The sequence below is a fragment of the Arvicola amphibius genome, chromosome 5 (genome assembly GCF_903992535.2).
Source record: "Arvicola amphibius chromosome 5, mArvAmp1.2, whole genome shotgun sequence".
Classification (NCBI taxonomy): Eukaryota; Metazoa; Chordata; class Mammalia; order Rodentia; family Cricetidae; genus Arvicola; species Arvicola amphibius.
Window position 1 is genome coordinate 72,525,956 of NC_052051.1, and position 123,569 is coordinate 72,649,524.

A 123,569-nucleotide genomic window follows, 5' to 3' on the forward strand; every position below is an offset into this window, starting at 1 on the left:
CTGCTTCTGTCTATTCGAGTATGGGCAAACCGCTTAAGCTTTCTGGTCCTCTGATTCTTTAAGCGGCTTCAGCCAATCCTCCAGCACAGAGTTAATTGAGATATCCTGCCACAGTTCTTTTCTGGTTGTCTGGCTGAGAGCATCAGTAATGAACTCCATGTTCTCCATTGCTTATAAGATGGGGCTCTGTAAACCTACTCACAGTATAGGTCTAGTGCAGGCTCTGACCTGGGGCAAGGCATTAGCAGCATTTAGCCTTAACCCCATTGCTCTTTCTTCCTGCTCAGCTAAGGGGCGAGAGAAACTTGCTCGTTTTCCCCAAGGGAGTGGTGTGAAGGGGCTGCCCTGACCCTGCACCACAGCCACCCGTCTGGTCACCAGGTTATGTACAATGAGAGTAGAGACACATCTGGTGCCTAAATGCGGCCACCAGGAGCTGATACTCTGTGGGTGGGGGAAGAGAAAGGGACAAACCCAGGCCGATGAGGTGGCAGGTTGTACGGCAAGAACCAAGGTGCAGAAGAAAGGAAGAATTTCAACCCCTCAAAAGGCACTGCAGTCTGTATGTCATGGGAGGGGATCCCAGTCCAGAGACAGGTCTGTGAGGAAAGTGAGAGGCAGAGGGATGACGATGAAGATGGGGGGTGGGGGAGAAAGGGGTAGGATGGATTATTCTGATCATCTCCACAGGATCAGAATCACGTAAGAAACAAACCTCTGGTCATATATGCGAGGGAGTTTACAGATTGGGTAAATTGAGGAAGGAAGACCCACTGTAACTTTGGGTGACACCATCTCCCAGGCCAGGGTCTCTGGTTGAATAACAATAGGAAAGTGAGCTGAGCAGGGGCATCTGTTTCTGCTTCCCGACAACAGCTGTTCCACGCTCTTGCTGCCACAGCTGGAGCTGTTGTTGCTGCCACCACAGCTTCCCAGCCACAATGAGCTGTATGCACAAACCATGGACCAGAGCAAACCCTTTCTTCCTGAAGATGCTTTTGTCAAGCATGTGGTCATGGTAACAAGAAAAGCAACTAGAAAAGACAGAAGAAATGGTTGTGTTCTCTGGGAACATGAGAGCACTTTGTCTTTCTCCTGACTCCTACGTGTGCATCCAGCGATAGTGAGGCCAGGTGTGTTAGGATATCACGCTGTGGACCACGTCATCACGTACAGGGCAGTGTGTTCATGGGATGAAGCAAGGCTACTTCTGGCTCATTTTTCTGAAGAGATACAGGACCTCCCCTGTCCTGGGTGCTCCTGATTCACACCAGAGCAGAATAATGTAAATTTTCTATACACAAACAAAGGCAGGCAGGGGCAGGAACAGGGTGTAGCCTCCTAGGGCTAGAAAGGGGGACAGAATCTGCTTCTGAGAAGACCTGACTTGGGTAAAATGGAGACGAAAGCCAATTTTGTTTTTGTGGACTTTCCCTGCCATTTCTAGCAGTTCTCAGGGTCTCGCGGCAAGAGAAGACCAGTGAAACATAGTGACCCATAGACAAAAGGGACTTGTCGTCTTAGGCACTGTGAGGCACCAGCTAAGATAATGATAGGTCAGATGGTAGTAGCCTCTCACCCTCTTAGGATTTATCACTTTCCCCAGCTGGGCATTTATAATGCTCATGTGAGGTGAACTGAAATGCAAGACGGAAGAAGCAATTCCCCAGCTCCCGCTTACAGGGAGACATGCAGGGCCTCATTCCTTGTTCCTGTAGGCAGGACCGTATGGGGCCACCCAGCACATGAGCCACAGAGATCATCTTCCAGGTCAGGGTGCTCCTCGAGAGACCTGTCAGACACTAGCGGTGTCTCCTGTAGCTCAAGGTGGCTGTCAGGCGGAAATGGGGACTGAAGCCAGTGTCCATCTGTGGTGGGCACTGTGTTCGGCTACTGAACTATTGCAAACTTTTGGAACATTTTACTTTGAGACAAGGTTTCATTAAGTTTCCCAGGCTGACCTTGAACTCACTCTACAGCCCAGGCAAAGCCTTCAACTTCTATTCCTTCTCCTTCGGCCTTTTTAGCTGTGATTAGAGGTCTATGCCATCATTCTTGGCTTTACTGTGGTATTTAAATGAAATTGTCGGATTCAAAAGTGCTCTAGTTTTATGTCACTTATGTAAAGCTTCTAGCTGAAAAAATTAAATGACAATAAGAGTGAACATGATCAAAATGTATTATATATATATACATAAAGTTATCAAAGAATGGATTTTTTATTGATTTTATTGAGCTATAAATTTTTTCTCTGCTCCCCTCCCTGCCTCTCCCCTCCTCTTCAACCCTTCCCCAAGGTCCCCATGCTCCCAATTTACTCAGGAGATCTTATCTTTTTCGACCTCCCATGAAGATTAGATTAATACATGTCTCTCTTAGGGTCCTCATTGTTGTCTAGGTTCTCTGGAAATGTGATTTGTAGGCTGGTTTTCTTTGCTTTATGTTTAAAAACCACTTATGAGTGAGTACATACAATGTTTGTCTTTCTGGGTCTGGGTTATCGCACTCATTATGATGTTTTCTAGATCCTTCCATTTGCCTGCAAATTTCAAGATGTCATATTTTTCTGCTGTGTAGTACTCCATTGTGTAAATGCAGCACATTTTCCTTATCTAGTTGAAGAACGGACTTTTAACTAATAAAAACTGAAATGACAAATGACGCAACGATTAGATTGTGGTTACGTTATTTCAAAAAAGTCTTTATCGCACAGAGACACATACTGAACAGATTAAAAGATGGGATGTTTGTGAAGTATTTCAAAATAATCCAGCGGGGGAGAAGGAAGCAGAAGACACTTGCAGATAAAATGAGTTAAAAAAAAAAATCATTGTTGAAGCCGGTGGATGACCGCTTCAAAACTCGTTATACATTTCTCTCTTCCTGTAGAATTATTGAACTTTTCCATACTTTCAAGCTTGTCTTTTCGGTTTCCATCTGCCTTTTGTGTCTTGTGTACTCTCCCATTAAACTTTCATTTATTGGGGGAAAATGTCATCAATTTTTCCCCGTCTCCTTTCAGTTTTCTGTCCACTTGCCCCACACCCTGCCACCTTTTCCTCCTTCCTTCCTTGTTCTGGTTCTGGAGATCAGCCCTAGCTTGTCTTGCACGAGGCTGTGGCTATGTGATTAGGTAGGGGATGGAAGTAGAAGCGGTGGTCTTAGTAACAGGCGTAGCCCGTAGAAATGTCACAAAGAGGATGTTAATGCTCTTTTTCTACCACATGAAGGGAAATGACTTCAGAGAACTTGGAAGCCGTGTTGTGCATTGTAGAGACACCCTCGGCCTACACTCACTTTCCCAACTTCTTAGGGTGGTGATGGTTGACCCCAAAATCAAACCACTGCTTGCCAGAGGCATTGTACATTGTTGAATCAAGATTCATTAATACCAAAATTAGATCCACCACAGAAAAAGACAAATCCATCTGATAGCAGAGATGAAAGAGGGTACAGCGAGGTGCATAGAAAGTCACAAAAAGATTGCATTTGGAGAAAGAATGTGCTTTTGGATCCTGCTTTTTCCAAATCTTGCAGTAGATTGAATATGTACATTGCTACAGTGTATACTTTGACTCTCACAATAGGTATAAAAGGCATTAAATGAGGAACTTAAACTCAAAAACGGGGTAAATGGCCAAGGTCACTTACCAAATAAATGATGTTTGGAGTTAGTTGCTCTATTGAGAAGAATGAGTCTTAGTCTTAAGAGACAGTTAAGGCAACTTCCAGAGTGAGGATGGCCAGGAAAGGGAGAAGGGTGAAATAAAGAGGCACAGGGAAGTAAAGGATGACATGCCCAACTCTACTCTGTCACCAGTACCTGGATCAGATGCCTGAGTGCTACAGAGTCTTTCTGAGCCACACTAGTTAATAGCAGCTCTCTGTGAATCTCTATATCACCTTCTTATTCCTCTGTACATTATGTTTATGTGTGTGTGTGTGTGTGGTGTGGTGTGTGGTATATGCTGTGTGTGTGAGTGTATGTGTATGGTATATGTGGTATGGGTGTGTGCTTGTGGTGTGTATGTGTATGTGTGTATGGTGTGGTATCATGTGGCATATGTGGTGTCTTTGAGTATGTGTGTGTGTATGTGTGTGTGTGTGGTATGTGTGGTATATGTGGTATATGTGTGTATGTTTGTGTGTGTGTGCGTGTATGGTGTGCTATCTTGTGGCATATGTGGTATGTTTGAGTATGTGTGTGTGTGGTGTGTGTGGTATATGTGGTGTGTGTGTGGTGTGTTTGAGTGCATGTGTAGTCTCTGTGTGTGCCAAAGTTGCTCAAATGCCACCTCTTCAGACCAACCTTTCCAAACAATGAGTAAAGTTGCTCTAGACCCATTTCCTCAATGATAAAGAGAAACTAGCCAGTCTTTGGGCTGTTGCAGCACTAATATCTAGAGTAGGTCACTCTTGAACTAATGAAGGTCATTGACTTGCCAACATGGATCTCATCCACTCTGTCTTTGAGGAGAGAAGGTAGGCCTTGTCCATCTTTGTGTCTTGGTGTCTATGAACTGCACATAGAAGGCATCTATTGCACTGCTGGTTGGTGACAGGGCCTGCTGATTCCTCTTGGATAACTCGACGGCTTTTTTCCCTTTGTGTTGTGATGATTATATCTGTGCCTTTTATCATCTGCCTTCGTATACAGTCACAATGTCATTCATTGTAGATGTCTTCTTCCTCTCTCCTTCCCCCTCCCTGCCCACATCTTCTCCTAATTAAGTCTAATTCAACAAGTCTTTTTGTCAGCCATGGAGCACCACATAGAATCTTCTGTGGTCAGAGAATGGTTTCTAGCAGTGCTACAGGCTTTGGCCTGGCTTCATCTCTTAGTCCTATACCTATTCCCTTTCCATAAGTGTTGATGTTAGGCCCCATCAGGATTTGTCTGGAGGCTCATGATGGCATCAGAGCCCAGAATTTTTACCCAAAGGGGTGTTTTTGAAGAAAAGTGGTTACCGTCTGCCAGCCGGAAGGTTTTGCCTTTGAAATAGATTATCAGGCGTGCCCAGGCAGAAAGGGGATCTCTGACAAAGACTTTGGAAGACAGAACTCAAAAGACCTTCTACTCATTTGATTCTGCTTGCAACTGTAGGCAAATCACTCAGGAAACTAGTTTCTGTCACAGCGCAGGAGAGATAATTAGGTCCTTTGGGTAGAGTGTGACAATGTTGGGAGAACTGAAAGGGGGCCAAGTCACAAAAGGAGCAAGCACAAGAGAAGGCTTCAGTCATGCAGTCAAATCCTGAGGTCTAGATCTAGTCGGGCAGCAGGCATCTCTACCATCCACTTGGACCTCTTTATCATTCTGTAGAGTGCAGTCATGGTATTATATTCATTAAGTCTTTCTGGTTGTAAGTCACCGAAACTAGTGTGGGCTAACAGAAAGAAAATGAAGGAAATTAGTGATAGGAGTTTGGGTGTCCCACAGCAGCCAATGAACCTGCAAAGTGTGTGGACAGAGGACATATTTGTATGCTTGTCTCCGAGTCTCCTTCTTAGTTTTCTTTCTCCTGCTTCTCCATACAGACAGATGGAGATATATGGCTGTCTCACAGCCTTTAACGTTGTGCTATGTATGTATAGTTAAATTCTACTTCCAGATTTCATGGATGGCTCTCTAACAGGGCGAGGCTTGTATCAGGCGGTGCCAGTGGATCATTTGGTCACACTCATAGGAAGTGGGGCGTCACACAGGAAAGTTACTGAGCCAGAAACTAAATTTCAGGATCAGAGAAGGAATTGTGTTTTTTGGGTTGGACAACAACAATAACAATAGCAACAAAAAGAAAAAATCAAAAAAACAAAACAACAAAACAAAAAAATCCCAACCCCAAAAAGTATCCTGAAAAGGAGTGTAGGAACTGAATAAGCACTTAGGGGCCATGACAGACAAGAGTGTTGGTTTCTAGTCAGAACATACAGCTATCTCATGATGGTTCCATAGAGAAGAAGAGACAGCACTCCACAGATCCAGACTGTGCAGTGAGCAGGCAGTGTCTGACTCTCTGCTATAAGCCTTCCTCATTTTAAGAAAACTGTGAAAATCAGCATGTCATGTCCTCTACCTTACTAACCCCAGTCCTTCTTCCCAGGCAATGAGCAAAGGCTTTCAAAGGAATTTCTCTCCTAGCACAGTTTCCCCTCCCCACCTTCTCTCAGAACCTCCTTACCTCCCCATCAACCCAACCCCAGGCCCTCTAGTTCTCTTTCTCATTAGAAAACAAACAAAACAATAAGCCGTAGTAAGTAAGAAAGAAAGAACACAAGAAGCACACACACACACACACACACACACACACACACACACACTCCATAAAAACACAAGATAGGAAACTATAATATGTAAGTCAAAGGCCAGTAAGACAAGAAAATCCAAACAAAGCAACCTGAGACAAAATTAAATTATACAATAACAGTATTGAGTCCATTTTGTGTTAGCCATCTTCTTCTAGGCAGGGGGCCTCCCCTTAAGCATGGTTAATATACCCAGTGTGACTCCATTGGAGAGAACTAATTTTTATCTGTCTTAAATGAAACTGAGTAGAATAAAAATAAAGCAAATACTGATTAGGACTTCATGCCAGGTCAAAAATGAGGAAGGATCAAAAATTAGTATGTATATGTATACACACACACACACACACACACACATATATATATGCATATATATATATATATATATATATATATATATATATATATACAATTTTTTCAAGACAGGGTTTCTCTGTGTAGTTTTGGAGCCTGTCCTGGAACTTGCTCTGTAGACCAGGCTGAACTTGAAATCACAGAGCTCCTTCTACCTTTGCCTCCTGAGCGCTGGGATTAAAACCTTGAGGCAACACTACCCAGTTATCTTTATATTTCTTTCTTTCTTTTTTGGGTTTTCTTTTTGGTTTTTTGAGACAAAGTTTCTTTATGTAGCTTTGGAGCCTGTTCTGGAACTCGCTCAGTAGACCAGTTTGGCCTTGAACTCACAGATCTACCTGCCTCTGACTCTCAAGTACTGGGATTAAAGATGTACACCACCACCATCCAGTTTATCTTTATATTTCTTAATGACAAGAAATTTTGTTAAGTGAAATGAAGGCGTGACTTTAGGTCAGTCACCTGACTTTCTAAGCTTCAGTGCTGAACTTTCAGTAAGGTTGCTGGGACAATTAGATAACATTGGGTTGTCAAGTAGTAAGACTAACCTGACCATAGCAGTGTCTGTGCTGACAGCAGATGGTGGTAAAGGTTGTTGTAACAATAGCAATGATGTTGTCATGATGGTAAGGACAATGTTTATGGTGGTTGTGTTGTTGAATTTGTCAACTAGATACAACCTGGAACCAACCTGAGAAGAGTCTCAATGAGGAGTTTTCTACACTGATTTGCCCTTAGGCATGTCTAAAGAGGATTGTCTTAATATGTTAGTTGATGTGGGAAAACCCAGCCCACTGTGAGTGACACCACGCCCTAGTCAGGGAGCCCCAACCTTCACTAAGAGTGGAGAAGTCCAGGTAAGCAAGAGCATGCATGCAGAAAGCAAATGATCATGTCTACATACTCATCTTCCTCTGCTCTTGAGTGTGGAGATAATGTGACTAGCTGTTTGAAGTTCCCACCTTTTGCACAATGATGGACTATAACCTGGAATTGTAAGTGGTGATGGAGGCGGGTCTTCTATCAATCTGTTGATTTCATTGGTTAATTAATAAAGAAAACTGCTTGGCCTAATAGGTTAGAACATAGGTGGGTGGACTAGACAGAACAAGAAGAAGGAAGTGAGGTAGATGGCTCAGACAATTGCCCCGCCTCTCCTCTCTGGGTCAGTCACCATGAAGCTAGCCACCAGGTCAGACATGCTGAATCTTTCCTGGTAAGACACCACTTGTGGTGTTACACAGATTATTAGATATGGGTTAGTCAAGATGTGAGTAAGAGGCTGAAACTAATGGGCTAGGCAGTGCTTAAATGAATATAGTTTGTGTGTTGTTATTTTGGGGCATAAGCTAGCCAGGCAGCCGGGAGCAGGGCGGTGGGAACACGGCCCACAGCTCATCACTACGAAGTGGGAATGAGCCCCCTTTTCCCCACATGGCTTTTTTGTCAGGGTGTTTTATTATAACAACAGAGACGGAGGTAGGGCAGTGGTAATGAGGCTGATGGCTGTGCTGGGAGTGATAGTGATGATGGCATTGGTGGTGGTAGTGATGGTGGTGGTTATGGTGATGGTGGAATGGTTATGATTAACTATTTCAAAACCAAGAATGTGTAAAATTTACAATTTACCCAGTATTTATGAGTAGTATAATACATGAATACATGGGTGGATGAATGAAAGAATGAAGAGAAAAATTAATTCAAATCCCATACTCAAATGATCACATTTCTAAGTTTGTTACCAACCAACTCGGGGGTTGGGTGCTATTTCATTAGCCTCCAAAGTTTCACATGAAAGCCACTTTGTGATTGACATGACCAATCTCCCAGAGTGCAGCCGTTACACCAGCTACTTCATTTGTCACAATTTGAACAGCTTTACCAATCCTAAAAGCCCAATTCCATGATTACTGCTAGCTGAAGAATAGTCATTCAAGTTTTCTTATTTATGACAAAGATTCACTCATGCCTAGTTATCAGTTTGTTAGGCTCCACAAGGATGATTTCATGAGAGTTTCTCACTATTGATCATTTGCATGTGTAGAATTCATCCCATGGCTGTGAGCGAAGAATGGATTCCATGGAAAGTTCATGTTCAACTGGAACGGTACTTCTGCCTTTCCCCTGACAGCCTGATCCTGTCTCTGAAACGGCGATTGTACAGCTCCTCCTCCATCCCTGGGTCTCCCAGCCTTGTCACTCACACTTCCGTTCACATTTGCTTCACTTTTTATTTCTCTCTGCCTAACAAGAAGAGATTCATTATCATTCATCAGAAGTCACCAGACCCCAGTGTTTCTATGAGAAATCTCCTCATGGGAGCAGGCTCCAATGCAGGCTGCTAAATGGGTCATTTTACAGAGAGTAGAGCCTAAATGGGTTCAGCAATCCCCAAGTTGCCTACATGCACCTACCTCTGAGCACATGTGGATTCTGAAACACCCGGTAAGCTGTGATGGGGAAAGGAAAGAGGAGAGTGAGACTATCCCTATTGCAATTTATATGGTGCTTAATTTATGGATCATGATGAGATAAAGCCAGGAGACTGGGATATGTCATACACTACAATGGATATACTGGTGTCTGACACATCCTGATCCTGTCCCTGAACTCAGGCTCAGGGCAGCTATAGGTGGTGGACTGTATCTCTTCAAGCAAGGTACCCCGGTGCCTATGTTGTCGTCGTCGTCGTCGTCGTCGTCGTCGTCGTCGTAGTCTCGTCTTCGTCTTCTTGCTTTTATTGTAGAGTCGGTTCTTGCGTGGGCTGATTGGGAGGGTGAGGCTTGGCTAGGTCGGAGGCTCGACTCTCTCCGCCTCGCCTCCTCCTCCTCCTCTTCCATCATCCTCTTCCTCCTCCTCCTACCTCCCCTCCTCCGCCTTTTTGTATTCCTAAACTATGAAAATGTTCCCCTTACCCTCATTTTGAACCCAAATCTCCCAGAGGTTAAGTCACTGATAACAGCAGAGCCAATGCTCAGATTTGGGCTTTCTCAGCTCAAGGCTGATGACAGCATTCTGGCTTCTTTCCAAATCCTGTGATCTCATGTTGAGCCCCACCAATTCAAGCTCTCCGTTCCATTTTCCCACATCCCTAATTCCGTTTACAAAAGGTGACTGATCAAATGCACAATTGATATCAAGAGCCTAAATTAAATTATTTTAAGGATTTCACCTTTACACAGGCACATAGGAGAAGCTGGGGAAGACCCTGTGGTCTGTGGTGTGGGTGAGGTGTTTGGAAAGGGGCTACAGGGGGCAGGGAGATAATCCAGGAATTCCCAAGGACTAGCCTGACTCAGTAAGTCTATTATTGAAAATGAGTCATTTGTGGCATCAGGGCGAGCTGTCTCAGCCCCCGACTGAACTATCGGGAAGAGACAGCAAGCCTTTCCCCTCTGGGAAAAGAATCCTAATAATAATTTCTAGAGAATTTGCATGTCTCTTTACGACTCGCAAAGTATTGTCGGCCCCCACCTCTTCTTCTACCACACACCTTTGAGCAGTGTTGCTTACTGAAGCCATAGAAAAAGAGTTCAGCTAGGTGGGGTCTGAGGTTATCTCGCTTGGTGTTTTTACTTTTTTTTTCAAGAGTAAAATTTTTGTCAAAATGAACTCATGGTATTCTAACTTACAAAAATGACCATGTGGAATTTCTATTGTAGGATGAGAATCAGGGAGGAACACAGCTCACTGTGAATCGTCCATCCCATTCTGAAGGATTCCAAAGGAATCCCCAGGTTCCACAAAAAACAAACATCATTCCTGCTGACTACCTATTTCCCTCACCCATCTCCAAAGAGAAACAGACAAAATCATTCTCCATCCATAGTTCACCAGACCCACTCGGATGTTTCTCCCAAATGTTAGGGCCTTTAGAATTTGAGGGAAATGATCTCTGGGTCACAAACAGCTGGGTGTTCTGCTCTTTCCAACTTCTGGATGGTTCTAAAGTGGTTGGTATTTAGATGCCAAGAGGAACCTTCCTCATCTCAGAAAGGCAGATCCCCAAGTCACACCCCGCCAGTCACAGACTGGCTAGGCAATTGGTTCAGTGATTTCGCAGCCCCATCGCTGTCTCTGAAAATGTTAGTGTAAGGCTCTCTCTAACTGTACAACCTACAAGGGAGCTGTGCAGGAGACGAGACGAAATTCTGTGAATAACAAAATGCCATCTAACTGTACTAGCATGTAGATAAACAGTAAGTTTTATGCTATGTGCATTTTCATATAAAATCATTTTAAAAATTTATGATGGCTCTTGGTTTCCTACAGAATCCAGTTCAAAGTTCCCTGCCATCTAAGAGATGGCCTCTGCAGGCGTTTCTAGCCATCTGTCTTGCTGTCTCCCATTCAGTCTCTGCATCTGATCTAACACTCAAGCCGTTTCCATCTATATATATATATGGAACACATATATTATACACACATATGTATGGTGTCCACAAATATACATGCATACATGTGAAGCGGCGAAGATTGGAAATAACCAAAAATAGTCCTTTTATAATTATTCAATTTTAATATAAAGGGAGATAAGGGAACTTACAGAACCAAGGGTCCAGCGGAGTGAGCGCGGGGCAAACGAACGGGGGACCTTCCGGCTCCCCAATCCTATTTAAGGGGCATGGCTACCCCGCTGGAGCAGCCACGCCCCTGAACACAGGGATTGGGCCAGCTGCCCCAACATACATGTATCAGTGTTTAAGAGCCACTCCCTTCTCATCAAGTCTATAAAGTGGATACGGTTTTTAAGCCCATTTTACACTTGGGGAAATGGAGGCACATAAAAGCTCATTGCCTATCTTGAGGCCATAAAATAGTAAGCAAGCAGAACAGGACTAAGAGATGGGTTTTCTAGTCTTGAATCTCAGCTACTCCTTGACAGGAGTAGCTTGAATGGCTTGTTAATGACATGTTCCTTCAGTTTCTGAAGAATTCCTTTTCTTTCTATACCTGCCCCAAGTATCACCTCTCTTGAATGTCTCATAGGTGTTCTCAAGAGATACTGTGATTTCTTTCTTCACATCTCAGGCCTGGTGGCATCCTAAAGACATACCACACACACACCCCTTGGGTGTTCTGGGAGTGATACCCTGCTGATAAGGAATGATGTGTGTGTTTTGTATGTATGTGTGAGTGTATATGTGTGTATATATGTATATATATATGTATTTGTGTAGTGTATATATATGTGTGTACATGTATATGTATGTGTTTATGTATATATGTGTGAGTGTATATGTGTGTATGTGTTTGTATGAGTGTGTGTATTTGTGTATGTGTATGTATGTGTATATGTGTGTATGTATGTGTGTGTCATTTATGCCATGGCTTGCATGTGAAGGGTAGAGAATTACTTGTGTGAGTCACCATGTGAGTTCCAGCAATCAAACTGGGGTCATATGCTTGGTGGCAAGTGCTTTACCATTGAGCCATCCTTCCAGTTATGGCTCTATTTTACAGTATATTTCATGTTGTAGGCAGCAGCTGGCTTGTGACTGTAAGCTAGTGCCTGGGGAGGTTTGGCTTATCCTGATACCCATGGGCACTCGTTACGCGTTGATGAATAAACTGTTGGGCAGGTGGCCGGGTGCATTTCTCTTACTCTTTCCCTTTCTTCCCATAAATCCCAAAATATCACTTTCCCTCAGAAATTCTGGCGTGGTTCCTTCAGGGTCTTGCCAAAGGCATGTTTTCCGTGTTTCCCATTCAGCATGAAGTCCACTCGGATTTGCTTTCAGTGGTTCACATTAAAAATGAACACCGCCTTTGTTGTCCAAACTGTAACCACAGCATATAAGAGAAGATAATAAATTTTGATTTAAAATATGATTTTTCCCCTGTTTTCATAATTGAAATGTCTCCCTTGAAGCATATGGCAATGTTCTATGAGATTTATCAGGTAAGAAATAAAGGGAAGCGTATTAAAGTTCGCAGCAAAGGGATCATAAATGCAAAGAAGAAAGAAGTGATCAGTGTGTAAGGGATATGATGGGAAGGGAACGTGCACACGCATCAGCATGATGGAGGATGGATAGGGAACATGGTGGAGGGATGCGAGCTTAGGAGACCTGCACAAAGGACCGATGGAATGGTGGGTGAAAATTGTATGGATGGATGAATGTAGTAATCGGTGGTAGATGGAGTAAGGCTAGGTTGGGGTACATATACGAAGATGGTGGATTGATGTGTGAGTCCTAAAAGGATTTAAGGAACTGGTAGACGGACCAGTAGATATTTGAGACCATGAATGAAGCGTGTTGGTGAGTGGGCGAAAGGATAGGGTGCCATCCTGGGACCGGAGGCTGACAGAGTAGAGTCAGATGTGATTCCCGTAGCTGGCCATCCCTAGGTTTCCCTGAGCAGAGATCCACTGAGATTTTTGGACTCCTCTCAGAGGGAAAGAGGAATGAACACGCCCACAATTTCCCCACTTTTCAGTCCCCACCCTGGCCTGGAAGGCACCATTTTCCCAACAGGATCTCCCTCTTGTCTGAGCTCCTCCCTAGGAAATGTCCAGCTTCCGGGGAAACCCGGACAGTCATTCCACAGCCAGGTTCCCAGAAGTTTAGAGGCAAAGGAGAGGCCTGAGTCTGAACTCTGAGGGGTGAGGTCACGGGACTCAGTCATTATCCTTGTCTCAGGCAAAGCTCCCCAAGGGAGGAGGGCTCGCCAGAGAAGGGAACCTGTGGGAGGGTCTGGGGGATGGGAGATGGCAAACGGGGGCGGCAACAATTCTCAGCTGTCAGGGAGAGCAGGGCAGGAGTTCAGAGGCAGCAGCGAAAGCAGGCTGGTGTGTCTTTAAACCTCCGTTGGCTGCTTAGTCACAGCCCCCTTGCTTTGGGTGTGTCTTTGAGCGCTCCCTCCCTCTTAGGTCACTCTTTCAAAGCCTGGAATAAAAACCGCAGCCAACTTCCGAGGCGGCCTCATTGCCCAGCGGCCCCCAGCCTGTGACAGGTTCCATCCATTCTCCTTGCCCTCCGCTCCCCGCGACCCTCTTTAAGAGACGACTAGATCCCTGGGTTCCATCCCGCACACCATGGACAAGGGTTGGTGGCACGCAGCTTGGGGACTCTGCCTCTTACAGCTGAGCCTGGCGCAGCAGCAAATCGGTGAGTGGCTCCTAGCCTGGGCAACCAGGATGCGAACGCAGAGTGTCCCAGGACTCCAGCAGGATGTCCCTGGGTTGAATAGCCTGGGTAGGGAATACAGTAACGTGAGCTCAGCAAAGCAAAGCTCGGTTTGCGGTTACGCTGTTGGACAGTTTGTTATTGGGAAGCACCGCTTTGGTGAAAAGAGAAAGGGAGAAGAAAGTTGGCTGAGCAGGTTGCCCGCCACAGAATTTGGGCGAGGTCGCTGGCGCTTGTCGGAGCACATGGCGCAAAAGTAACTGTACTTTTGGATGCACGCAGCCGGTGTCCGGACTAACAGGCTCTGGTGCCCAGGGGCTCCCCTAAGCAGGGCTGGGCTTGCTGTGGGTGTCAGCGCAGAGGCAGGGACTGGGGCAGAGCTGGAGGGGAAACCTGTAGGGTAGTCCTCAAGGTGGCAGGGAGTGGCAAGCCAGAGAGCTGGCAATGATCTTTTCAGAAAGGAACCCCGGAAAGCTAAAAAGAGTGAGTTCTGGACTTAGACAGGTTTTGGGGGGCTCTTTCAGTCTGCTTTGGTCACCAACTGCTTTAAATTGTGGGAGCTTGAACCGGTTCTGAGTTGCCGCTCTGAGTGCCCAAGAGGTTCTATCCTGGGCCAAGGAGGACACATAACCGAAGCAATGATTAGACCAGCTGTCCAGTACATGCAGCCCCTGGTTCTGCCAGTGCGGGCAAAGTCAAAGGACAACACAGTTCCTATTCGCTGCCTGGCAGCTTCAGAGCAAGAGGGGACCTGTATCAGGGTAACACACAAGCATTAGTGCAGAGACGTTGATAAACCATCTCAATGAGGATGGTGGTTTTGGTGGCTGTGGAGGGGAGGAGTTAGGGTCAGGTATTCAATATGGCTCAATTCCAAGCATTCCCTTCCTTTGTCTATATGTGAACAGATAATTCTACGAACACTTTGTTTAACACCGGCACAGTTAATTTTTCTTTTAAGAAATGCCAGCTAGGTCATGAAGGCAGTTCAGCCTACAGTGAGCTCCTCTCAGCAAGAATTTATTAAAACTACTCAAGTGGGGGGGGGGGCTCAATCTGGGTATTTTAGAGTCTAACATGCTAGGTGGAGATCATAAATTTTGAATTTTATGCAGAAGTAATACAAGTAGTATTAAGAATAGCAGCGGGACTCTCTTGGTCCCCTTGACTACTGTGCCAGGCTCTATGTTAGGTATTTCACATTTCAAATATGCTATCACATTTTATCCTCGTGGTGATTTGGTGAAAAGTGTTAAGCACTCTCTCTTTTGTTTTAACAGTAGGGAAGCAGAGGCTCAGAGAGGTGTGACTACTTCTGGTATTTACACAGCAAGGGATGGGGTGGTGCTGGGTGTGAATATGGGTTCATTAAGCCCCAGAGCTTAGATTCTCAGGGGATATCTGAACGCATGTGCTGGACAAAGGCAAAAAGGCATCAGGCAAAGAGGAGGTCTGACCAGCAGAGGTTACAGCGGAGGCTTTCAGAGGGAACCAGAGCTCCAATGGGGCTCCTGGAAGGCAGAAACATTCAGGATGGGTTGGGGAAGGGCAGAGAGAGCCTTGGCCCTGGCCTTGTGGAGAGGAGAAATGCTGGACACCCACACCTTTTGCTGTGGCTGTATTTTCTTAGCCTATCTCCTGGCTGTTCTCAGGTCCTTGGTTCCCTTTTGACCCCTGGGGAGTCAGGTCCTAGAGGTCAGCAGGCTCCCTCCTGCCTTGGTTTTCACCTTCCTGTTGTATACATACTGTAGCACCAGGAGAAGCAGAGCAACTGAGGGCCGTAGTAGTAACTGCCTAGGACTGACTTTCATGCCTTTGTGAAATTGTTGGAAAGGAACTGAGACTCGGAAATGAGATCTGACTTAAAGGATGTGGGTCTGGGTAGGCAGAGGGAAGAAAAAAGGGCGGGGCAGAGAAAAGAGGCATCATCGTTGCCCCCCCCCATTCAAGGAGTGACTGGTTTTGGAAGATGGGGAAGCTTTGAGACTAGGCAAAGTTTCGCAGGGCAGGGTGCAATGAGAGGAGAAGAACTGCCCAGGTTTGTGTCAGAAGTCAAAAAGTAGAAGAGTGTCCCCAGATAAACCAAGCAGCCCCAGGCACCCTGTGCAGTGGGGGTTCTGGTTAGAAGGCAGAGGGAAGGAGTCTCCAGAGGCACATGTCCTTTCTTTCCTCCACGCCCAGAGAACATTTCTAGAAAATTTCCCTTCCATTGTTGGGAAAGAGGGGTGCATTCGAGAGTCTTGGGGCTGACCCAGAGCCTTCTGGATCCCGCTTTCCATTGGCAGTTAGAGCCCTGGCTGAGTCTTCCCATGTGAAGAAGTGCGGAAGTGAGCTCCATCCCCGCTGAAGTTAGACTTGATTCATTCATTCAGTTATTCCCCTGCCCTCACAGGACACCCACTTCCTTCCAACGCAGGGATGAGCTGTCGGAGACTTAGGCAGCTGAGGGGAAAAGTTTCTATTTTTTGCCAACTTCCCCCCTACACAGGAGGGGACGATGGACCACATGAAATTCTTGGTCTATGACAGATCTCCTTAAATTCATTCCAGAAAAATTTCCTGATTCACTGACCAAGACCTAGAGATGGGAACTTTAAAGATCATTTAGGGTGGGGGGGGGAAAGCCCTTCTTTTTCCCAAGAGGAAGCAGACTATGGGAGATAGGGATTGGTGATTTCCCCACCCACTCTGTTAGGGCATGAGGACAACCCTGAAACTCTCCAGTCTCTGGAGGACTGTGGGGGTCCCACCATCTTCCCTGCAGAGCTGAGGGGAAGGGCGTGGCCAAAGGGGGTGTGGCATGATAATGTGTTAGCACCTTCAGTATAGCCTCCCTTCACACTCACACAGTTTTGTGTTTTATGGCCCAATATACCCAGTTTGAGTTTAAGAATAATGAATACTAATTTTCCTAAAGGGAATTGATACTCAAGAGGGACCCATCTTGTTTTAGGGCTTCTAATGCCTCCTGAACATCACTGAAAAGTTAGGAGTACCCCATTTTAAAATCCTGGCAAGTTACTATATCCACTCAACATCTGGAGTTCTTCAGAAGTCCCATCCACTGCTCAGATTCAGGAGGAGTTTAGTGGTAGGTTTTCTTACCGAGCCTTGCAATGGTCATACACATTAGTACTTTCCTAATACCATTGTCTTGATAAAGAAATAGAGACTCAGAGCCAATGGGACTCACCCAAGAACACAGGGGTAGAGTTGGAGTACCCCATCATCTAACATCACCCCCTCACCACCTTTGGAGGATTCCGGAAATAGTGTGTTGTCTCTCACTGTTCCTGTCCCCTGTAGTCAGCAAAGTGATCATGAATGGCTTCTCTTGCCACCCTCTAGCAGACGGTAGGCTCTTGACTGCTCTGCCTCGCCCTCCTCTGTCCCTTTCTCCGGGCTCAGCCGCAGCTGTCAGACACTCCAACCTTGTTATTTTATTGCTGGAATAAGTCAGTTCCTTTATCGGAGTCCGGTTGCCCCTTTAGACATGCTCTCATTTGTAGGTTTGGCAAAAAGGGAGAGGTTGCTCCTTGCCCAAGAGACAAGTCAGGGCAACACCCTTTGCCTGCAAATTAAGAAAAGCCCACAGACACTCGCTCTCATGTTTCCCTCGCAGGCATTTCGGAAGCAATGACCCATAGAGAGCCGCTGTTATGGACTCTTTGAATGGTTATATAGACCCCATTTGAAGGGAAGTCTTGAAATCCCAGGTAGTGGGTTGACATGGCTTTCTAGAGAAGTCACGGATCTTGAATCAAAATCCACTGAGAACCTCCAGGGGACTTGTGGCCACTCGAGAACCTCCAGGGGACATGTGGCCACTCAGGTCGGTAGACTCTGCTCCACTAATAAACAGGCAGTGGGGGAGGAGAGATGGCTCCCCCAACAGTTTGTCCTGAGGCTGGGGACAAGGTATGAGGTTTCATCAGTACCTCCATTTTAGCAACCCCACCCAGAGCGTGAGAGGGAAATGATCTTGTGAAAGAGTGAGCTGAAGCAGGTGGCAGCTACTTCCTGGCCCCGTGGAGTTTTCAAAGGGGATCTTCTCTACTTCAGAGAGAGATTCTTGGGGTTTGCACAACAAGAAGCTGATGACTCAATTTTCTTTGTACCTCTGCTTAAATGAGGACACACAAGCATTTTTTTTTTTTTAAAAAAAAAAAAGGTCCTTAAAATTGAGCCCACTTTTCACTCTCTTAGTGGGTAGAAATTTCTCTCAAACAAGTACTCCTGGGGCTAGTGCGAAACTCAGTGACAGAGTATTAGCCTAGCAGGCATAAAGTCCTGACCTTGATCTTCAGAACTAAAAACAAAAACAAAAACAAAACAAACAAACAAAACCCATACTAGCTCCAAACTGGCCAGCAAGGGTTTGGGGAACCAGGGCCGTTAGGCAGGAATGGGAAGACTGCCTCTGCCATCGGCCTTCTGCAGCTCCTTACACTCCCTGGTATCAGGAATTATATCTCAACCATTTTTGAGTCCCAAGACCCCAGTGCTGGCCCACAAAGAGGACCAGAAATGTTGAACTGAAGTAAGGTCTCAAATAGTGAAAAGAGTTCTCATGTATAGAGGCATGCTGCCTGACACCCTGCATGTGTAAGTATGTTTGTGTGTACATGCCAGTACGCTGATGGCTTTGCTGTCACTCTGCGCAGGGTGACGACAAGGCTTGGCTGGTCAACTGCTTAGGTAGGACTCATATGTCCTCTTCCCAAGTAGAGAGTCTGCCCGTCTGTGGTTTTGGTGGCTGCTGGCCCTGGGGCCAGTGTAAGGAGCAGGTTAGGGAATGGCTGGGTGAGAAGCAAGTGGGGTGCTGACACCAAACCCACACTTAAACCTCAAAATGAAACACTGCCCAGTAATGGCTGGCTTTGTGAGTTGCTGGTTGGAGACTTGAGTCCTTGGGAAAGAGGCCCACACAACCTCTGACCCACACTTGCTTCTGACAGGTGGCAGCAGCAGGGAGAGAGGCAGAAACACCTCCCAGAAGATTCTGGTATCTTCTATGGCCTGCTTTCCAAACTGACACTACTACACCCCCAAAGTGGCTAACTGCAGGAAGCCTGGCAGCTTACAGGACACCCCGCCAGTTTCCTTTGCCTGGAGCTTGCCCAGTACAAAGTTGCTCACATCTTGGGCAGGTCCTACCTTCCCCAGGATCACTTTCCCTGCAATGTTCAGAGACAAACACGGGGAAGAGGGGATGATAGTGTGGGGGCCAGACTCACAGAGCCAGAAACTCCATGTGGTTGGGGTGCACCAGCTGCCTGGGTGTGCCCTCCTGGGGGCAAGTGTCCCTCCTTTGTGCAAGTGTGGGCAGACAGATTCTAAGTGGGTGGGGATGGCTTGAGTCACCCAGGAGGAGATTTGCAAAACTCAGGTCTCAAGAATCTTCCTCAAGTCTTCAGCTTTTGAAAGTAAAGGTTAATTGCAAAACCCCAGGGAGGAGGAGTCAGTCATCGGAGCAGTGATTTTGAGCATCTGTGTCTTTGACAACGGCTGGAAGTTCACGTGCATTGAGAGCCCCTGCACCTTTTGTATTTGCTTTCTGGGCGCTGGTTGTAGGTTTACCAATATTAATAATTGTAATAAGCAGAACTGTAGTTCTCTTTGTTTAAATTGTATACCAATATCACATAAACAGTTCTTTTATTATCCCTTTTCACACGAGGTAACTTGGCACAGAATTTAAGGAAGTGGGATAAGGCCACATGGTTGTAAAGTGAGGGGGGCTGAGATTCAAACCCAGGTCCTGTGAGTGCAGATGCCTACAGAGTCCAGAGGAGAGTGTCAGGTGCTCTGGATCTGGAGTTACAGCCAACTGTGAGGCCCCGATAGGATGCTGGGAACTGAACTCTGGTCCTCTAAAAGAGCAGAAGGTGCTCTTACCCTCTGAGCTATCTCTGTAGCCCCTTGGCTTTCATTTTAAAACACAAAGTTAGAGAGAGGACTGGGCTTGCCAAAAACGGGAGGGAAAAGATCACCTGATGAAAAATTTTCCTCATTTATCCTCTGAGTGTCTCACTTATTCTGATACTTGAACGGGAGTCCCTTTCTGGTGGTGCTGGTGAGGCTGCAGAAATGGTGAGGTAAATTGAAGGATGGTGACAGAGGATTTGTTCATCGTCTTTACTTCTCCCATGGGCGAAGGTGGACTTTGCTGACTGATATTTTTGCATAATCTAAGACTGTGACTATGGATACGGAAAACCGAAGTGAGGACCAAATGAGTAGAAACAGGTACACTTAATTATTTGCTTAAGGGACTCTTCACCCAGGGCCTTCACTCTACAAGCCGGAGCTGGGTGGGGTGGGGTGGGGAGGAAGGACACTGAGGAAAGAGTCTACCAGGAGTTAGGTTATACACATCCAGGGCTTGGAGTACTCAGCTCATAGGAGCCCTCCTTCCCAGCTCTGTGGTAAACCAAATGACCTGGGATCAGTTTGGTGAAGCAGGTGACCATCACTTAGGGAATAAGATCCTTTGCCCTGGGGCCCTCCGGCTGAGAAACAAGTCGCCCAGGATGAGAAGATATGAAGCCCTTTGGGCACAAGTGACTTAGTCTGTAGGAAGGGCTGTAGGCCTCTGGCCCCATGACAGGAACTCGTTGAGGGTTCTCCATCTGTTTTAATGTCCTGCATCTCTTTACTATCAAGCAAGTCTGCAGCGCCTCCCAAGAGCACCTCCCCCAAGCCACGACCTAGGTGGCACTGTTCCTTACTTCATTTTCTAAAGGATAATAGTGATACCTTTTTGCAAGTGTTCACTTCCGTAACTAATACGCAAGGGAGAAGAGTGGGTACATGCAGCTGGCGCTTGCCCTTGCCCTGACAGTCATCTCACTACAATCCTCACCCCATCTCTGTAGGTTCCAAAAGAAAAAAAGTAGTAGTCAGGCACAGATGTGGCATGTCCGGAAAGCTGAGGCCAACAGAGATGAGTTCCAACTTGAAGCCTAGAGAGGACTATTTGCATCATTATCATTTATGTAGTTACCAGAGAGTCGTGGGGTCTCCCCACCAGCCAAGGGAGGACTTGGACTCAGGGAAGTCCAAAGAGAACAGGTCATGCACGCATGGGTGAGGTTTGGAGAGGAAATTTGCCAACAGTTTGTCTTGGCATTGGATCCTGCCATGGGGCTACTCCTTCTCGTGACTCCTGAGAGGTCAGGCTCATCCATTTAGCCACTCCTAAGTGCGCTCGCTTCCTCTGCTGTCCACTAGTTGAACCTCCTGATCATTCATAAAAATCCACTTAGGATGGTGGCTCAGTCAGTGGAACGCTTGCCTGGAAAACACAAGGCTCTAAGCTCAGTCCTCAGCTTTCACGTGAAAAGCTAGGAGTGACAGTGCGCACTTACAGTTCCAATGCTGGGAACACGGGAAGATCTCTGGGGGTCTCGGGTGGTCAACCAAGTCTATTCCACAACTTCTAGGCCAGTGGGAGAGCCTCTCTCCAAAAATCATGCTGCAGCACTTCTACGAAACGACGTGAGGCTGTCTTCCTGTTTCCATGTGCACATGCACTGAACACACAGAAACTTGCACATACATGGGTGTGCAATATACATAAAATAATAAGACTTAATTTAAAAAGAAGCAAAAGGAATGCTTTTTAACTGTAGCTGCATATCTTCAAAGCTCTGGATGGAAAACTCACGCCTCATGAACATTGCTGCATATATTGCAGCTCCCAGCTATGGCATATTTCCCCAACTACAGTAAGCTCTCATTAAATATTTAGACAGTTAACTCAATAAAATACCTGGAGTTAATCTGGATGAAATCACCATCAATAACTATTTCAGATCCTTTTGGTAAGTTCTGGTTATCTTATTTTCATCTTTGCCTTTTCTTTTCAGCCCAACCACCCTACCCATTCCCCACGCCTCCCAGTGTGTCTTGCATCAAATCTCAAACTCCTTCACGTTTCTTTTCTGGGTAGCCTCTTCATCTTAAGTGGACCTTTCTTAAGGTTTGATGTGTCGGGCAAGGCCAGGAGATTTAAAAAAAAAAACCATTAGGTTTTGTCTAGTAGAGTAGACCTCTTGGTTACCTTTAGGTCTGGCTACATCTGTGACTCAGTCCTTACCTTACAATCTGATCTTGTACATAGTGAACTCCCAGCACTGAAAGCCTGTTCTCACCAACACTCCGAGTAAAGATGTTGACTTTTTGGTCCCTTTGTTAAAAATATGTGGTGGGGTCGAGAGAATGAGTGCTGTTTCTTCCCCCTGATGGGTTCCAGATCGAGGAGCTGCTCCGTGTAACCAGACATTTGTTGCTGGAGTTTGCCTTGGGGGGAGGTGGTGATGCTGGAGACCTCATGGCTGAGAAACAAGAGAAATTTGAGATTTTGGTTCTCTCTCTCTCTCTCTCTCTCTCTCTCTCTCTCTCTCACACACACACACACACACACACACACCCAAGAGCAGGTTGAGCTCAGTCAGTTGTGCTTAGAATAAGATTCACAGCATACAGAAGTGCCCCCAGTACAGAAATGTGTCTTCTCTTTTGTTCTGGGACTTCTTCACTCTACAATGCTTCCCCCACACTCTCCTCACTCTTCCCATGTGTGAAAGGAGAGACATGTTTCTAGGTGACCTCCATAGTCCATTCCAGAACTCCCGCTCTGAGTTCACTGACACCCACCCTTCATAAAACTCAAGGGAAACAAAAACACTACTATAATACTATGCTCGCACAGTCCTGAAAAGTGGTGCCCAATGTAGATTAAATGTCAGAAGTGAATTATTAATCCATGCCAGAGAAAAGCACAATGACCCAGCTGCACTTCATAAACACCAGCAGGCAACAGTAACTCCTAGGGACAAGGTGCTTCCCTACTTGTGCACCACCAAATTCTCCCTCCTCTTGGAGGTGGGCAGATGCAGAGGACCAGGACAGAGAAGTTAGCAGTGCCTCCCAGGCTCTCAGCTTCCACTGAAGAAAACCAGTCCTGGGACCATGGGCAGGATTCAGAGGAAACACTCTTTGCTTCAAGTGATGATTCATACAATAATGTGTCAAAGGGCCTGGAAATCCAACTTCTGAAGAGAAGAAACGACTATGTCCTTTATTCTCAGAGCATCGTGAGCATTCTGGGTTTCTCAACCTCTCTTGAGGAGCCTTTGCGGCATGTCACTGCAAAATGATCCATGAACTCAGTAAAACACACACTTTAATACATGCACATACTGGCTGAAACGGTGGCTCAGGGGTTAAGAGCAATGACTGCTCTTCCAGAGGACCCAGGTTCTTTGCCCAGCACCTCATGCCAGCTCCTAACTGCCAGTAAGTAGTTCTAGCTCCAAGGACTCTGAGGGTACCAAACTCAGGTATGGTACATAGACATATGCAGGCAAAACACCTATACACATAAAGTTAAATGATGATGATAACATACATGCACACATCACACATATCATACATGCACACATCACACATATTAAATATGTATATAAGATACAAACTTAATGAAGGCACTATACAATGCAGTTCACTGTTTCTACCAAGAGATTCCTAGATCTTTGTTAATTTTTTCTTCTTATCAATCCAGTGAAATTATTGCTCAGTGGGGGGAAAAAGAAATCACAAATACTGTGTTACGGCAGAGGTTTTCAAAGCAGCTCAGAGGTTGAATGCCCAGTCTGCTTCCAGCCCTCTACCGGTCACTGAAGGTTTTCAGTCTGGCTGCCCCTTTCTGCTTGTCCCCAGCTCATACCCATCGGGAACACACCGACCGCTGGTTGAAATGAAATCCCAGATAAGTTCATGCCTCATGTCACATTCGGGCCCTTAGCTGCTGACCATGGCTTGCCGTCTATACTTCCAACTAGTCACACAGACTAGTTACTCTAGGAGAAGTGAGAACCCATGTGCATACAGTAGGTCGCCCTTTGCCTCGGTCACAGAACAACTGTGGGCATGGTCCTTGCTTTATCATTGTTTCTGTTTCCTTGGCTATAAAAACCGAGGTGACAAACCACACTTCATTCTAGTGAGCTGTGCAATTGACAACTGGAAAGAAGGGTGGCATCAGTAACAGGTTGGTTTCTGTTCGTGTGACATTTATTACTGATCATAGAGGCTGCCTGGGGTTCTGTGTTTTAAAAAGCATAATCTGTATAGAAAGAATGCTGTGGTCTGTTAGTGATGTCTGCCGTGGACAAAGAAGATTGGCTCTCCCGTGTCACACCAGTGTCACTATACTAGAGCACCAGGCTTCTCTAGTTTTTGTTTGTGAAAGTCGTGTAGGATCTCCTGTGTGTTTCGCCATTCTTGAGCCTACACAAGGAGCCATACTGGTGATCCCGCCCCCTTCCAGAACAGTATAAAAATAGTCTGTTACCCAGAGGACAGGTTCAGTGACTTGTGCCTTCTCTTTTGATTCATGCTCATTCTGTTTTCCCATCACCCCATGTCAAGCTAGATGCTTGGAGCCAGGAATCTCCTGTTTGAACCAAGGCCAGACTTCCTGGCAAAGGGCCCTTCCTTCACATCACCTCCATCTGCAAACTGAGAAGACAAAAAAAAGCGATGCCTCACCCATGAGGGTGATAGGAGAAATAACTGGCTAATGGGAAGAGAGCCTTTGAAGATGAAAGGGTTGTACGTGATGTTAATTACAACTTTTATCAGCCCCGGAGCCTCTGCATTCCCAGCTGCCACCGGGCGCTCCTCTGTGGGTCCCAAATGTAAAAGCAGCGGCAGCATTCCAGACTGCCCCAGCTCATGGCATCCAAGTCATGAAAGCTGAATTCTAGGCTCAGCCTAGCCAACCCTCTCTGGCCACTCAAATTTCCCACTACCCTTCCCCAAGGGAAAAGTAGACTCACTACCTGGGCAGGCAAGATAAGATAGAACTGAGGTATAAACAAAAGGCTCCATGGAGTGTCTATTAGAAATAGCCCCTAGGTAAGATCAGGACGCTCTGCTCTAATTCCCAACCTGTGAAAGCCTAATTGTGTGACCTTGGGCTATGGGCTTTATCTGTCCAATACTGTGTGAACCACCTAGGAGAATAATCCCTCTGCCTCCCCTTGACCTCTGCACCTTCACTTGCTGGTGTGAAAGTAGGTTTGTTTTTGGTTTTTTTTTCCTCCCTGGTCAGGCTGAAGCACGTGAATAAAACTACAGGGTGCTATTATTACCTGGGCTAACTTTTGCCTTTATCTGTGTCTCCTGTTGCTGGTTGACCCCAGCCCTTGAAACTGTATTCTTCGGAATGCTCACCAATCTTCTCAGAGCTTGCACTTCTTCTTATCTTAGAGGGCTCCAAATTGGCTCAGGCTTCCTACTTCTGCCATTTCCCGAGGCATGAGAATGAATCTCGGCTGGCAGAGGACTGTGGTGTTCTACACAGATGGGGCTTGATGCTTTTGGTGGGGTAACTCAATCATAGCACTGGAGACAGGTGGGAGAGGTGTTGTCTGATTTTCTAGTATTAAGAGTCAATTTGAAAGGTGCAAGCTGAACCGGGTCCCCACAGAAGTACCAAACTATGGCTCAGAAGATGGAAGACGCTAACAGAGAAGTGACTGTGGCCTAGACACCGCAAGCCATCTCAGAAGATGCTACCATCTCAGAAGGAAGTGCTGGAAAGTATATAGGCCCCTTGTCTTTCATATCTAAAGGAAGGAAACCTCAAGGCTTCAAGTGATTTTCCCAAGGTCACACAACCAGCTAGTTAAACCCAGGCCTTCCAACTCCTAGACAAGTCTTTGTCCATTTCTCCTCTTTGAAATAATAGAAGAGTTTATTAAACATTGGATGACTGCTCTCAGTATACCCAGACTGTAAACAGGGAGGAAGCCAAAGGAACAGTACATTAGTGGCATGACAGGGAATGGTGTAGGTGACTATACTCTTTGGGGACTATTACTGTGTTAGACCTGTTCACTTTCTTGCTTCTCTTATTTGGTGGGTTTTTTTTTTTTTTTGGATCTTTTCTTACTTATGGGGCAACTGGAACAAAAGACCCAGAGCAACCTAGCCTAACCTTTGGGATTCTGAGTGGAGTCGATGGTCATATGTTTCATGGGTTGTGTCAACAAGATGTGTGAAACTATAGTATCTGTTAGACAGTCAGGATGTGACTTGAGATGCCAAGCACAGTCTCGCCAGTACTTCCTGAAAGCAACAGTGTGTCTGAGAGACAGACACTAAACAAAGATGAGCCCTTATTTAATTACATGTGTCCTGTGTTATGAAAGAGACACCCACAATCAGTGAAGGCATATACTAAGGGGATTCCATCTGTTCTGAGCCTCTTGTGCCCATAAGGGACCAGCATTAACTGTGTTTGCAGCATTAGCTGTGTTTGCAGCATTCCTTGTTCTTTGAGGTCCTCATTTGTTGGATTTCCCAGAACCCCACTAGCTCTGTGTGAAAAACACGATCTGATGAGTGTGGTCAAATTTCCCCATAGTGATATGAGCTGAACCAAGCCTCCTTTGATGGCCTCCCTTTTGGGTTGTATAAAAGTTCTCCAGATACTGATGCTTCTTGGTAATCATATCTGTTCTGCAATAGACCATGGCAGAAGGGAATCAGCGGAATCTAAGAAGTGACTTGAACTTTTAGAAGCATGTGTCAGAGTAGCAAAGGAAGGCAAATTCTGAAGAAACAGAAGGTTTAAAAAAAACTTACCAAATGGTATAGGCAGCACGTGCTCCAATTGGTCTATTGTTGGCATATCCAATACAAGAAAGAAAAGCGAAGAGTATCTGCCCCATCATGATGACAGCATTCTCCTTATCTTTTCTTACTCAGATGCATCTCGTTTGGCAGGTGAGATAGGGATGTGTCACAATTATCACAACCCACCAGAAGTTACACCCCATCGAGGCAGCAAACCACATGCTTGTTATTCACCACCTGTATCTGGATCCATACTTGTCAGCACAGCCAGCCAGGCATCGCTGTGAATAACTCACCCCCCCCCCCACAGTAATAAATGTGGGAGCAGGTGACTTCAGGAGCATGGTGGTATTGCTGAGACTCATGGCGTTCTTTTCCTAACTGTGCACCGCTATTCTTGTTGTCTTCTGACAGCCGTTGGTCTTCCTCATGCTACCCAACTGACACCCACAGCTCCAAGCACAAAAACTATGCCAGTGTTCATCAGTAGAAGGGATGCTTTAGTCACAAACACCTCTCTTTTAAAACGGAGAAACGGCTTTCCCAGAGGGCTTTGGTGGACTCCTCTTTTCTTTCATTGGACCAATAGGATCACATGACTGGCAAGGAAACTCAGGCCATAGAGATTGACTTAAGCCCAATCATGATCCATCCATTAGAGATGGGAATCTGGTCCTTCCCTCTCCAGCACAAGTTCTAGATTTCTGTGCAGATTTGAGTTCAGTTAGATCTATATTGCCATTGCAACAATGTCTGCTGTGATGTGTCTTAGCAATGTCTGCTATGATGTGTAAGGCCCCAGAGAGTATCTACCAATCTGGTAGACATATGATTTGAGACTCAATATAAGATGAAGCCAGAGACACAAAGCTAACTTCTTATTTTGCTGAGCCACACCCTCCAGCTTTTTTCTGAGAAGCTGCACTTCATAGCTAGGTTTTGTGAGAGATTAATCACAATTTGAGGCTCATTGGGTCTATGTTTTTTTCTCAATCCCAGTAGCTACAAATGTATCCTTTCTTCTCTTCCACAAAAGGAGACACCACTGAGCAATAATGTTAAACTTATTATAATTGACAAGCGAAAGCTCCTGGGCTCATCTTTTGCATGCTTGAGCACCTTATTACTAGAAACTTATGACTTGCAACCCATCTCTTCACTGCTGGACCTGCCCCCACACGAGGACCACTTCTCTGCAGTGATCCATTAAAAGAGAATTACCCTGACCTTGGAAGCACATCTATTCCTGTAAGCTCTGAGATGATGACTCCCAAGGGAGAAGGCAGGCTTCCCCTTCCTATTACATTTTTCCACTGGAGTGTTTTAATGTGTGTGAAGTGTTTTCAGCTCCATTATCTTGTCCAGCATTCACATTAACTTCGTGGTTAGCATTATTATACTTTTTTTCCCTAACAGTAGTAAAGTTTTAATGATTTTTCCTAAGTTCACTACAAGTCAAGGTCAGAGCTAATTGGTGTACTCTGAGGATTAGAATCCTAGATTATACCTCCAGAACTTGTGTCTGTGTCTCCATTCTGCATTAGCACCCATGGGGCCCTGATTTAGCTTTAGAGAGAGGCCTTCAGGATTTAAAAATTTTTGTTGACTGTCTCATACATGCATATAATGATTTGGAATCATTTTTACTCCCCATTCCCTCCTCTCATTCCTATTCTGTCTTCTGCTGAAGTCTTTCTTCTTCCTAATGAGTCCCCTGTTGCTCTCAAGTCTGTTTTTGTATGTGACTTGTGGTATTTAGTTATAGTTGCTCACATGAGCACTGTTGGGAGATTATTTACTGAGACATCAGCAACTTATAAGTGGCTACACCACTGAAGAAAGTGACTCCCTGTCTTCCAGAAACCACGGACTGCTAATAGTTCCTTAGGGAGGGGCGGGGCTGTGTTATCATCTGCTCAATCCATGATGAAATGCTGGCAGGCCCAGTCTTGTGCAGCTTGCCACAGACACATGAGCTAACGAGAGTTACAGCCATGTGGTGTCCAGGGCATCATTTTGCAGCACGTAGCCCCATCCCCCACCCCCAAGCTCTTACATTCTTTTCTTGTTGTGGTGAGTTTCCATTCCTTTTTGACCAAGTAAATAAAGTTCAAGGATTTATGACCCTATCCAAGGACATTTAAGATGGACATCACCGATGTGATTGTTTTGTACAAAGGAAAGAGACCGGGTTTTGCTCCATCTAATGATGAAGGAAATGGGTTCTCTTGAGCCAGCATGACTTATGCTTTATTTTGAGGTGAATTTCCTGACTGTGCACATTGCAGCTTGGTTAATTAGTTCCCAGTGCATCCTTTTGTTCCCAGCTGAGACTACATTCAGTAGGAGCTGTCAGAGCCAAGGCTTGCAGCTAGAACGAGCTCTTGGATTCCACCACACCTTGTGTTTCTCTCATGACTCATTGAGCTGTGGGGTTGGCTTGTCCAAGGTCTGGCTTCTCCACTGGGTCATAGCTTCTGCTGGGATTGTGACGGCATGTGACTTGTTTATTTGTCCTGACCCCAGAAGCACAGCTCCTAGCATACAGAATCAGTAGAAGAATCCCTGTTGAGTGAATGAGATTTTGAATTCCCTTCTCTTAAGGCTTGTGATTTACTTAGTCTTGGAGAGGTTTGGGTGAGATTATGGTTAGACATGTAAATTTAGGCTAAGTTTGAAGTTCATTTTTTTTGAAAAAACCACTTATCTCTTTATGATCTCTCTTGCTATGAGTCTACCACCATATCTATCAGTCATATAGCGTCTTTTTAAACTGTTTCCACATTCCCTCTCTCTCTCTCTTTCTCTCTCTTTCTCTCTCCCTCTCTCTTTCTCTTTCTTTCTCTCTCTCACATACACACAAGCGATTAAGAGAAGGAAGCTCATCAAGCAAGCTGGATTCTCCCTCCAACCTTCTTTTTTCTGGCTTTGTGTCACCCCAGTTCCCCCAGTCCTTATGTGAGTGGGATCATTCAAGTGATTCTCTTCCAGGGTTTCCTGCAAGGGTGCCACAGGGGAATCTGCATGTGTGCAACATCTGACCACTTAAGACAGATGTGAAAGACAGAGAAGAAGCATTCCTCTTCTAGAAACAGGGAAGTTGGGTGAGGTTTGCAGAAGCAAGCTGTGGATACTTTGAAGGCCTCTTGGTGGAGCAGAAAAGAAGTCCCCAAAGGTTCTCTTCAGGGCTGCATTTGAAGCAGTTAGTTTTTTCTCCTTTCAAACAAGCACCATTAGGTAACCCCAGGCTTCCTTCAGCTGTTCTCTCATGGTATGGGAAAAGTGCCCTATTAAGTGTGTGCGCTTCCTGTTTCTGCTTTTGGAGTGTTACAGCCGCTTCTGGATTCTGCATTGTTTGCATTGTTGAAAACTTTGGAAAACTCATCTGGTTTCTCCAAACAAGTTTCCCAGACCCTCTGGAAGACATTCAGAAATAAGCCCCAGCTTCAATCAGGCAGCCATGGAGTAACGTCTCTTAAAGCCAGACATTTTATCTTTTTCTAAAGGCTGGAACAGAAAAATGTTTAGTCCAGACCACATAGTTAAGTCTGGACTGTCAGGATCATCCATTGTCATGCATACTCAGGAAGCAATGTGGGTCCTGGCATCACGGCTGGATTCGAGTTCTGACACTCACCAGTTATGCCGCCTTAAGCGGAGCCCTTACCTTCTCTGCCCCCTTTTTCTCCTCTCTGAAACAGAATTTTAACTCCAGTGGCTTAAGGACTGATTTGATGCTGTACATGAAGCCCTTGATAGAATTTCTACCTGGAACAAGCATTCACCAGTGATAATTATGATCATTGTTATGATCCTAAGGATTCTAGGCCTCTCTCTTCCCCATTCAGCCCCGACTGTGCTCCTGGTACATTTGAGGAACACTTCCAACTGCCCTCGGAAAAAAATTCATTCCCTTTCTGAGCATAATGTTAGCCAATGATTTCTCGTTTCGTTTGGTGAGGTCAGTACCTCAGAGTGCTGACACCTTCACGGGCTTACTGGAACACTTTCTGAGCAAACGAAGCAGGCTGTGAAGTTCCAGGAACCTTGGCTGTAGCTGGTGAAAGCAAAGTGGGAAGCACACTTTGGGTCCTGTCTTTACTTGCAAAATTATAGTCAATCGCACAGGCTGCCTGTCTCAGCAGGATCATCCTTTCCTGGCTCTGGTTCTTCCAGTTGCTGGTAGGGCTGGAGGAGTGGCATTTGCGCTCGTGCGCGCTCGTGCGCACTCGTGCGCACGCGTGCGTGCGTGCGTGCGTGCGTGCGTGCGTGTGTGTGTGTGTGTGTGTGTGTGTGTGCATGGGATGTGAGCATGCTTGTATACAGGTAATCATGTTGAGGCCAGAAGTTGATGCCTGGATGTCTTTATCATCTTTTGTCTTCCTGCTTTGAGATAAAGTCTCTTAGGAAAGCTGGATCTCACCGATTTGGTGAGCGAGCTGACCAGCGACTCTCAGAGATTTCCCCCATTCTCCCTAACACTGGGGTTGCAGGCACAGGCCTCCCTCCTCACTTATTAGTTAGAATCTTTGAAGTCTGACCTCGGTTTCTTGTGTTTGTGTGGCAACCACTTTACCTGCTGAGCCGTCTCCCGCAGTCCCTAGAAACGCCTCTTTGCAATGCTGTTCTGTGCCTCACAGCAGACAAGAGCCTGTAGGGGGTAGGTTAATATGATAGCTTCCTCCTGCTGGAGTTTCTCGGGGCCCACACCCTTCCCACAAGTCCCAGCTTGGGGGCCAGTTTCTGAGTGCGCAGAGTAAATGCCTATCTGCCTGTCATTGGGATGTTCAATTCTTTCACCTCCAAAAATACCTGTAATTGCCTTTAACTGCTTAGTTCTGCTATCCTCCAAAAGCCACTCCCAGACACACCCCAAAATGAGCAAGGCTTTTACACCTTTTAATGGGAGTATTTGTGTTTGAGTCAGCTTCCCATCTTCCTTTCAGTTCATGAAAGTTTGGCTCATTTCTTTTAGACTGTTGTTTAGAATGAAACAACAGATCATCAAAGCAGAGATGACTTTCCATTGTATAAAGAGATAATAGACTCAGAGCTCAGTAGCTTTCTTTTGTGTCTGGGGGGTCAAGGCCAGGTGCCTACAGCTTTCTCTTCCCGTTGTAAGAGGACTTTACTGAGTAGGTACTATGGTCTACTCCTTTGCTGACAATTTGCATGTGTTTATTCATTGTCTTACACCATCTATTTTTCTGAGTAAATATGTATTGAATAAATGAGTGACAAAATTTCATTAGACTCAAAGGAGTCTGAGAAATGGAGGCTCACAGATAGGAGTTGCTTGTTTTAGATGTCTCAGATCCTATGGGCCTGGGCTTGCATTGAATTCCCAGTTGCCTTCCCCGTCCAATGGTATTCCACCAGTGTACACTCCACTTTGTGGGGTTAATTCTATTCTTCTGCTCTCGGGGCTCAGAGGCCTAGAAAAACCAAGGTCTCCTTGTCTGCAAAGAATTTAGAATGAAAAAGATTGTTTCCCTGGATCTTTGAGTAAAGAGGCCCAATTGCAACAACTCAGAAGGATTGCTAAGGAAGAAAGGGGATAATGGGAGCTTCCTCCCTTTTTCTCGGGGTCAGTAAGGTCTCTAAGACCATCAGAATTTAGGGAACCAGCGCAGGGTGGGGATAGTTCTCATTGTTCCCACAGAACAGCTTTTTGGGGCAAGAACTGTCCCGGGACTGAAGAGCAGTTTGTACTGGCCCCAAATCCTGAAATTCACTGCAGGGAATTCTGGGGATGTTTGTGGTAATTTAGGAAGATTCTCTCTAAGGAAACCAGCAACTTTGTTGTGTTTCTCTTAATTGAAACCATTCTTTGCCTGAGCCTGAAGCTTCATTGATGGGTGGACTCTGGGCCCTGTGTGCAAACGGCTTCATTTGCAGCAATTCCTGCAATTCGAGAACAGGATGCTGCTCACACTATCTTCTTGTTTTGTCTGCCCTTTCGCTCCACTGGCCAGTCCACCCTGCTCGAAATATTCATTACACGCTTGCTGTCCAGATAGTAGAACCAAATGCCACTACCCCGCAGGCAAGAGAGAGCTACCGGGGTCCCTGGAGCATTGGGAGCGCTAGGCAGAAAGAAACACAGACCTCGTCTAGAGGAAGATGGCTGAGTTGGAACACTAAGGTCTAGAGAGCTGAAGTAATGCTTCAAGTGCCCACAGCTTATCTGTTAGGAGCCGAGCACTGAGCTCCAGGTCAAATTAATGCTTTCTCCACTAAACCAAAGAGATGTTTATTTAGTGCCACATTCTATGTCCTCCATTGTGGGTGTAAAGAATGTGGCTAGCCTTCATGGGGCCCACACTGCTTGGATGGGGCAGATTTCTTCCTAGTGTGATGTTTCTTTCTATAAAATATTTGGATTTCTCTAATCTGGCAGATCAACTCAGTCCTATCATCCACCCACTCATCCATCCATCTGTCCTCTGTGTATTATTTTCATTTTTCATCCATAATCTCTCACTGGCAGTTTGAATTGTTAGAAGCTACATATCTAGGGCCCGGGTCATGGTTCCTACTCAGCTTGAACACTGGGGGTTTTTGGCTTTATTCAAGGACATAGTGGCTGACCATAAATTAAGTTGGCACAAAAGGTACATTTACCTCTAGGCTCCTTTGAAGACACCTTACTCTCTGAGATAACTTTAAGATATTGACCAATAGCTACCAAAAACTTTGCCAAAACTTTATCTGTGTTTCCCCATTTCATCCCGAAAAGCACTCCATGAGGAAAGCACCGCCTTACTTTACTGATGAAAAACGTGAGGCTTAAAGGTTAAAAGATATGACATGTCCTTCATCCTGTCGCCGAGAGGAAGGCCCCACTTCAGGACAATGATCTGTGGTCTCTTAGGAGCTTTCACTTCATGGAGTTAAATCCCTGCCATTTCCAAGTACCAGGAGCTAAAGTAAAACTGGCACAGATATCAGAGTCACACTGCTAGGCTACTCTGGAGCCCCGAATTGTCTTGGATTTCTAAGCTCTACAAGGGACAGATAGAGCCATACCTGCCTTGATACTGTAAGCAGCTTATGATCCAGATGGAGCTCTTGCTCTCAAAGCTGGGGCTTTCGGTTGTCTTATACTTACCTTCCAACTCGCTCTTGTCTACACCGCAGAGTCCAGATTCTAGGCGCATCTCCTTTAGAACTCTGGAAGGCAAAGATTGATTCCGAATTTAATTCAATCTGGGGATGGGTAAGGGGAGAGATTTCCTTTTATCTAGTGTATTGCTTATATTTCTCATGGTTGTGACCAAAAGGGTGTTGAGGGAAAGAGGCCTTTTGGCTTGTGATTAGAGTACAGGCCACTCTGACAGGGCAAGCCATGTGGAGCTTGTGGTGTCTGGAGCATGCAACTCCTCACATTTGGGAAAACTGGGAATCCGGGCACAGGGAATTCTGGCATTTCTTTCACTCTTTGCATTCACTCCTGAGCCGCAGCCCATGGGATGGTGCCTGCCAAAATCAGGGTGGGCCTTCCTTCCTCAGTGAAGGTCTCTGGAAAAACCTCCGAGACATCCCTAGGAGTGTATCTCCTAGGTGATTCCTAATCCAGGCAAATTGACAATGGAGATTAGTCATCACTCCAGGTGTCAGATCCCACCCAAATCCAGCAAACAAACAAACAAATAAAGAATCCATGGTTTCCTAGGAGACTGAACTTAAGACCTCATGATTACTTGCCATTGCAGCCCCACCAAGGAGTCATTACAACGCCCTCTTTTGTTTTCTCTGTGGCACTATTGGTACCTAAAGCTGCCTCATTCATAGGTTGGTGGCTTATCTATCGGCTGTCTGTTTTCTCATGTACACTTTGATGCAGGGATTTGTCCTTATCTACTGCACTCAGGATCATAGCTGGCACATACATCCAGATTTTATGGCTGGTCCTGTGAGTCAGCACCTTTCACCATACCCTTATTATAGGATGACTTGTGCTTTGGGATGTACAGACTTCATCCCAAGTGGCAATTTGTTCTCACCTGGAACTTTCTAGAGCTCTCTGTAGTAAAAGAAGAGCCCTTTGGCAGGTGTGCTCCCTTGTCATATTGAATGGCCATTTATTTTAAGGGAAATCAACATATTTTCTTTTGACAAATTGATCGAGGGGTTCTTTGTGTCTTCCTGTGTTTCCAGGCCTGTGGGTCTTTGCATGAGCCATCTTCCTTAATAGTGGGAAGTTATGTTTGGCCCACTCGATGTGAACACGTAACAAGTGCTCAAGCTTCTTGTCCAAGCCCTGTGACTTGACTTGGATGTAAAAGCTTGTTAGAAATGAGTTCTGGGAGCTTGCCATTTGAGACTGGCCCTGCTGTTACAAATGCAGTTTCACAGGTTGGAAACACAGGAAGAGGTGGGAATTACAACCTCTCAGTTTACTGGGTGATTGGAAAAGTCCCAATCCTGGGAATCCTTTAGCCCATATTTAAAATGTCTCGGCACAGAGCAGCCTCTGTGGCACGTGTTTTACAGTGTGCACGCAGAGGTGTCTGAGGAACAAGCAGCAGACAGGCTGTATAAGCGCAGACATCTTCACACACACCCCTCTCTACCTGTTCACTTTAGCACACAGTATAAAAAGAGAAAAACGAGAAAAGGGAGCTAGCAAATTGGAAATGTGACCTGATAATTTCTGTGCCTTCAACTTTGAAATTGGAGACTCTGCCTAGTCATTACAATACTTTGTTGTTGCAAATATATGTTCTTATAACTGTGTGACCTCACAGTTTGTTAATATACTTGAAAACAGTGAAAAAAGTAATTTAAAGGCATAAATCTTGGTTTTAGACGGGGTCTTCCTCATAGTAATTCCCAACTGTGCTGGATATGTTTTATGTCAATTCGACACAGCTAGTGTTATTTGAGAGGAGGGAACCTCAATTGAGAAATGACTCCGTAATATCATTCTGTAGGGAAGCCTGGAGTGCGTTTTTTAATCAGATTGATGAGGGAGAGCCCAACCCATTGTGGGTCGGAGCTGATGACATCTGGTTCCAGGTCTCAGTGGACTGTGACTTGGGATATAGAAGCCAAATAAATCCTTTCCTCCCCATGTTGCTTTTGGTCATGGTGTTTTTTATCCCAGCAATAGTAACCGTAACTAAGGCACCAACTTAGCCTCTGGACTTGCTCCAGCTTAATCCACCTTAAGTCAGTGTTGGTTACAAGATGAACTACAGATAAAGGGCGACTTGCAGATAAGTCTTAAGGTTTATGGGCAACTCAATTTTATTCCCAAACTCATAGTCATTCAGGGAAAGCTTTTTGAGTAACAGGCAGAGGCTACTGGGGGTGGAACGCTATAGCCACTAGAGCATGTGCCTTCATTCTTCCTGTGAATTGAAACGACAGTGTGGAGGGAGGGGTTAAAAGCATCAGCAGCTGAATTAGGTGGGTGTTTGGTTTGGTTTAGTTGTTTGGTTTTTGGATAGTGTCAGAGCAGAGGTGTTGGCCTGCTTACTGCTCCAGCCAAGTAGAAATCCAGTCAGTTCAGTAAGAGTTTCCCTTTCATACAGGTCCCTTAAAGGCCCATCTTCTTTAGGCACAGACCTTTTAAGTTCCAGTGCAGTGCAGATTTCTGCATGAAATTATCCACCCTAAGGGGAGAAAGTAATAATTAGCTCCCCCCAGCCACCAACTCTATTTGTATGGAATTAGAATGTTGCGTCCATGGTCTCCAAACTGTCCAGGGAGAGACATGACTCCACTTCTCATCTGGAACTTCTGGACACCAAAGTGCAGCAGGGAGAGACATCCACACGTGGCTGCCATGACAACACAGGAAGGAGTCTGCTCAACTCCTAATGGTGCCACCGCAGGCAGATTGCTTAACTTCTCAGCCTCATTTTGTCACCTGCCACCTGCATGAAGGCTTGTGATAGTCACAGCACTTCCATGACTGCCGTGAGAGGAGGTAGCCATTGGGCAGGGGTTACCAGATACACACTATGTGCCCCTTGCATTAGCACGGCTGAGAAACCCAGCCAAGGGCTTGGCTGGATTTAGCGCCAGAGTTCCCCAGCCTACTCTGCCCCACAGTTGGTTCACATTTTAAATGTGAGTCTCGGTGTCTCAAGCTGATAGCTGTGGCTTTCACAAACTGAGTCTCGGCTTGCTAGTGTGGCTTTGAGTTTTTGCCGCTTTCATAAGATGTGGGGGCTAGTTGTGTCTCACTTACCTTGCAGATAAGGAAGGTCATTTATTTAACCTCCAGAGGCTGCTCAAAAAGTCACATGATGGAGAATCTTTAGGACATCCGGGCTACCATTCCCCATAGAGCAGCAGCTCTTGGCAGTCTGGAACCTCTGACTCTCACTTGAAAAGAGGGTAAATGAGACAGAGAAAGGAAAGAAAATCAAAATAGGAACTATCCTCAACTGTAGCTGTATACTGTAGCTGAGCTTTGCAGGAACTGGCGATGGCCTTTCATGTCCCTCCTCTAGATGACTCCACCTTGAAGGATAAGCCTTACTTCAGTTACTGAATCTTGAAATTTTGTCAGGTCCACTTTTAACGTAGTCATAGTCATGGCAAAATATACTGGAAGTTCTGATTTTGCTATTTCCTCTCTGCAAGGTCAATTCATGGGGTCTCTGTGGAGGACATTAAGTTGCAAGGTATTTTTGTGTTCAATCCAAGGGGAGAAATACAAAAGTGATACGATATTAGGCCTATTATTTCTAAGGCATTTTTGCATGGTGTATTTTATGTGGGACAGCCCATAGAATTGGAGCTCCAGGACCTTGTGTTACATGTTCATTGTCTATTTCCCCAGACATCATGTGGGGTGACCCACTTTCCTAGTATGTTTCATTTTAAGACTGACCAAATGGTGATTACCATTTAATGACTGGTCTTTGCCACAGAGTTTTCAGACTGGTTTAGATACTTCCTTAGGGGATTTGGGAGTGCCAGAGTCTCTGATGGGGTAGCCTGGGTACTCATCTGAAGATGAACAGCACATAGATTCAGGCTCTAGGTTTGTCTCAAAACACTCATTTTGCCTCTGCCTCAAGCAACTATATTTTTTATTTGTCTCATCTGTCATGATTTTTACCAATGCATCATGGCAATCAGGGGAAGAAGCTGGACACCACTACAGTTCTCTATGACTGCCATTGCCACCCCTCCTTGGGCTGATGTCAGCCCAAAGCAAAGTCAGCAGAAACCAGTAGACCCAGGTGACCTGAGGCAACGTCTATATGTTCATCAAACTTCCCCTGCATCTCTCATTCCTTAAATTTTTCATCTGTAAAATAGGTGCATAGCACCCCCCACACCAGACTTCACAGGACTGTTTTTGATATTGCATATTTGGTGAGATAAATTCCAACATGACAAGAAGATAAAGGTTTGCTCAAGTGCTTTGATCCATTCTGTTCTGCAGAGAGTAACACCCAAACATGTCTTCACTCCTGTGAGAGTTTTGGAAACATTTCTGAGATCTGAGTGTGCCTCAGGTATACACACCCATACTCTGAGCCCTTTTGTCTCGCAAGCCCCAAAGATATTCTAGTTTTCATGCTATCTATTTTATTTAGATTTGAGATTCCCAATGATTATACTATTTAGTTAGTATTTATGATGTATATTCTTCCTTTAAAAGGAATGAAGTCATTGTACCTACCTGGTGCTGGATTACATAAAGCCATTTCCATAAAATATATACAAGGTCTTTTGAGCATATTCTTATCTTATTCCAGGAGGGAGGAAGACTAGATGTATCCATGCTGCTGTTGTGAGTTTTCCAAGGTCACATAGCTTACAATGAGCAGAATTTGGGTGTGACCAGTGCACCCTGCTCCTCGATGGAGGTTCTGGCATATCACCACGTCAGGACTCTGCTGCTCTCTTCTGAAGTGTAGATACTAGCAAGTTACAGCTAAGGCGCCTCTCCTGAGCTGCCCTTCTCTTAAAGTGCTGCTTCTAGACTTGAGCACAAACTATACTCTAATTAGATGATGTAGAAGCAATTACGGCTGCCCAGAAAAAATGTAATTGCAAGACAAAGTGGAGCTATCATTTTTTTTTTCTTTCCCTAACTGCAGCGGGAAAAACCCTGTGTGAGTTTCTGATGCTTTGTTAGTTCGCTTACCACATCCTGGGTTTGTGCAAGTCAATCTGCTAAATCAATAAGATCCAAAAGAGAAAAAAACAAAGGTGTTGGGGGCCAGTGGACTTCCTGGTTGCCATGGCAACATATAAGGGTATGCTCTGTGGTTTCTTGCTCTCATCTATCTTCCTGGAGGCTTGTTCTCCAAGGGCAACTTGGCTTTACAGAGCTCTTATGTAGTGAGGTAATACCAAGGGGCAAACACCCTGTTGGACCTAAGAGAAGGGGTGGGGTTTTCAGCAGGTTCTCACTGCCAGGTCCCCAACACTGAAGCAAAAGGCAAGAAGAAGGCTTCTCCCCAAATTCTGAAATCTACGCAAGCTATTTCTAGACAATGTAACGGCTCTGCTGTTTGGAGGACTAGGCAGAAGTAACCAAGGGTGACAGCTTCTGAGAGGGTTGTTCTTTCATAGAGTTCCATTGACTCATGATGAACTCCTTGTTCCTTAGACGTCAGGGTGTTCAGTCAGGCCCCCAGTCATTGGGGGTGCCTTTCCTCTCTAAGTGCCAAGAGTTGAATAGCTAGCTCAGTTAAAAGCACCCCAGGACAAGTTCTAAAGGAAATTCCCTCTCTCCGTATGATTGTGCATGACTGTTTTCTCTCCTCATTAAACCCTCACCCGCCTTGGGGGCAATTCCCGGAGAGACTGAGTCACTAGGAGCCCATGGTCTGCCAGTGGCCAGCCAAAGGCAGTCCAGCTACTGACAAGGATTTTAGCCTCGTTTGGAAGTGGATGTTGAACAATATGCTCTTTCATTAGGCACCCGTCACATGGGAGTCAGACGATGGGACGAGTGTGGGGACCATGGGAAGGCTGCCAGCCTTCCTCTGCACCAGCAGGTCTGGTGAAGCAGGGGCTACACAGCTTGAAAGGCTCCCAGATGGAAGCTCTGGGCTTCCAAGACATCAAATGGGTGGAAAGAAGAAAGACTTGTTCATGGTGTGCCTCGGGATGATGCTTCGTGACCATGAGTTAGAGATTTTTGAGGAACAACTCGCTCATAACTTTTGTGAAAAACACTGTGAGGCAGAATCACTGGAGCAGAAGTCAGGATTCTGCAGTTAATGTCCTCTGAGGTTGTGCTCGCCTCATAATGGTCTAGGGAAGCATGTTCAGTCACTCTAGACTTAATTTTCTCTTTCCTCTCAGATAATTTGTTTAAGGCTCTACCCTACTCATGGATGATCTAATTACATGTATTTTTTTTCTAAACTTGACTCTTTCCCTCCCTGCTTCTAACCAGAATCAGCTCAGTTGGGCTCATGAATTGTACCATCTTCTGTGCGAGATGTAGGCTCTGCAAACCCCAGGGCAGTAGTTAAGCCTCGGCTTTTAAATAACGAACGCTGTGGAAGTGAAGACCATGTGACGGGCTCACCAGTTCTTCCGGCTGCCACTCACTGCCCAAAAGGGTGGCTGTCTCCTAGGTGCACCATCCTGTTGAGGACTGTCAATCCCGGGTGTCAGGTTCCAGCTGGATCAGTCTAGAGTGTCTACTTGGTCAGTGTAAACCTTTGGGATGGCTCATAGCCATCTCAGAAGGTCACAGCATACTCTGCTGTGGTGGACCCAGCTGTGAGCCAATCCTGAAGGCCCCGCCTCTTCCCACTAGCTCTGTCTAGCGACGGCTGGAGCACGTGGACAGAAAACTGAAACTGCTGCTGGGACCGGACTGTTCCAGTTCCCTAGAGTGTCTTAGGAAGAGGAAAGGGGAGAGAGAAGTGGCCAGCTCGGGACGTCTTCCTTGGGAGTGGGTAGCAGTTCCAATAGTAAGGGGATTTTGCATTGAAGCGGCTTGTACCCATGGGGTGAAGGTCTTGCCCTTCCTGCCAGAGTGAAGGAGACCCTCATCCTAAGATCATCTCCAGTAAGCCTTAGTCTCCTCTCTAGAACTTGTTTAATGATTGCCTCTCCACGTTTTAAAAAGCACGTGGGCAGCCAATGAGATTCCGATGGTGTTTGAACCCTTTCCATGTCTAGCTACGGTTTAACTCTGTAACAGGATCAGCCTGACTGTTCAGCCTGTGCCTGCCCCAGTTCCTTCAGACATCTCAATGTATTAGTCAATTCAGATGTAAAACGAAGTTAATAAAGTAGTCCATTACATAGGATTGTCATGAGAATAGAATGAATTATTAGCTGTAAAATCCTAAAAACTGAAACATTACCCAGAATAGGTGCTGTCTTTGCTTACTGGTTTTCTCACCATCCGTGATAAGTGGGAATTATCCCGTGGGAATTGGGCAAGTCACCGAGCTGCAGGAACTGGCCTGCCTTCTATTTCTACTATCACTAAGACAGCAAGTTCTCTTCACACACAGCCTACTGTGAACCAAATCAACAGTAAAATACCGAATTCTGCTTCAGAACTCATAGGGAGATGGCAGAATGAGGATAGGCATGTGGTTGGCTCATGCAGGAAGCTAGAATTCTTTTGAGGTCATCTGGATAAGAGATTTGGAAAGCTATCCACCTCTATTGGGCACAATATGTTCGTGAGTGTCTTCTGGTGGTCTTCATGTGGGATATATGGCTGTCCACTTTTAGGAGGTCTAGCTTTATAAATGGTTGCCTAAACCTGTGTGAATATAAATATATTATACCCATTGCAGAGATGCTGACTTCATTGTGTAGACAGATAAAGCCAGTTACAAAAACACAATCAGTCCTTGGAAACAGTTTCTTTCTTGAAAAACGGCAAGCGTTCATAGAAACAAAGCTCCAGGTTCAACCATTCTAGTGGCCAGTAGAGAATTCTCAGCAAAGCCTGGATGCTGGCTCTTACAGATATGGGGAGTCTACCTGTCTTCTAGAGCAGGAACCACTCCCACTTACCTCTCAAGCAAGTTTGGGAAGAAGCACATAATGGAAACTTGAGTGGAAATTACACAGTGACTCCCTTTCAGATGGCGTTATGATTTTCTCCCACTTAGGAAATGACTGGGTATAGGAAGAACCCATGTCTCCCGTGTAAGCAAAGTGTTAAATCACTAGGGTAATATCCCTAATGAAATCTGTCTTTCTTGATCTGATAAGCTTAGGGAAAACTAAAGATAAGGTAGATAGTGCCATAGGTCAGTTGTGGCTTTTCTGAGAATGACTTTTAATCTAGTCTACATCAGGCTCGAAGTCTAACCCTTCTATTTGGACAGCTTTTGGTCACCACTTTGTACTTTAGTTTCTTCACGTCGGAAATGGATTTTTCAGACTCTTTTCCAGGAATGAGTACCCTAATTGGTTATCTAATATTAAGTGGTCAGCCCTGAAATCATATACTTACAAGTAACATTAAAAGTATTGAACAGGAGATGTGTGTGTGTGTGTGTGTGTGTGTGTGTGTGTGTGTGTGTAGAGAGAGAGAGAGAGATAGATAAAGAGACAGAGACAGAGACACACACAGAGAGAGAGAGTTAAAAGGGCCTTGAGAAGGAGCAAGGATGGTATGGGAGAGTTTGGAGAGATATAGAGATGTAAGGGGGAAATGATATAATTATATTTTAGTTTCAAAACAATACAATTTTTGAAAACGACTCTACCAGTGTGTTGGCGAAGTTTCTAAGGCAGTTAACAAGAGTGTGATACTCACAACTTTAGTTATTAGAAGCTCCATTTTTACCCAGTTTCATTTAGTGAGTCCTGCAGACTCTGGCAGGTTGTTGCTGTGATCGCTTCAAGAAGGCTGAACATCAAGAGAAGTTTAACAGCTACTTAGTGGCACCTGCAAAGTGGCAAAGGCTGGGAAGATAGCAGCTAGGCTAAGCTATTGCCTTTCCCATGTGCCCATGGAGACACTCATGCAGTCTCTTTTTCTCATCTTTCTGAGGAGGACAGGCAGACCAGACCCTTGAATGATGAGCCTAGGGACACCCCTGCCCTGCTCACAACTTGCCATAACTAGCACTGTGTGAATGTATGCATATGGGTGCACATGTGTAGGTGTTCAGGTGCTTGCACACGTGTGGAGGACAGAAGAAATCATATCTCTCATTACTGAGAAGCTGTTCCCCTTCCTTTTTTCTTTGAGACAGTGTCTCTCCCTAACCTGGAGCTCACCTTGACTGGTAGGTGAGCTTTCCAGTAAGGCCAGGGCGTCAGCCTGTGTCTGATTCCCCAGTACTGGTTTCCAAGAGCACACCACCCAGCTGTCTTTCTTACAGAACCTCATGCCTGGTTCAGCAAGTTTTATATGGGTTGAGTTCTCTTCCCAGCCCTAATGTTTGCCTTGCAAGTCAGAGTGACACCCAGATCCCAGAGGCTTTTGTTTCTGAGGACCCAACTGCAGATAGAGATTCTGAGGTTCTTCCTTCCTGCTTGGAGCTTGGCCCATCACTACCTGAGCTCTGCTACAGATGTTCCCTGGTCCATGCTACTTCTATCTCACCTTGCTCTCATGATGCTTGAGAACAGTGTTGGCTATGTATTTGCAGGATAAGGAAGCCAGGAGAGTTTCCTATTCTGCCAGGAGAAGAAGGTCCTAGGAACCCAGTCCGGGTGGGTTTGAATATCTGCCCTACCACTGCAGCTCCATGACCTCGGGCATGTTTGTAGAGTTTCTCTTCTCCATGCCTCAGTTTCTCTATCTGGAGAGTGATGATTAATATTACCTTAGAGTTGTTTTAAGGAGATGATTAGTTAACACTTGTAAATGCTTGTAAGAGTGCCTGACATCTACAGAAGGATTCACTACTGTTATTGTGCTTAGTAGTGTTAAAACTTTGGGGTTAAAAAAATAGGCTTTATATAAATATAAGGAAGAGAGTTAGGATGTCTTCATAAATTGCTAGGGCTTAGGTAATACCTGAGGGTTTGGCCCATTTGAAGGCCGGAGAGATCCAAAGCTGAGGGATTGATTATCAACAACTCACGTCACAGTTGATCTGGAAGTCTGGGACATCATCCTTGAGATTCTTAATGGTCCAGGTGCCATTGGGCTGAGGAGTGGGATTCCTCCTCACAAGATTAAAACAAACAGAAACCTGTATTTCATATTTCCTGAGAACCAGGAACGGTTTCTCCTAGTAACCATTTCAGATGCCTGTAGTATATCGGGCTAAGCTAGCAAACTGAAGACTGAGTTTCTCTGTCTTGTACTGTCCTTGATGCCCCCCGTCCCCCAGGCAGTTTCAAGCACACTTACAGAATAACCATCCTGTGTGGACACACTTTGTCTACAGTAACACCGGTCACTGCCCATGGAACTCAAGGGATTTTACTCAAAAGCCTCTGCTTGCATTAGTTTCTCTTGCATTTGCATATCCTGTCGGCCAGGTGGCAAGCTAGAATCGATTTTCATAAGAAAGAAAATGGTGCTCATCTCCAGACTATTGTCCAAGCCTCAGCCTTTATTTTTAACCTCGGAGTTGACAGCAGCCACCTGGGCCAGGGGTAGGCAGGTGGCATCTGACTGAAGTCGCCCCAGCAGCCTCACCTGCAAGAAGCCCATGGAGACACTTCTCTCTCCTTTCGTATGTGGGATCGGGAGAGGCCTGGAAGGGCTGTGTCCCTGAGTGACAGGGTCCCTTTGTGAAATTGGCTAGCTGAGACTGAGCTGCAAATGTCAGTAAAAATAAATAGCGTTTCAAAGGGAGCTTGTGCATTTCCTTCCTGTGTGTGAGCATTGCTTCATCAGCCAAGAGCTGCATGAGTGGCTTCGGCAAGCACGCTGGGCCCCTTAGATAAGGAATTAGCTGCACAGAGCATCTTTCCTTCACTGCAACTGCCTCCCTCCAGGGTTTCATGGGCTTTGTTTCTGTTTTTAAAGTAGCTGCTTGCTGATGACACAAACCAAGGTGAAGAAACGAACTTGCTGTGGCCTGGGCCTTCTCCAGGGTGACTTCTCATTTCTTTGTTTTGCATCTGTCTGACACTGCTTCCTGCTCTAGGAGAAGGCAGCTGGCACCTGTAATAACCATACTTCATAATAATGGGCCCTCTTTTGTCATCATGAAGCAGTGGTTTAGGTAAGCCTCTCCCCTGTTTTAAACATGAAGAACCTTGGGCACGTGGAAAAACTGCTTCAAACCCCTCTTCGAGGGAGGCTAACCCATCTGAGAGGAGTTCCTACTTCAGCCATCTAAAAGCTGAGGACCTGTGGAAGTTGCTTCATTCCTTCCTAGCTGTTGATTCTTAGCATTCAAGTATATATGCAGAGCTTACCTTTTAGGGTACTGGTGACAATTATGCAACACAGAACCCCAAAGATTCAAGATTACCAAAGGACAGTTCAGGGGGGTTAAAACCTCCTCTTCCACTACAGCCCACTCCAAAATGTAGAACAAAGTTTGGTTCAGGAAGAGCCTGTGGTTCTAGAGAGAAACGGTCCAATCACTTCCTTCAGCAATTCCCTTCTCCAGCTTCAGTTTTTTTTTTTTTTTGTTGTTGTTGTTGTTGTTGGAAGGTGATTTGAACTTTGGAGGATTCAGATCTGGGTTAAGGCCACTTCTCTGTGACTCCAGACCTGGGTTTTAAATCCTAGCCTGGTATCTCGGGCACTGCTGAGAGAGAACGTGGTGGAATAACAATTCAGAAGAAAAGGGGACCATTCGTGTGGCTCTAAGGACAGAGTGTTCCACACAGGAAAGAAGGCAGGTATGTGGTCTCAGGTCTGGAGGAGCTCAGAGTGCCTGATGGAGTCGAGGCGGGTGATCTCTGGGGTTGGAGCAGTGCCCGCAGCTCCCAGACTGGAGAGGGAGGGAGGCCACAGCCTGATCGCATTGCTCTTGACCAGAAGGAAGTTTGCTCTGGGTGCAGCTGAGTATATAGTGTTAGAAGTGATAAGGTAAGGAGCAGTACCAGTTGATTGTGGAAGTGTGCTCACAGTATAAGAATAAGTGTGGAACTAAATGCAGAACTGTATATGCAATACTATTGTGTGTGTATGTGTGTGTGCACGCACACATGCACATGTATGTAGGGGGTAAGTGTGTGTGTGTGTGTGTGTGTGTGTAGTTTTCTTAGCTGACATGTTCCTTCAAAACTCCCCTGGATTTGGTCAGTTTCTCATGAGTTCTTCGTTGATGGAGATTCTTTAAGGATGGGGGCTCTTTATGCCGCCAGGTCTCAGATTTAAGCTTGCTGTTTCTTTGGAAAGCCAGAGTGAATTCCGAAGGCTGCATCAGTAGAGATGTCTATTTGGATTTTTGTTGGTGTTGTTGAGGTAAGGGTACACTGTAGCTGTGGTTGGTCTGTATCTCACTGTGTAGCCCAGGCTGGCCTTGAACTTAGGTGATTCTCTTACCTCTGCTTCCCAAGTGCTGGCATTTCAAGCATGAGATGCCATGTGCAGTCTTCGGCTTTTGTGGGTATGCATGTGTGTGTGCGTTCACGTTTATAGGCCTGTTCACACATGTGTACATGCACGCTGAGGCAAGAAGAAAACACTGACTGTAATTCCTCAGGTGTCATCCACTTTGTTTGTAGACACAAGGTCTCTCATCGGCCCTGAACTCACCAAGAAGTCTAAGCTGGCTGGGCAGTGAGCCCAAGGGATCTACCTGTCACATCCAGCCCTAGCATTACAAATGCTGGCCACAATATCCAGCCTGTTATATGTGGATTTGGGGGGATTAAACTCAGGTTCTCATGCTTGCAAAGCAAGCACTTTACTGGCTGAGCCATCACCCCACCCTGCTGTTTGACTTTTTCTTCGTGTCTCTTTTAATGTCTTCACTTATGAGCTCTTCTTACGATTGATCTAGTTTTGTGCAAACTTTTCACGCAGAAGAGTCTAACATTTTTGTTTGATCCCACAGATTTGAATATAACCTGCCGCTATGCAGGTGTATTCCATGTGGAGAAAAATGGCCGCTACAGCATCTCTCGGACTGAGGCAGCTGACCTCTGCCAAGCTTTCAACAGCACCCTGCCCACCATGAATCAGATGTTGAAGGCTCTGAATGCAGGGTTTGAAACTTGCAGGTAAGAGACCAGCATCCTCTCTGAGAACAGTCCACTGGGGAGGGGCAGAGCTTACAGCTGGAAGACTCCTTCCTGACAGCTGAATGGGTTCTTGCCTAAAGAGGCAACCCTACCTATTAATTTGACCAAGACAACCTGAAACTGGTATGACAACTGGAATTTCAAATCAGCTTAAGAAGATACCTTGGTGAATCATGCGCTCGCTCGTGGGGGAGGGGAGTCAGGGTCAGCCATTAGGGTCATATCAGTTGCAACCCTCTTGCCTAATGTGCTCCTGTAGCACTCCTCTGGCTTTGAAGAAACATTCAGCATCATTGTCGGAACCACAAGAAAACGCAAGCCAAATAACAGTGTTTAAAATAAATAGGTAGCTGGCAGAGTCTTAGCTGTGCAGACTTGACACAAGGCACGTTCTTCAACCCCCCTCTCTGAGCGTTTAGGCTGTCTTCTCTGTTGCTATGATTTGACAACGTAAGTAAAAGGATATGGAAGTTTTAAAGCTAGATTATGTTAAAATAAGCTGCTATCAGAAGCCTTGAGACGTTTTCTTCAGGGTACGCAAGGCCCCAGAGGACCTTCCTCAAATCATTTTGTTCCACAATAATTGTAAGAGGCAGGGGCAGCCTATGCATTTTTTTTGTTTGTTTTTGTGGCCAGCAGCACGTGTGAATGGGATCTTGGTGACACCCTCAGTCAAGTGGTTGGTGTGGTTTGATTTCACTAGAAAATCTGGGTGCTCTTCATATGTGCTCTAAATCCCCACCTCAGTCTCCAGCTTAAGCAGTGTGGTTCTCTTACCTCTCCAGTGCTCACATGCGTGCACACACATGCAAACAGAATGCTTTTGAAAAGTCTAGCTGCAGCCCTCTTCAAGGAAGCTGTTAAATGGAAGTTCATTGCATCGATCCCTGGCCCTCAGTTACAGACTCAGGCACCCACATCTTGAATGGTCCCTGAGGCTCTTGCTCTGTCTGATACAGTAACTATTAACCACATGTGGTGAGTTTTATGTAAGTTCATTAAAATTGGGTTATATGAAAATGAGTTCTTTGATGGCGCTAGCTGTGTTTCACTTACCTGGTAGCTGCCCTATCAAATGTCGCAGATGATACAGAGATCGTTTTCATTGTTTAGAGCAGCACCAGCTGGACATCTGTCTCTAAAAGTTCAGAGTTAAGTCTAGGAGAATGGTAAAAGATGAATGATAGCGCTGGAGCTACAGAACCTGACCCATGACCTTCGTGAAAGATGGCTGGTTAGCAAAATCATCTATTCAAGCCCCAAGGCTATATTTTAAAATGAGGCCCTGATTAGGTCACAGGGCTAAGAAAGTGCTTTCAGAAAGCTGGCCTATGATTGTGAAATGCAGTTAAGATGTACTTGTGAAACACAAAGACTTCTCATCTGTTGAGAGCCAGAGGAATGAATACAGAGTCCCGAGATGATGGGAACATCCTAAAGACATCCTTGATCCTTAAACTTCTCCGTTTATTACTAAGAATTTTTATAGATGAAGCAACAGAGCCTTCAAGCTTGTCATGGATCACACCGATTGTAGGTAGAGGAGTCTCAATTTGGTTGTGATCAGTCTGAGCGTAATGACTAAACCCTCCCAAAGGATGAGTAAGGGGGGGGGATGCAAGGACTGGCTATTATGTCTTTTCTCTGTTGGTGGAAGTTTCCTCTCTCAGAGCTGCTTGATCCCAAATACCTAGCAAATGCTTCCCAAATTACCACACAGAGGCTTAGTATTATTTATAAATGCTCGACCAATAGCTCAGGCTTATTGTTATTAACTAGTTCTTACACTTAAAGCTAACCCATATTCCTTACTTACACTCTGCCATGTGGTGGTACCTTTTCTCAGTACTATGTGCTCATCTTTCTCTCTGTGTGTCTGCTGGAGTCTCCTGGCTTTCTACCCTTATTCCTATCAACTTTAGTTTGGTTGCCCGGCCTATACTTCCTTCCTGGCTACTGGTCAACCAGCATTTTATTAAACCAGTTTGAGTAACAAATCTTACAGAGTACAAGAGGACTGTCCTCCTTGCGGACAGTTACTCATTCATGCCATGTACATGTATAGACATTTTAATGCCCCAACTCATGTATAGTACATGCATATAAAACTGTCATGTACCATGATGTGGTAAAAATTCATAATAACCCACCAAGAGAATATAAGAATGTATTCAATTCTGGAATATCTATTTTATATATGTATAATATATGTATATGGCATGGGTATGTATTATTCATACATATTTGTCAATATGATGCAGGAGGGCAGAATGAAGAGTGGTTTCCTTGTGGAGTATTATTTAGAAAAAATATGAAGATAAACTTCTGCTGCAGAAATCTGTCAAATCTGTCATTGTACCCAGACTGGTATTAAGTGTTTCAAAACTCAATTTCATAATTTCCCTCAGGTAGCTATGGAATCAGATATCTGCCAAAAGTCAGAAGGCATAGTCTCACAGGCTGGGACAAAGCCTCAGCAGGGACTTCTGTCTTGTCTGCCCCACCCTGATTAGGGACAACTCTCAGGTCCATGGGAATTTCTTGCCATGTAATTGTGTGCCCTCCCACCTCCGGGCTAAGGAGACTTTGGGGAAATCAGCCTGTCGGTTTGGATGAGGAATTCGTCATTCAGCTTCCATTGCAACACTGACATATTGAGAGACTTTGAGCTTAGGAGCTTCCAAGTCACTCTCATTTCCATGGGTCTTGCTGAGTGTTGCAGGCTATGCTGTTGCCGTCACAGTGGGAGTTAAAAGAAGGTGCATTGCTTCTTTTAGCTTGCATTGTACTTCTCAAACCCTGCCAAATTTAGCATCTCCCTCTTTGTTCTTTTGCTGTCACCCCACCTCTTTCCTCCTGCGCAGCATTTTCTTGACCCACATGCCATGTTTTGAGGCATTTCGTGCTCATGTTTGATGGCCACTGGGATGGTGGTGGTGTGCACTATGTCTGAAAAGGCCTCCAGCCCCAGCAGACTCCCAGAAACACCCAGATAGGTGTAGGAGCGGATGGTGTGTGGCTTGAAGAACTTTGTTAAGTGACCCACTGCCATTTGCTGCCCTAATTGCTATTCTCTCAGTTCAGTGATGGCCAATTTGTCTCCACACGTCTGGCTTGCTCACAAAGTCAGACATATGGTGTGCTCAGCACAGGAGCCAGGCTTCATGTTGGTTATAGTAAGGAGTGAGGGACTCAAGGAAGAAGGGAAGGACAAGAAAGGAATGACAAAATAAGACAGCTCTAGAATCGCAGACTGAAAGGAGGACCAACCCACTTGCCATCTTAGGGAATTGGCTCATTTTATGTCATTTTTGGAAAGTATAAAGTTAATTCACTGTCAAATCTCCTAGTGTAGTTTTTTTCTTATGGAACCCAGGCTTCCTGATGCCTTTAATAACATTACTGACCATAAATTTTATAGGGAACGATTTTGTTTATTCATGAATCTTTTTGGTTAAAATCAAGAATGATTACCAGCTCCCAGTCTTTAAATGAACTCTCTTTGCCTCCGTCAGCTTTGCCCATCTTCACTTTCCTGTACTGGTGATTTTGGATTTTATGGAACTTGGTTATTGGGACCCTCAGCATCCCTGGGGTGAATACGTGGAGGTGTTGTGAAGCATTAGATGTCATTTAACAGGATATTATGAAATGAGCTCCTGGCCATGCAGGTTAATAACTTCATGTTTTCCTTTGGCAGGTATGGATTTATAGAAAACAATGTGGTGATCCCGAGGATCACCCCCAATGCCATCTGCGCAGCCAACAACACAGGAGTGTATGTCCTCCAATCCAATACTTCCCACTATGACACATACTGCTTCAATGCCTCAGGTTCGTTCTACGTGCATGATCTTTGGGCTGCCTGTGGGAGCATGGTTGGCTGACTGTAGTTCAGTCAAAGCATGGGTGGAACTTCCTGAAACTTCCACTCAAAAGGAGTCTCTACAATAGAAGAAAGAGCTAGACTCTAGTATCCATGGTATTAATATGCCAAGCTTGGGAAGCTGATGATAAATAATTAAATATCAATTCATTGACACAAGGTTGGAGAGTGCTAAATAAAAAAGGGACCATAGGAAGGCCCAAACTTAAGGGATGCTTGTCATTTGAGAGGCGAACAGAAAGGGTCCATCCGAGGAAGGGTTTGGAGAGCCACAGTCAAGGGAGCAGCACCCTTGGCAGATGAGAAGGCCATGTTATATCAGCAACAGGAGCATCTTAACTCTACTGAACAAATACCAGGGAATACAAGGTGGCATAAGCCCAGTCAGAGGACAGAGCCACAGGCAAAGAAGTTATACAGGTTTAGTGGAGGGGTGGCTAGAGCCCGCAGTGGGTTGAGAAATCGAAGCGATTTCTGCAGAAAAGTGATACCCATCTATTGATCGTTTAGAGGTGCAAGCTAAATGTCTGAGAATATTGTTATAAATGGAGCTAGTGAAAAATCAAGGAGAACATGATAGCACTGGCCTCTTGAAAAGGTCCCTTACTCAGAGGTTGAGGCCACCAGGAATAATAAAGCTAGACGAAAACAGAGATGCTGGCTCCCTCCTTTGTCTATGAAAACTTTTCCAACCATGAGCTTAGAAGCCATGCTTACAAGTCTATTCAAGCCACCCCTCCCTCCCTCCCTCCCTCCTTCCCTCCCTCCCTCCCTCCCTCCCTCCCCCCCTCTCTCTCACATACACACACACACACACACAAAATCAAAGAATTCTGTGCACTATACATTATTCAAAGTCTTTTGAGATGAACTGAAACCATAAATGTCAAAGTTTTAAATGCCAACCATCAAAAGTCTCAGTTTTCAAACTGTATCTTCTAGTCCCCTGAAGGGTTGAAACTATATGTTAGGGAAGGAAAAACTTTGAGGCAAATTTGTCATATCTTCCAGGACTGTAAATTTTTCTCAGACATCGAAGGAAGATGTTAAATAGGCTGAAAAGTGGCTAGGACTTTACCCCCATGAGACCACAGCTGGTATAACACCATGGTGGGATATAAAAACTGTCTGGGCTTTTAATGTAACAGGGGGCATGGAGGGCAGTAGGAGATTATATCAGTGTCCTTAGACTGTGCCAGTGTGCCCATGCCACCTACCCATGGTTTCACAAGCACTGAGGAACACATGGGGATGCAGAGGAGAAATCTAGAGTTTGGGGGAAGGAGGTATATTGAAGCCAAATAATTGAAATACAGTATATGAACCCAGTGAATTGTTCCAAGTACATATGGGACACGGATACACACACGAGACACGGCGAAAAATCACAGCAAGTTTACCTCTCCCTATCATATGAACAAAGAACACATATGGAGTTGGATCAAAATGAGGAAGTTCACCTGAAACTACACAGGGCACTGTCCGTACCCTGTGTACGGATGAATGTAATGAACCAAATGTAATGTACTGAATGTAATGAACCAAAGCTCAGATGGGTAAATAGGAAGTAGACAAAGAGCGCCCTGGCTTAACTTCTTCCATCTTTGTACAAGGGGTCAGGAATGAAGGGGTTGAACAGGTGGCATCGATGCAGCTTGGTGGGATCCTGCCTGCTGCTCCCAGTCTTTAGGTTCTGTTTTTGCTTCTCCTGCTGAAGCCTGCTCAGAGAAGGTATGCAGTAAATCACAGGACTGAGTTCCCACACTGCCTCGGCTGCTTTACAAGCTGGTGTCACTTTGAGTTAAGGGTCTACAAAATTTAATTGAAACAGACAAAAGCACATACTGCTTTATGGTCAGGAATCAAAGCGATCCAGGCAAACAGCTACTGCAGCTTTCTTTCTGTCCTTCATGGTACCCCCATATTTGGGTCCATCTCCAGCACAGGGGTCACCAGTGTTGATGAACTCTCTTCTCCTTAGAGAAGCAGGTGTTAGTTCAGTTAAAAACCGGGAGAAGTACCAATGCTCTGCTTCATCCCCAATTGACTGTGTTAGAAGCATTAAAGTTTAAAAATAATACCACGCTTCATTTTTTTTCTATTTTCCACATGGATTCCGTGTTGATAGCTTTAATGCTTTTTCTTTAAGTTCAAAGACAATAAATATTTATTAATAGTATCTACACACTATTGTGCTAAGTAAATAGAGGGCAAGAAATAACCAAAAAGTGTGTTTCTTGTCTTAAAGGAATTAACAATCTTCTTGAAGCAGTAAGACAGAAAATGCAGAAAGGGAGGCAAGAATAAATGTGGCTGAGATGAGTCCAGTCCACATCCTGGATTTCAGGGCAGGAAGTGAAGATCCTGGTAGCTTCCAACATGCTGCCAAGAACGTCGTGGAAAGATCTTAGATTATACCTAGCTCAGGACTCCAACCTGGAGGTCCCAGGGGTGGGAGCCCATACACTAGCAACAGGGAGAAGAGCCAGCAATACCATAGCAGGTAACTTCTACAAACTTAAACCCCATACTTCCGTGACCCCCAATTAAAAACACAGCAAACCCCAGGAAAAGGCTGTGTGATTTTTTTTCCTGCCCTCTCTCAGTATCTAAGACCCAACATAAATGAGTCTGTTGACTTCTGGGGAGGGGACAAAGATGACTGACTCAAGCCCATCTTTTAAAGCTTGATTCAGTAAGATGTCTCATCCTCCTCTTAGGGCAGAGTTAGGGAGCAGATTTTACATTCGTGATTTGTCCATTTACTCGTTTATTTGAGAGCTGTTTGGAAGATTTACTCACGGAACACCTATAAGGTACCAACCCTAGAGGAAGCGCCCTTCCTGCCAGAGACTGACACCTAGACTAAATAATTATTATCTTAGTCCTTTGGAGCCAGTGGAGCCAAACTTTCTAAGAATACAGCCCCGGGGAAGCCCAACTTAGAATTTCTTTAACAAGTCCCTGTGCTGGGGACACTCCCAGCAGTGCATTGCTTAAGAGACTGAAGCGCCATCTAATGAGGTCACGTGAGTGGCGTGGGCATGAATACGTTAACTGCAAATTTGGGTCACCATGCATCTTGGCATCCTGGACAGACTGAATTTCTGTATGAAATTTTAGGTGAAATGGAGCATGAAGAGGTTCCGTGGGAACACATTCTCATCACTGACAGATTAGACTCAGTGTTGTTGACATGCCCAGCTCGTTACAACTTCGCTCCCAGACATTCACAGGCCCACTCCTGAGGATGCTCCACATCCAAATACCAGAAACATCTCATAGATTGGCTCAGCCTAAGACAAAGAAAATAGGTACCCCCAAATCTCTCCAATAGCTGCATTCTCAAATAAGGGTGTTTGAAGAATGTTTTCAGAAATAAAGAGGTAGAGAAATAAATGTGATGACCTTGTAAATTCATTAGAATCAGGGATAGAAGCAGGCTCATCTTTTGTCTGCTTTCTTCTTCTCTCACTTGGCAGATGCTAAGCGACCCCTAGAAAGAATCAGTTAACACTTTAATAACTACTCAGGGTGTCACTCTCCAGGCTTATCCATAGACTTCCAGACCTGTTGATAGCTGTGGACCATTTTAGGAGACAGCATCTTTGGTGTTCTTTCTGGGAGAACTAGGACCTTTCCTCACTTTTCCTCTCATTTGACAAATAGATGCTAAGTGTCTCTCTGTTCTCACACAATGTTCTGGGCCAAGCAGATGAACTCACTACTCATTTTGTGAAGCCCATGCATACCTGTGGCAGGGTGGGAAGCAGGAGGTGGGTGGCGTGAGATTCATATGAGAGTAACACGAGCGAGAGAATTTTAGATCATAGTGCACGTGAAGAAGAAACAAAAAGGTGACACATGATGGTGACACATTTGGGGAAGGGATGGAGCACTGACTTCACCATTGGTGACTTTCTCATTTAAAGGTTCCCTTTATGAATTTTTCACAGGAAAGAATACTTTTCGTAAAACGCACTCTCTTCCCGTTGTCTACACTACAGCTGACAGCAGCTTTTGCTTTCAAAGAACTTATTGGAAAAAAACAAGCAAGCAAGCAAGCAAGCAAACATACAATAAACAACCAGTCTCTTTATATTTGGCAAAAGGTGTTTCTAGTAACTGAGAAGCAGCCACTACCTGCTTTCCCAATTTCTGTTTCCGTCTATGTTATGAGTGGGCAACAGTATATGACAGGGAACTTGAAAATGCTTGACACCTGCCTTCCTTGTGACCCCTGTCTGCCCGTTTTCTGCCCCTGTCCCTCCAATACATGTGTGTCTACATCTACCCACCCATCAATCTCTTTCTTCTTTTCTCTTTGCCCGAAAGCAGCTCTAGGAGAAAGCACCCTACGAAATTGTCATCTAACACTGAAGTGGCCATGGTCACCATAAAAATTGTTGTGCAGCTGGGCGTGAGGGAGGCACTGTTGTAAGCCTGGCACTTAAGAGGTTCAGGCAGGAGGATTATGAGAGTAAGAGCAGCCTGTGTCTCAGAAAAACAAACAGAGCGGTAGCCCTACAGTACACAAGTGGAGCCAATCTTTATGTGAAAGCAATGCCACTTTATAGCTCCCTGGAGTTCAAAAGCTCCAAACCCACTAATAAAACATCTGGGCATGACTGGGGTGGTGGTTAAATTGATGTTGTCTGTGTCTAAGATTTAAGGGATAACACACAAATTGGGAATTATTCCTCCTGGCTTCTGAGGGTGTTAGGCAATGCTGGCCAGAAAGTGCCTAGAAACATCTAGGGTTGACCAGTTAGCCCAAGTCATAGCATGGAATCCTAAAGAAGGAGTGGGAGTAAAAGATAAATGGAAGACAGGAAAAAAGAAGCCAAGTGATAAATGCCAAGACAGCGTGGGTACCCATGCCAAAGGCGGCCATCCCTAGCTGTGAAGCCCTGAGCATGGAGGAAGCACTCACAAATACCAGCCAAATTAATGAAGCCATTAATCCTATAATAAGTGACTGGGGATTTGTTGGTTACTAAATATTTTGGCTATCAGGTAAATTTATTAGTTATGTCATTTTAACTAACATATGTATTTATAACATATGTGAGTATCTTCATAGTCTTCTGATAGTCATGTCAATCGTGTGTGTTCACCACAGTTCCCATCATCCCAGTGATATCTAGGATTACAAATAATTTTCCATGATGGTCTGTACCTGCCTTCATTATAGCTTTAGCCACAATGATTACACAAATCTTTTTCCACTGAAAAGAGATTTAGAATCCTCTTTAATTGTATGCTCAATTAGAGAAGGGCCACGTCTGTCTTCTTACTAATTAAACATGAAACATCAGGCTTGCCACCGAGCCAGATATATGCTTGTCTCCCACTGTCCTTGTATAACCCACTCTATTTCCCCATCTCTGGGATTACAGATGTCAGCACATTTGCCCCAGAACACATGTGCTTCTTAATGAGTTATGTTACTGGGGTGGGAATAGTATGTTTTTGACATTAAATAAGATTGTAAAAACACATCAAAAAGGGTAAAGAAGCTCCTCATAGATTTATCAAGTTTCAGGAAAAGTTATTTAGAACAAACTGTATTCTAACTGACTAATAGGACATACTAGCTGTGAGAAGTTTTTTAAATTATTAATTTTTATTTCATGCTTTTTTGTTCTTCCCCATAGCGCCCCTTGGAGAAGACTGTACATCTGTCACGGATCTTCCTAATTCCTTCGAAGGACCAGTGACCATAAGTACGTACCTCTTCTAGTTTGGGGTGATTTGTCTTATTCTTGGGAGAGATGTGTTCATCTACTACTGTTAATAACCAGATAGGCTATTATATTAAGTTGTTTCCCTAAGGGGATAATGGCTATGATCAACACCCCATTCCCCATGATGCCTTGAAACTGTTCTCTGATTTACCCTATGCCCCACTCCTGAAACGTCAGTCATCTGGAAACCACTGTCGCACACTGGGAACCCGTCTGTGTACTCCACAGTGCCACTGTCTACTTGATCTTTCTCTTCTACACAGAATACATTTGTTTTCCAAAGAAACTGCAAATGGAGAACTAACACCATTTGCCATAAGTTAAAGGTAACCTTAAAAATCAATTTAAGGGCCGGGCGGTAGTGGCGCATGCCTTTAATCCCAGCACTCGGGAGGCAGAGGCAGGCAGATCTCTGAGTTCAAGGCCAGCCTGATCTACAAGAGCTAGTTCCAGGACAGGCTCTAGAAACTACAGGGAAACCTGTCTCAAAAAAAACCCAAAAAAACTTAAAAAAAATCAATTTAAGTGCAAGACAAGGTAAATAATAGTTTTTAACTTCGAGCTGTCGAAGACTGTGTACCTGAGCCATGCTCTGTCTAATATAGAAGGTTAAAGCAGTTTGAGGGATGGAGACACCCACATGGGAATTCTCTTGTTGATATAACTAAAGTACTTGATTATGAAGGCCACAAGCTTCCTGGTGTGTGTTTCAATATCATTTATACCACACCCACCTCAGATTATCTGTAGACAATTGTGTGGACCAATTTAGAAGATAGAAAACGCTCACCAGAACTTCCCAACCAGTTAACTTATAAACCCTGGTGCCTTTGCTTCTCTTCTCATTGGAAAAAAGAATGATGTTGAAAAAGGTTTATTTCTGCTCCCTTGGGCCCAGACCCCTGCAGGGTGTGTGGACACGGTAGCAGTAGTAGTAGGATGAGCTCTCCCTAGACTGTGGAAATCCAGCCTCTCCCTTGGTCTGTGCCCTGTAACAGCCAGACGATGCTTCCCACAGCAACAGCGACATGTGATACTAGAGTGTCAACCCTTCCTAAGCTCAGTTTTCTCTTAGGTGTAAAATACAACATGTAAGAATTATCATGCAACTCTAATGTGTCTTGTGTGTACCTGGCCCATATCAGATGCTTAAGAAATGCCCACTTCCCTGGTTCCTGAAAATTTCCTCTAAAGTCCAGGCTTCTATAAGTTTGGTCAATATCATGGTTTGAATATGTCCACCCCAAGCATTCGTGTATTGGAAACATACCTCCCAATTTTACACATTTATTGTAATTGGGGTTGAGATCTTTGAGAAGTGGTTGGTATTGGATGAGTAGAGAAGGGGAGGCCTGATGACACTGGTAGCTTCATAAGGTGATGAGGAGAAGCAGGCTTGCTTGATGTCTTACCACATGACGCTCTCTGCCATACGATGGCAGACAATAAGAAAACTTTTAGCAGATCGCAAGCAGACACTGGGTGGTGTTCTTAAACTTCTCAACCTAGATTGAACTTAAGCAAAATAAGCCTCATTCTTCATAAATTATCTGGTGGTCAGAAAGATACCTCAGTGTTGAGAGCACTAACTGCTTTTGCACAGAACTTGGGTTCAGTTACCAGCCCTAACAGGGTTGTCACAGCTGCTGCTAGTATCACATGTCGCTGTTGCTGTGGGAAGCATCGTCTGGCTGTTACAGGGCACAGACCAAGGGAGAGTTCAAGATCAAACTCCCTCTTCTAGCCTGTGTAGGCTCCTGCACACACAGGGTGCACTAAGCTCATACAGATGCACACAAGCAAATATAAATAAGTTATATGTTTTTAAAAAGTAAGGCAATATACATTGTCTTAAATTGAAGTTGAACAGAAGAATGTATCCCTTTGCAGTCCGTAATCTTCTCAGATCTTTTTCTGCAGTCACTGTCACGATGATTGAGACCTTTGAATGTTTTTTTCCAACACTGGTTTTACTAATAGTGTCATTTAAGCAAGTTAGACAAGTGAAAATTAAATAACCCTTGGTAGCACCCTTACCATTCCACAGAGAATATTCCCAGAGAATACACACTTGTAGCCTTATATAGCAAATGGTTGAGGCTCAAGGCAAAAAATGCATTTTAAGAATGGATAAAAAATTAATTTGTGCTTTTTTTCCCTTTACATCATTCTGGTCAATTGTTTATTAACCAGAGATTTGTGATTTGTGTGTGTGTGTGTGTGTGTGTGTGTGTGTGTGTGTGTGTGTGTGTGTTTGCTAATTTTAGGTTGAATCTCTGGCAATATTCAGACAAATCAATTTTCTACCCAGAAATAGGGGTTTGCTTAAACTGACAAAAGTTACCCCTTAGAAAGAATCTTTCTAATGGATTGCAAATTTATCTTCTTTGTGGAGGCCATACATCTCTATTTCAGATCCTTTCTGGAGATGGATGGAATTAATAGCAACAAAATTTACACATATTTCAGAAGGGACTGCAAAGGGTAGGGGAGGTGTCGTGGGTGGAGCCTCTAGTTATTTTAACTACTATGCTGGACACTAATCACGGCCCCATCCAGAAGGCAGTGCCATTCCTTTACGAGTAAGGAAACTGAAGCTCCCAGGGTTACCTTGTCTAGAGATATCCGAAGCTCAGGTTCAAGTGTGGGGACTCCCTAGCACCTCAGCTTTTTCTGCCTCATCTCCATCTCCTCCACTGTATCTCAGCACAGACAGACAGATGTTCTTAAGGCAAATGAAAGTAGCCTCAAAGTCATGTCACACGACAACCCACTGTCTTTCCTGTACTCAAGATCTATCTGCTGTGAAGTTCTGAAGGTGCCCTCTGTCTCCCCTCAGCTATTGTCAACCGTGATGGCACCCGCTACAGCAAGACAGGAGAGTATAGGACACACCAAGAAGACATCGACGCCTCAAATACTATTGATGATGATGTCAGCAGTGGATCTTCCAGTGAGAAGAGCACCTCAGGAGGCTACATTTTCCACACTTCCCTTCCCACCGAATACCCAACTGGAGATGAGGATGAATCCTACTTCACCAGGAGCACCCCGAGAACCAGTAAGGAGAAGGGAATCACCGTGGGTTTCCTATAGCAGCTCTTTGGCAGAATGCCAATGGCCCTCCTGAGTGATGCACACCCAGGCATTTTCTGCTGTCCATAGGCATCTAGAGTCAGGTGCCTGTGCCTGTCCATGCTCCTGGTCGGTGTGCATTGACTATTGCTCTTCACATTTCCTCCAACACATCGCTTGTGTTCCTCTTAGCTTGGGATAAGGTGTGCCATACTGGAAGGGTTTCCTCAGGGAGGTGCCTCTTTTCTCTTGTTGCTGATGGCTGGGCATTGCCTCAGACCTCTTATAGAAAGAATATTTGCTGTTGCTTGGTTCATTCTTATTGCTTTTCACTATGCATAAGACTATTCTTTTAAAGTTACAGCTGCAGAGTGTGCACAGCATCCCGAGAGTTCCTTCTACAGCCCTGCCTGAAAACCCTATGTTTTAATCTGATTTATTTTCAAGGTTCTGATTGTGTACTATCCAGTCATAGTCTTTAGCCAGACTATTCTAAACCATTTCTGTGTTTTGGTCCAAGGAACAAATGTGAAGGGTTTTCTTTTTACAAGCATAATATTTTTATTGATTATTTGGAAATTTCATACAATGTGCCCCAATAACACTCACTTCCTAGTCCTCCTAGGTTCATCCCCCACCTTTCTGACCTCCCCTCAAAAAAGAAGAAAAACAACAACAACAACAAAAAGAAAGAACAAATATATCAAAAGCAATTTGTGTTGCCCATATATTCTCTGGAGCATGGTCAAATTCACAGCAGTGTGAGGGGTTTCTGAGTGCCTTCGCCAGCTGCAGAGCTGTAGACTGCACTCTATTAGGGAAGATTCCAGTGTTCTTCGGGTGTGTGGCTAGGGGACTTTGGGTTTGTGCAGCTGGGCTCTGTTGGAAAGGTGCTCAGAGCTCCTTATCTCCTCCATTTTCCTCTCTGTACTTCCCCTGTTGTTTGTTTTAGAATGGGGTTTCAGTTAACTGGGCTCCTTCTGTGGAGGACTATTCAAACCAAAAAGGGCAGCTAAGTCTTTACTGGGTATCCTAGTATGGTGTGCATTTTCTCATTTCCTGGCTGCAGCTCGCAAGGGGTGGAATTCTGGCTTCTCTCTGGTTTGGCAGGAGCGTACTGGCTTGTGAATATTCAAGATAGGGCCCTTTTTAATCCCTTAGTCACTCAGAAGCCAGAGAGCCTCCCCAGCACTCTGATGGAAATTAGCAATGTTTTCGATTTCTGATACCAGGTTGCTGAGTGAGAGGAATGGGGGACATGAACAGGTGCAGAATTCCAGTCATTCCCAGGAAATTCTTTGAAGTCTGTCCAAAAAATCCTCCATCAGATTTTGGGGTCTTAGAGATGCTCGGTGTGTAAAGTGCTTGCCTTGCCAGCGTGAAGACCTGGGTGTTTTGATCCCCAGCATCCACATAAAAACCTGAGCTTGACAGCTCAAACAAGTGAGCTGGAGGCTCAAGGAAAGCTCCTATGTCAAAAAGTCTGGTAGGAAACAACCTTTGACCCCCACACATGGACAAGTACACAAGGCATATCTTTGCAAGCACTCCACGCCCTCCCAGGCTGTTTCTTCTCTATGGTAGTTAAAATTAGAGGATGATATCAAAGAGAAGCCAGGGTACGTGAGGTTTTTATCCACTCACTCCAGACTGTGTGGCTTCTCTGGTCCAGACACCCCTCTAGTTTATGGGGGTCAGAGGTGGCTCCACCTTCCTGGATACAACATCCTAGCTCAGAAATCAAAGTAAAGGAGTGTGTGAGGTTTAATAAAAGCACAGATCAGACTTTGAGGGAACGGAGAATTTTGCTTTCTTTTTAACAGGGCACGCAACTTAGTTCCTTTCAATAGGCGAGGAAGAAGGGCTAATTCCCCCACCAGGGTAGGGGTACTTGGACATAGCATGTGGTATGACAGAGTTGGCATGGAGAAGCCTTCTGAGTAGAATCCTGCTTTTTGAGTCCAAAGAGGAGCTTCCCAGAAGCTCACTTATCACTGTTGGGTGGAGGATTGAGACATAGTGAGAGGGAGTGGACACAGATTAGCGTGCCGGGGAGCAGAGGTCAAGAGCTAGGCTGGCTAAGGACATGGAAGAAGCCGTGTTTGGCTTAGCCAAACTAGCTCATTCCTTTCTCAAGGGTGCTTAGTGGGTGGCAACAGGGAGAACTAGCAGGAACAACAGGCTCTTTCAACTTGGAGTTTCCCACTGACTGTTAATTATAAATATTATTTTTGGAAGAGTCTGACTGGGGGTGTGTCGCCAGTCCTTTCTTATTGGCATTCTGGAATTCTCTGGAATCAAGAAGCTTAAACTAATTTAAGAAATAGGCTCTTGCCTTGGAAAGCTCCACTTCCTGTCTTCTGGGCGTCAAATGCATAATTTGTTTTCTGTCTCGCATGACCTTACTTGGGTGGGGCAAATCAGAAACTGATGGCTAGGCTGACATTTCTTTCATTGTCTCCTCTTACACAGCTCCATTTAGGAAGAGAGAAAGGATGCCCATTTGTCTCCTGCATGTCCATTTCTTGTTAGCTCTTTTTTTTCTGGGGTACTTCAGGGTAAACGATAGAAACTAAGCATCTTTAGTGCAATATCCAATAATGGGGACTCTGTAGACTCTTGTGGGTATCTTACTGGGCCATTGTGAGTAACTTCTACCTCTGCTCTCACTAATGTGATCTTTGACACTCGTTGTGTGTTATGTCCCGATTCTGAAATGAAGTTCACATGATATCCAGTAGGTTCTCCATGGTACGTAAGAACTACCTGCAGTCTGAGAAGACCAAAGGTTTTCAGAGAACTGTTTGATTTAAAACATTTTCTTTTTAAAGCTAGAGCTGATTCAGACATTTATCTCAATGAAATTTGCCATCTTGTTTCTATGGAGGAACATTCTGGAAACAGTCCAACTTGAAAGTCAGATAAAAGATTTTTTTAATTAATAAATGTTTTTATAAACCTTTCTCTAACTTGAATAGAGTTTAGTGATTCTTTGCTTTTATCAGTTCTACGTAGGAAAGTAATAGATACTGGAGAAAATTTCATCTAGTGACACCATTTTAAATTTGCACTATCTCCAAAATTCTTGCCCAACAATAAAGTTTAACTTGTGTTTGATGAGTGTGGGCGGAGCCAGATGTCACATACTACCTGGGCACGACATTGAACAGACAGAAAAGATGCAGACATCCTCAAAGACCTTCCGAAGATGAAGTTATTGTAAGCTATGCTGCACCGAAGACCTCCAGATCATGTTTGAATGACAGATGTCATCAGAAGAAGAACAAATCTCTGCCCACCGCAGTTAGTTCGCTGCTTCAGATTTCTCTGGTCATGACTTGAGGAGTTGGCGTAGAAGACTGAAAAACATTGAACCAATCTGCTCTTTGGGGTCCTACAATCCTGGGAGATGTTAGGAGGCTGGAAAGACAAAAGTGGAGCTTGACTTCATTTTTAAAATCCTCATTCTATAATAAATAGAAATATTCTATATAGGGCAAAGTACAGGTTCTATAGAGGACAGGGGAATCTCACTAAATGATATTTTCATAATTAATCTAGTTGCCTCAACTGTACACTCAAACAGCCATGCAGCAACTCAGAAACAAAATAACTGGATGTGGTTTTGGTTTGGTAATTCACAATCCACGACACAGACTCAGGAGCCCACGATGTCAACTGCAGGTAAACTATCATCTTTTGCTTGTCACCTGTCTTCAGTGGGGGTTAGAGGTGGGTGTTCATTATCAGATAGAGACAGCATTCATGCTGGCATCAGGTGCTGATGACATCCAGTGGCCTCAGAGACCTGTGGATCCAGTGTCTCCTAAATGCCCTACTTTCATTTTTGGCAACATGAACACAGAGGCAGATGATTTTTTTCCTATGACTATGACTCATTCAGGAAGTGACCTCTAGAAAGACATTAACTGACCAAACAATCACATCAATGAAAGAGAAGGACTGATTCATGAATAGGAAGCATAGAGTTTTTTCATTCCTTTGGACACTGAAAACCTTTTACAAAAGTTTTAAGAATGACAATGACCTGTTGCTTTATAACAGCACGTAGGGGTCACAAAGTAAGCCCTGGGAGTATTTGATCATTAGCTCTCAGTTATTTTGACTTGGCAGCTCTGCCTGGGGAGTTGGGAAAGTGAATCAGTCTACAATAATGGGAAGTAATAGGGATTTCTTCATGTATTAACTTGTATCGACAGGTAATTTCAGAATAGGCATTCTCTCTGCAGACAGGATGTCAGAAGGGAAAGTGGCCTTAGACATTTGTTCTCCTTGTAAAACCATGATAAACTATATCCTTCCTCTACAAACCATCATGCAAGGGAACTTTGCTGATGTTCTGCTGTGGTTAGCATACCACAGGGATTAATGTCATGCTGAGGTGGGCACAGGGAAGAGATGGCAGAATAAGGAAATGTTTGTTATCCTGACATGCATGATACACCTTCAGAGGACAAATAGCGTGAATGAAAGGGCTCTGTAGCTGTCTTTCTTCTTTGATTGGTTCTCAGCTCTCTTGATAGCTGGCAAAAGGAATTTCATTGATGGCTGTATTCGGAAACTTACTGGCAGCTTCAGCTTTCTCTGCTTAAACTTACCCTGTTTTTTTGGGTTTCCTATTATTTCCATGTGCATCACTGATGATGTAATTGGCAGCCTTTGGGAGTGTTCAAATCAAGACTTGCTTTGGTACTGGTAGAGTCATTGGGTCCCTTCATTTCATCCTGCTTATCTTGGTACATTATACTATTTTTAAAAAACTGAACTCAAAATGGACTGCTTCTTTCTGCAAAGTAGAGCGTGGACATGAAAATGATTATGGGGGAATGTCTCTAGGGTATGTGGAACTCCTTGGGCAAAAGTGGGAAGACATCTTCTTCTGTGTCCCCCCTCCTTTTCCATTCTCATTTGCATTGGGAATTTATGGGATTATATGCCTGCGACTTCCGGCAGAATATCATACCCTAAACTCCTGGGGATGATATTGGTTGGCCACCTTCAATTGTGAAGAACATCAAAGGGCTTGGGTTCCTAAGAGCTGACCACTAAAATCACAACAGTTCAGATTTGGAGAGGATCTTAAATTGTTTAGTTCAATCTTAAATTATTTAAAATATCATCTGATATTTTAAAAGAGCATTTTATATCTGAAATTCTCACTACTGGTTTTAACTTGGCCTCATGGGGAAGGAGACAAATATTCAATCCTTTTACAAACTGAAACTTTAGATAGTTCTCATGTAATTTTTGAGACATCTCCATTGCCAACTGGACTTCAGACAAGTATCTAGCACTGGCTTTTCATCTTAGATGAAAGCGTGGACCACTTGGTGTTTAAGGTTCCTCCACCTCTGGTGTTCTATGGACTTCAGTTTGGGCTCCTGAAAGAAACGGAACTTCTTTTCTTCTTTCCTTCCTTCCTACCATCTATGTCAAGATAGACGATTCTCTGGATAGGGAGAGAGTGAGAGTATTTACCATGCTATTTCTTAGGAACTGATAATTAACCTTTCAACAATCAATTTAATCATGGTTACAACAGCCTTGATGACCACCTCTGACACACCGCCCAAGAGGCAAGAAGCCCAGAACTGGTTTTCATGGTTTTTTCAACCATCAGAGTCCAAGAGTCATCTTCATACCACAACAAAGATGCCTGGTAATGAGACACAGATACCGTATATCATATGCCTGTTTGACAGCCCTTAATAATTCTCATTAACCCATGGGACGTGGTTCAAGTCTAAATGTCATTCTGTCCTAAAAATGTTTGTGTCAATTTAGGAAGGATCATGAACTCTGATATCTTTATGTTTGTTTTTAATATGACTAATACATGCTTTCTTCCCTATACTTTATAGGACTCGATATAGCCTAGGATAAAGTTAATTAGGAAATTACGAAGTGGAGCAAGATGTTGGTGATAACAGAACATTCCAACTCTAAAAGAGTGTCTGGGAATATCCTCAAATTAGCAAAGTCAAAACTTTTTCTAAGGATATAAAAAACATAGGCAAAACTACCAACATATAGATTTCTATCAATTGATTTAATCTTGGGTTGGACACTAATAATAAGAAAACCGAATGGTGATTCCATTAGATAGCCTGAATTGCATTCAGAAGTTAGAAGAGCACTTTTTAATAAAAAAAAAAAAAGACACCTTTTCAGTAACTGCTGGGAAGAGGTCAAAAGTTTCCATTTTCTTTTTAAAAGCAGCATCCAAAAATTGAAAGTGAGGAGTTCTCAAACCCTGGACTGAAGTCCACTGTAATCAACCTCTTTTAACCTTTTTGATTGAATAATAAATGGCAAGAACATTTCTGCTAATTGACCTTTTTTTTCCTTTATGAGAATTTTTAATGAGGATGAACAGTGTTCCTTCTATTTGCATTAGAGACATAGGTGAAAGATAAAGACTGAGAAACTTTATGCACCTTTCTAGAAATGTCAAAATGAAGCCCCTTCCTTCATATATCCAATAAACCCGATAAGAAGTAAGACTAGAAGAATGAATTTTAAAATGAATTTAAAATATATGATTGTAGCTATGTAATAGTAGAAACTTGACATTGGAGTATTAATGAAGATGTCTTGACAGAGCAAATAGGGTTATTTTCCTATTCTTATCCTGACTCTTCAGCTTTAAGAGAATATTCTAAAGATGTAATAAGAAAGACACCTGGAAGTAAGGGGAATTTGCTTGGGCCTGTGTTTTGTTGTATTTTTCTCTAACTTCTTAGGTAGGCTCTGCCTGTAGCTATTCTTAGCCTCCTTAAAGAATATTGAGTTTCACTCTCTTTTCCGTCTTCTTCTCAGCGAGGCAGCTTCGCTTCTGCCTCTCTCCCCACTTCTCTGCTTCCCCCCTCTCTCTCTTCTCTCTCTTCTCTCTCTTTCTTCGCCCCCCCCCTTGGCCCCTTTACCCCACTGTGGAACACTCCCTTCCCTAATAAACAACCTTTCCACGCAAAAAAAAAAGAATATTGAGTTGTAAAAAAAAAATCACAGCCAGTTGTTTTAAGGTCCATGTATTAGCTTCAGAGATGAGGGTTTACAGATATACAAACCTACTCTTTCACTTTCTTCTTGAAATCTTGGGAACTCCATAATACCACCCATGCCTGACTTTCCTCCTTGGTAGTAAAATGGGTTGCTTGGTAGCCAGCTCAACTACTAATGTAAGTCACCACAACAGGTACGGATTCAAATACCAACCCAACAGGCTGGGAGCCAAAGGAGGAAAATGAAGATGACACAGACAAATACCCCAGTTTTTCTGGATCAGGCATTGATGATGATGAAGATTTTATCTCCAGCACCAGTAAGAACAATCAATTACAGTAGAACCATTCGTGCAAGGCTTGCTGAGGGACCTACATGATGTGGTGTCTCTCTTGGGAAACGGATGATGTGAACCTGTGATTTTTATCTCAGTTCCATTCTGATGAGATTTTGGAGGAGGAAATGAAATTTTGTGAATGGAAACCAAAGCATATTGCTGAGAAAAAGAGCTCCTAAAGTTTCAGACACTTCACGTTCCTCCTGTTCTGTTTATCCGTGTCTGCTCTTATAGAATATCCTCATTCTCAAGTATAGCTAGGGAAAGGCATATTAAAAGGCCACAGCTAATACTCACTGTGTCCCTGCTGTGCCAGACAATGGGAGCACAGGGGTGGAAAGGCCAGAACTTGTGCCTACAGGAAGCTGGTGGACTACAGGGACAGATGTTAACATGACTTGAAGGATAGAGATGAAAAGTTGCACATGACCCTGGACTGAAAGCTTGGGAGGCCCTAGAATCACTTAAAACATAGAAGCCAGAGCTCAAGAACGTCCTTAATCAAAAAAGGTTGCAATTAAAGGGAAAATTTTTAAAAGTTTCAATCAACTTTCTGAAAACCAATATAACAGTACGACAATATAAGGAAGACTAAGTACCAGCTAAGCTTTTAAAAAAGCGTTGTTAATTAGCAAAAGCAGAGAGTGGCATTGCTATGTAGTCATGTGCAAATCTGTGAGCTCTATAAAACTTCCTAAGGACCCGGAGAGGGAGGATGTAGAGAAAAGTGTCCCGTTCTGCCCAATGGCTAATTTCCCTGAACTTGTCAGAAGCTAAGATTTTGCTGGACAGAGATGAGAATCATAAAACTGATTTAATTACCATTTGAAGAAGGGATTTGGGGGTACTGCATCAGCTATCTTAGACAACTAGAGCTTTATCCACCCCATTGCAATTGGAGGATTTCATTCCCAAGAGAATAGGACCTGCGAGGGCAGGACCTAAAAGTAGTTTGTGACTTGAAGACATCCTAGGGTGTAGTACCGGTACAGCAAACACTAGAGACAGACCAGATTTTCCGTGTATAGACTTAAGTGGTGCACTCCTCAGATGGGAGACTCTACAGAGCTTAGCAACATTAGAGAAGAACCCTAATAACCTCACACAGTGAGCATCACTATGACAGTATCTTCTGGATTCAGGATACAGCTTTTCTACACAGGAATCTCAAAAGCCCCTCTTGAAAATGCATTAATATGGTCACTCTCCAAGGTATAAAGTTACCATGCCATTTCCCCCCATCTTTGCAATGTGTATTCAAGTTCAGTTTACTTTCTAACTAACACATATGCCCTTTGATTTAACAGGATGCCCTCTTTCTCCTGGAGGCTTGGGCTAACTATGACTTTTTCATACTTATTAGAAATGTGGTTAATGATGAAGTATTTTCTTAACTTGTAATTTCTTTTAATTTGGGTATCAAAGTAAAATTTGAAGGAAGATGAACTTGCAAATAAGTTTTTCACAAAATATATAGTTTCTGATTCTATCAAAATGGATCTCGTTTGCACTTTCTGTCCCAGGCTTCCCATTTGGCATGCTATTGGGGCATTGGTGAACTGATATGTCTTTGTTTTCCAATGTGCTATGCTGATGGTGGCTGGTTACTTCTTAGTTTTTCTATGAGCATATGCGTCTTGGTCCTCTTTCAGTGGCTATGTTGGCTTGCTTATAACTTGTTCTTTATTTAATAAGAATCTCACGGCTTTTTGGTGTATGTTCAGAAAATATGTAGCTAAGCCAAATGGCTCTGAGGCAGAGATTCCTTCTGGTGATCATCTACCTGAAAGCTTTGGGTCTTGTGGTGTTTTTTCTTTCCCCCAGCAAAATCACTAACAAAATAGTGATTCCTGAGTTATAACTCAGCTATCAATCTCTCCAGCTTAAGGATCTACAGCTAGCACGCCTACCAATGGTACCAAGGAATGGCTTGGACTTCCAGGTGCAGAGGGCTTCTACAGTTGGCATGGATGACAAAACTCTGCATGTCTTTGGCAATTCCTGGTGGAGGGCTAGGATTTTCAAAGCTGTTCTTCCTGCTGCTGCACCCTCCTTGACTATTTTATCCGGAAGATCTCATGTTCTAAACCCAAAGGTATTCTGTGACAGAATATGAAGGACATTGAGATACCAAACAACATGGCGGATGAAGCTGAAGGCTCCCTCCTTTTCTCTCCATTTCCACTCAACCATCTATACAACCCTGTATAGATGAGCTGGTGTGTAGACTACAGAGGAGTAAAATGTACGAAGCAAGCAACGAAGGCTCAAGAAATAGCATTTTCTAATTGCCCCAATCATCATTATCACAGTTTCTCCCACTCCTCGGGTTTCTGACCACCCAATACAGAACCAGGACTGGACCCAGTGGAAGCCAAGCCATTCCAATCCAGAAGTACTACTTCAGACAACCACCAGGATGACTGGTAATGAGTTATGCGCATTTTGTTTATGATTCTTTCCCTCAAAGCCTATGACGCTGTGAAGGTTAAACATCTGGACACGGTGGGAAATTTAGTTAATGTCTCATCACAGATCCTTAGCGAACTTTTATGAGGGTACTCAACTCCATATGGGTGTCATTTATCAACCATACTACCTGGACACAAGGTATTTCATGTCACTTTTTATTAAAATGAATATATATGAATCATTTAAGGTACTGTCTCTGACAAGGTAGTTATTCTGAAATAAGTAATATCAAAGAAATTTGTACCCATTTATTTTCTCAGAGGACAGATTAGTGAAATCACTCAGATTTATTGAGAGTAAGTACTTAGAGCTAGTGCTTAGGCATAGGACCAGTCAGTCACAAGTACTTTAGTAGAAGGAAAGGATTATTAAAGACTATTTGTTTAAAAGTCACAGTGTGCTTAACCATCATCACAACAGATGTAGACAGAAACAGCACCATTGCTCATGAAGAAAACTCAACCCAGGATCCACAGCCTCCTGTCAATCACCATGAGTATCAGGAAGAAGAGGAGACTCCACATGCCACGAGCACAAGTAAGAAGGATGATGCTCTGAAGTTCTGGTACCCAAGTTAGCAGAGATGTTGTTTAGCTATTGGCCATATCTTTTGTCTCTGCAATTTATCTGCAAAACTAAAAAGGGGCCAGATCTGCACACAATTTTTAGAAATAAGGAAGAAAGATGGCAAGTTGTCAAATTTTCCAAGAGACGAGAATGCTTACAAGGTAGATATGAGATTCTGGTTTTGTGCTAATGATTCCTAATGGTTCTGTGTTGGTGGTTGGTGTGTGTTTTCAGAAATGGGTGCTGGGAGCATGCTCTTCAAGTATTTAGTGTAGGATCTGGAGGGAAAGCTTCATGAATGGGCAAATCTTTGAAATCATCTTTGAGGAAGACCTGTGATGCACCCAGTTTCTTGATTCCCGCATTCTCTTCCTTGCTTTGTGGTAGAATGGTACCACTCTGTCCCTGGTGGAAAGTCAGGGCCCATATGGTTTTTTTTTTTTTTTTTTTTTTTCAAATTCTAAGCTACCATTCTTTTGTCAGAGCAACTTGGGAAAGGTCCCGATGCTCTTATTGCTATTTCTACTTATTAAAATATCTCAGATTTTCCAAAAACAATCTCATGTTTCACCACTGGATTGTGAACCTAGGACAAGAAAACAAAGAAAAAATGAAATGTATCCATCTTTCATCTGTATCTCAGAGAGATGCCTACCTTCTTTGGAATAAAACTGATCCTTGAGATAACATCTTGTAGCATTTAGAAAATTATGGCCCAACACCATTTTCATAGCCTTGAATATTCTTAAAGGGGAAATATAGGAAACAGCTACTGAAGAAACAAAGAGCTGAGGCATTCCTCATTCGATGGATATGTTTAATCAAGGAAAAGTTTGAAACATGGATTCATCTGTTCTGAGCATTGTACTGAATGTCTGGCAGGCATTGCATTCTATTCTTTACCATAGCTGATTTGAGGTATGCATATAGATTAGGGGTTGAGCTAACCGAGAAGAAGACTGTTGAAAAAAGAATGGACAGGAAACAGGACCCATTTCAGTCCCCTTCCCACCGTGGTTCTAGCAACTATCTTATCAATTACTGTAAAACAGTTTACACTTCAGCAGAACACTACTTAAGACACTTAGAATAAATGCATGTAATGTCAAAATATGATGAGCGTGGGACATCCTTACTAGTAGATACTTGGAAATCCAAATACAGTTAATGAAGAAAAGTTACCATCAATGCTTGCAAAATCCACATTGGTAACCTCTGGACTTCGTTAAGGGGACATTACAACTTCTAGAAAAAAGTCAGCTCTAATTTTCCTGATGAATCAGAAATTTGCTATGGGCTGTTACAGATGAAAATTTCAGTGGCTTTCTGACTTTTCCAGGAAGCACCCTGATGGGATTTTGTCCCAGTCAACTTGCCTTTTTAAAACAGTGCTTGAAAGGTTAAGCCTGTCTGATACTGTTATTATTTATATAATTCTCCAACTGGCTAGAATAGTTTTTTCTTCTACTGAATTAGCTTTGTTAAGAAGAGGCTTTAGCAATTTAAAATGTCCCCAGACAATCACATGGCAGATTAATGTAGCAACATCCCAGGCATCCCGGCCTGGGTTTGCATGCCGGCCCGGTTCTGCTGAGTGTGGTTATAGGTTGTGCAGCCTGTTTGCAAAGGTCCGGTGTTGTGAGTTGCCATAGACCACAGTTATCGCTGCAAAATCACTGGAATGTGGAGATTATGCTTCCAACAGAAGCTCTCTCTGGCAGAATACATGAGGCTATAGACATAATACTTAGAATAATACTTAGAATTCACAAGCCACAGATTAGGATCTAGTCATGGCTTTGCGCTACTCTCGATACATGATTTTTCAGCAAATCAAACTTGTTTTCCCATCTGGAAAATCAAAGGATTGGAAAATTAAAAGTTTTATTTCTATTTTTTCAGAATTTAAATGACTTAACCCTTAGCTGTTTATCTATCTATCTATCTATCTATCTATCTATCTATCTATCTATCTATCATGAATGTATGTGTGTATATATGTATTCATGTATCTGTCCATCATTTATGTATCTATGTATTTATCTATGTATGTATCTATGTGACTATGCATGTATATGGTATGTATCTATCATATGAGTATGTATGTAGCATGTGTGTATGTATCTACCTACATACATATCTATCTCTGCCCTTTATGTAGAAAGACTTATCAAAGGGTTTGTTAAGAACCTGGACAATGTGGCTCACCATCAGCATTCTCCTCACAGCCTGGGCAGCTCCTAGTAGTACAGCAGAAGCAGCAGCTACCCAGCAGGACCAGTGGTTTGAAAATGGATGGCTGGGGAAGCCCTCCCCCACAGCAACGGAAGACTCCCATGTGACAGCAGGGGCAACTGGTAAAGGAGGGTTTTACAATGTGGGTGGAAGCTACCTTCTGAGTTCAGTGCTGGGCATTGAAAACCCAACACAAAAAAGACCCTGAAGTTCGGTTTCCTAATACATCATATTGAAGTAAACATAGATCCAGATTGTAAAGGCTCCAAATGAGCCACCTGGTCAGGCATAGATAGAAACACATGAAAAAAATAGAGTCAGTGTATAAGTTTGTGATGTTCATATCTAGTTAGAGGCAGCACTTAGTGAGACAATGAGAGGCCTTATCTAACGGAAGCCTCCTTTCTGCTTTCTAAAAATCATTTACTGTATAATATGAGTCTGACTTTTTCCTTATATTTATGTGAAACACTAGGCTTATAAAAAAGAATTTTATTAGAAATCTAGTTTTGGGGTAAATCCTCTCATTGCAAGAAAAGAAAAGATACCTGGGTGATGTCGTCTGATCTTTTGTTCTTACCTCTTTTGAATATCTCGAATGTACAACTGTTTAATTACATTCACAAATAAGCCATCTCCTCCATTCTGGAAATGTGGGGTTGTGGGAACTAGAATTAAACCTTATCATCTCTAAAGGATGCCAGATGATAACGTGTCTCTGCAAGATCCTGTGCTTGACTCCTTTGTCTGAGTGATTAGGCATTGTGATTCACCCTGCCCTGCGAAGGGTGTGAGTTCCACATTATCACTTGGTATCAGTGGGAAATATCTCTGTGTTTCCATCTGCAACACAGAACCTGATTCATACCCTTTTTGCAGTGCATGGAGACTTGGAAATGAATCATTAGTGGAGCAGCGGGTTTGGTGGCTAGCTCCTTGGTGTGTTTGTTTCTAGGGGATGCTATTGCAATCTCTCTTCCGGTACTTCTCTAACGGCACAGAATGAGATAAAGGTATAAACCACATGACCACATGCTATTTCTCATTGTGCGAAAGCAATGCTTCTGCTGGAGTCCATCTGTGCTTTTGTGATAAGTAGCTCTTTCTTCCTTTTCACTTGGGAAGCCTTTACCCGATGTCATCTGTATATCACCACCAGCTCATTATGCATTTCATTCTGGGATGTGCTTGCCTCAGAGTGACATCATGCACTTAAGCTCTTCTGCCTCTCTCTGTAGGGGACTGTAGCAGCATCTTCCCTTGATGCCTATAACTCATCCTCTATCTATTGCAGCACTTGTTAATGCTATGCTTCCTCCAACTTATGTGCTGGTGACCAAGAAAATGAGCACCAATGAAGCAAAGCAAAGATTCTAAATGGATGCATCCCTTTGTCCTCAGTACTAGAAAGTTATTTTCACTATCTTCTCTAGAGAATAAAGTCTCTATATCCCTGCCCAAATGTCAGTAACATTTTGACAATTATTTGAACTGCATGATCACAACAGCCTCAGACGGCAACAACCATCCAAGTCAAAGAATGACGACACAGCGTCAAGAGGACGTCTCCTGGACTGAGTTCTTGGACCCAATTTCACATCCAATGGGACAAGATCATCAAACAGAAAGGAAGGGTAAACAGCATCTGAGACTTTTTACTATATTATATTTCTTAGAATTAACTAAGTCCCCTTTCTCTTGAAAATGTAGCATTGGTTTTAGTTCAGCCTGCTTTCTTAAGCATCCTTGTGTGCCTTCAAAAATGAGTTTGCTGATACAAGTTGCTAAGGAGTGGCTGTGCACATTCATTTACATTTAAAGTTCTATCAGAGAGTGAAGAATCTGGCAGGAAGATGAAGTAAGTCAGTCTTAAGCTGATTAGATTGGAAGCTATTTATCCTGAGGGAGCGGTAGGTTGTTTCTTACTTTAAGATGGTCTTACTATATGACCGAAGCTAGTCATCAATTTTTGATGATCCTCCTGCCTCACTCTCCTGAGTGCTGGGATTGAATGTACTATCGTGCCCAGATAAAGAAGGGATATTCTCAAAATTCCTTTCTTTTTTATGTACAAAGATTTCAAAAGAAACAATAAATAATGGAATCAATGACTATGTCCATGATAGATTCAAAGATAAATTTAGGATTTGGTAGACAATCTAAGTGGTGAAAAAGATTGGTGAGTAGTTAGTAAATAAACAGTATAATGACTCCGAAAACTTCAGTTATTTATTATTGCCTGGTTCAGAGATAATGTGGTTTTGAAAGATTTAGGATTTAGATCATTCTTGGCCCTCTTTGAATGGCTATGAACTTAACAGATAAACAGTTTGCACATGAGACAAAACTCCTGTTTTCCTAATGCCTTCCATTCTTATTTACATACAAGTCATTTAAAAAGAGAAAGCAAAGACATTAGTGACAATATGCAAGAAAGGAAGGCAGTAAATTATTTGACTGATTTTTATATTTAAAAGCAGTTTTCCTTTATTGTGACAGCAGCAACCTGCTTGACAGAAGCACCAAGAATTAGTAGCTTCTGTCCTCTTAAGATTCAACAGGTAGAAGACTGTATTTCCACTACATTCAGGAGTAGAATTACTTTTGAAAAAACAATATATTCTTACCACAAAAAAATGTAACATTCCAAAATAACCAAATACAGGGTTTTGTAAATTTTTTCAGAGAAGTTTCATTTATTTGTATTTTCTGAATATAAATTGTCAGCCATAGGCTCCACACATATCTGACTGAAATACATCCTATTAACGCTGTGAATATATCTCCATATTGAATAACTACAAAATTATCTCCAAAGTAAATCCAAAAACTTCTATAGTTACCATTTTAAAAGAAATTCTATCTTATCTTAATATTAGTGAACAGATACCCAATAAACAGCCATGTATAAGGTATGCACTAGACATGTAAAACATCCTGGAGACAGAAGGATGCATTATTCATATTCATGATTGAAAGAAACTTCAAAGTCAGCAGACAAAAGAAAATACTTAACAGCACAATAAATCTGACAACATGAAAACTCTTATTTTCAATATTGAACACTAAAGAAATCTAGAGGTCCCCACACCTCCCACAGACCATTGGAGAACAAAGAACCGAAAGCAATTTTTCAAAAAAAAAAAAAAAAAAAAAAAGCAAAGACTTGGCTAGACAGAAAAGAGAAGTTAGATGGAGGAGTTTTTGAACAGGAGACGTGTGTGAACAGATCCATAAAGGAAGAAAAGCAAGGGATGTGCACATCGCTGTGAGTGGATGCATGTGTCCTAAGAGAGAGAGTGTTAAAAATGCTAGGCTGGGGCCATTTTGTTGAGTTACAGAGGTGCCACAGCAAGACTCAGCACACAGTTTGAATTACGTACTTCCTGGGGGTGGGACTCTGAAGAGACCCATGGTAAGAAATAAACAAATAAAAAAGCCCAGTAAAAGAATTCCACGATTATCATTAGGTGCCCAACATGAAGAAGAGAGAAAGATTACATTCTATATATCCAAGAAAAAGGTGTTAGGTCTCATAGGCAGTTTGCATATCCAGAAAGGATCTCCAGCTGGACTATAGGAGGAATTCTGGTGGTTAGATAACGTCCAGCATTCCTCTGGAGCTTGTGAAACCAGTTCCCATCTGCCAAAAGGAGTCATTTCCCTCACCTCTGGCAGAAAGGACATATGAGTCCTCATTGACATATACCTGTGACTGCATATCAAAGCCAATGTTGGCCTCCAAGATCCCTCAATCACAACTCACAAATGCTTGTTACAATATTCTAAGCCCCGCCCCCATGCCTGTCTCCTGGCTCTTTGCTCTGCACAGCTAATCTCCCTCCTCATATTATCTATTTCTAACTCTCACTCTCTTCTGCTCTCTCGCCGTCTTGTTATGTCTGCTATTCTCTCTTGTTCTCCTTCTCTCCTAGCCCTTGGCATGTCCAGGCTGCCGGCAATGGTTAATCTACTGTTTTCTCTGTTTTTCGCTCTTTGCTCCAGACTCTTTCAGATGTCTCTGGCTCTTCTCTCTCTCATATCTACAATGCAAACTTTATCCATAGCATAGAGTGGTCACGCTGGCAATTTCTTTACTGTTTCCACACACATACAAGACAGTTAGCTTCTGTCATACAATGACATAATAGCTCTCCAAGAATTCTATTTCCAAAAGGAAAAGTGAAGCAAGAGTGGGAGCAGGCCCTCAGTAGACACGGCCTTTTTCTGGCAGGGTAGACAATTTGAAATTTTGAATGAAGGGTGCTGGCCTTTCTTCTTTGAAATCCTGATGGCAGAATCAGCCATGCTATTTTCTCTAACAGGGGTCTTGTCTGTCTTTGCTTTTAGCATGCAAAGGCTGGAGTCCCAAGGTGGGTGCCCCATATCCCAGTACTTCCCACTGGAGCCACTTGGAATTGATTAGATCTCCCCAGAGGCAGTGGTGTGGGTGGACTGAGAAAATTGTAGAGTTGGTAGCATTGACAGTGTTTATGGGCTGTTGGGTCTCTGTTTCACTCTGCACTTGTTATTCCAGCCCACCAAAGATCTGTGATAACCATCACAAAAAGCAGCCTTTTTAATTACTTCAGGGATATTTCGCACCACTGAACACTATAATCATAATTCCCAAGATACTTATTTCTTGTATTTATGGGGAAAATGAGTCTTGTTTGTCTATAGGTACTTAGTTGTCTCAACGTAGTTATATTGAGTAATGTGTATATGCTTTTGTTTGTTCCTATGTTTACTTTCTGAAGCAAAATACAAAAGAACAAAAATAACCAAATAAGGGAATTCAATGGCTGTTTACAAACTTTTTGTAGGTGTTGTTTTGTTTTGTTTGGCCTGGTGACAGCAGGAAGTGACAAAATGATGCTTGTCTGTGCTATTTGGCTCCATGTGTCTAACTGTACTTGTCGGCCTTGGAATTGAGCAATTTGTACATGGGTTACATTTCTGTTCCTTTGCAAAGACTGTGAGCCTCATTGTGAGCTCATGTAACTTCCTTCCAGACTAAGCAAAACAAGCAAACATATATGTGATAGCTTTTGTATAGCTCTGCCCTGAAATGAAAACCACGTATATTCTGTGGTATTCTTGAAGAAGCAATCATTTTTCGCAGTTCTGGACATGGAAACTTGTTTCTTTCCTCTTACCAGGCTGAATGTATTAATTACTTAGCTCTAAGACAAAGGGCCCTCAGGCAATGGCATAGGGAATAAGGCAATAACACTCGTTTAATTCCTTCAGATACAGACACCAGCCATAGTACAACCCTTCAGCCTGCTGAAACTCCAAATACTCATGTGGTGGAAGATTTGAACAGGACAAGACCACTTTCAGTGACAACTCGTAAGGATAATGACACTCAGCTCCTTTGTTGGCCTGTCTTCCTACTTCACATCTGCTGACACTGGTCAAGATGTCACATTTGGTGGTAGAATGGTGCAGTCTTTGCTAGGTGGTTCGGTTCAACCGGGGGTGAATCTGTTTTCATTGTCTGTCTTTCTCGCAAGGGTTCTTTAAACCTGACTTTATCTTCATTCACGATCCCCTCCTGAGTCGATGACTTTTTATGAATGAAAGGATATGGAGGTTTAATTCGTCTCCATTTTTTCTTCTCTAACCCTCCATATGAATTACACCGATGGAAACCATCACTAGTAGCGTGGTCTGTCTATGTTTTAATAGACTTTTTGGATTCCACTTTTTACCCAGTCAAGGAAGGAGAAAACTTGCTTCCATAAGTGTGTAATATGAGGACCAGGTCATCACAGTGACTAGAGAAATCTCATTTAGCTTTGAGAGGAGGAGCAAGGAATGTTGTTAATAATTGACCAAGGTGGTAGAGCCCTGGGAATGAAAAAGAACCATTTGTCAACATATTTTCTATCATTAAACATCTGCCAGGAAGAAATATGAATTTTTTAGTACCCTTAATTTTCACCATGTGTATAAGGATAGACCAAGGATCAACCCAAAGTCATTTATAAATTCTTGGCAGATTATCAAAGAACTCCCCAAACTAAGAAGGCCTCATTTCACTGCTTGCTACACATAATGGGCAGAGTCCTTCATAGGAACCCTTTAGGCATCGGAAAAAAAAGCCAGCAGGCATGTATTGACTGCCACCAATGGAAACAGCAGCGTTAGGCAACAAAGCAGACATATACAAGCCTATAAACGGCCCTTGCCAAAGCTGGACTTGTATTTCCATTTGTGTTACTGTTGGCTTTTGTTCTGGGGTTGGGTTAAGGATTTTGAATGTCTCTTTCTTTGGTGGTGGACATGGCTGATGGGTGTGTTTTCTGGAACCTTTGCACCTGCACCTCAGAGGTCAGTCAGTGCCTCTCTTGGAAGAATATAAAAGAAAAGAACTCAAAACTGTCAAAGTGATTTCAGATATGGGCCATGATTCAATCTCAAATTGATACATGTCACTGAAGACCCTGGGTTTGCCCAGGCAAGCATCTCTTTGGTGCAGTGAAGAGAAACCCTGTTACAGGCAAGATCACAGCCCTGCTAATAAAGTCATCCCTAAAATGCAAGGCTCTCTACAAGGGAGTCATGTGTTTTCTTGTAAAGTTGCTCTGAGTTAAATGATGCAGATGGGATTCTTCTTTTGTGTTCACAGACACACTGCACGGCGCTGTTTTCTTTATAACATCTTTGTCTACAACTTGCCAATCTTGGTGGTTGAGGGAAAACTGAAATTACCACTCCCCTTTTTGTGTCTCTATGATTTTTGTTTCTGTAGGGTCTTTGGTGCAGTTGGGGCAAGGTGGTCCAGGGAGGGTAAAGTTTTGGCTTGGGCTTCACTCTGGAACTTCACTGAGAGACAAAGAAGCTAACTAGGGACAAAGTATAATTTTTCTGTTTGTTTTTTATCAATCAGCAGATGATGTAGGGCACAAATATAATTTTCCCATTGTGTCTGTCCAATGCTAGATCCTATAGCTAGATCATTCTTGTTGGTGGGCAACATCCTTGTAGTATGGTTCGTAATTAACACTAGCTTCATCCCTCATTGAAACAGCACAGAGTCATTCTCAGAAAGTCTCTACATCACATGGAGAACTGGAAGAAGACCAAGACCACCCAACAACTTCTATTTTGCCATCTAGCAGTAAGGATCATAAACCCCAGCTGGGTTTGGCTGTTTAGCAGAAATCAATAAGCTATGGGTACTTTGTGGTATCTTCGGTGGTGGTACATCCATTGCTCATTTTTACATTTTAATTTTAATAAAAGGTGTGTCTGGTGGTGGTCTCTGATTCTTCTGCTTGTAGACCTTTTAGAAGCCATTGTACATTAGGTATAAACTTTTCTGCTGAATTGGTTTTAAAAAGTGATGATTATTTCTATAAGATTTTCTTGAAATCCATTATATTAATACTATCTCCATTTTGTCTTCTGGACCACAACGCATGGTACTGGTGACTTGAAAGCAATGCCCTTCTGGCACAGAAAAGAAATCAAGTCAGTAGACTCAGGTCTTTGGGATCTTGAGCTTGTTATTCCAGTTGCAGACAGAATGGTTTCATCTTTTCCTTCAATAGTTTGCTTCCACTTCATCCTCAGAGGTGGATCAAATTGAGAAAAAAAGCTCAAAATCCTGTAGTACTTGAGTTGAGTTCAAGGTCATAATGGGATTAGCTTCCCCTTGATGACTCAGACAAATCTCATAACAACTGCATCTTCTGAGCAGTAGTCACCAAAACCTCTTTCTGTTGCGTGCTATCCGGCTGCAGTCTTTTGTCAAATATTGGTTTTGTTCAGTACCATTTGCTTTTGGTCTTGGGGGACAAGTAGAAAGATGTGTCAGCAACTTTCCCTTCCGAAGACAAGCACATGGTGGGTGGGGACCATCCAGGTGTGGGCTTGTCATTGACTCCACCTCCACCACGCAGCTAGGAGTGGTGGTAAAGACGGAAGAAGAGGTCCAAGCTTTCCCAAAGACACAACTACTTCTCTGGAAGGCTACACCCCTCATTATCCAGACACAATGGAAAATGGGACTCTCACCCCAGTGGCCCCTGCTAAGACTGGGGTCTTTGAAGAAACCGAAGTGACTGTTGCTGCAGACTTCGACTTTAATGTTGATGGCGCCTTACCAGGTAACTTGGCCATTTGTCATCTGGTTTGCTTCTCTGGAGAAGCAACATATCTTTTCCTATTATCAGGGATATTTTCTGTGCAGGTTGCGATTAGATTACTTTGTGCCATGGGAATGGTTTTCATCATTGGCCATCAATTCCAGTGCCAGCAAACTTGGGTTTATTTGAGACAAAGCAAGGCTCCCGTTTCTCGGTATAATCTCCATTTAGTTTTTTGTGACTTGGTTCTCGTGGTAGGTTTTCTCACTTTGTCTTTTCTTCATTTTGCGATATATTAACTTGGGTCATGTGAAACTGATATCTTCGTCGATCGAAATAGTAGACTATTAGCAATTTCATATGATTCAGCTAATATATTTTGCCAATTTAGCAAAGCTATACCAAACATTCAAATGACTTTCATATACTGGTATCTTTCCTCTGACATTATCTTTCATGATGAATCATGATGAACTGATTCATTCCATTTCATTTTTTGGTGATGGGTTGGTATGTAAGTCTTTTCTACTTGCAGTATGCTTCAAGGTTCATGATTTATGGTTAATAAACTGGGATCCTCACTTTTTTTGTAACTGTAAACATATGACTTACTCAACCAAGTCTGACATGGACCCAGAATGAGACCTTTCTTTCAAATAAGCAATTCTTTCTACTTCTCTTCTTTATTTCTTTGTTTGTATTAACAAACTAATGGTGTACAAAGGGGAAGTGCTTTCTGTGGCTAAAAAGCTAGAATCCCAATCCTACTAGTGCCTATAGTCCAGGTACCTCTTACCACTCAATTGCTAACACATTAAAGATTAATAACCTTAAATACACACACACACACACACACACACACACACAATTTGTGGAAAGCCCCTACCTCCTTCACTCTCCCAAAAGACAAGAAACTGATCTCACAAGAATCACATATGCAAAACAGATGGTAGTGCTGAGGTTCTGATTGACGGGGGAAAAAAACCGGGATGGCATATGTGTGGCATATTTCCTTTGGCTTCCTTTTCCAGGGCTTCAAGAAAAAGAGCTTTAAAAATATCAACCTCAGCAGTTGGCAAACCCAAGCCCCCTTACACTCTGAAGGCTTTTGCTTAGTGTCCTTATTAGTAACCTTATTTTCTTCATTAAAATCTCCAAGTGCTATTGTTAGGTTCCTGCAGAATGAATCAAATTTAGGAAGGCCACCCTGTTCTCATGCTAAACTGGTCCCATCCATCGATCAACTTAAAGGATTTAAATTTGAAATGGCAATCTTAGTTATAGTTTCTTAGGTCGTTTGCAGAGTCTAGTTGCCAGCAAATAAAATACCTTCTACAGAATTAATACGCACACGCGCTGATCCCGTCTGATCGACATAAGAAAGGTGGTGGTGTCTGTATGTCCTTCCGTTCTCTGTGAATCCAGGGATTCATAAACAGCCTGATCCTTACTCCCTATTTTCTTCTAGAGGATTCACAAAGTCTATTTCTGTCTATACATGTTTCTCAATCTACGCACCTAAGGTAAAGCGCTGACCTATGCGATGGCAGTGGTGCTGATGGGCCTGCTGATGGTGATGGCTTTGGAAATGGTGATTTTGGTGGTGGGACTCTCAGTGTGGTGTTTCGGCAAGTGCTGTTGTCTGTTGTCATAACAGGAGCAGTTACTAGCAACCCTCTGCTAACCGGGAATGGCGGTGAGCAGCTCACTGTATTCTCCCCCTAGGCGCTTTTGTAATGATCTATACCAACATTAGGAGCTCTTGTTCTCTGTGCATGTTTCCCATATGCTGAACCTAAGATTTGATCTTTGGATTTAAATTCAGCCCTTCTTGAGTTTGTCTCAACTGAAAGTTTGCTGGTGATGGATATTTGAGAAGATGGGATCATGCCAAAGACTGTTGAAACTGCAGGTGTAACTTTTGAAGAAACGATCAGCGGGTATTGACTCTGATCCCCAGCTCTATGGCATCCACTTATTTCTCCGCTTCTTGTTTCACTTAAGTCTGGCCTTTCTCCTCTCTGGATAGTTTATGTTTCCCACATTCATGCCTAAGATTCATTTGCCTCAGACTCAGAGACACCTCTTTCATGGTGCATTTGCTGAGCCTAAGTATACCCATTTACGTGATCATATTTCAGTATCGAAACTCTTGTCCAAGCTAAGAAGTGTCCAGCTCAAAACCCAGCCCCACGAAAGCATCGAATATTTTCCTAGAATATTCTTTAGCTCTGCTATTGGATTTCTACCCACACCATTATTTTAGTGGTCCTCTAAAACAGCCTGCGCTGCCTCAGTTTCCTTCATTTTGATTAAGGCTCTAGCTCACTCCTCAGCGTCTTAAAGATGAGCGGTGACTTCTTGGTTGTTAGCAGATGCTGGCTTTCTGAAGACACCCCCCATGGAAGTGAAGATCACTGTGTGTGGACACACAGTGCTGACCTTTTTTTTTTTGCCTATTATTCTAGAAGGCCGAGACACATCCATGGACCCCAGGCATGGTTCTGACACTGTGACATATGGATCCGGATCAGCTGGTGAGTTTGAAATGTTTAGTCACTTGCTATTATAATCTCCCAACCTGATGATTGCTAATGAAGCGTGAGTCATTGTCCCTAGGGAACTGTCTCACACTTAAAAAAAGAAAACCCATGTATTTTCAGCCACAGGGAGGGCTTTATTAAGTCACTCTGCTGGACCCCACCCTGAAGTTTCTGATTCAGTAGTCTGGGGTGGAGCCCAAGCATTTGTATGCTTAGTAAATTCCCAGTCGCCCCGAGACTGCTGGGATGGGTACCAGGCTGTGAGAACCAGTGCTCTTGAAAAGGAGCTTCCATCTGTCAAAGTCTGAAAGACTTGATGAAGTTCTTCCATGCTGTCTAGTGTTGTGTCAGCTGGACACAAGCTAGAGCCATTGGAGAGGAGGGAGCCTCAACTGAGAAGATGCCTCAGTAAGATCTGGCTGCAGGCAAGCCTGAGGACCATTTCCTCAGTGATTGATGTGGGAGGGGCCCCCATGCTGGGGCTGGAACTACTACTGGGCTGGTGGTCCTGGATTCTATAAGAAAGCATACTGAGCCAGCCGCAGAGAAGAAGCCAGTAAGCAGCAATTTCCTCCATAGCCTCTGCATTAGCTCCTGCCTCCAGGCAGGTTTGAGTTCTAGCCTTGGCCTCCCTCCATGGGCTGTGATATGTAAGCTGAATAAACCCTTTCATCCCCAACTTGGTTTTGGTTATGGTATTTCATCACAGAAATAGTAACCCTAACTAGGACAACCCCCATTTAACATTGCCCCCATTCAAAAGTCACTAAGAGAACCCTTTCAGCATAAAATAACTCATGTTTGATTCGCATCCCTCTACCTAGAAATCGAGCAGGATGATCACAGGGTCAATGTCTTAGCTGAAAATCTTGAGATATCGTCACAGGGTACCCTTTAAAGACCACATGACAGAATGAATACCTGGAAAGTGTTTAGAATATTCCTGGCAACATTTGAGGATTTACTGTGTGCCAGAAAGACTAAACAAAACATCTCATTTGTACATTGAATTACATAAAACTGATATTTCAGTAGGGTACGCATACCCAATGCCAGGGAGTTTAGAGCTCACTCTCTATTAACTCATCTAATTACCTTGCAAACCCTTCTATAATACATGAATATACTCTTATCATCTCCTTATTACAGATGAGGAGAAGAAGGGAAGGTATGAGAAGGCAAGCACCTTGCCAAGTTGATATGACCAGAGAGTGGTGGAGCCAGGTTTCAGGCCTGGGGTCTTATATTGCCTCTCCTAAGTCTGGTCTGGAAGAAAATTCCATAATGACCGTAATTATACCAAATATGCGTTATTAAATAGATTGCTGTTGGCCATGACTCAGATCAACCCCTGAAAACATTACTCCAGGCAGCAAAATCTGACACGAGGCAAGCTTACTTCTAATCCCTAATGCTGGGGTTACAGAGAGGTTCTCTCAGCACTTCCTACCATGAGTTCCTGATAATCACGAATCTACGTGGTCCATAGGAACCAGGAAATCCACTGCTGTGGGCTTGAGTTGGGGGCAAGCGCTGCCTCCAGGGTTCAAGCAAATCTGAGGATGGATTTGATAACAGCCCTTAAATGTAGGAGCTCTGGCATTTAGGGCTCATTAATAATTACCCTGAAGTAGAGACAGATGTTTTGAGCTCACTGTGGTGCTTAGCATACTCGGTCATCTCCAATTTCTGTTTCCTTGTCAGTAGGAAGAGAGATCATGTTACCTACCTCAGCAATCTAGGCTTTGTGTGGAACACGACATATCGAGAACATAAGAGGTTATTATTTGAAGGTGTGGTTTCCAAAACCAAGAGACCCCTGCTACTGTGAGTGTAGCCTGCAGACCAGCCACAGAGATTGTGCACAGAAGCTTATGGAAAGGGCCTAATCTTGCCCTGTGCAGATACAAACTGGATCGGAGTCTGAGTTTATTTAAGCCCCTCCCCTTCAGCTGGTTTGTGTGCTCCACTCTCCACTGCCGTTCTTGCCGCCGTTAAAGCCAACGGTATGATCTCTGTGCCCATTTCTGTGGCTGGGCCCCATCTCAAAACTGGTGTGCTCAGTGTTCTGCTTTGCAGAACTCATTCTCCAGGCCTGTTCCATCCGGATTGGGTTTATGGAGCTCTTGGGCACAAGGGAAGCCTGCTGTCTCTGGCCCAACCTCTCAGGCTTTTGCTTGAAGTGAGAATCGGGTGGGTGGGAACTCGTCTTTTTTCCTTTGGCTCCTATGCAGGTGTCTGTTGTTCAAACGGGAGGTTTCATCTTGTGCACACACCTAGATCTTTCCTTGCTGGGAGCACTTCTTTGGAAAAGGAAAATAGATTATGATCTATTAATGGCCTCCCTTTCAAATATCAAAGGCTGCCGTGAGTCAGACAAAGGAGACCGGTGGGAGTGGCTACCCCTTCACAGAGGTTTCCAAGGTCACGGTGCTCTGGCTTGGGTGGCTGCTGTGCAGCACATGTGTGTGCACATGCCATGTGCACGCACAAACCTGCCAACTGCCCAGGACACTGGCAGGCGGGTAGAAAACCTACCATGGGTTCCTTTGAGATCTGAGAAGAGAGGCCACTCTCAGAACAGTGCCCGCGCTGTGGACACAGCACACAAGTTGCCTTGCTCCATTTTGTGGGAGCCTTAGCGAAGCAACAGACTGTACACACTGAAGCCCCCCGTAGGTGGTTGGACTCCAGCGCTCACTCTGCAGAGCCTAAAGTTTGGCTCTCTCAGAAAATATTTACTTTTGAGCCCCGTCTTCATAGACCATGAGCTAGCCAACAATGTCTTGCCTAGGTTTTGTTCCCTTTGGTGGCCTTCAAGATCCCAGAACAGGTTGCTGTTTAGTGGCAAAGAGTAAAGGAAGAAAGGAGACAGAACACCAAGAAGTTTCTTTTGAAATGTGATGTCTTTCTCGTTGTGAAAAGGCATCTGGATTCTGACTCATAGGCTTTCCGTCTCACTGTGCTTCCTTCCAAGCCGGGTTTTCTGTTCATTTCCTTTGTCTTTTAGTGGTAGAAAGCATTTATTTTCCTATTATGTTTTACTGTTTTAGCATAGACTCTATTAACCGTTCAGTTATAGACAGAAAAAGCCAGTGCTCACCCCTCCTGCCAAAAGAAAAAATAGTGTTCATATTAGTGCCTATAATATGAGTTCTTGTTTGCTTTCTATTGCTATAATAAAGATCACAGCCAAACCTTTCCTTGGGGAGGAAGGGTTACTTGGCTTTCAGGTCCTGAGTCATGGTCTACTGAAGAATGTCAGGGCAGGAACCAGGAGGCAGCGACTGAAGCAGAGGCCATGGCGGAATGCTGTTTGAGGGCTTGCTCTCCATGGATTGTTCAACCTGAATTCTCATACCACCCAGGGCCATCTGTCCCAGAGTGGCACTGCTTGGTGGGCTGGTCCCTTCCATAAGAATCATTAATCAAGAAAACTCCCCTATGAACTTGCCTACAGGCTAATGTGATGGAGACATCTTCTCAATCAAAGGTCCTTCATCACAGACGACCCTGGCTTGCTTGTATCAAGTTCACAAAAAACTAAGCAGCATAATGCATGTGATTCTTAGATTCACTTTGGACTTTCCGAAGTAGATGAATACATTATTTTAAATAAAGACGTTGTTTCTGGAGGTTTGGAGTTAAGCTTGAGATTTCATATTGGTGGCCTGCTCCCTAGTGATAGGATCCTGCTGGTCTACAGGACCACAGTTTATAGGCAAGGTCTTAGACAATATTGTAACTGCTCACAGCTACTACTATCATCTACTTCTTGAAGCCTCTGTAAGACTACAATGAAGGTGTTCCGGCTATGATGCTCATTTTATAAGCCAGAAAACAGAGGCTCCGAGGTGATAACTTGTCCTTGCCCACATTGCTAATAAGTTAGGTCCTAAACCCAGGATGGGCCAGCACTGAGCTCCAGTTCAAACCCTGTCCGTCACTGTTCCCTGCAACAAAAATCCCATTTGTAAGCCTTAGTGTGGTCACACCGAACTTTCTTGGGAGGCAGAGAGTGAGATGATACCTTCCCCTAACACTTTGTAAACGTCTGCATCTTGAATTTATTTCTAGAGTCTAGTGAGGCAGTGGTTGGAGGGTAGCCCGGGACAATGCTCTGGAAGAAACTCCTGGCTATACATTCCAAACTGGGGCTGAAAAAGCTCGTTGTTTTCCCTCTTAGGACACTCAAGTGGGAGTCAAGACGGTGGCGCGAACACGACTCCTCTACCTGGGAGGAGACCTCAGATTCCAGGTGAGTTTCACGCCGTGAAGCAAAAGTAAGATTACAGCAAGGTTCTCACAATGTCCTAGGAAAGACCTCATCAAATGCACACCTGACACCTCTTTGCAAGTTTAAGGATAACCAAAAATATGATAGCCCCCTTGTGGGAAAGAAGGAAGCCCTCTCTTTTCCCCTCTAGGTCTCTCGTGTCCTGGATGAGCTCACATGGAGGCCTTCCCCAAAGAACTGGTATGTCCTGAAGCCTCCTTCCCACATGAGTGATCAGCAAGAAGACCCCAGGGCAAACCCAGGTCCTTCCTATCTCAACCCAGCTTCCCCTGTATTTCTAGGACTAGAGATGTAACATGTAATTCTCTTTGCATTGGTGGACAGGGAGGAGACACGGGACCATCTGTGTTGGATTGAGTAAAAACACTCTTCTGCTCCCCAACCTACTTTTCCTTGAGGAACAGCCTGTTAGTTCAGCCGGAAGGAACTTTTTAGAAAGTATGACTTCTACAGGGAGGGAGCTGTGACATCTGACTGTCCCATGCTGCAAGATTTAGCCTTTGATGCAATTTCTTCTTTTAGCACGGGGTTGAAACTGAGCATATGCAAAGGGGGATTCCACACAGGAAGTTTCTCTTACTGTGGTAAATTACCCTTTCAACTCTTCCTCTGGGGGAGCTCCAAAGTGGCTTCGCTGTGGCCCTCCTCCTTTGTCTCAGCTTGCTGACCACCTGAGGAGGTGCAGGCAGGGAATGGGCAGGCTGAATTCAAGCAGGGGGATTCATCCCGCTGTGGTGAGGAGTATGGAACACTCAGTGCTGAAGGTCAGGCAGGGTGGGGGAAGAAGAACAGAAATAGCATCGTCCCTACAGTGTCCCTGCTCTCTTGAGGTGAGCCAAAGAGGACGCACAGTCTAATGGAGGAAAGCAGGACTTCCAAGGAGAAGCGGGCATGACTGACAAGATTCTCCTTCTTTGTCAAGCCTTCGTTTACTGCACACACCTGCAACTGAATTGGGTCAGCTTGTCAGTCTTACAGAAGCCTGAGTTTAAAACATGTGGACAATATTGCATTAATCCACAAGTGGTACATAATTATCAAATAAACTTTAGAAAATGCAACTTAGCGAATGGGTGGAAATGCAAATCACTTACTCTCTTCCTCATTACCCAGAAGTATTTAAGCTGTGGTCTTAACAGATGTTCTTCTTAATATTTTTTTTCAGAGTAATTTATTTCAAAACTGCTGTATGTGCTGTTTAGTTAACATTCTCTGTTGGTCAGTTCCACTCTCCGTGTCATTAAATATCTTTCCCTTGAATTATAACACATAACAAAATGGATGTATCTTAATTTATTCATTTAATATCTCATCATTGAACGTTAAGTCAGTTTCAACTTTCACGGTTATAAACAGCATAATGATGGACATCTTTACAGCCGTCTTTGAGATCCTATAACTTTTTGAACGTGTAACTTCTAAATCAGGAAGTCTGAGTATTTTGGGGTCTCTTAACAAGTGGAGCTGAACGACTGAAATGAGCCATAGAAATCTACCTTTACCAAACCATGAGAACGTCCTTTGCCCACCGATTATGATGCTCTTACATCGGCATGGAATGTTTCTGTCATGAGAAATATAAATTTCCTTTGATCTATTTAACATTTCACGAAAAAAAACCACGTACAGGCTTCAACAGGTTGTTTGATATGTTTTTGGATAGATTTTTCTTCCAGCAGGATTTGACTAACTGTTGATAAGAGATTAATACAAGAATCCTGTTGGATGGAACATCTACAGTCAAGATTGTCTTAGAATATTCTAGCTGTACCTGTTGGTCAGACCTCTCTGCAGAGTTGGCTGGGGTTTTTATTTGGAGCAGACCAATTTTTAAGTGGTATTTTCTATTCCATTGAGTATGTTTGTGCAGCTCATGTATGTCCTTCGGTTCATTCTTACCAGAATGGCTCATCATCTTGGCATCTCTCCTGGCACTGGCTCTGATTCTGGCTGTTTGCATTGCTGTCAACAGTAGGCGCAGGTAAGAGAGAACCCCTTCAGCTTTCCACTTTGAGGGGTATTGTGGAATTTGGGCTCTGATTGTAGCCTTGGCAGCCTTGGTACCCTGGGGCTTGTTAGACATGCCTGGTTTACAGCCTGACACCAGACTTCCTGCATCAGAGCTTGTAATTTAACAAGATCCCAGAGAATCCTGTACATGTCGTAGTTTAAGAAGCCTTTTTCTGTCCCATTATCCAGAGAAACAAAACATCAGTACCCCTCCTTTTAAACAGTGGTTGAATCTTACTGTTCTTAAATTTTCCATGGTTAAACCCTATGGTGACTAGCTCTGATAAAAGTTATGAAATACATCACTGGGAAGTCATATAAAGGTATATTCAGCCATTGGCTCATTAAACAAGCATTTGCTAAGTTTGTTCATGATTCACAAAATGTTTTATAACAAATTAAGAATTGGTTTTCTTCCTTTGACCATTGGAAGCTTGGGCATCTTCTAGAATCTTTAACCAAAGTTGGTATAGGTCCTATTTGTTTTGCTGTTTGTTTCTCTATAAGGATGTTATTTTTGTGTTTTCTTAAAGTTTCAGTTGAAGGGATTCAGGACATTGCCTAAGAAAATCTCTACCACAGTGAAGTCTCTGAAACAATGATGAATATTCGTAGGCAAGGGACTCTGTTCAGCACCACAAAACAGGCAAATGGGCTCCTCTCATCCTTGAAGCCCTTCTCTCCACCTTAACAAAGGCTTAGTATTTTTAAAGTTATTTAGGTAGTATATACATTTAATTAATTTATAACTAACCGCTCCAATTAGAAAACTACCTAAGGTGAAATGCAGGACCATAGTAACTCTAGCAACAGGAGATGTGAACTTTAATCCAGGAAACCCCCAAAATATCTAAGTCTACAGTCCTGCCCAGACACTTTAAAGATTTGTTGTTTTTTCCCAAAGTGTCTGCTACAGACACTAAGCTTTTTGTAAATATCCTTTGTGATTGCCTCATGAAAGGTTAGAGTCTTCTTGCTAAACGGAGTGGCCTTTGCCATGTCTCTAAGTCACCTTACAGCCCCCCAAAATGCTCAGATTCTGAGCCCTCTGGAAAGAATTATATATACACTTTATTATTGTTGTTGCTGTTGTTCAGAAACAATAAGTAACTATTTCCAGTGCCCAGCATAGTCTTTGTAGGCTTTCTAATCATCTGCAGAAACTGAGTAACATTGTTTTATCAGTGTTTGGAGTTAATGAAAGTACTCACTCAAGTCACGGTGTTGCTACCTATACTTTGAGAGCATAATGAAAATATTAGTCATGAGCACTGACCACATACGGAACCAAAACTGGGGAGATATTAAAGAGATCTCCTCTGGGCTCCTATGATGGGATAGAAGCAGGTTAATTTTCTGGTCCATTTAAATACGTAAGTTGGGGAAGCCTTTCAAAGAGTTTTGTTTTTATTCTTGTTTTCCCTTGGATTATTTTTGCTCAATTAAATATGAATTTCCTTTTGTTTGGGATCAGTCTTTGATGTATCACATATACAGTCCATAACCTTTGCAGATGTCACCTTGGTGATGTCGCTGATGCTGTTGATGTGGGGGGGGGGCTCCCTAAATATCTCAGCTGTCGCTGAGAGCAGTTGGAGTGTGAACATTGTGGCATCTTATCCCACGTGGTTCTTTGTTTCCTCAGCAGTAGAGTAAAGACCTCATGGCCTCTCCTCCTCTTGTCTCCAGGCCAGCCATCACCCTAGCAACAGGCAAACAGGGACAGGCAGAAGCTGGCTGAACCAGCCTCTCACCGGGAAAGCAGCTTCATGGGCGCCATAAATTACTGTGTCCTGATTTGATAATTGAAAACAGATTTGCCACGCTGCTGAAGGGTGGTTAACAGCCACATGTGCCCCTTCATGTGTGTTGTCTTCCTAAAGCTATTAGCCCACCTCTAATCCTGTTAGGAGACAGGGGCCTTTCTGCTTTGAGCCCTGCAGTTAAGGGAAATAGGGAACTCTATTTTCCTCATCGAGAGTTTGGTGGAAAACAAGGCCTCCAGAGGGGATTCATTTATTCAACAACATCCTTTGCAGGCTTTTGTGGCCGTTAGCTCTGATGAGGAAAGAGAGAAAAGGAAGACCATGTCTCTTCATTAAAAGTCTTGAGGCTTAAACGTCCCAGGGCCTCAGACCTACTCAGAGCTGGGAAGATGGTTCAGCTAGTAATGGATTGTGAACACATATGTGTTCCTGAGGTTCATGCCCCAGAACCTACATCAAAAGCTGATCGTGGTGGTATAAGCTGGGAAGATGGTTCAGCTAGTAATGGATTGTGAACACATATGTGTTCCTGAGGTTCATGCCCCAGAACCTACATCAAAAGCTGATCGTGGTGGTATAAGCTAACAATCCCAGCACTGGGGAGGCAGAGCCAAGGGTGTCTCCCTAGAGCTTGCTTGTCAGTCAGCCTGGCCAAATGGTGAGCTCCAGGTTCAGCGAGAGACCCTGCCTCAAAGAGTAAGGGGGAAAGTGACTCGGGAAAACACGCAACATCAACCTTTGGCCACTCTCACTCCACTCTCACGTGTGCCCAGGAGTCCACACGCCTGTGCAGGTACAACACATACCTACACACACACAGATACACACATGTACACACATGCTCACTAACACTCATGTACACACACAGCAATACACACATGTGCATATGACAGACCTGCACACACACACGCGCGCACACACACACACACACACACATCCTACCAGTTCCGTCTAGCTACTCTTGAGGACATCCTTGGTGCTTAATGCATCAGCCACAGATACTAACATCCAGGGTCCATGGCAAAGTTCTCCGAGAGCCACGGCGTCTTGAAGGTGCTGATGGGGAGGGGAACCGAGAGGTAGCTCAGGACATCTGTACCCTGCAGTCACCAGGCACACATGTGGTGCACACATACATGTAGACAAAGCACTTATACACATAAAATAATAAACAATATATATTTAGGAATGATACCGATGGTGGGGTATGATTTCATTAACCTTTCCCACCCTTAACATGGTCCATACCAACATTCCGTGATGCCTGCAAAAAGCCAAGTTCCTTGTGTTACGGCTTTCTGGGCTTTCTCTGCTCCCTGTAAGAGCAAGCTGCATCAGGAGCCCATTGGGTGGGTAGATATTGGATGAGGTCCATCAATAGCACCTTTAGGTGCCTTCTTCTTAAAGAATTTATCTAAAGTGTCTGGAGAGGAGGAAAACCACAGGGCCTTGCCAGAGAAGGCCTCAGAACTCAGACCAGTCTCCAGAGATTCTGCCCTGGCTGTGCAGAACAGGCCTCCTCGGCCTCTCTTCATGAAGATAATGGTATTCTTAAGGAACATCTCCTTAGGAATAAGTCCCCATGATTTGGCAAGCGTTTCCTTCTGTGACACCGTGTTCAGGCTCCATGTGACCTATGCTCATGTGAACTCATTCTGCATCCTAGTGCTACCCATGAGACTTCCTCCAGGGATGGCCACCTCCAGGCCCACCGTCTAATCAACAGCTATAGCCACTTTCGACTCATTCACTGTAGAAGTGAGATGTTTTCCCTTCAGGCAGAAATTCTATTTAGGAAAAAAAGGGAGTTGAAGGAAGGGTGTAGAGTAGCACAGGTTTCGCGTCACCTGGGCTACTGTCAGGAGAGAAAGGAACACACGGCAAAGCACTCAGCTGGGTGCTTCGAGGTAGCGAGACTATTAGCCATAAGGCTGACTTTTGTTAAAGTCAATTTGAAGAAGTGAATTTTAAGTTATGTTTTTTAAAAACTTAATTGCATGTAGGACTGGGCCTGGTGGAAATCCTAGCAAGCTGAAGTTGGAGGACTGTGAGTTTGAAGCCAGCCCAGCTGCATAGCAGGACCCCCTCTCAAAACAGACAGATCAAACAAACAAATGGACGCAAGTGACCGGTGGCCGCTTTATTAATGGCACAGTTCTAACACTGCAGAGAGAATTCAGAAACATCTGAATGGGTTTTCGGAAAGGAAAGTCACAAAATCCATTACCAACTTGGTGTTTGTGTAAGCTGAGATACATGTCAGGATGCTCTAAAAGATGCTATGTGAATTCAGTGCCCACCCCTCTGCCCACCATTTCCAGGCAATGCCCAGGGCTGGCTTGCTCCCTGCCTTGTGTTCTCTGGGTGCTCTCTAAGTGCTTGCAAGTCAAGGGAAGAAGAGTCAGGGATGGGAGGAGGCTGTGTGAGGACCTCTGGTTTCTAAGTCATGACTGTGACAATACCAGCTGAAGAGGGCACCGGACCCCGCTCTTGGATTCAGCCTAAGGCTCACAGACACTCTTCAGCAGCCATGTTTGCTGAGCCCTGTAACTAAGAAGAATAAAAAAAAATCAGAACAGTCTTTTAAAAGTGCTCGTTAACCTGGCCAACAAGAGCGAGTTCCAGGACAGGCTCCAAAGCTACAGAGAGACCCTGTCTCAAAAAAAAAAAAATAGTGTTCATTAACTCCCCGGAGCCCTCAGTACTGCATTGTTTCTTAGGATAAGCCTAAGTAACTTTTCTGAAAAAATTTAGGCAGATAGCAGAAGCAGAAATCTAGTGGGCAGTAGATCAAAACAGTGGGCATGTCTACATATCTTCTATTACTTGCTTTCAAATCGTTTTCTTCCCTTAGAGCAGTAGTTCTCAACCTATGGGTTATGGCTCCTTTGGGAACCGAGCAACCCTTTCTTGGGGGTTCACCTAAAACCATCTGCATATCAGATATTTACATCCAGATTCATAACAGTAGCAGAATTATGAAGCAGCAAGAAAATAATTTTATGGCTGGGGGTCAGCACAACATGAGGGACTGTATTAAAGTGTCACTGCATTAGGATGGCTGAGAACCGCTGGTTTAGAGTAACAGTCTGGTCCTGCCTACATGCTCAGGCATATTTTTATACATACAGAATTCTTTCCTTTGATTTTCATTCTACCTCACAGCTCTCCAGTTCATAAGCAAATGAGACTTAGTCAAGTTGGGCAATTCTCCTTTAAGAACACAGGCTATGCCGCCTGAGCGTTCAGAATAATACAGCAGTGTTCTCCAGGCTTTAAGTTATCTTACTAGCGCATAGAGGAAGACAGGTGGTATGTTGGGGTTGTTAGGGTCAGAGCCTGATCCCTGGCAGCTCTAGCAGCTGACTTACCCACCCGTTCCCAATAGACTAGCCAAACAGGCAAGCCACCAGTCACCATGAAAATCAGAGAACCGAGAGGTAGTCAGCATGGTCACACTGAGAAGAGGAACAAATAAAGCTATCCCATGACAACCCTTCCCCCAGTCAATCTTCAGAGTCCAGACACGAGGTTAAGGTTTAAATAGAGGGCAAGAGGTATGGACAGCTAAGCAATTCTGGTGAAGGCATGATCCGACCCCTCCTTGACCCAGCATCGTCTGGACTCCGGGCTGTCCTGCACTGCAGTTGTTACAAGGTATGAGAGCTGGGTAGAATTTCTATCCCAAAGACAAGTTTCTCTCTGGCCTGCCCCAGAATTCAAGCTTTTTCTCCCTGCAGGTATGAAATTCTAGGGGACCCTTTTTTCAACAGTTTGATAGCCCAGAGGAGGGGTGCCAAAGTCTCTATAGGATGTCGTCATCCCTGTCAGGGTGGTTACAGCAGAAACAGCCACTAGGGTTCACATTGTGTGGCTTTCATCCTGCTAAGGACTGCAGCTAGCACTTCCTGAATGCTTCCTATGCGCCAGGTTCCCTCCTGATTACCCCAGGTCTTATTTCGTTCAACTCTCATTGTTCAGTAAACAGCAAGAGTAGACTGTTGAGTTCCTGCTGTTTGAAGTGCTTGCCCCCATCCTGTGAGGCTGATAGTCAACAGCCCTAGGCTTGGAGAAGTCAGGGAGCTGCCTCAGGCCACACAGCTATAAGATCTCAGCACTAAGCCTTCTAAGGCCTTCACATGCCCCCTGCTGTGTCCAGCCCTCATCCCTTTCTTTCACTACTGGAACATCTTTCCTCCCAAGGTTCCCCACACCTGTGTTGGAAGATACAGGATCTACTCCCCATTGAGGCAGTATATTTTGACTTCCCCAAACAGGAGATTAAAGTTTGAGGCCTTGGCAGTCTTACAGGGAAGAGCCACGATCACAAATAATAGACGTTTTGACTCTAGACCTTAGAATATCCAGCAGCAAGGAAACCGTGCCAACTTCATTCTGTTTCCAAATCTTCGCCCTGACAGGGCCAGGCAGAGCCCAGCCTTTTCAGAATCTCAGCATCTGAATATGGACTCTATCGTTCTGACTTCTGTGATCTCAAGGGGGCCCTCAAAGTGCTCTGCTCCTCAGTTCCCCCTACTGCAAAATGGGAGCGATAGCTGTTTTAATAAGGTTATAGCAAATGACTTGTACTTTGCCTTGAATCGACCGGGCATTTAATAAGTGCTCATTTATTTTTCTCTCATCATAGTTATGAAGCTATAAAACTTGGCTTCCATTAGCCCTATCTAACTGCTATATACAAACCAGTGGGCAGGTTACAGCAAAGGGGAAACTTTGAATGGGGCTGCATGGGGCCAGGCAGTGCTATCAGAATCACAAGGCCAAGGTCAGAGTCACGCTTTCCTATAGAAGCCCGTTTCCTGCCTGAGAATCTTGAGTAGCATTACTAAGAAACCTTAAAGTGGCAACACATGGCTTTTCTTATGTTGGTACTAAACGTCCTGTAGCAGGACTTTGTAAAGGTCAACCAATCTTAGAAGAAACAAATCAATACGGCCTTGTCCTTCTGGAACAGCGCTGCTTTCTTATTCTCCGGACATGGCAGCGAGGTGTTGGCTGATAGAGGAAGTAGCGGAACTTTCTTGAATACACAGATCAAAATGATTTATGATCACAGTCGTTATGGTTTATCTGAGGCTGCGGAACTTCGGCGCTTCAGAAGCAAACATTTGCATTGCGCGGTACTGTGGGAGGAGAATCAGGGCACCAGAGTGAGATGGATCAGGATCCAGATCCTTGCATTGCTTGTTGACTAGCTGAGAGAGACTGTTGGATTTTCAGACCCCTAAATATTTCTTCAGCTATAAAGGGGATGGGCTCTAACAACAACTTTGGGTTTCTGGACTCCTGATTCTCAACATTGACTGCAGCAGAAGCCTCCACAGTGTATTGGTTTATTGTTTTGTTTTGTTTTTCCAAATACTACGGACTGAACCTAAAGCATTATGCATGCTAGGCAAGTACTCTACCACTGATCTTTCTATCCCCAGGTCCCTTTTGCCTTCTTATTTTAAGACTGGGTTTCAATGAGTTATCCAGGTTGGTCTTGAACTCATTTTGTAGTCCAGGAAGGCCTTGAACTTCTGATCTTCCGTTCTCAGCCTCCAGAGTAACTGCAACGATAGTCTGTTAACCTCAGATCCTGGGCCCACCGCTTTCTGATTTCTGCTTCAGGAAGCTGTAGAGTGGATAATTTCCATGTCTGAGAAGTCCTCTGATGCTTTGGCTGATAGACTAGGGACCTCACTTTAAGAAGTGCTGGCGTCAGCTGGGCAGCGTTGGCACACATCTTTAATTCCAGCACTTGGGAGGCAGAAGCAGGCAGATCTCTGTGAGTTCACCATCAGCCTGGTCAACAGTATGAGTTCCAGGACAGACAAGTAAACACTGAGAAACCCTGTCTCCAAACAAGCTAATGCTGGTGTTAGGTGTTAGGAAGACCAAGTAGAAAAGGTACCATGTTCAGTGCTTAGCACAGAGGAAGACTATGCTAAATTGTACTGGCGATCATGGTGATATCCTCAGTGAGTCAGTCATGATGATGATGGTTGGTTGATTGATTGTGCACCTTTTCTCATATGATGTTTTACAAACTCATCAGGTGTGGGCAGAAGAAAAAGCTGGTGATCAACAGTGGCAATGGGAAGGTGGAGGACAGGAAGCCGAGTGAGCTCAACGGAGAGGCCAGCAAGTCTCAGGAAATGGTGCATTTGGTGAACAAGGAACCATCAGAAACTCCAGACCAGTTTATGACTGCCGATGAGACCCGGAATCTGCAGAATGTGGACATGAAGATTGGGGTGTAGTGACTACCCCAGTAGCTTGGAAAGACACAAAATTGCTGACATGTCAATACTGGGAGCTGGGACCCTTCACAGATGCAATGTGCTACTGATTACTTTCATTGGGGATAGTTTCAGCATAAAATTTTCTATTCCTTATACATTTTTACAAAAGTCCGTTCCAATTTATGAAAACAGCATTGCTTTCTGAAACGAGGGCCCAAAGAATACTCCATTAAGAATTTGACTCTTCCAGTTCCTCCCGAGAGGCCTTGCATTCCCAGGGTATACTACAGATGGCTTCTATCAAATTCATATTCTTGGTCCCTATTGAACTCTTTCCCTACCCTAAGTTCCAGTTAATAGTGACCAGCTAGGGACTTTCCCCAGGGCTTAGAGGAATTGGTCTCTGGGAGGAAATTTGAATGGGTCCATATTGACTCTCCAGCAGTCCAGTCCTTGGGCATTGCTTTCCAGTAGGGTGGGAGATCAGGTGTACTGGTTACACACCCTTTTAATAGACTCCCCTCTCTGCTGGAAAAATTTCAGATGCTTCTGAGAGATCCCCAAAGGGTGATGCTATTTATCTATAGTAAGCTATTTATCTTTGTTTTTTGAAATATCAAACCCTGGAGGTCCTTTGTTCAATATGACTTCTTTTAGGTTACTTTGTCAGAAGCATAAGAGGGTATAAGTTGATTCATAATAAACATCTGTCCATCTTCTAGCTTGACCTTGTGCTTCAGTTTCTAATCTGCAAGGTCTGAGTCTTCATAGCGTATCAGGATGACTTTAGCATGGTCCTCCTAAACCCATGTTAGGGCGTCTGTGCCCAACTCGGGTTCATCCAGCTGAATCTCATAGAAGATCAAGGAAGGAAACATTGTTTTGTATCTAGGGTATCAAAAGGGTTTCTCTTCTATTCTGGTATCTGAATTGTTGATAGGAAAGTTTCGGTCACTTTGTGCTTTGGTGGCCACCTTTCTCTTTCTTAAAGGGCACATTAAGTTTCTATGTCCTACAGTTTTAGGGTCCTATTTCATAGAAGCCAATTCTAATAGTGATTTCACCACACAGTATGGTGGAGGCTTGTGACACCTTATAATAAAAGGAGAAGCCAACAGAAATTAAAGCGTAGACAGCGAGCCGTAGTTGGCATCACGAGGGTGTGGTGTACAACCCATCCCACTATTTCCATGGATGTGTTTGTTGACATTTTCACAAACAGTTGGTACTCAGAATGAGTTGCCTGGGAATCCCCCAAAAAGCCACAGGGCTGCCCACTACTAGAATCTTATCACCAGACAAGCAGGTTTATGGTTTAGCTATGGAAGAATGGTATTACCCTCTAACCTCATATTTTTTTTTTTACATACTGGGTAAGTGTTTTGTGGCATTTATTCATCTGCCAGAATGTCCCATTGCTCCTGGATCTTCCCAGGTTACTTGTAGAAAAAATTAAATCCATAAAGTAAGGTTTCCTGTAAAGTAATACTTCTTTTCTAAGGCTCCCATGATGTTACTGTTGACTAAGTTTATATGTTTAATATTTTTGTCAAATAAAAACAAAACAAGAGAAAAAGTTCCCATCTAAATCTGATTTGAGTTTATGTCAAGAGTGGACTCAGGCTTTATTTAAAGGTGATACACAGACTTTCCACCCCTCATTCCCAGCCTCAGCTCTTCCAATCCCCTTCCTGCCTCCTTCTGTCCCTGCTTACCTCTTCCCAATGCCATGGCTTCCACAAACTTCCTTTTCCTTCCTCCGTGAATGCTACTAGTCAGTTTCATATTTAGACACCTAGTTTTCTTCATCTTTTCCAGTTGAAATAGACACAAGGTTATTCTTTGTTGTTCTCCATGGTGTTAGGATGCTCTACATCCTTAGACCTGTCCTGGTTTACCAGCCCATAACATGCTTACTGTACTCAACGAGTCACTCTGTCATTGGGTATGAAAGGGCTCTGCCAAGCTCTCCTTGATCCCTAGATACCCTTTGGAGGCACAAGGAAAGCCATGGAAATCTCAGGGCTAGAGATAATTCTCTCCCCAGCCTAGACATGCCCAGCAGTATGTTGGGTAGGATATTGTTTGCTGTGATTGTTATGGTTCCCATAGCATAGCCTGACTTTGTGTTACTCCTATCAATCATGTGCCAGGTGATATAGACTAAGTCATTGAACTGGGAGCTTGTTAATAAAAAAAGGAGGTAGGCATTTAGTGATTCGTGTAAAGTAACACGAGCACTTCAGATGTCATTTTCACTAGCAATTGTAAATCTGTATCCTGAAGGATTTCTTTCAAGTAGCCTTCGGTAAAAAATCAAGAGGCAAAAAGATACCTTCACATCTGTGTTTTGTAGGTTCTAGCTAGATAAAGTGGATGTTTCCAGAACCTTTAAAAACCAGCTTTACATTGGCATCCTTAGTACCAAGAGCTGGCTTTATAGCCAACATCTGAAAAGTAAAATGTTCAGAAGAACAGGAATTGTCCACTCTTACATCCTATTTCTTTGAGTAAATCTTCAGGGTTGACATTTCAAATGTGGCCAATTGTTATGTTTGTACAATGACTTTTGCTATTGTTCCTTTGAGTTTTTCAGAGACCACCCTCCCTTTCTCTGGTTTTTGTATATTTATTGATTGACCAATAATAATGAGGAAAGCATGGTCTGTGTAGTACCCAACTGAACGTGTATATTGGAAAACATTAAAAGGTCATAAGAAATGGAAGTCATGGTCTCTGAAGTGAGGGGCCTGGGAAGTGGAAAGGAGCAGGCTGGATGTTTGGATATCTGACTAACATGGTAGAAGTCAGAGGTTCCTGGGATAGCTGGGGTCATGTTCCTTTATTTGTTTTGTTTGCACGTGTGTAGAAAAACATGTAGGAGTGGACATGTTTGTGGATGCCTGGGACCGAAATCAATGTCATCCCTGATGGTTCTTCCACCTCATTCCTTGAGGAAGGGTCTTTAAATCAAATCCAAAGCTCTCCAATATGGCTAGTCTTGCTATGGGGTTCCAGGTGAACCATTATGCCCATTTTACATGGGTTCTGGGGATCTGATCTCCAATCTTCACACATGTGCTGTATGAATTTAACCCCTGAGTCATTTCCCTGTCCTAGAACTCTTGATCACCCTGCTTCCTAAGTGCTGGTAGTAAGGTACCACCATACCCAGCTTCCTCCTTTATTTTCTTAAAGAAAGAAATAACAACAACAACAACAAACATCTAGATGAGCTTCCATCACTTGAAATTGGTGTTGAGGAAAAGTTTGACCCTACAGACCTATTGTTCAGAACCATCTAAAGCAAGTCAGATGCTGTCAAATGTGACTTCCTAAAATGCCTAGAACTGCCTTCAGGCTCAATTTAAGAGAGTAGTGAACATATCCCCATTCCATCCGTCATGACAGCTTCTTAACCACAATGAAGAGGCACTGAAGCTGTAGCTCAGTTGAGAGAGTACTTGCCTGGCATACACAAGGGCCAGGGTTCCATTCCCAGCATTACATATATGGGTATAGTGGTATATGTCTGTAATCCTACTGATTGGAAGGTAGAGGCAGTGAGATCAAAAGTTCAAGGCAATTCTTAGATGCTTAGCGAATGTTGGGCCAGATAGGACAGTATAGAGATGAAGAACTATTCTCAAGAGGAGCTTGGAAAAGGAAATGACACTGAGGATATTTTGAAACTGAAAATTGGTGGTTAATTGGTAATTGGTTAAATAATTTGGAAGTGTTAAACCCTAAATTAATTCTGAGGAAAGCTGAAAAATAACCAAGCTTGTGGGCTGAGTGCCACAGAGGCTCAGAAATTGGCTTTGGTAGCTATCCTGCAAATGATGAGGAAGGAGATGGGTTCAGAGTTCTTGTAAGAAGCTGTGGGAACCCCAGTCCCCTCTCCTCCTCTATGTAGTCTAGTTTATTGTCCTTTCACAGTGGCCACAGAGAAGCAGAATATATTCTCTGGAGAGGGTAAAATAGCCAAGGGCAACAAGGGAGACACAGTTGACAATACAAATTGCAAGTGCATGTGCTCGCGTGCACGCATGCACGCACACACATACCACACACTGAAGCTCTGCCGCATATGGAAATGTTCAAATTCCCTGTTCTTCTTCTTCTCCTTGGCTCCCAGAACACTGGCAGAGTCCTGCTCCCTTCAAGAAGTTCCACCTTTCTAGAGAATTTTATAAGCCTGGAAAAAAGTCTGAAGATACTAATACATTAGTGCCCTAGGGAAACAGGCAGGAGCTGTTGAGGAAGGATCAAGTCTCAGACCCTATCAGGCGCCCAGCTTTCTATGCCTGGCTCAGCAAACTGAGAGACAGAGGTTCTAAGTCCTTGCGGAAAACACCTAGTTGTCAACACAAGGGCCAAAGCAAATAAGATCAAGCCACTTGGAAGAGATAGAAACAGTTATGGAGAAAAAAATAAACAAACAAACGCCATCATCAGGAGCCTCAGTAAGAGAGGAGACAGAGCACGAAGGGAGGACAGAAAGCTGAGTAAGAAAGGACACTCGTGTGCACCTCAAGACGAAGCTTTCAAAAAGTTCAGTGCGTCAGGACACAGTTTAAAAATAAGCCCAAGAGAAGGTTTGTAAGATAAAATTCGAGAAATAGGATTGCAAAGGCAATGACAAAGCAATGGAAATAGAGAGATATACATTTCAATAACTGAGCTCTGATAGGAAACCTAATGGGCAAATCAGAAAAGACATCGAAAGAGAAAACAATGGCAGTGGAAAGGAGAGATCATGCAAAAAAAAAAAAAAAAAAAACCAAAACAAGAAAATGTCCCAGAATTTATGAATATGAATATCTGATTAAGGACCAGAAAAATGTTTAATAAAATAGACAAAAGCAAAACTCTATCAGGCCATTGTCATAAAAATTCTCAACATTTTTGGGAAAGAAATGATCCTGTATTTTCTAGGGAGAAGAAGTAGGCCTTATATATAGAACCAAGACTCAAACTAGGGCCTGGACAAGATACTGTGGAGTTGGCTAAGATATGTACAACCAGACGTCTCTCAGGAGTCAAAAGTAAATGAGAAGATCCTAAGTCTGATAGGTCAGCCTGGGCTCCATAGAAAGACCCTGTCTCTAGAATCAAACAAACACAAAAGAGTCAGGGTAGAATCAGACTTCTCACTTGCCATTTTAGAAGAAAGAGAGACATGAGACATGGTGGAATAATAGCTTCCTGCCCAGGGGAAGCCTCCTGGATGGGATGTGCCTCCAAAAGACCTTCCCTGAGACTTGGGTATTTACAAAATAATCTAACCCTCAGACCATCTTGAGCCTGGACAAGTAGGAAATATCTGTGCACCTGTAGTATATCTGGATTTGTAAAAGTAATTGGAGGCCTTCAAGAATACAAAATTGGAAGTTTTCCCTTGAACTAAATGCACCTCGTGAAGGTGTTTTATTTAGCCTGGGCTAAATTAAACTCATTTAACTATACTTAAAGAAAATTTTGAGGGAATTGTTTCCAGGCTAGACGTGTGACTAAGTTGTGTTACAAATTAAAGGTAAGAACAGAATGGAGACTTTTCAGCTATGCTCAGTATCCAAGCGCATTCACTCACTCTTAGGCGACTGCCAGGGATGCACTCTACCTAAAATAAGAGTAACCAAGAAAGGGAATGAGGTTGGGAAAATATAGAGAGTTCTTAAAATGGTGGAGGGAGATCCCAAGGGAAGATAGTTGATCCAATCTAGAGGGAAATCAGTCCAAATTAGGAACAGACTAAAAATGGAAATGCATGCTTTGCCTCTGCTGACTCCTAATTAAAAAGGAATTCACATTTTGGTTGTATTGGCTAGCTGTTGATGCAGTAAAGATGAGCTCCAAAATTAGATGCTTAAAATAAATGTTTGCTTATTCCTCCCAAGTTTGCGAGTTGATTCAGTGTATCTGCCGATCGGGGCTAGCTCAGATGAGTCATTCATGTTTATGTTGTTGATAAACTGCTCAGAGAAAAGCTGCCTGGTCTAGGACAGCTGCATCTTGGATGCCAAGAGTTTGTTTCCATATGCCTCTCACATGCTACCAGCTGGTTGGTGTAGGCCTGGCAGGGACCTAAGAAGAAAATGGATGCTTACATAGCTCCTGGTGGCCAAAGCCCAGAACTAGCTTTCTATAATTCCACCATATTGTATTGGCCAAAGCCAAACCCAAGAGTAGCTCAGATTTAAAGAAAAAAAAATAGATTCTATCTCCCAGTGGGAAGAATAATGAAGACACCTTCCAAAGGAAGCTGGGAGACCAATTACAAGTACTTTTAGTCATCAGTTTATAGTTGGTGTGTTGAAGGATTTCTATGGCTCAAGGGTACCTCTCATGTTTATGTTTATGTTTAAGAAACGTTGGGCCATGTTGGCAATAGCATGAGCATGGAAAACCATGAGTAATTTCATAAATGCCATGCTGTTGGAAAAGGAAGGAGCAGGCATGTGTGTTTGGGAGGATGCCCAGAGAGTTTAAAAGAGCATGAGCCTTGGAATCAGTATTAAATGTTGAGTTTTAGTATTGATTCTCTCGCCTACTTAATACAATCCTGTTCACATATTTTAAATAACTGGAGTCTTAGTTTAACATCTGCAACAAAGGGGTGGACAGGAAAACTGTCAGAGGGTTACTCTTATTAGGCAAGGGACTTCAGTGTTGCCTGCTGTGTTATATTGTTATATGTTAATTCCAGGGCTGGGGAGATGGCTCAGTCAATAAAGCACTTGCTGTATAGGCATGAAGACCCGATTCCTCATCTCCAGCATCCACATAGATAATCAAGTGTGGTGGCAGCACCAGCTCTGTAACCCCAGGACTGGCAGATCTCTGGAGCTCATTGGTCAGCCAGTCTAGCTTAATAGACCAGTCCCAGATGCACTGAAAGAACCCGTCTCAAAATCAAAGATAATTAGGGATGTTAAGAACATTTGACATCAATGGCTGGTCTCCACATAGAGGTGCACACATCCATACAAACACACACACACACACACACACACACATACACACATATTCCTACCTGCCATGTCCACATATACATAGGTATTTAGTCTCTCCCTTCTCCATCTCCTCCAAGTTCCTGTACCCTGATACCAACTGTGTGGTTATTAACTTGGGGTGATTATATCCAGATTATTTCAGAATCTTAGGCACCTTGGGAGGGGAGCTCATTGATTTTCACAGAAGAGCTTTTGTTTTCAAAGCAAGACCCAAGACCAAGGAGTCACCAAAGCAAACAGCTGGCATCCTTGATGTAATATTGGCTACCCAACATGTGGCTACACATTAACCAAAATTGGGTACCCACCCATGGCTTTGATGTCATCCTCAGGAAGTTGTCTCACCCCACCTTTCCTCAGAATGAGCACATTCGTCCTCCCTAGATGCACCTTGCCCTTGCCCACATGTTGCTGATATAGTTCAACTCTATCAACTCCCCCATGGATCACTTCTACTATGCAGACTTCATGAGAATAGACTGTGTTTTGTACCTCCAAGTGGTGACAAAAGTCCCAGCTCAATTATGGCCTCAAAAGTTACTATTTACTACTGATCACTTATGGATGTCTGTGTTTATGCATTCAACTAGGGAGGAAGGAATTCTTATCCCATTTTTAAGGGATGAGTCAGCTAGGAACACAGAGAAAAACATTGTAGTCTCCAAACCACCCAGCTAGAAAGTGCTAAACTTAGGATGGGGCTCTGATTTCCTATGTCTTATTGCCTATCATCAAAAATGTGCCAAGTTGAATTTGTTGACATTAAGAGATCATCTCCAAACCTTGTGAGTCAGAGCAGCCCTCCAGAGCTCTCTGTGCCTAATGGGGTCAAAAGAGTCCTTCACGAGCTACTGGGAAGGGGGTTGGGAGTAAGTGAAAAGGCGCACCGCGTAGGCTTTATTGACAAAGGAGTTTATTTAGAAAGCCATAAAGGACCGCACAGAGACTGTATTTACTGGAAGAAGAAGGATCAGATCATGCGGAAGTGTAGGGAGTTGGGCCATGATGGCCCACGCAAAGGGTCATGGAAGATGGAAGTCTGATCCAGTGCCCTAGCCTCCGGCTCCATTCCTTGCCTGTGCTGACATCTGGTCTTCAACACCAGTAGTTTGTTTGCTTGTTAGGGCTCCCCATCTCCCGCCCCCTCCATGCCCCGCCCCCAGGCTTCCAGACTGCTGACTTCATCTCGTGGTGACTGCTGTTTTCCAACACCCTCATCCAAACCACTTCCTCATCCTCGCTCCCGGGAGAACCGCGAAAACTCCAGGAAAGGCAGTTAACATTCAGTTTGAACACCATAGGCTTTAACTTCAGACTCTCAGTTCAAACCCAACTTGGTATTCTTTTGTTTCCTTATGTGTATCTTAATTCACTTAGCATCAGGAAGACATCTGGGAAATTCAGTGAAATAAGATGATGGTATTTGGTAAACGCACAAGGCTTTTCTGCTTCTCCTCCTCTTTCCTGACAGCTTCAACACCATTCTTGTGTGATATACAGTAGGAAGCTGGATAGATCATGAGTCACTACTGGAAGGGAAGTCAAAGAAGCGCCACAAGTCTCTGAACCTCTCGTCAGGCTTTCTAAGAATGGAACTGTTGAAACCCCAGGTCTTGCCTGCTATTCCAATAGCCATCAGAGAGGAAAGGGGGACCCCTCCCCTTTTGTTTTGAAGTGTTAAAGTAGGCAGATCTGTTACTGTTGGAGGAGGGAATGGTGCCCCTTTCCAGGGTGCTGCCTCTGCAGAGTCTAGGCAGACAACTTGGACCTCATCTGTCCAGAAATGGAAAGACAGGTTTTGAGCAGTGGCAGGCAAGTCAAAATTCTAGATAACTCAGCAGAGTTCCGTAAGAGCTTTGCTTTCTACTTTCTCCTCTTGTCACTTGAAGTCTGCTCAGGAACCGAAGAGAAGATTGCCTGGAAAAGCTGTCAGAGAGGTAAAAAGGAAAGCATGGAAAGAAGAGGGGACTTTAACAGTTTTCCCGGAACAAGTAGCTAACAGCTGTATACTGTCTTATCTGAGAACACAGTAGCTAAATAAATAAAAATAACCACATAGCAATCCCATGAGTCGGGTTTACAATATGAATTCCCAGGGCGGGGGGGGGGGGGGAACTAACCACTCTTGGCTTCTATTCCAAATCTTTGAAGCCTGTGTGTGGGGACCACTGAGCAGAAATACAAAGTTGCGCCTGAGCTGTGATGACATTGGCAATGCTGGGGTCTCTCTTAGTGTAACACCGAGCTGGCATCTCACTGAATGAGCGAAGAATCCCTGAAACCTGTGTCCATGTACTTTATAGAAACTTGGCTTTTTCTTTGTGGTTTTCAGCCATCTTGTTGGCTATCTTTGACCTGTTGATAATGCGCCCCCTAGTGGACGTCTCAGAAAGTTCTTTTTGCTCTATATGGAAGTTGAATTCTGCTCCCTGACTTTAATCTTTGAATCCTCAAGGCAAATCCAGAAAGAAAAAAGTGGAGGACCGTGGGGGTCCTTTCACTAAAGGCTTGTGTGGAGGAGCGGTGTTGCCGGGCAGTCTGGGTGGGAAAAGGTCAAAAGTACAACTAGTGACCCATGTTCTGACTTAATCAGCAACTTGTGCTGTGAAAAAGATTCGCAGATCATGGGGGAAACAGCACATTGCAATGTGACTATCATTTACTCTGTATTTGCTGAATTCCGAGCATTATGCTGTCTATTTGCACACACCCATAGCTGAAGGATACAAATAATTGGAGTTAAGACTTTTCTGAGGGGAATATATAGGAGGATTTTATGACTAATGACCCTGGCTATCTTAGACATGGTGTATGCTGACCTGAGTCATTCAACTTCTCTGGAGACTACAGATAACAGAATGTGACTTTACAGACTGAGCAAAACTAATCACACTGCTCCCCCCCGAGTTCTCAGAAATCGCCGGGTGCGAAGCTCTCCATTGGTGCACGCTAAAATAAGAAAACTGAAGTGAGACGCGGAACACCTCTGTGAAATAAAGCTCCATTTGCCATCAGTTCTACAGAGAGGTAAACCAAGGCACACGAAGTGTGCTCATTCCACTAGTAAGGCGCAGAGCTGAGCTCTGCATGAACAGCCTTGGCCAGGATACATTCCCCGAATGCCTACACCAGTCTGTTTCTACTTAAACATACCAAACTCTTCCAGTGGGGTTGGGTAGGGGTGCAGGTGTGTGTGGGTTGAGGCTAACCTTAGATGTTATTCCTCAGATGCTATAACCTTAGGTGTTCTTCCTCAGGATGCTATAACCTTAGGTGTTCTTCATCAGGATGCTATAACCTTAGGTATCCTTCCTCAGGATGCTATAACCTTAGGTGTCCCTCCTCAGGATGCTATAACCTTAGATGTCCTTCCTCAGGATGCTATAACCTTAGGTGTCCCTCCTCAGGATGCTATAACCTTAGATGTCCTTCCTCAGGGTGCTATAACCTTAGGTGTCCTTCCTCAGGATGCTATAACCTTAGATGTCCTTCCTCAGGATGCTATAACCTTAGGTGTCCTTCCTCAGGATGCTATAACCTTAGATGTCCTTCCTCAGGATCCTATCACCTTAGGCGTCCTTCCTCAGGATACTATCCGCTTTGCTATCATTTTTTTGTTTGTTCTCACTGGCTTGGAGCTCAATGATGCAGCTAGGCTGGCTAACTAACACACCATGCTCTGCTTTTTGAAATTTTTAGTGTGGATTCTGGGGAGCAAAGGCAGTTCCTCATGCTTGTGTAGCAGCAAGCACTTTGAACAACTGAAACTTCTCCTCACCCTTCTGTCATCCCAGCCCTTTCAACAGGAATATTTTCATTGCAGTTCCTATAGAGGACTGGTGTCAGCTCTGATAAACCATTAAACAAATTTCAAAACAATCCAAACGTATTGAAATTACTCTATAACAAGATTTGCTGATTAGACATGCAGGTTGATTATAAAAGGTTTTCTAGTTTTATTCCTGTTGTGGTGGTAAAGCACCCATGCCTAAAACAGCTTAGGAGAGAAGTGATTTAGTTTGATTTACAAATCCAGGTTTCAGCCTATCATTGTAGGAAATATCATTGTAGTCAAGGAAGAAACTTCAAACATCTAGAAACATCACATCTACAGTCAAGATAGAAATAAGTGATAAGTAAATGTGTATATGCTTGCTTGCTTGATTTCTTTATTCTCATACAGTTTAGAATCCTCTGCCTAGGGAATGGTGCCACCCACAGTGGGCTGGGTCTTCCCACATCAATTGACTTAATTAAGATAACCCTTCACATGTATTCCCAGAGGCCCACCCAGTGTGAACAATCCTTCATTGAGACTCTCTTTCCAGTCTTTCTAGGTTGTGTTGCGATGACATTAAAACTAGCATTCACAGTAGTACAGGTTCATGTTGATTTGTAGTTGAGGAGCTGATCAACACTGTGCTGGTCTTTAGCTCTGTGTTTTCATTTAGAATTATTCTTTTGGTAAGATAAATTTGCTAGAACAAAATCTAGAACTAGTCAATAAAGATGATATAGCTTATTATTTCGACTATTTTGTTAGGCTTTTAAAAAGTTAACATTAAAAATGCAAAAAAGTATTGGTTGACTTCATCTTAAGTGATAAATAAACAGCTGCCATCGATCTTCTGGAAAATGCTTTATGTCCACGCACAAATGAGCAGTAACAGGAGATGACAAGTAGCAGGGGAAGTGACATCTGACTCACCAGTTACTCTAGGTTTCCCAGGGATCTGAATGCCACATCTGGTGGCCTCTGGTGCACACCATACAGAGATTTAATCTGGACGTGGTTCTTCAGACTAGCTGCCCAGCAGCTTGCAGGATGTCACCACATCATTGAGGATCTAACTCAAAATATGCTCAATGCATTTTCTGAGCCACAAACATATTTTAAGTATATTAGCAAGTGTAATAGAGGATTTTACTTTAAATGCGTTAGTGTGGCTGGATGGGCTAAGATTTCTCCTCTATCTGCAGAATCTAAAGAAATGTGTCTTAGATGCGATATTCCTTACAGTCTAGTAACAGTACCGTGTCTGATAAATTACCACAGGGGCAAGGTAGGGGTAGATATTTTTCTTTTGCTGGGCAAGTCTGGTTATTAATTCTGCTAAGAAGAGTATCAAAATGAGATGGCGCAATTGCACTTGTCAGGTCAGAACAGGGGCTTTCTGGGAGAAATTAATGGTAGAGGTGATAAGACTAGTTGGGTTTTCAGTAACCCAGGGGAAATCCAACCACGAGCCAAGGTGGAACTTCTTTCCCACCAGTGCCCACGGGCATGCTTCAACCTGGAAAACCCAGAGGATGCAGAGTGGCATCCTACCCTTCTCCATGGGGCATGACTACCACCCAAGAGAAAAGTAGCTGACACTCAGGGATGGAGGGCAGGGAAGCTGAGAAGCTGATATGGTAGATGTTCCAATATGGCCATGGGAAGGGGTTTGGGGAATAGGGGCAAGGGAGACTTGGGGATGGCCGTTGGAATTAAAGGAAGAGAGGTGAGGGAAGGAGTTAAGTGGGGATGTACCCTTCACACTACCCACTTCAGAAGAAGCACACACAGTGACAGAGCTCAGACATATATATTGAGACACATGCATGACATAGACACACGTGAGTGCATGAACACACACACAAAAGCTCCTGTGACTTCCGAGTAAAAAGCTTATTACCCTTCCTCCATTCCACCTTTCCTAGTAATACATAAGGCTTTCAATCAACTAACAGCTTAGATTCCTCTAGTAAGTCAGCACCACATTCTCTGTTATCCTCCCATTCCTGGAAATGCCTGGGGCATTAACGCGTACTCACTTAGGTTGAAGAAACGCACAAATGGATGCTAGCCAGAAACACCCTAGGTATCAGGATCAGAGAAATCAACTCACTGGTTGTGTTTTAGAGCGCTTCCAGGCTACCTGAGTCTAAGTTATAACCTAGAACTAAACTGCTATATCTTCTGCAGGTTGGCGAGTACAGTGTCACCAGGATGTCAAGGCGGAGCTAGCTAGTGGAGCAATGACATGCATGCACTTCTAGGGAAGGGGGAGCTCACCCCTGGGCTAGTGCTGCTAGTCACAAAGGAGAGTGTGCTGTGAATCCTACTTGAGAGTGAGTGGATGATTCAGATGTGAGGATATTCTTCCCTCCCTTTTCCTCCCCTTCATTTCTTTCCCTCTCCTCTTTTTCCTTCTTTTTTTTTTTTTTTTTACTTTATTGAGCCAAGGTCTCGTGGAACATAGGCTGTCTATGTAACCAAAGATGAGCTTGAACCTCTGATCCTCTTGGCCTCATAATGTTGGAATTACAATATGTGCCACAAGGCCCAGTGTTAGTGTTGCTGGGGATCTACTGAACCCAGGCTTTATGAATTCTAGGCAAGCACTCTACCAGCTAGACTGCCTTCCCAGCCCCTTGTCTTCGACTTTCAGTTAAACTACGCTAATAGGATATAGTCATGTACGTATTTCCCTAAAGAAAGCTCCCATTGTGGCAATGTCTCAAAAGAACATGATCGCACAAATACAAAGACACTGGGAGAAAGAACACGAGGAGAGGAAGATGTGAGAAGAATCGGGAAGGCAAGGAAGGCAGAGGAAGCCTGCTGGAGTCAGTGTAGGAAGCTACAACCTAAAGTGTGGGCTGAGTGAGGGGTTGAATGGATGGCCTGAGGACCTGGGTTCAGTTCCCAGTACCCACTTCAGACAACTCATGACCACCTGTAACTCCAGTTCCAGAGTATCCAACATCCTCTTCTCACCTCTGTGGGAACTGCATGTATGTGGTGCCCACAGACTCATGCAGGCACATGAATGTACACATGAAGTAGAAGATAAGTCATTGTTGGGGGGTGTAATGGTTGGTTGGTTTTTCACTTTTAAAGGACTGTCTTATGTACAAATACAACCTGGACACTTCTGTCCCAGAGACACCTAGGAGGCAGAGATGATGGGGTGTGGAGTGAATGAGGAACATGATCCATTCTCTTCTAGGGTCTTAGACTCTGGAGCAAAAGGCAAAGCATAAGTAGTAGTCACAGGTTTGCAAGGTTGAGGCTAGGTCCAGTAGCAGAGCTGGTATATAGAAGTCATGGTGACTGCACCCTGCACAGTTAATCTGCCTCCCAGACTCCACATTTCTGAGGTAAAAGATCCCTGGTCATCACCTTAGCAGACATAATGCCTAAGATATCTTACTTAATGTTTACTGTCTGTGTCTCTTTATTTGTCCAAAGAAGCTAGGAAATTTCCTAGGCATTGAGTGTTTAATAACATCTATTTGCCTGCCTATCTATCTATCTATCTATCTATCTATCTATCTATCTATCTATCTATCATCTGTCTGTCTGTCTGTCTGTCCGTCCGTCCGTCCGTCTGTCTGTCTGTCTATCTTCTATCTATGATTTATTTCTGTCTATCATGTCTATCTACTATCTATTTCTATGTATCTTCTTTTTATCTACCTATCATCTATTTGTATTTATCATCTATTTTTAACTACCATATCTATCATATATTTCTATCACCTACCTATCTCTATATCTATTTACCTATCCTCTATGAATCTATCTCCCCACATACCACCAATCATTCACGTATCTCTATATTCATGTTTACACATAGTAACCTATGTATTTCTCAAAGCAAGATCTCAGCTGAAGAAATAAAACTTTTATCTTCAGACAATGGCCATCCTGAGGAACTAGAAATAAAAGTCTATTATCAGTTTATGGAAATTACAAAAATCAACCAGTTTGTCATTGCCTATCATAACACAGCTGACTTTTGTTTTTATTTTTATTTCACATTATGTATTTTTATTTTATTGTTGAGATGATAATATAATTACAACATCTCTTCCTTTACTTTCCTCCCTCCAAGTCTTCCTTTTTACTGCTTCCCACTCTTCTTAAAACCTGTGGACTCTCTTTTCACTAATTGTTATTGCATTCTAAATATAAACTGTCCGTTCATGTGAGGTTGCTTGTATACATGCCTGCAGGGCTGACCATTTGGCACTGGACAGCCAATTGCTATGCTCTTCTCTAGGGAGGATCACCTCTACTATTTCCAGCTTTCCTTTGCTGCTTGTAGTACTTTGTGTAGGGTTGAGCCTTGCGGACTTTGCCTGTCTATTTGGGCGTGGCCATTGGTGTTGTCCTTGTTCAACATTTGAGCAGTCATGGTGCTGAGACTTCATGAGTTACTTTTAGTAACTTCTGGAGTTTTACTTTAGTAACTTTTGGCGTTACTAGGAGACACAGTCTCACAGCAGACTCTCTTATTCTCTGGCTCTTACAAACTTTCTGTCCTCTATTCTGTAATGTCCCCTGAGCCTTTGGTGTAGGAGTGTTCTGTTGATATATTGAAACAGAATCTCTTTATATAGCCAAGGATGATCTTGAACCTCTGATCCTCCTGACTCCCCATTCCAGATGCTGAGATTACAAATGTGCAGAACTCCAGGACTGTCTCCATTCTACCAATTGAGCTGCATCCCCAGTCTCAGCTCCATTATTTATTCTTTTTCTTCACTGTTAGTGAGGGATTTGTTTTTTATTGTTTTTTATTGAGCTATATGTATTTTCTCCCCTCCCCTCCCTACTTCTCCCCTCCTCTTCTGCCCTCTCACATGATCCCCATGCTCCCAATTTACTCAGTAGATCTTGTCTTTTTCTACTTCCCACATAGATTAGATCCATGTAGGTCTTTCTTATAGTCCTCTTTGTTGTCTAGGTTCTCTGGGATTGTAAATTATAAGATGGTTTTTCTTTGCTTTATGTATAAAAACCACTTATAATTGAGTACATATGGTAATTGTCTTTCTGGATCTGGGTTACCTCACTCAGTATGATGTTTTCTAGATCCATCCATTTGCCTGCAAATTTCAAGATGTTGTTATTTTTTTCTGCTGTGTAGTACTCCATTGTATAAATGTACTACCTTTTCCTTATCCATTCTTCAGTTGAAGGGCATTTAGGTTGTTTCCTGGTTCTAGCTATGACAAACAATGCTGCTATGAACATAGTTGAGAATATGTCCTTGTGGTACGATTGAGCATTTTAGGGGTAATATATACCCAAAAGTGGTATTGTTGGGTCTTGAGGAAGGTTGTTTCCCTATTTTCTGAGAAATCACCATACTTTCTGTGGGACAATAGTCTGTATCCTGTCAATTGTATTTTAATAAAATGCTGATTGGCCAGTAGCCAGGCAGAAAGTATAGGCAGGGCAAGAACAGGAAAATTCTGGGAAGAGGAAAGGGTCAGTCTGTGGTTGTGGCCCAGCCACAAAGGAATCAAGATAGCAAGATGTGACTGCCTTACCAAAGAAAAGTTCTGGGACATGTGGCTAACACAGACAAGAATTGTGGGCTGATTTAGGTTGTGGGAGTTGGTGGGAGTCCTGAGCTAATAGGCCAATCAGTTTGTGATTGGTGTGGACCTCTGTGTGTTTATTTGAGAGTGGACAGATATGGGACCTGGTGGGACAGAAACCTCTATCAACACATACTGATATCCAAAGGGGCTGTACCAGTTTGCACTCCCACCAGCAATGCGGGAGTGTTCCCTTTACCCTCCAGCCCCTCCAGCATAAGTTGTCATCAGTATTTTTGATCTTAGCCATTCTTATAGTTGTAAGATGGAATCTCAGAATTGTTTTGATTTGCGTTTCTCTGAGCATTTTCTTAAGTGTCTTTCAGACATTTTAGATTCCTGTTGAGAGTTCTCAGCTTAGGTATGTACTCCATTTTTTATTGGATTATTTGTTCTTTTAATGACCAGTTTCTTGAGTTCTTTGGAGATCAGTCATCTGTCTGATGTGGGGTTGATGAAGGGCTTTTCCCATTCTGTAGACTGCCATTTTGTCTTGTTGACCATGTCCTTTGCTTTACAGAAGCTTCTCAGTTTTAGGAGGTCCTATTTATTAATTATTTCTTTCAGTTTCTGTGCTACTGGGATTATATTTAGGAAGTGGTCTCCTGTGCCAATGCATTCAAGTGTACTTCGCACTTTCTTTTTTATGAGGTTCAGTGTGGTTGGTTTTATGTTGAGGTCTTTGATCCATTTGGATTTGAGTTTTGTGCATGGTGATAGATATGGATCTATTTTCACTCTTCTACATGTTGATATCCAGTTATGCCAGCACCATTTGTTGAATATACATTCTTTTTTCCATTTGATATTTTTTTCTTCTTTGTCAAAAATCAGGTGTTCATAGGTGTGTGGATTAATATCTGGGTCTTCAATTCAGTTCCATTGGTTCTCCTGTCTGTTTTTATGCCAAAACCAGGCTGTTTTCTATACTGTAGCTCTGTAGTAGAGTTTGAAGTCAGGGATTGTGATGCCTCTAGAAATTCCTTTACTGTACAGGATTGTTTTGGCTATCCTGGGTTTTTTGCTTTTCCATATGAAGTTGAGTATTGTTCTTTCAAGGTCTGTGAAGAATTTTTCTGGGATTTAGATGGGCATTGCATTGAATCTGTAGATTGCTTTTGGTAAGATTGCCATTTTTATAGTTCTACCTACCCAAGAGCATGGGAGATCTTCCCAGTTTCTGGTGTCTTCTTCAATTTCTTTCTTCAAAGATTTAAGTTTCTTGTCATACAGGTCTTCTACTTCTTTGGTTAGAGTTACTCAGAGATATTTTATGCTATTTGTGGCTATTATGAAGCGTGATGTTTCTCTGATTTCTTCCTCAGCCCACTTGTCATCTGTGTAAAGGAGAGCTACTGATATTTTTCAAGTTATCCTGCTACATTACTGAAGGTGTTTATGAGTCATAAACACTTGGTAGAATATTTGAGGTCACTTGTGTAAACTACTATATCATCAGCAAATAGTGAGAATTTGACTTCTTCTTTTACAATTTGTATTCCTTTTGTTGCCTTATTTCTCTAGCTAGAATCTCAAGAACTACATTGAAAAGATGTGGATAATAGAACAAGCTTTGTCTTATTCCTGATTTCAGAGGGATCACTTTGAGTTTCTCTCCATTTAATTTGATGTTGGCTGTTTACTTGCTGTATATTGCCTTTATTATGCTTAGGTATGTGCCCGTATCCCTGCTCTCTCCAAGACTCTTATCATAAAGGGATGTTGTATTTTTTCAGAGGTTTTTTTTCAGCATTTAATGAGATGATCATGTGAGTTTTTTTTCCAGTTTGTTTATATGGTGGATTACATATATGGATTTTTATATGTTGAACCATCCCTGCATCTCTGGAATGAAGCCAACTTGATCATGGTGGATGATGGTTCTGATGAGTTCTTGGATTCAGTTTTCCAGCATTTTTGCATCAATGTTTATGAGTGAGATTAGTCTATAATTCTCTTTCTTAGTAATGTCTTTGCGTGGCTTGAGTATCAGGGTAATTGTAGCCTCATAAAAAGAGTTTGGTAATCTCCCTTCTGTTCACATTGTGTGGAACAATTTGAGGAGTATTGGTATTAGTTCTTCTTTGAAAATCTAGTAGAATTCCTCACTGAAACCATCTGGTCCTGGGCTTTGTTTTCTGGTTAGGAGACTTTTTATGACTGTTTCTATTTCTTTAGCAGTTATAGGCCTATATAGTTTGTTTATCTGGTCTTGATTTAATTTTGGTATGTGATATTTATCCAGAAAATTGTCCATTTCCTTTAAGTTTTCCAATTTTGTGGAGTATAGGTTTTTGTAACATGACCTAATGATTCTCTTGATTTCCTCCATGTCTGTTGTTATGTCCCCTTTTTCATTTTTGATTTTATTAATTTGGATATTCTCTCTCTGCCTTTTGTTTAGTTTTGGATAAAGGTTTGTCTATTTTGTTGATTTTCTTGAGGAACCAACTCTTTGTCTCATTGATTCTTTTATTGTTTTCTTTGTTTCTCTTTTGTTGAATTCAGCTCTTAATTTGATTATTTCCTGTCATCTAGTCCTCCTGGGTGAGTTTGCTTCTTTTTGATCTAGACTTTTTAGGTGTTCTGTTAACTCACTAATGTGCGATTCTTCCAGCTTCTTTATATAGGCATTTAGTAATATGAACTTTCCTCTTAATACTGCTTTCATTGTGTCCCATAAATTTGGGCATGTTGTATGGTCATTTTCACTGATTTTTTTTAGGAAGCCTTTAATTTCTTTTTTTATTTCTTCTTTGACCCATTGGTGATTCAGGTGAGCATTATTTAATTTCCATGTGTTTGTGGGCTTTCTGGGGTTAGTGTTACTGTTGAATTCTAATTTTAAGCCACAGTGATCCAATAAGATATATGGAGTTATTCCATTTTTTTTGTATCTGTTGAGATTTGCTTTGTTACATAGTATGAGGTCAATTTTTGAAAAGGTTCCATGAGGTGCTAAAAAGAAGATATATTCTTTTTTGTTTGGATGAAATATTCTATAGATGTCTGTTAAGTCCATTTGAGTCATAACATCTGTTAGTTCTCTTATTTCTTTGTTAATTTTCTGGCTGACCTGTCCAGTGGTGAGAGTGGGGTGTTGAAGTCTCCCACTATTAGTGTGTGGGTTTTAATGTGTGATTTAAGCTTTAGTAGTGTTTCTTTTACATATGAGGGTGCCCTTGTGTTTGGGACATAGATATTCATTATTGAGATTTCCTCTTGATGGATTTTTCCTGTGACTAATATGAAATGTCCTTCTTTGTCTCTTTTGATTGATTTTAATTTGAAGTCTATTTTGTTAGATATTAGGATAGTTACACCAGCTTGTTTCTTAGGTCTATTTGATTGGATTTTTTTCCAAACCTTTACTCTGAGGCAATGTCTGTCTTTGAAGTTGAGGTATGTTTCTTGTATGCAGCAGAAGTATGGATTCTGTTTTCATATCTAATCTGTTAGCCTGTATCTTTTTATATGAGTTGAGTTTTATAGGTGAGTTTATATTAAGGGATATTAATTACCAGTGATTGCTAGTTCCTGTTATTTTAGTTTTTATTGTTGGTGATGTTATAGTGTGTGCTTTCCCCTTTTTGGGGGGATTTGCTGCAGTGGGATTATCTATTTTCTGTGTTTTTGTGGATGTAAATGTCCCTGGCTTGGGCCTGCTCCCATAAAGGTCTCTGGCTTGGGCCTGGTCCCACCGAAGTCTCTGGGTTGGGTGGGCCTGCTCCCTCAGGGGTCACTCCCTTGTACCTGCTCTGGTGGAGGTCACTGGTTCAGCTTTATTTTTATTTTTATTTTATTTGCATCAGTGTTTTGCTTGCAAGATGTCTGCATGAGGGTATCATGGCTGATTTTTAATTGCTTGATGTTTTGTTGCTTCCTGGAAGTGGTTGTTTTGTTTGTGAATTATGTTTGTTTATTTGTTGTTCCTTTGAGACATGGTCTCACTGGGTAGCACTGTCTACCTTTGCAATTGGTTAGGTCAACCAGTCTAGCTACGAACTAACAGAGGGCTACCTGTTTCTGCCTCCTGAGTGCTGGGATTTAAGTGCATAACACCACCATGCCCAGGTTAACATGAATGCTTTTTTTTTAAAAAAAAAATCTTACTTTTAACTTGAAATTGAACCAGAAAAAAAATTGTGTGTGTGATTCAGAATCTTTTGCCCACTTTGGTAAACACATGCAGATCTAATTATCTTAGAAGGGGCTATTTCTCCTGCCTTTCCCTTGGCCTGCTGTGCAATGAAGCCTTCATTACTATGAAACACATCGTTTTCTTAGACATCATTTGTTGCCGGTGCATAAGAAGTCTCTTATTTTGTTTTCTAATGAGCTGATGGCAGAGAAGAAATATCTAGGCTGAATTACAAAATGTTCTTTGTACAATAAAATTTGATCATGTGTTTCCCCTCTCTCAACTCCTCCCAAGCTCCCTACCCACCCAACTTCATGTCCTCCGGCCTCTCGCTTATGTGTTCTCTCTCCTCCTCTCGCTATCAAAAATAAGATAAAATAAACCCAAACCAAAACAAACAAAAATACCAATTTGATAAGAAAAAAATCCCCAACAAAAAGCCCACGGGGAAAAAACCCCACAGAATTCACTTTATGTTGGTCTGCTCCTCCGGGGCAGGAACACTGCCATGTAGTGTGCTTGATAAACTCAGGGACAGAAACAAAAGCAAAAGTAACAAATAAGGAAACAAAAAAATCCTGATTTTCCATTTGCCAGCAGGCATCATTTGCAAATGTCTCCTCGGTTAGGAGTAGACCCCCATGCCTTCTTCACCCTCTAAGTGCTGGGACCCCATCTGGCTTGAACCCATGCAGGTCTTATGTGTCACCATACTGCCTGTGCATTCATGTGTGGATCAGTCCTGCTGTATCTGGAAGGCAGTTTTCTTGGAGTCCACCTCCACCGGTCCATAATCTTCTGAGTTGATGATCCTTGAGAGGAAAGGTTTGATGAAGATATCTCATTTGGGGCTGATGCTCCTAAGTCTCTACCTCTCTGTACATTGTCCAGTTGTGGGAAGAGATGTGTTTTTAAAGGTCTGTGACTGTAGTTGTTAATATATGAGGTTATTTCATCCGAATACATTAATAGGGATGGAAGAAATGACACTGGGGTTAAGGATACTTGTTGCTTTTTCAGAGGACCAAGTTTCAGTCCTCCGCACCCACATGGTGGCTCACAACCATCAAAGATCCAGATTCCAGGGATCCCATGCCTCTTTGGCTTCCATATGCATTTCACATACATATATCCAGGCAAAGCAGTCATACGCATAAAATAAAAAATAATATCTTCAATGCTAGAGAAGATGTTAAGATATGTAATTCTGGGATCAAGAGATGGCTCAGTCAACCTAGTGCTGTGCAAGCATGAAGGCCTAAGTTTGATTCTCAACACTACATAACAGCTGGATTTGGTGTGTATACTTGTAATTCAAGCACTGGTGAAGCAGAGACAGTTGGATCTCAATGGCAAGCCAGTGTGAGCCCCAGGTCCCAGTAAGAGAGGTTGTCTCAAAAAAATAAGGTGGACTATACTTGCCAACATACATATGCAGACATACATTTAGATCTGTACATACACACATGTATATCTTCACATACATATGTACATACATACACAGTTATGTGCATACAAAAACACACTTGCATTCGTGTGCGTGCACGCACACAGTCACATGCACACACGCATCCTGCCTCCCCACTCCTAAAGAAGAAATGTAATGCCAAAGAAATTCACCCATGCTCTGGGGACATGCCATGCACTCATACAGACTCACATATACACATGAACAGAAAACAATAAAAACCTTTGAAAATAATGTATTCATAATACTCCACAATTCATAAATAGTAGACTGAAATGTGATAGGGTCTAGATATTGCTGAGAACCTGAGACAGGCATAAGCAACTGATGACCAAGATGCTCTCAGAATTTTCTTACAAGCTCTGCTTTTTGGAGCTACTAGGAGAGAAGTGTGAACATCATTTGTGCATGAACAAGATGCAAAGGAGAAAAGAATGAGAGAAAAGAAGCTACCGGGAAAAGACCCAGCCAAAGGAGTTCTGAATGGCTCTGCTGGGTTGGGCACATTCCACAGAAATGATTTTTCTCATGACATTTGTCTCTGTGAGGACATGAACACTATTAGCTGGGGACTCCCCAGGGGACTCTCCAGTAAAGAAAAGAATTGCTTCATTTCTCAAAATCCCGTTCCCATCTGGATGGTGAGAAGTTCAAGATCCCATCCCAGGGAGCAGCTTCTTTGGCCAGGCTTTTTCCTGAAAAAACCTTGTGCCTTCTCTCCTTGCTGAGCACAGAAGTTTGGTATGTAATGAAAGGTATCTCGAGGATCAGACAACGTGAGCCCAGGACAACCATGGAACTTCTCTAGAATTAAGATGCATTACCGCTGACTAGTACAGCAGAGGCCAAAGTCAGCAAAACTCAGGTTTGGGGGAAGGCAGCTAAACTGTAGACTACACAGAAATGTCTGTGTTATGTACATGGGGAAAGGACATTTAAAGTCAGAGAGGGGGTGCGGTTTCTTGCAACGTAGCCACTAAGAAGTTGGGATCAATAGCACAAAGTGGTGGTGATGATGGTGTTGATGCGCTGCAGAAGAAGAAGAAGAAGAAGAAGAAGAAGAAGAAGAAGAAGAAGAAGAAGAAGAAGAAGAAGAAGAAGAAGAAGAAGAAGAAGAAGATAGCTATCTTTAATTGAAGCCTTGCTGCCTTCCAAGTACAGTGCTAATATTTTAAGGATATTCTCCTGTCAACTCCTCTACGGGGCTAGGGAAGGAGCTGAGTTGATAGAGCACTTGCCGTATAAACATAAGGGTCTGAGTTCAATCCAGCCACCTACATAAAAAGCTAGACATGGTGTTTATAATCCCAGAATTGGGAAGGCAAAGGCGGGATGATGGGCTCATTGACCAGTCACCTAAGGTGAACTGGCAAACTCTATCACTGCCTCAAGAAACAAGGTGGAGAGCTCCTGAGGATAAACACCCGAAGCTGACCTCTGGCTTCTACATGTCTGTGCTCATGTGTGGTACTCATGTACCACCCCCTATACCACCATTAAGACCAAATACATTTATAAGGTCCAGTCTACAGAGGAATAAGTCAAGAATTAGTGAGCAATCAAAGGCTCCACAGCAGTAAAAAGAAACAGTATGTAACCTTGACAAATCTCCCCATTACCACTAGCTCATATAAACAGGGTGTCCTCATTTGCAAAAGACATAGGCTAACCTGACAATGCTCCATCTCCCCCAAGATCCTTCGTCATCTCACAGTGGGGTATAATCCCTGTCTTCCTCTCTAAGATGAGAAAGAAATCTGGGATCAGGTGGGGAAGGAAGCTTATGTTACCAAAATAGAAAACACCCCCCCCCAAAGAAACAAAACCTCTTTCTGCCCAGCTGAAACCAATGGGAAACTCCATAACTCATCTGTGAGCATGATGCCACCAGTGCCCCGAAGACATCTGAGGACTACCAGAAGCCAGGGAGAAGTTCAATAGAGCCAGGTTTTGCAACCAAGGAGGCAGCCATTCTATTTTCGCCTTTTCCCTTAACTGGAAGCTACTAGATTGTTTCCAGAAATATTTGGGAAACTAAAATCTCATCACCTTAAACAACAGAGGAAGATTTTGAGGTTTGGCATATTCCTTCTGACTCAGGGAAGCGGGAGGGAGGAGCAGTGGAAAAACATTGTATTTGTCTGCTTTCTGGAATAGACCACTCTGCTGATAAATGTGCAGGCCTAGAAGCATGAGTGTCTCTGCCATTTTCATATCACTTGGACACGCTGCATAGACCGTGATTTGGACTTTTACTAGGGCAGGGAATCTATGGCCCCTCACTGCCAAGTGAGGGGGTGAAGTAACTAAGTTTTAAAAACTACCAGGAAAAAGCTGCAAAGCCAGAAGCATTTTCATTTTTGCCAGGGACTCCCCAGACTTCTATTTTTACATGACACGTGTCAACTCTGTAGGCAACACCATCTCCTGGCCTTCTTACTGGGCTGAGATGTTTGATGAGACCTGAGCTAGCTGACCCCTGTCTTTTGTGGTTTTGTTCTTGAGCGTGCAAAGACCTCACTTCCTCATTTTATCACCGCGCTTAGAAGGAGGTCCCTACAGGTTCACACTGCAGGGGCAGCCACACCAGAGTGCATCTTCTTCAAGGCCACTTTATGGCTTACCATCCTCTATCCTGGGGCTGGCAGTAAGGATGCAATAAACCTAGAAGTTGTGTTTCATTCAAACCCTAACAGCCACACTGATGGCGTTAGCAGGTGGGGCGTCTGGAAAATGATTAGATCTTGAAGATGGGACTCTCACAAATGAGATTAGTAGCCTTGGTAAAGGGACACCGTAGATCAACTATCTTACCCTCTGTCTTCTCTAAAGACACAAAAGAAGATAACAGCATTAAAGCTGTATGGGGATCCTCCCCAGAACCTGTTGTTCCGTGGACTCAGAGATCCAACCTCTAGAACAATAAATAATTTTCTGTAATCTCTAAAATACCTAGTTTATAGTACTTCGTTGGAGTGCAGTGAAGGAACTTTTGTTGGCTCTTGGGCGGGTAGAAGGATCTTTTGTGACTTCCTTTGTCAATGGCAATCCACATCACAGGGGACAGCCTGCTGCTAATGGGCAGAGTCCACGAGGCCTCACACATTATTGCTCAACGAAGATGTCAAGGACCAGAAAGGGCCTGTCTGGCTCCTCATTCTTCTTTAACACATCTCATGAGTGCTCCCACACAGTCTGAGGAAGAAGGACCTCATCTTTCAAACTTAGCCATCCTCCTGTTGATATCTTTGCTTGACTCAGGGTCCCTGATGGAGAATCCGACTCCCTTAAACAGGCAGCAGTATTTTGATTCCCATGTGCATTGTGGTCCACAGAGGGCCCATGAGGAGGTCACTGGATGTCTGGGTAAGAGCTCCTCAGCTACACACACACACACACACACACACACACATACACACACACACATACACACACACACATACACACACACACACATGTATTATCATCACCACCATTATTAGCATGTCTCAAGAGTGCACACTCCAAAGCCTCCTGAGTACACACACAGGAAATACGGACGGATGTTCACATCAGCTCCATCTGACAGAAAGAATTACCTAGAAATCAGGCAAATGTTCACTGGCCAGGAAATCAGGTAGCAAAATGCAGCATATTTCATATGCTATATCATCTTACCAGTGAAGATACACAAAATGCCAGGTATCTGAAACAACACGGATGGTCTGAAAACCACTGTGCTAAGCAGAGAGAAGGACCATGCTAAGAAAATTGCATGTTGCTGTGGGATTATCCTTCTGTACACTGTGAATGTGCATTACTCTCCTTGGTTGATAATAAAGTTGATTTGGCCTATAGCAAGGCAGAATAAAGTTAGGTGGGAAAGTCACACTGAAAATACAGAGGAAGAAGGGCAGAGAGAGGGAGAGATATGAGCCAGCAGCCAGACGAACGAGTTGGGCCAGAGGACAGGTAAAGCCACGAATCATGTGGCAAAATGTAGATTAATAAAATGCATTAATTTAAGTTTTAAGAGCTAGTTAGTAATGAGCCTGAGTGATAGGCTGAGCATTTTGTAATTCATATAAGCATTTGTGTGATTATTTGGGACCAGGCAGTTGGGACAGAAAAGCTCAACTGTGTTTATAACAGGTGACCTAGATTCCTTTCTATAAGAACCTAAAGCTAGTTTAGGTCAACAGGGTGTGTATGCTTTTAAACGAGATTGTAGGAGTGCTTGGCTCTTCCTCTTCTCACCTCAGGTCACTAATTCAGTTAGACTGCCTTGCAAATGAACTTCAGGCTTCTTCTTGTCTCTACTTCCCCCAAACCAGCATTCCAGGTATATATGATGACTGGCTCTTTATTCAGGTGCTGGGGATCCAAGCTCGGGTGCTCATGCATGTATGCTAGTATTTTACCCGCTGAGCCATCTCCCTAGCCCTAACCTATTCTTTAAGAAGCAGAGGAATGAGCAACATCAAAGCAAGCAGCAGAATGGGCCAGTGGGGGTGTGGCTAAAAGAGGGTCACGAAGGCTTGCATTCCAAGTAGCGTTACAGCTCAGATTTAGGTGACATTTATCCTGTTATAATAAGAAGTTGTATGTGTGTGTGTTCACATGTGTACGTGTGTGTGTGTGTGTGTGTGTGATTTGTGTGTGTGCATGTATAGTTATCTTAGCTAATTTAAATAAAAAGCATTTAAATTTCAATGTTCAAAACTGGGAGGTTTTTTTTTTTTTAAATCTAAACCTATTATTTCAA

The 123,569-nt window shown here is 43.5% G+C and overlaps 1 protein-coding gene across 3 annotated transcripts; it reads left to right on the forward strand.

The window, feature by feature from the left end:
• The first annotated feature begins 13,534 nt into the window (after positions 1–13,534).
• Cd44 (CD44 molecule (Indian blood group)) lies at positions 13,535–98,411 on the forward strand. 3 transcript variants are annotated; one of them, XM_038331305.1, is made up of 17 exons: positions 13,535–13,772; positions 46,331–46,496; positions 50,218–50,351; positions 56,061–56,129; positions 58,990–59,211; positions 66,442–66,567; positions 68,898–69,011; positions 69,478–69,594; positions 71,853–71,981; positions 73,368–73,493; positions 77,113–77,214; positions 78,899–78,988; positions 79,773–79,979; positions 82,427–82,495; positions 86,688–86,759; positions 88,701–88,779; positions 96,636–98,411. In XM_038331305.1, exons 1-17 carry the CDS (start codon positions 13,700–13,702, stop codon positions 96,838–96,840), a joined length of 2,100 nt encoding a protein of 699 aa, XP_038187233.1. In that variant the 5' UTR covers positions 13,535–13,699; the 3' UTR covers positions 96,841–98,411. The 3 variants fall into 3 exon arrangements, with proteins under 3 accessions (XP_038187233.1, XP_038187234.1, XP_038187235.1); XM_038331306.1 differs by lacking the exon at positions 66,442–66,567; XM_038331307.1 differs by lacking the exons at positions 66,442–66,567; positions 68,898–69,011; positions 69,478–69,594; ... (3 more) ...; positions 78,899–78,988; positions 79,773–79,979.
• Positions 98,412–123,569: the final 25,158 nt, after the last annotated feature.

Bases quoted from the DNA above. Each gene is read 5' to 3' on its own strand.
- Cd44 (XM_038331305.1), top strand. From the start codon at position 13,700: ATGGACAAGGGTTGGTGGCACGCAGCTTGGGGACTCTGCCTCTTACAG. The intron at 13,773-46,330 runs GTGAGTGGCTCC...TTGATCCCACAG, and splicing joins CCTGGCGCAGCAGCAAATCG to ATTTGAATATAACCTGCCGC. The intron at 56,130-58,989 runs GTACGTACCTCT...GTCTCCCCTCAG, and splicing joins CGAAGGACCAGTGACCATAA to CTATTGTCAACCGTGATGGC.